Raw genomic sequence first — 144,179 nt, 5'->3', positions numbered from 1 at the left:
AGCAAGCTTATCGTGTCCCAGGTAAAGGCCTCCAGCCTTTTTGGGTTTGTCCCTGTACCCCTGAGGCTAATCAGAATTTGTATAAATAATCTAAAAAAAATAAATAATAACAAGGACCCCTTTAGAGCCCACTGTGAGCATTTGAGAATTTAGCTGGATTCATCAAGTTCTGCTTAGGCAGCACTGTGAGTATATTTGATTTGAGACACTCAGTGTGCTGTACTGGTTGGCATATTAAAATACAAATTTTTAAGTAAGACAGGAGCATTTTTCCTAAGCCTCGGTGTCAGTAATGATAGCCACGAGCCCAATGATGATACCAATCCTACTTTTATTGCATGTGTGTATTTTTTTGTGCTGTTCACAATTTCCTAACCCTGACCAGGATGCAACCTTGCAGACTAAGTTTGGCAGAGGGAGCTAAAAGCTAAAAGAGGGACACAGACATGAAGCATCAGTCATGGAGTTTTGTAACACACACTGGAAATGTGGCAAAATACAATATATCAGATTTTTAAAAATCTCTAACAAATATAAATTTACTAATTTACAAAATATGCAAATGATTTTGTTACTCCAATGGGAGTAAATGGGAATAAATGTAATTTGAGCCAGGCTGTTACTGACTTGTCCAATTCTAAAGCTCTCTGGCAATCAAAATAGTCATTTTAGAGACTTATTTTAATTGCCATTAAAATGAACATCAACCAATCAAAACATCATCATCTACACTGTATTCAGATGTATTTTTTTAATGTTTTCTTTTAAAATAGGACTCAGAAGAAAAATGAATTTAATATCATTATGCTATAGGGAATAATAACAGCACAGTTTATTTAAGGTTATACTAACACCCAGTACAGCAGGCACAGGTAAAATCTTGACATTTATTATAAATAAGTGAATTTTAAAAGTGATGCTGCCATTGAAAATGCATCTAGTGTTTGTGTACGCAGGAACCCTCGACTTCACACAACAGCCAGTTTTAATACTGAGTGATAGAGCAGTATAAAGGCAACCAAGTAAACACAAAAGTTGAACTTTACCTTGTAAGAATCTTCTCCAGGGAATCAATTCTATCTGCTGGGAACCTGATCCACCTCTTAAGCACACCGCAGGTCCACAGTTGTAGTTCTGGTAGGCACTTCCCATGTAAGTAGTTAGTTCTAATATATGGGAAAGATATCAGCAAAAAAATAAAATAAAATAAAATAAGTCAAAACAAATACAACAACTATAATTATAATGCACTGACACATACACACACATGCACAATACTGCAGAAATCAAACACATGTAAATGCCTGTATGTGACACAGGGACCCAAATCCTCAAAGAGCTCTTCCCTCATGCTCATAGGATCATTTAGACTCCAATACAAAACATTAGCGGATTGACACTATCACACCAGCTAGCAGAGCCCTTTTCACACATAATTACTGGCTCTCATTTCGCCCGCTGAGGGAACAGGTGCAGGGGGAGAAGAAGAATCGCTTAGGCCCACTGTCTCCTTGGGCTTAGGGCCTTTTCCTGGCTGTGAGAGGCCTGTATTGACAGAGACAGAGGGAGAACGTCAGCGCCAATAAATCATTGTGAACGTGTAAATGCCACTGCACTGCATTCTACTAAAGAACGGGAGGCCAAACGGCTACAAGTTCTTTTCTCTATCTGTTTCTGTTGTTTTAAGACCTTCCCCCTCCTCCCACCCACGCACATATTATCCATGGCTGGGCTTTCCCCCCCATAGCTCTCTCCGTCATTCTCTCTTACTGCTCCCCAAAGCAGCTAATAGCATAATTTGAGGAAGAATGTTCCTGGAGTTTCCTGTGAATTCTGCCATTAGTCATCCGAATGACCTCTCTGTTCCTCTCCTTTTCCTTCCCTGTCACTAACATAGCACTGCTCTGGAGCAATAGCTGCCTGGGGAGGTAAATGGGAACCAGAGGTGAACTGAGTGTATGTATGTGTGTGAAAAAGCATCTCTACTTACAGTATATATTGTGTTTTCTGTGTGTGGGTATGAAAATTATAGTATGCTTTTGTGTGTGTGTGTGTGTGTGTGTGTGTGTGTGTGTGTGTGTGTGTGTGTGTGTGTGTGTGTGTGTGTGTGTGTGTGTGTGTGTGTGAGAGAGAGAGAGAGACTCCCCCACTCTGCAGGGTGCAGAGGTAGGGCCCCAGTACTTACCTCCTGACACTGAGCTGTTAACTGGGAAAAGTAGAAGAGGTGTGTAGGGTGCACTGTGTGGAGGCTTTGTGTGTGTGTGTGTGTGTGTGTGTGTGTGTGTGTGTGTGTGTGTGTGTGTGTGTGTGTGTGTGTGTGTGTGTGTGTGTGTGTGTGTGAGAGAGAGAGAGAAAGAGTTCAGTGTGGAACTAGAGATGTGCAGCGCACAGAAGGCAGTGAAAAAAAAAAGTTTATGTCACCACCTCCACCACCATGATAGCTGAAATTACTTGTTTATGTTCCTTTCAGCTCTAATAACCAAACCAATTATTTGCTTTCACAGTGCAGTTACTACTTTGGCGGTGTTTCTATATAAGATTTATTTGGACTGATTAGACAACAAGAAAGAGAGTGGGGCTGTTATGCTGCGCAGTTACAAAAATTACATACATATAAACATCATTGTCTGGGATAAGTTGGCCTTTGCTGTGGTGAGTGTGTAATTAGTGTTGGGGAGTGAAAGCAAGGACAGTATTCAAAAAGCAAACAGTCGCTGACAAATTTAACTCCAAATGATGCAACATTTGCTGGATTTGGAAAGAGAACTGGGAATCTGAAACCAATTATTTACAAAAGCAGATTGGGAAAGACTGAGAGTAAGCTTCATAACAGATGTTTTTGTAACTTATGACTGACTCTGGATAGGATTATTATTAGCAGTTCTGTTCAGGTCTTTCCAGCATAATCCTCAGTGGAAGATGTAACTGGCAGACCTTGTCTCATTATTCCAAAACATTTATGTTAAAACCATCAGATCATTGATTATATTAGGTTTCAGACTATAAGATACAGTGGATACAGTGAAACCACAGTGGGCTATGCTGATAAAAGTCCACATAAGTCAGTAACCTCAACACATATCAGACATGTACAGTAGTGACACAATTACATTTATCAGCAGACTCCTCAGAGGCCTTAAACTTGGTTTTTACCTATCCATCTACTCCTCCCGTCCTCCATCCCAACACCCCGAGCCTCTGCACCTCAACCCTCCATTGCGAGCCCCCCCCCACATCAAAGACCATCAATCTCCCACAGTACAGGGGGAAAGGCAAATATTTAGAGAAGGACTGAGCTCCCATAAATCTGTAGTAGGAGAGAAAGAGAGAACATGATACCCACCCTGCTCCTTCAAATTTCTACCCCCACCACCGTCGTCAGAGTCTCTCGGCAGTCCTATGTCTCTCTTCCTGTGGCCTCCCAGGAACCAGAAAGGAAGAGAAAAGGAGGTTTGTGGCAACACCAGTGAGGAAGACGACAGAGATTAAGAGATTAACAAAAAGAGAAAGAGAGAACACCCTCCCCACACTCTGTAGAAACACACACTCCCTGAAAGCAAAAGAAAAACACACTCTCATGCACAAAAAAGGGAGCGCACCACAGCGTACATGAGCACCGTGGTTGGACTCCTCTTCTTGGCCTTTGATTTACTACTCTCTCAGTTCCACTTGAGTGAGACTCTAGAATATTAGCAAGTATTTATGTCCCTTTTTCATTTGGAAACAATATGGCTTTCAGCAATAAAGAAAGGAACGCTGCACTGATAGGTCAGGGTTGGGAGGTCACTAGGAGAGTAAATTGGGGGCAGATGAGCTCCCGAACAAAGCGAAGCTAGCACCTACAAAAAATTGCCTGGGCAAGGTATGGGGGCTGTTAGTCCCGAACAGCATTAAGGGAAGCTAGGCATGATGACAGAGAAAGCTATTAGTTTACTGTCCAGAATGTCACACTGAGCCAAATGTTTCTACTGAAGGATAAAACAAACAAGGTCGAATGCTGGAAGTATTTATCTCTTTTCGATGTATCATTTTTTTTTTGTTATAAAATTCAACTTTGTAGAACGATTTACTTTGTAAAATTGTAAAGACATTTGATGCAATAATAAACATTAGGAAGTACTGAAGCACAGAGTAAACAGATTCAAACATGTTATAAACATTACGAATACACACATACACGTTCTGAAATGCAAGGTCACACACCCACAACAAAACTGCATTTTTTTTATTAGATAAATGCAGAAAGGATCAAACTGAAAAGCATTAATTATAACGTTAACATTGCACCTAATGTGTTTCTATCCATCACGAGTCTCAAAGAACACTTGCACCCACATTCAGGCATCCAAACACACACTTAGAGAAGTATCCCTGGCAGGCAGCTGTCAGAGAAGTACAAGGGATTTAAGGAGCTTTGCTACACCCCCACTGACTAAGCGAAAGCCTCAGGGGTGAAGGGTATTGATCCCTGTGCAGAATATGCATGTCGCTCCCCTGACAGACTAGTTGATTGACTTTTCAGCCCCACTGGGCAGCAACACAGGCAGATAGAGACACATAAATGCCTTAACATCAGTGCGCTTGATATAGTAATACATGTAATTGTCAGTGAGACAAAATGCAAGTGCAAGGACATGCATTAATTATGGGTCAAATTATCTTTCCACATAGTGTTGATGCATGCTAGTACATGCATGCAATAGAATACAGTATATGCATGTATTTTACACATACACACACAAATGCCTTAACTACAGTCACCACCACAGCTGCCATATTCATGAGAGGGATCTGCACTGAGCTGCATTATCATGGCCCAGCTTATGCCTTTGTTCTGCCCTTTGTTGGCTTTCCTGCCCGCCTCTGCCTCTGTCAAATGTCACGTCTCTGCAGACTCTGTATTTTGAGCATCAATGTCAATAATTACACATACAACATTATGGAAGCCCATAGATCCTCCTGCACAGGGCACATTAATACATTTTTATGTGTGTGGTTTTGTGCTTTGTTTCTCCCTTCTCTCACCATATCCCTAAATATCAATTTAAGGCTAGATTGCTGTAGGGTTTTTTAATCACTGTTTCCTTTTCTGTAGCTTATTGTTTCTTATCTCATCCTGCCTGTTATGAAACATATACAGTTTGAATGCTATATCTTGTTAAAATACATCTAAAAGTATGCCACTGTTCTTGTGAGTGTCTACATTTTTGGCATGAGGCAAAATCCTTTGATAGCTGGATAACTGTTTGACATTTTTTTTCTATTGCAACAGAAAAACACGTCTTTGATATTTTATTTAGTTTTGAAAAAAATCAAGTTTGGGCCAGTCTTTTTATGATTTCCCACTCTGCTCTAGTGGCCCCAGCTTATGACTGCACTCTCTCATTGCCTTTTTTCCTTCCTATTCATTCTTCAAACACACATATGCAAGCACACATACTAGATGTGCCTGGGGAGGGACAAAGGTTTGGGATGTGCTAGCAATGGGCACCTAATTGCTTCTTACTGATCCAAATAGTACATCAGAGGTAACAGCACTTCAGTGGACCTCCTATGAGATCTACTACGTTGGGCCTGTTCATTACCCTGCTGACCTCCCAACTCGACCCCATATATGCACACATATTACACACACACCTCCACCCCTTCACCTACCCCAGCCCATTGTCTCTGGGGTTTAATTGGGGCGATGTTCTCCATTGTGAGCAGGCTCAATGGCTGTGGAGGGCTCCATTGTGGGGCTGAATGAGGGCAGGAGTGTTCATTAGGTGAGTCTCTGAATAAGGCCTTCTGGAGGTAGGGTACTGAGAGCAGGGGGCTGCCAGAGACCTCTGGGGTGGGTAAAGCTGCATGGTCTTCTCCTCTCCTCTCTTCTCTTCCCTTCACTTCTCTTCTTTCTTCTTCTCTCCTCTCCTCTCTGTCCTCACTGCTTCCCTGCTCCTCTCCTGTTGTCTCCTTTCCTTCAACAGCCTGACGCTTGGCCCTGAAAGGCAGCGGCTGCGTTTGTTGGAAGGACAGTCTTTGTATGTGCCAGGAGAATGAATTGCAGGAAAAGAAGAGAGACGGATCAAAGACAGACTACAGAAAAAGCAAAGACCACCTCCTCTGATAGAAGGGGAAAAAGAACCAATGAGTCCTGGACTGAGAAATTTCATTATTCCTAAGTTTGCATTTGGACCTCAATGCTCAGTGGTGGTCCTTACCAAAACACTTTATGAAACACTACTATAAAAGTAATAGTTCACTGATGCCTGTGGGGAATATTCTTTACACTTACCCAGAGTCAGGAAGGTCAAGGTATTGCTTCAGCAACACTTACCGGGCTCCCTTGGCCACCCTGCATTAAAAAGAAAATGCAATACAAGCACATGGCTTCTGTAAAAGCTTACCTTTCTTCAAGAAATGCGACAGTGAAGCAAAACAACTGTCTGCCCAGGTTTTGATTTAAATAAAGGTTAAATTTCCAAAAATTGATAGCCGTGCAAAACAAGCACTTATCATGGTAGCATTTAGTATAAATAAATATAGAAACTGAAGGAAAGGAAACAGGTGGGCATATCTGTACACTGTCTCAATGCTGGAACTGGCAACATTCACGCTAAGCTGGCACGTAGCCAGACTGCTGATCCAGAGACAGAACTGCATCGCAGATTACAGGGATTCACTACTTGACTTTATTGCGACTGGGTTTGTTTAAAATTAAATTAAAGCAATTTAAAATCCACTTAAAAGAGAAAATTGCAATCAGCTACATCTGATTGGCTTTAAAATGTTAAATTTACCGTAGAAAAGTACACACCATTAACTTAGCATGGCCACGAGGTTGAGATGGAAACCTTTTAATGTAGAAATCCAATGCCAGCCTTTCCTGTGACTGTTACTTTTCTCAGTCCAGATTGCTGCACTGAAACATTTAAGCTGCCACGGAGCTGACAGCTTTTGGCAGACCACCGTCAGCCAGCCCTCAAACCACTGCCAGTGGCTGAGTGCTCTGTTGTGAGTGCGGCTTGCAGTCGCACGACGTCTGTGTGACAGACTTGACTTTCACACTGACCAGAGCCCCTTCACCCACTCCCTGCCCAGCCGCTGATGTCATTATCCCTCCACCACACACTCATGCATACACACAAACCCACGCATGGAACGTCTCTGGTCTTCCACTCTCCCTTAGCCACTACCTTCCGCTGTTTACATTTCTCTTACTACCCAAAAAACAATACCAGACATCTTGTTCAACAAACACACACACACACACACACTCACACACTTATAAACACAGGCCCAAACTCAAGCTTAATGCTAATCTGACGTCATGAGAGTCGTGTGTAGAATTACACTGGCTTATGTGTACACACAGAGCCAAGCCTTGGAACTGTGTTATTACTGCCACACACAAACATATTACCTCTGCTTAACAAGGGTGCGTTCAGGTTTCTGAAACAGGATGATTCATCTGTCTCTCAGGTCGCTCTGCAGCTCCCTGACTTCAAACATACTTGCTTTCCTCTCCTTTCCTTCTCTGACACTATTTATTTTTCTGTCTGAGCAGCTCACATGAGGCTCTGCATGGACAGTGTACCCATTGCCTGCTGCCTGGATTGCTACAACTATTGCTACACACCGGGCCCTAGCACACTTCCAAGCTGACTCAATACTGCAGGTGCTAACACAAATACCTTTACAGCAGGGTACAGCACTTTGACATGTATGAAGTCACTTACACGTGTTATGGACAGTGGTCATGTATGACAGTGGCAAACCTGACACACGCTGAGATGGCCCTCTGGGTGTAGGTCTGCATTCTGAATCCCAAGTGACGGTCTCCTGTCCCTTCCTGTTTAGCCTGGGCGTCTGCCTCACATAAACACTCTGGGGCCTCCTCTGCCTCTATGTGGATGTATGAATGTCAGGGGTAAGAGTCATGGTTTCAATCCCCCTGGAAAGCCACCTCAGAGAGAGCCAGCGGAGAAACTGAGTCAAAAAGGGACAGAGTGTGACGCTGTGGCACGATAATCTATAGCCTAAACCCACACCAAAACTAAATCCACCTTTTTAAATCAGTAACCTGTGTGGAATTTCATACAAATAAATGCTGTTATCTCATGCTTGCACTCAACATTTCTCACCCAAGCCTATTACGTGCATCTTTGGGAGACACAGAATTACTCCGGTGATCAAAAAAACTGCTTTCAGCTGCTCCCTTATTTATTTAGCAATTATTGTGCTGCTTTCTTTTCAAAATCCAGCACACGCCTTTTCTTTACAGCACAGGGCTTTTACACCTTTCTAAGAACCGAAACTAACTGCTATGGAAGGTTTAATTCATCTACAGCAAAGATGATGGAAAGAAACTTTGGTCAACAAGAAAAGTACACACTTTGTTTTCATTAAGTTCAGCGAGGACCAGCAAATACAAGTGCAATTTTTGTTCAAAGTTTGACAAACAAATGTTGTTATTGTGCTAAATAATTGTGATCTTAGTAATGACTGAGATCACTGTGTTTATGATTTTTGATCAGGTTTTTGTATCCAAAGCCTGATAATGTTCAGTACCCTTCTTGATTTCTTAGTTTTTGCATATTTGTCATACTTAAATAGAACCTGTCTGACATGAAATCATAATTTAAAAACTGCATTCTGTATTTACATGGGTTATCTTTGATTAATATTAAATTTTGTTTGATAATTTGAAATAATTGTGTGCAAAATGTCCAAAAAAACAAAGAAATCAGGAAGGGGGAAATTACTTTTTCACTCTATAGATCTTTCCACTGTGCTGTAGACCTCCATTGTTGTCCAACAATGAGACAATAAGTTGCACTTGGTGACATGTTCTTTAAGATGAAAGTGGACACCAGCCTACTGATGTAGCAGCAAGTGCACAATTTTATCCTGTATTGCAAACTTCTTGCTACAAACCAGCACCCAGCTTTTTTAGAAACTTTTTTGTTTACCACAAAAAAAGTTATACAGGGCAGACAGATTTATAGACATTTATATAAAGTTCACTACAGGAACAATATATTTTGAGATTGATTAACAATTTGTTGGTACCTGGCCTTCATTTATATAGCACCTTTTAAACTTTTGGAAAGTACTACAAAGAGTTTTGTAATGTGGTTCTCATTCACATATTTCCTCACAGATTAATTGTGGCAGAGCTGCAATGCACGGCACAGGCCTGCCATTGGGAGCAACTCGGGCTTCAGTGTTTTGCCCAAAGACACTTCTTGGTTTTACAATACATAAAGTGTTACTGACAGGTGAATATCCTCATTCTAGTCATCTTCTGCCCACCTTGTGCTAATGTTTTCCTGGCACTGTGTGACTTGTGCCCTTATTATCAGTGTGTACATAGTAGCAACTCACAAGATACAAACAGAAATCCACCCCACAGGGCACGAGTTATCTTTGGATTTAATTTTATGTAATAAAAAAATGCCTAGCATAGGGACACGTTGTTCTGCTTTCCTCTCTGCTTTTAGGCTGTTTAATTTTGAGATGTGTACGACACAATCAGAAAACAACTGTGGCGTTTGCAGGGACTGTCTGTTACTTTGTTTACAGTCAAATAATCTATAATGTATAATCACTACAGATCTTTTATAAAAATAGAGCGCATTTAAACAAGGTATGTGCATGTTGGCACATGCATGAGGGCACCACAGATGCAGTTTGAGAGGTTAACAGGAAGAACAACTTCCCTGTTCCCCTGCCAGTCTGACTGCTCTGATCACAAGGACGGATTTGGTCAGAGATAATGAATTCAAGAACACAAACGCAGTGTTGCCGCACCCTATTCCTTCTCATCTGTAACATGGAGGCGAACCACTATGACACCAGCTGCAGGGGCCACAGAAGGACCACACAGCAGGAGCTCAGTTATTCATCAGTGTGAACATCTAGTTATGGTCTGGGAATGATAAGACGTTATGGTAACTGTACAATATGAGTTGTCTGTTCCAAGTGTGATTGTGATAATAGTTCCACCCTTACTGCACACACTGCTGCAAAGAGGAAGTAATTTTAAAAATTATTTGTCATCTTGATAGGGTTTAACGCAACCGCGTGAAACATTATGTCTCAGCTGTCACTGTTTTACTCCCTCTGAAGTTCTAAATATTTACGGTAAAAAAGGGATCTATAAAAACCCAGGATGCCATGCCATTAAATCCTCCAAAACAAAACAAAAAAAAACCTTCTATCTCTCTGTGCACGGCACTCATTATGTGTTGCATATATTTGTGCGTAAATTCAAGAACATGTATTTACTTTCATGTCAGCAGGCCTCCCCATGTATGTGCTTGAATTACAGCTGAGAGAACTTGCCCCCTGTAGCACTGTGAGAAAGTTTCACAGACTGTGGTGTAAAATTCTCTAGTTTGTTTGTTTGTTCTGTCTTGGTACCATAAAAACTCAAGGCCAGGCACTGTTTACTGTACAAACTGAGACTACAACTCCAGAGAGATGAAGCAGTGTAGCTCTGAGGAACAAATGCCTCCCCCATGTTAATTGGGAATGGATAACAGAGGAATAGCAGATATTAATGAGTTCTCTTCTCCTCATTTAGTCCCACTGCTCCTCCTGGGGAATCGGAAACTTGAGTTGAGCCACATTACTCACCAAAAAGTGGAGAGGAACCCAACAAAATAAGTGAAAGTGACAGAGACCAATCGAAATAGAAATCTTTAATTCATGTACTAGATGCCCAAAAACCACAGATGAAATAATGATGAATGTTTAAAAAGGGCAAATCAGAAATTTCAAATTATTTACATCCTGTTCGTGAAGCTTGAACACTGAAATCTCAGCAGAGGATTGGAAATCAGCATTAATGATAGAGCGTGTTAATTACTTGCCACATTAACACGCTATAATTAATCATTACTACAGATAATGAGAACATTTGGGGTGGCTGTGTCTCAAGAGGTAGTCTGCAGTTCTGCAGTATACTTGGACCTTGAACCCTATTGATTGGAGTTTGAGTTTAGGCAGTCATGGACCCCCTGGCAACAGACTGTCCATAGTTTGCATGGAAGATGCAAAAACTTACCAACTGCTCACTGAGCAGCAGTGAGACTGAGAACTGTGACCCCAACTGGAAATTGAGACTGTTTATCTTCAAAATAAAATTTCCACCTTTTGAAACATGTTGGCTATATCAGTTCAGCACAATTTTTACTTTGAAGGCAAATGTTCTCCAGTTCTAGTTTGCATCACACTTTTTCAAGTTTCACAGCTGCTTTTTCCATGCAAACCACAGGTGACTGTGGCAATCTGCTAGAGACCAAAGCAGTCACAACAAGGTTTTTGTGCAGCACTGATTTCAGCAGCAACTGATTTCACTTAATGGCCAGGAGCCTTCAGCAACTGCTTGCCGATTGGTATGGGAATACACATTTTAGCCTAAGACAGATTAATTTGTACTAATGTGTGTAAATGGTTGAATTTAGCTTGTAGCTAGAAGTGTTTTGAGTACTCAGGGTAGAAAAGTGCTAAGTACTAATCCATTCACCATGTAACTCCTGTCAATAAAAATCATTATAATAAAAATTTACCAAATATACCAGGGGATGTAACAGTAGTAAATGTGCAGAGGCTAAAGGAATATTGTTTTACTATGTGTAGCAGTGCATAACATTTTTATTGTTCTGGAAAGAGGTCAGAATGACATGAGGAAATTTCAATTTTAAAGTTTGCTTCAAAGGAAATTCCACTAGACACACACTTTTGAATCTCATTTACATTTTATATAATGACAAATAAAGACATTTTATTCTATTCTGGACCCAAAGCTGTTTCTGCTTAGTCTGCATAGTTCAGAAAAGCATTCTTTTGGAGAAAAAAAAAGGAAAAAAGAAACTCATACACAGCAAATATGGGAAATGATGTCAAATCTTCCTCTAAAAAATCAAAAGATCTAAATCTTACTAAGTATCAGTCTGAACAATTGTTTGGTGTAGACCAAGCTGTTTTTTTTTTCTGTGCTTTTATTTACTGAGAAGGGGGGGGGGAAGAAGTGATGAAGATAGCCATAATAAAACTAAATTTAAAAGCATAGGACAAAAACTGAAGGACGCTAGAAAGAAGACAGCAAAAAGAAAAAGGAAAAAAACACATCCCTAAGCAATGAACATCCTGCCTAAAGGTGTGCCATCTGGGGCTGAACATTGAGTGGGAGAGAGCTGGGGTCTGTAAGAGAGAGAAGGTGGAAGTCCAGCTGGGTCCCATTAGGGCTGGACCACATGTGTTCCTTTGGGTGGGGGGGGGTGGGGGGGGGTGATGAACCAAGGGGGCAGAAGGGAGCAAAGAGGGCAGCAGGGAGGAAGTGCTGAGAGCGATGGGCCTAGACCCTGTGAAGCTTTATTAGGCCTGTCGTCTGCTCTTCTCACCAGGGCCGCTAACACCCCCCTCTGCAACACCCGCCACCTTACCTCACCTCCCTCCTACCAGCCCTCCATTGCCCTCGGGCACTGCCAGGGCAGAACAGTATAAAACTATTAGAAGGAAGAAGACGGGACTAGACCACCCAGACCCACACACACACACACACACACACACACACACACACACACACACACACACACACACACACACACACACACATAATGGCTACCAGGAGGAGGCCCCAGCATGAGAGCTGCAGCTGGAAATGGAGAGGGACGTTCACAAACACGCACATGCACATGTGCACTAGAATGACACAAACTACACAAACTGAAGTGGGGTGCATGAGTAAGCAGTGTGTAACAAGAACAGTTGAGACTTTTATTCAAATGTCAGATACACATGACAGTTTTCTGTATATTCATGTATTTTACTTAAGACAGTCTGGTCTAAATTCTGAGGGGACATTAATGTGACATCTACATGTATGCTCATGTTTTACAGATTACGTGTGTGCGCGCGCATGCGTGTGTGCGTGCGCGCGCGCGTGTGTGTGTGTTTTTCTGCCAAGACCACCTGTAGGTCTCTCACACCTGTGGTTTTGATAGGTGCAGATGTCAGAGGCTATGTGTGTGAAGGAGAACGAGACAGAGAGACAGACAGAGATATTTTGCATGCGTACATTTGGATGCCTTTATTTAGTTGTGTGCTTGCACAGTCCTGACATATCTGGCATTCCTGGAAGTTCAGCTGCCTTTTACCTTCATACCACCAATCCATCTATCCATCCGCATGACTCATGAGAAACGTTTGTCTGGAATCTGAGCCCTTCTTCAAATTCTGTGCAGCACCATGAATGAATGTGTCAGGTTTTTTTTGAGCAATGATGGTGATCATCCTGTATTGTAGGACGATAATGAGTAATGGTGTGAGATAATGAGATAATGAGTCTTATGACGAAGGGCTGCCAGTCTGGTAAGTCAACATTAGCATTACAGTTCAAAGTGCCTGGAGTGGTGGAGGAAGTCCCAGCCTTCACTGTACACGTAATGGTTTCAGAGAACCTGATGGTGCCCCACAGTGGCTGAGCTTTAAAGCTCAGCCACTGTGTATTCAATGCCATAAAGCTAATATTGCTATTGCTATACAAGATAACATCAATGTAAAAATATATTAAAAATAAGTTTGTAGAAAAGGAAGTGATTGTTATGATTGCAGATGTAAATATTACACTTGTGTACTGAATATTTATTTTTAAAATCTGTAAGATTAAATGATTGAAAAGGCCACTGAAACGTGTTTTATTGTAATTTTAGCCAGCATCGTGAAAAAGGAAAATAGTGAGGGTCAAAGTCTGAATACAGTTTGTTGTGTTTAAAGGGAACTGAAGGCTTTTTGTTCAGATTTAATCATTCACTTCAGTATCCACTCCAACAAAAAGATTTGCAGTGGCAAATCCAATGCCAAGGTAAGTCCTGGGGTGTGTATGTCACTGTATTAGTTGATACAAGCATCTGAAAGGTGTATGTACGAGTAGATTTTTCCCTATCAAGCTCCTGTAAAAAGACTAGTCTCTTCTCCACCCCATCCAGGTCAGGGCCCAACAGGCAAAGTTACAAGGCTTAATACTTCAGCCATTCAATCATTAAGGCGTTTTATACAGTCTGTCCCCAGGCTTCTCTCGCTCGTAAAAGAAATAATATTTGTCTTTCCAGCTGCACAGTGGACCACAGAGTCCTTATGTTTTATTTTAGTCAGAGTAGTAAAACTCTATTCTTCCCCTTCCCAACCTACTGTACTTCCACGATAAGCTGTTGTCCTTGTTTTATAACTGTACAAGGGCATGTGTGCATGTATGTATTTCTCACAAGTGGAAGCACAGAAATCGAAGGTGTTGGTCAAGGCTGCTTGAGATTTTGAGAGTTTTTGTATTCTGTTTCTCAAAAATTCTAAAGCCGAAGAGAGGAGATCACAAATGATCACAAGGATTTTACAGTTTAAATTCTAAACATTTTTGAGAATGATATATATATATATATATATATATATATATATATATATATATATATATATATATATATATATATATATATATGTAATTTGTGTGGTTATAAACTGCTTTCTCTTGGATTTTTTTTCAGTGGTGCCATCAAGCCCATATCAAAAATGGTCCCCATAGAGGTTGCTGCTAAAAACTGCAATTTTTATTTTGTGCATGCTTATATGAACATGTTTGCATGCTAAGTGCTTATCTTATCTGAGTTGCAGTTCCACGCTGGCTATCAGACAATTACTAGCTGTTTTTCACTCTCAGGAACAAAGTCACAGAACACAGCCACTTAAGTGCCTGACAAACAAGCAAGATAAGGACAGACCAAGAGATGAACTGCTAGTTTAACTAGACAGAGATGCACTTGAAGCTTTCTTGGGTGCACTAGTAGGTGTATTTGATCTGACCGTTTGGTATGAATGACATGTTTCATTATGCAATGTTCTTGGCTCTGTCCACCATATATAACCAACCAGTATAAAAGTCTATTTATGTAGACACACTAGGAAATTCTAGGGTGTGAGCTTAAATCAGAACAGTTTGGAAGTGTGTCAGTTGTTGTCTGTCAGCAGGGTTTATAAAACATCTGAGTTTCCCCTCGCATTGTAAGGATTGCATAATCAGCTCCATGTAACACCTGAACTGAATGAATAGAAAAACTATGTTTGAAGTTTTCTGCCGCTCTTAAGGAAAATTCCATATTGGCCAAGTAGATTTCTTGTCATATATTAGACAATTCTATGCTTAGATCATGTTTTTGACAGGGAAGTGGCACAGTGATGCAGTGGTTAGGACCACCCTCGCAGCAAGATAGCACTGGGTTTAACCCTGCTGGACAGCTGGATCTTTTCTGTGTGAGTTTCCATGCTCTCCATATGCCTGCATGGGTTCTCAACACTTACCTTGGGTGTACACTGGTGACCTGTTCAGAATTGATCCCACCTCTCCTCCAATATCACTTGGAACAGGCTTCAGCCATCCGTGACCCTGAACTGGACAAGCAGTTAAGAAAATGGATAGATGGATGGATGGAGTTTGCAAGTATTATGTGAAGCCTTAAAGTGTTATGTCCTCAGTGTAAGAAGTAACCCTAATTGAATAAATAAGTTAATGAACATAGGTGATTAGTCATGATGTACATTAATTTCAACAGTTACATGGCTGCATCTACAGGTAGTGTACTCACAAACACAGCTTCAAATAGTACAGCACTTGCTTTAAAGATAAAGTGTCTTTTTTTCCAGTTCTCATTTTCCTCCTTAAATTTTCATTGTAGAAGTTAAGCAATGGCACAAGCTGATGCTGTCACATGTTGAATTTATTTTATGTGACAATATGGCTGGCAAAGCCCAACAGCTTACAGGCATCACCAAAGAAGGAAAACCTTATTAAAGGACAATTTCACACTTGTTAACATACTTTTGTATTAATGCAAGTAAGACACTGAAAGTAGTAAATACTTCTTAAAGCAGTGTCCTTCATTATTCAACATAAACAACATATTTTCATTACGTTACAGCTGAAGCATGCAAAAGATTACTCACTATTAAAATTGCCAAATATATTAGAAGATGTAGACATTCTTATTTCATATTTGAAAATTCAAACCTATCTTTAAAATCCTTCTTAGCACACCAGACGCTCACTGCATAAATCAATTTTCTACAAACCAACAGGACCAACTAGCTTGTTCTCTGAGTGTTTTAAATGCACGGCACTGCAGCATTAACCACAAGTGCATGTGTAATGCCACCTTATTAGCTAATCAAATGAGAGTCTTAGACATATGAGAAAATACGTCTCATTGAGCAGGAGAGGAGAGGATAAGATGAGAGAAGAGCTGTCTCTGGGATTATCTTAAACTGTTGCAGTTAAGTCTTTCAATGCTACAAGACAAACTTGAGCTCAGTGAGTGGTCAGGATCATCATTCATAAAAGTCTCTCGTGCACAGATTTGCTCAAGGTCAGAGTTCTGTATTACAAGTGATTTATCGCGCCACTAATATCTAAATCAGCAGTTTGGATCTAATTCCAGTACTTGCACACAGAAAGCTGTTGATCTTGTTTTAAAAAGCGTTTGCTCAAAGGGAAAGCAGCTCAAAATAGCTGTGGATATCAGCTGTTTACATGCATTTCCATTTATGTTAATCATTTAAAATGATGAAGAAGAGTATAGAAACAGCGTGTCATTATACAGGGCTGTGAGAATGAAAAAGCAAAGGACAGGTTGATGGAGTATGTCAGAGGTCGGCTTTGTTAGGGGTATGGATTCGAGAGGGCTGGTGCACATTAATGACCAATGTTTTATCCACTTGTGTGGTAAAGCATAAAAGTAGTCACATAATGGAGAGCTTCAAGTGTTCATATCAGGTTTTTAGATATTACATGAGCATAAAGTTTTTTTTTTTTCTAACTAATAAAGTGTAGCTCTACAGCAGCAGGAACATGGGGTTATTTGGAGTTGCAACAAATAATACTGATTACATCACTACTTGGACCAAACAGAATAGAGTTACTACTAATTGTATGAGTGGTAAATGGATGTTATGGTTGTGATTCATAGTTTGAGTCTGCAGCCACAGTCTTTGAATATTTTCAAATAAACATTAACTCATGCCCTAGCTCTTTGCTTCCACCACCCAGCTTTTAAAAGCACCACATTCCCTTTGAATGCTTCTTTCTTACTTACTGTGCAACATTAGCTTGTTTTTATACTCCTTGCTTATTTCTGCCATTCATTGCTGCTGCTGCTGCTGCTGCTGCTGTCCCATTCTCTAACATTTATGCTTGCTCGCAATATAAGGTCAGGTCCCGCACAAACACACATGGCAATTTTCACCTATGATATGACACATATTTCGCACCTTATCAGATACAACAGCAATCTACAGCTACTGCAGAATAAGAGGCCAAGCTTGGCTGCCGCTTATCAGCTGTTTACAGTGCTATTAAACATGGTTCTTTGCCAGTATTTCTACTTTCACAACAATCACCATTATCACCACCAGGTTCAGAACCTTTGTCAACGTCGAAAGGTGCGCAGGTGTCAAACGGGGAGATCTGAGCTCAGTGTCAGTGACAGAACAGCGCCCACTGCAGCTGGTTTGGTGGTGCTGTGTTTGACTGTCTCTCCTGTTGCACTAGTAGTACACTATAAACTTGGACCAATATATGTTCACTACATAAATCTGATACAATAAAGCCCCACTAGATTCTCTCATCCACTATCTTTGTGTATTATTCTCTGTTCTTTTATCTTTCTCAACATGCATTGCTTACTAATGGCAAGAAAACTGTGCATTACCACCATGAGAGATCCATAGAAATTTAATCACATCTAGAAGCACTTTTCCTCAAAGAACAAATATTAAGCCTTTTGAGTTTTTTTTTTATAACAGGTTCAACTTATAAAACATTTGTGTAGTTTTATGATGGAGCTAACTGTCAAGTAAGCAAGGTGACAACAGACAGCATTTGAGAAAGAGGGCATGAAATATAAAGCAAAGTATAAAAGTCAACCCATGACACCCAGACAACCTTATATAAACAACTTACATGCACGCATAAAGATATATACATAAATACATTTGCTGTCTTTGAACATTTGTTTACTTTTTTGTTTCATTTCTTTTAACTTACAACTAGAAGCGTGTAGATATGTGATTTATTCCCATTTTTTAAGCGTTTGTAACATTTTTTCAAATGACTTTCTTGAATTGAACTGAGATAGAGAGAGAAAGTGAGAAAAGCAGAAAGAGGGAGATAAAAGAGGAGAGACAGAGAGAGGGTTGCATAAGTTATTACAAAAAGGGATGTCAATATCTACCCAGCTTAACGAAGCTGGGCCAAAAAAAACCCACAGCAAATAAAAAGAAATAGAGCGGGAGATAAAAAGACAGAGAAACAGTGACAGACAGAGGGAAAAATAAACATCTAAAAGGAGTGTGATGTTTGTGAAGGGGAACATGAAGTGGAAGACTGAGTATTCAATGTCAGGGATAGGTTAGGTTTCCAACTTTAGCATTGTCAACACTCTCACTCCTGCGCCTGATTCTGTGTCATTCTGCAGCCCGCCATGTGTTGGCCAGGAAGGGGTTCGCCCTCAGAACAGGAGCTGGCGTCACTGTCCGTGCCAAAACCACTCCAACTTTACAACACATGGAATCTGCGAACATAACACCGGAGCTCGGTGGAAAACAGCACGCAGGACCAATTCTGTCACGGCTTGGACCATCTGAAATGAATGTTCTTGCCCCACATCGCTTGATCTTGTTGATCCGTACCTTTTCTCCTGCCAGGTTTGGATTGCCCTCCTGCCAAACATGTCACACATGAGCCCACTGGATCAAAGCCTAATAAGTTTACAATGCTTCACTTCTGACTTCAGATTTTTAGCTTATGTAGGCCTACTTACGGTATCTGAAACTGACAAATATATTGTCACCTGAGAAAGTGAAACAAAAGAATCAGAAGATCAAAGATGGGTGTGGATCAGATAGGAGACAGAATGGGGAGGGAAGATATGAAAAAAAAAAATCTGAGAGCAATACTGAAGGAGCAAAAACATGTGTGCCTGTTTAACATCGTGTGGGAAGGAGTGTAGTGACTGGGTAACAGAGAATAGGGTCTGTGGCTGCTAGTGTTTAGGTTTAGCAGTGTCTGATGACAGCTAGCTATTCTTGAATGTGGCTACACACTGCCCACATTGCTGCTACAGAAGTAAAAATGACCAGAAATAAAATGGAGGGATGGTAAGTAACAGCATGACAGCTGAGTGGATTGTTAGACAGATGACGATTATGACAGGGTGTATAAACAGATAATAAATTTGAAAACATGAGTCAGGGTGTTGCAAACATATTTTCAATTTAGTGATGTGTTGTGACATTTTGGGAGATGCTTATGTAACTTCTTGCCAAGAGTTAAATCAGAAAATTGATACCACTCTCATGGAGATCTTTTTCATCTGTGCAAGTTCTGTCAGCTGACTTGTTCCCAATATGTCAGCTGGGTGCATATAGGTAGCGAAAGGTCACCCTCCATCAAAGAGGAAAAACAATTTACTTAAGTCCAAAGTTGTTATATTAATATTCTGTGTGTTTATAGTGAATTTGCTAATGTCAGACAGTCCAGCTTACTTTTGTTCTCAGTGACAATCTGATCAAACAGAATCCACAGATAAAATTAATGTAGCAAATTATAACCTTTAAATATATAAAATAAAATGGGAATTCAGAGTAAATAGCAAAATTTGCTATAATCAAGCAGTTTGCTCGATTGCATCCATTTTGTTGCCTTATTGTAGCTAAATTAGCTACTGCCTCTGGAAGCTTGCTTAACGACCTGCCACTGAATCTGTTGACTGTTACGACCGTATCTGTGCCCTGTTGACAAGGGGAACGAGTGTGTTCAAGCTGCCCATGATTCAACTTCCACTGCTCTAACATCAGTTAAAATTATACATGTGCACGGATGTATGTTAAATACTCTAAAAACCAAGAGGAACCAGAAGCAAGTAAACAAGCACATTGCTCTGTGATTTATCATCTGAACAGATATGCTGTCTCTTGTTAATCGCCATTATCAAGATGTGTGACAACCAAGTTAGTGTACAGTGTGAAGTAGTTTTTAATAACTTCTGTAGCATTTTAGGGAGGAAAATGCCTTCAAAAGAAAATACTCAGAAGATGGAGAGGGAACAATCAACACCTGCCATGCTGGCTTTGATAGAAACAGGGAAGTTCAGCATTTACTGGATACACCAGATTTGCATATATGAGATATCAGTCTATAAGTTTATTTTTTTGTACAGATTTTCAATCTCCATGTAGATACAGTTAACTATAACACAAAGAAATCAATATTCTGTTTTGGTTTTGTTGTTGTTGTTGTTGTTGTTGTTGTTTTGTTTTGTATTTTGGGCGGGGGGGTGTATTAATACATTTTAATGTACTTTGTTAATGAAGGTGCAGGGCTGTTTTCTGAGCTGATGAAAAGCTGATTTTTTTTTTTTAGATACATGTTCTCACAGGACAAACATATGATTTTATAGTCACTTTGACAGTTACTGTGTTGAGTTAATGAAAGCAGACCTTTAAAAATATTATTTAACCATGTATTTTTAATAGTGCACTAAATGCACTTTGATAGTTAGTAATGTACTTAAGGTGAAACTGATATAGGTGTTTAAAAAAATCAAACAGATGATCTTTTTTTAAATTTTTTTGTTGTTGTTGTTGTTGTTGTTTTTGTTTTTATTTTCTTCAGTAAAGCACTGCTGAACAGTCCTCTGCTAACAGTTTCTCACTGATCCCAGTCTACCGAATGTAGCTTTACACATTCAACACATATAGGACAGCTATGATCATTTCATCTAGCTCTCCACAAGAAACCAAATGAACATACTCAGAATTTCAGACTACTTTGTTAAGAGCATCATCCCTCTTCCCTAATATGAAAATCACTCTGTGTTTGCTTGTGTTTTTCTTGTATGAAATGAAACACTCAGGCTTTCTTTGCTTGATGCCTTTTTTTTATTAAGTCTGGATATTTTATGGTCAAGAGGAATGAATTATATTGGCTAAATGTGGTCTGTTGTTTTAGGACTCGTGCAGCTACTCGATTAGACCAGTCATTTTGGTCTACACCTCATTCTGCAGGCCATAAAGAGCAAAACCTCAGAGAATGTGCATGTGTAAGCTTTGTGTGGAATAACAATGACACAAGAATAGAAGCAGTACTCTGAGGGAAGGAAAACTCGCTGAAAAACATAAGAAGAAAGGATCAAACAGCCCTAAGCAAATATGGAATACTTTTTCATTATCCCCATGCATGAATTCAGCATGGAGAACTCCCTCTCTCTTCTCTTTCTGGCCTGCTTATATGCACACACAACCATTAACACACAAATAAACACACACAGGGCAGCGATCATGCTGGCCACCCAGTCAGTGCCCCCTGGGTCCCACCTCTCACCTCGCTCAGAGGCACTATAGCTGAGAAAAACTACACCATTCACTTCCTTTACCTCCCTCCCTACCTAGTTCCCCCCTCCTTCCCTCTCTCAGTGCTCCCATTCATGTTGTAACAACTCGTAAAGGAAGGAGACTTTGACCCCCTCTGTAAAAAGTTCCCAATCGCCTTCGTTCATCTGCTCTGTGTAGGAGTGGGCTAGGCAAATTCAGACTGACTTCTCTGGAGATGACGACTGCAATTTTACATCCTGTTCAAAGTCCTGTTGTAAATGTCAGAGCTACTAAAAGGATTTTATTGAAACAAAATACTGACTTGTATTAAAACTCCTTACAAATAGGAACTATTCCAAATGTCATGACCAATCCTTTATAAATAGTACTGTAAACTTAAAAAGGAATGAGATGAAAAGATATAGCCAAACGTTTTTGAATTTCCTCTAAAATTAACGTATGAAAGCAATTTCCTCAAAGCAGAATCGCATGGACACAATGTTTGTGTAAGTGCAGTTATCTTCCAGTGACCCAGTGATGGGTCAAATGGGTTGGTGCCCAAAATGGGTTACGCTGCTTCACTAAACTACTGTATTAAATTTAGATTTCAGCCTTTCAAGCCTAAACATTTTACTCACCTGGTAGTGTCATAATGCTAAAACAAACTGGGGATTCTTGAGACTAGTAACAAGGTCCATCCATTCCTCCATCTTAACCACTTGCCATTTTTTTATATCTTAGTGCAAATATCATGCAATCAGCCTTAGCCTTTAACGCAGACTCATGCTGTAGTCTACCTGTGTTCAAACTGGATGTTTTTCACTTAAGGGACTTAATGAAGGTTTTCAGTTTTCATCCTTGTGATGTGCTGATAAGTTAAGACATCAGCATATAGTGAAAGAAGTGCCAAACCGGCAAAATGTAGTGGACTGTGGTGGCTGTAGTGGACATCCCTCTAGAGCACTGGCTCAAACTTTTTCCGTCGTGCACCGGATGAAATCTTTTCACGCCCCACATGAAGCGCGACCTGTGGAAGGGGGCAAAAATAATAACTGACTGTACCGTTAACTGTCAAATGAGTGTTAATGGTACTGAGTGTGTCGCATTTAAACTGTTTGTCTCATGTTTTTTCAGTACGTACAGATCTGCAGTTGTACCCCACCACCACCACCATCATCATCACCGGCACACAAGGTTGTCATTTATTGACTGATTATGACAGCTCTCCTTATCATGATGACTCATGTTTTTAACACTATAGTATCCTTTATTTTTGGAACATCATTCCTTCAAGCTAATTTCTCACCCTGGTTAATCTTTGCCCCTTTTAACTTTTCTAGGCTGTGTCCATAAAGGTTTTTCTGCACAGTGAACAGTTATAGCAGATCAACTGGATGCATTCAGTTTGATTTGATTTTGTCAGTGATAAACATTGCTACTTTATCATTTTCCAGCTCCAGTTCAAAATCTGTTGGATTCATTTGTTTGAAACTGATACTTCTAGATAATCTTATTTTGTAAATACCACTCAGTTGTTATTTACATGGCCCTGAATAGTGTACAATACAGGCTATTTATTTACCCTTTGGAGGGGTGACAGAAACCTACACTCATACAGTGTGATGTATAACTTGTGGTTCAGCGGCTGTAGCACATCAGCAGTCTGCTGGCAGTGCATGGGCAGCAACAGACTGCCCGTCTACCTGCAGAGAGCATCTGTTGTCAGATGGAGGCAACGTTAAAAACATGTGGTACAAGCAGTCTGTGGGCCACTCTTACCTGTGCTGCTGTTCCATCAGCCAGCCACAGAAAAGATCAAAGTTAGAGTGTGGAAAGATGTCAACTGCAGCCACTGTCTGTACTTTTCATGCTGTATTTTTAGCTTTCTTTGTTTTGTTTTTTTGGGGTTTTTTTTTGGCTTCTCCCATTAGTGGTAAACTACTACTACTTGTCAACTAATCAGCATTTGACCAACACAGGGTCGTCCACGTCAAGCACTAGAATTTTGTAGGACTGCACAGGAGCGCACACAGACACACACACATACACACAGGCAAAAACCTATGTAAACAGATGCAATCACGCTACTATAAATTAAGCATGAGGCAGCCTAACACACTGTCAGATCAGGCAGGCAAAGAGACACAGCTAAACAAAATCCATGCAGGGAGAGAGTCAGGCAGAGAAGACAGGTCATGTAGTCTTTTAGTAAAACCAGCCAGTGCCATATGTGGGAGCAGTAGCAGACTGAGGTCAGAGGAGAGGTGGGATTTAGGGTTCCTGCTTCTAGACCCCAGTGGAGTTAAAACATGTCTTTTTCACCTCAGAAAACCATCATCATGGTCTGGATCTGTTCTGCTTTGCTTCTTATTACTAACACGCTTGTGGTGCCCTATTTTATTTAAATATTAACTGGAGCTGCTCTTACACAAGTAGGAACATTAGTGAGATGAATTGTTCACAATGAGCTTGGTTGTGGGCATTTTTTCTTTCTCCTACAGTTGAATTAATAGTCTTTTTTTTCTTATTTTAACTATTCTGTTTTTATTGTAATATTTTCCTATAGTTTGTGAACATCATACACGACATGAATGGCATATATGTGACATTTTATGCAGCCTGCAAAGTTGTTTTTCTGCACACACAGTCACCAATGTGGGTTTTCCACAGACGTCCACACGTGTATTTTTCATGCATGCTGTTGTTTTCATTACTCACTTCTGTGTGCATGTGCGTGTGTGTGTTTATGGGCCACTGCAGCCCTCTTTATAAACACATCAGCTGGGCTGACAGTGCACAGCGGGGGGGAAAGAGAGCCTTGAGACAGCCTGAGACAGAGCTCTCATAAAAAATCACTTCTAATTTATTTCCCTCCAAATTGGAAAGTGCACGCTCACACCTGACTAAATCATCACGCGTCAACTGGAGACGGCCCCCCACTGCACGCTGACGAAACCCGATCCTAGTTTTACCGCGCAAGCTAAAGCCAGGCCTGCCAGGGAAACACAGCATCACGCCGCATACATACACAATTCTTAATGTCTTTTGCAGATGTGTTGTGCCTGATAGCCCCTCTAGCCTCAATCCCTACTTCTCTCTACCTCCCTGCACACTTGATCTGGCCCACACTAGTAATTGGGGCTTTTCAAAAAAATATTAATTTCACCTTTTTTGTGGTTTGCATGGCCTCTGTGTGCCCTCTTGCTTTTTGCCACCCTCTGCAGTGCAGCTCTTTGCTTCTTTCCATCAGTCCAATGCACAGCCTGAACTCAGGATTCCTTTAGACTTACCTCCTATTCAAAGTTTCTGTCATTCTGCCTTTCTCTTTGTCCATTCCTTATTATGAATCTTACTATATCTTTCCTGTTGTCCAAGATGGATTGGCTATGCTCTAACATGACAACCATAAACATAACACTATTCAAACAGCAGGGGTGGAGGGGTAGAGGCCAAGAAAATATGTGCATGAATTTGTGTCTATGACATATAATGTGTTTCTACAAATGCATCTACTGATGCAACCCCACAGTGAGTCACAGGTCTAAAGAGTAAAATAAAACTTACCCAGACTCCATAATATATGACATACTCACTAACACATTCACCCTTATTGCAGCTGACACACTGTATGTTCTTATCCAGCGGGTTTTGAGAACAATCCAACTCACAGTATTTTTACATTTGGCTAATCCGTAAACATATGCATATAAAGATCTTGGTATTGGCAAAAGAGATGGATACAGAACCCCAACGACTGAAGCTAAATCTGAACTGAGCTTAGATAAGAACAATCCTGGGCATACTTTTGGGTTTATATCCAAAAGGTTTCAAATGAACTTATTACAGCCTGCAACTATAGAAACAACAATTCAACATGAGTTCAGGCTTATTTTATTAGGACTGCACTCACCAGCCACTTCAACTGCTTAACACCAATATCTAATCAGCCAGTCACATGACAGTAATTTAATGAATTTAAGCATGTAGATATGATCAAGACAGCCTGCTGAAGTTCAAACCGAGCATCAGAATAGGGAAGAAAAGTGACGTTGAATGTTGTTGGTGCCAGACGGGCTGGTCTGAGTATTTAAGAAGCTGTTGATCTACTGGGATTTTCCTGCACACCCATTTAGAAAGAATGGTCTGAAAAAAAAAAAAGAAGATATCCACTGAGCAACAGTTCTCTGGGAGAAAATGTCTCCGTGATGTCAGAGGTCAAAGGAGACTGGTCAGACTTCTATGAGCAGATAGGAAGAAAAAAGGTAACTTCAAGTTCATTGTACTCAAATGGCCTCCAAAGTCACCAGATATCAATCCAATAGAGCACATTTGATTCACGTGTGATGCCATCATGTCAATATGGACCAAAATCTCTGAGGAATGCTTTCAGCACCTTGTTGAATCTATGCCACAGATAAATGAGGTCGTTCCGAAGGCAAAGGCGTCCAACTCAGTACTAGCAACGTGTAACTGATGTAACTGATGACGTGGCTGCTGAGTGTATATTTGGGCTTAATATAAAAACGATTTAAAAATGTAAACCTCCAAAATAATTTAGTTAGTTACCTTTAAATAAAAAATATTGATACCTTTAAAATTGATGTTTAGAAAACCATGCTTAAACTATATTAACAACTCAATAAAGCTCACAAATGTCAACAAACATTAACAGCAAAAATTCTAAATTCCTACTAATTAATTTAAAACAAAACTGACCCAGAAGTATCTGGCTCTCAAAGACAGACCTGCTCTACACAAATCGTGAAAACCGATGAAATATTTAACTAGAGTTCTGCTCTAGATGTAGAGATGCGTGTGGCAGAAAAAGCAGCTGGAAATAGGGGAGGATGAAAATTGTCAGAAGCTCCCGATACCTTTTCCGGGTCACCACTGTCCCTTATGAGTTCCTATCATCTGAACTGCCTGCTCCAGAGGATCCACTTAGATTCCCAGTCATGCTGGTGTCTTCTGACTTTGAATCAGTTTTGGCTGGGTGCTCAAAATCCTCTGTAATTCGCTTCACACACAGACTACCGCCAGCTAAGGCCACCAATACATTTAATTACACTGTAGCCAAATCAACAGTATCTTTGCTCCCCTAACTTAGCGGTAAAGATACGCATTAACTAGCTAAAACTCTGGTGTTATACAGACCCACACATTCAGAATAGTTAACTGAAATCCAAGGAGTTAAGTATGCTTATCTTCTCTTTTGGCCCTTTTCCTACCCTCTCTGTTTCTCTTCCTCATCCTACCAATCATGTGAGCTTCCACCAACTTATTAAGCATGGTCAATAAATGGAGACAAAGGCACAATATGCTATTTTTTTTTTTTTCCTGAAATAGTAGCTTCCAAAACCAGGGACCAGGCCTGTGACCACTCGCAGCCAGTTGCCATTATCAAGATGGTATTTCAAGATGGTGATAACAATAAGATAGAGTCAATCTCTTATCAGTTTGCGATTAAATAGTTCAAGTTGGTGATAACCTGGAGATTACCTGTGACAAATCAGCAAAAATCACAAATCTGTTGTCATACACAGAAATTCATATTAACCAGAAATTCACATTAACTACTTCAGAATCCAGAACCTCATAGATTTGAATCAGAAATTCCTTCACAAATGGTGATGTAGTTGCTGCAGGACAGCAACTTAACAGCAAAATGACTAAAGCGCTCTGCAACTTTGTCTTTGTATAGGAATGTAACCACAATAGAACCAGTTTGCAACTAATTGAGTCAAGTCCTCTACTGCAAAGCAACGTGTCACAGATGAGTTGCCCTCATCAGTACAGACTGACTCAGATTTGATTGCAACATGATGCCAATCTGTCTGTGTTTATAAATCAGATGACAGTTATTTGCAAATCTTCACCAATCCCTCTGAGAGCGACCGCAGTCAGTACAAGTTGGACTGCAGTTGTTTGTAGACAGGCTGTCTCCCACCAGGCAACCTGCGCTGTCACCTTTATAACGGATCACTGCAACTAATTGCAATTGGTTACCATCAGCAAAACAGTGCAATCACTGATTTTATTTTTTCTTTTCCTAGTTGCAAGGAGGTTGTCATCCTATTTTTGTGTCCCCTGCTGAGAGGCAGGGAGACACTTAAGGATCACTTTCCATCATCTGTGCATCACATTTTGAGCATCTCAATAACCAGCAACATATTAACTTTAAACTTGGAGGATGGATACGTATTCAAGAGTACAACTGCAAGGACTATAACCCTGCCTCCTCTTATACTGGAGTTATTGCTTCTTGTTTACTTTTTCAACTTTCCATCAGGCCTTCAGTCTGGCATACTTTCAGTATCTCAGTAAATGTGTAACATATTCAAGCCTTTGAGCAGTCAACACTTGTTCTTTGGAACAGTCTTGTTAATCTTATTGTTACTGAGTCATACATGCCATATTGAACCATTATTTAACCTCACACCCAATGCTAATTTAGAATCATCAGTTAAGCTGATATGCATGTCTTGGACTTCATTATTTTAAAGGTTGTGTGCTATGTCTCCAGAGTGTGAGTTGGAAGTAATCTGCACTGTTAAGCAATATGATCTTGGCTGCATGTGGAAAAAATGGTTCTGACTAATTGCTGCAACTTGCTTCAGTCCACTCCAATTCAGAGTGGTGAGTGATATTATATCTTGCTATGTCCATCCCTTTGTATCATTGACTGTAAATATTGTGTGGCATGTACAGTCACCGGTACATAACCAAAAACTTGCCAAATGAAATGCCACATTCTATCCAAATTAATGGAGTTCATGTTTTTGTGTCCTGTTGTCTTTATTCGCCCAAAGAGAGTTGATGAAAATTTTATAATCTATTTTTTTTTAGAAAATTTAGCAAAATTCCCATAATTATTGCTAAATTTTCAAAGCTGCCAAATGTTTGTCTCCCCCTTCTGGTAGTGAAAGTAATTACAGAAACATTCCACATCAGTGGCAGTTCATGGCAGTTCTGCCCTGCCATAGATTTCTATAGACTGTAATCCTTCCTCTGAGTGTCAGGTTTCTTTTTAATGTGGACCATTTAAAATTTTTTCCATAGTATGCATTTTGTTGGATGCACCGTGTAGTTTGCAATAAACCAATTTATGAGATCCACAGTTATAGGCATGCTTTCATGGTAACCTGACCTTGTTTGAGATGAGCCAAGTACTGACAAACAAATGTTAAAAATATGTTGCATATGACAGAAGAGAGTTTTTTATTTAAATACTTAAGCTGAAGAGTTATTGACGTTGGAGCTCAGCTGCCTTTGTCACTGTCCAGCAGTGGGATATTAATGCTGGCCTGCTGTCCTGTGCTTGCATACTCTATTATTACCCCAAAATAATTGCCATACTATTCTCAAATACTATATTAGCATATTAAATAGCAAGTCAGTATGTCGTTTTTGATGCAGCACCAGGTGCTGTAGCCTACTCTGTCTTTGCCACTACAGTTGCTCCCTGTCGTGTACCGTAGCTATCTTCTGCACCAAAACACATATGGCAGTTGTTTTGCTGACTCTTCAGTCTTCATAACCCACCATGGCCGACTGACCAGTCATGCATGTGTGTTCCAAACACAGTTTTGACCTCTATCTACCCACCACAAATACTGTCCCCCCTCATTATATAATGAAGACTGCGGCTAGGGAGTTGCAAACCAAACAAAACAGCAAATCTCAACATGTCATGTAAAAACAAAAAGTGGTGAGAGAATGAGACAGTGAGACAGGCAAAAAAAAAAAACTGTGTCATACGCAGTACACTCGTATACAAATAGGCCGACCATGTGTGGCCCACTGAACAGATCTCCACACAAGATAAATTTACTTTAAAAATAGTGAAGTACAGTCAGAGGCAGACAAATGAGCAGCATGTTAACTTACATAAATTTGTTGGTCTTTACTGAAGGGATTGGCTTGCTTTCTACTTTGTATTTTTTCAGGTAGAAGATTTTTCAGGCAGTCAGATTTTTAGGTCACTAGAAAACAGTTTCCAAACTCAACTCACGGCCAAGAGCAGAGGGCATCAAATTGCTGGGAGGACAAGACAGAGACCTCTGTTTGTTTTTACAACTTCCTCTTGCCTTCCTTCTGTCTTTTTTAATTTATATGTGCTCATTGTTTTTCTCCTTTATTTGTCCCTGTGCTGCTTATTTGCCCTAAATAGTAAAATGAAATAACACAGTATCCTTCAACCCAAAGACAAAAGCAAAGACTTGTTTAGGTTTCCAGATGTCGTGACCACACAGTAAATTGCACCAAAGATAAATTGGCACTAAATTGGGCAAAAGAACTATAGAAGTATTAATCACTGAAGCGCTGAGCTGAAAATTGTTATATTTAGGTTCATATTATTTTTAAGTCACGCTTCAACTAGCCCTAGCCCTAATCCTTTTAGTGTGATGAACACAAACAAAGCACCCCGCAGATCCCAGTTGAGTGATGAGCACCTCAGATCTGCTCTGAGAATTGCCGCAACAAAACTAACACCAAACTTCAATGCACTGGCAAAATAGTGATCAACAACACTGTTCCTACTAAAAGTGAATTTAAGTATTAACACTGTAATGCCTTTTTTTTATGTTTGTTTGATATGTATGCATCTCGTCAATGTAGCCCCTGAGCCAAAAAGTTTGCCCACCCCTGATCTAGCAGCTACCTAAGCTCATTATGAACAGCTATACACATTAAGAGCATCCAACTAAAACTACACAAACATTCTGCTCAAGTCCTCTTTCTTACTAACACAATGGAACAATTCACTGGTGTTTTGTGCTGAAATGTTTAAGACCTGAAAATATGCTTCAATGTTGACTCTCAGTGGAACTGGCAATACTAGGAGCTCTGGCTCTTAGACTGTTTGATTTTTTTTTTGGCGCATTAATAATTTCTAGTCATTTCTGCCTCTAGATCCTCTATTGTCAGAGATGAGAAACTGTATCTCTGCTGTCTTTGTGGCCAGATGTTCAACTCTGTGTAACCTATGGCTGAATAATCCAGACAGATTAACTTGAGTCCTGCCTCAGCTTTCACTGACATCACTAGTTATTCAGATCACTAAAAAATACTGCAAAGTTACTTAACTTTTATGTAATTGTAGCTTATTTTGACAAGTGTATCAGTTGCTTTTTTCATTGCTGGCATGTTATTTTGACAGTTGCGTATTGCAAACTCATGGCAGTTGAGGTTTGGCGCACCTGAGTCACATGCAAGCCTTTTCCCTCCTTTGTTTTTAGGCTGTGTTCAGACTAACTCAGAGATAATTAAGCAGTTGCACTGACTGAAAACTTGCAGAGGGCCACTTTTTTCCCTACTCAGAAATCTGATCTAGAATCAGTAAAGAAAGTGATAAAGAATCAGACCTGTAAACAGAATAAGGAATAAGCAATGAAATCCTTAAAATAATCATCCCTCATTCTGACTGATAATCCTGCAGTTCACTTAATGTAAGTTAAGACTAAGATACGTAAAAATAAAGCGAAACTTGTTAGTGATATTCCATATTACTGGAATGTAAAGTGCGTTCCAGGATAATTGGTTAATGACAAACATGAAAAATGTTACTACATGGCTGCTTCCACTGAGATATACCAGTAGTCCAAGCCAATAAACCAGCATATATGGGTTATATCTCTTAGTATCAGTGGTTTTGCACATCAAATTTAATTTGCATTGTACACATGGACACGCACAACTTTTTCTCTCCATTTATCACCCACTGGTAGCCATGTAGAGCGCCAGAGGAGTGACCAAGCAACCTACAAACCAATTCCCTGTCCTCTCATATCCTGTTGGGCCACAGAGGCCAGTGGGTAGGTGAACCTCTGAACTTCATTATATAACGACAGGGGAAGTCATCCGTCAGTGCAGTGAAGTGTGATGGACCACAGCTATGTCCCCCTTTTTCTCTCCCTCTGTGAGGAAGCTGCCGCTTTCAGCGTGTGAGGGTGACAGCCCAATGAGTCGGAAGTGTTTGTGTAAGCCTAAATCAGTTTGAGACAGTCTGGGGAAGCAATCCGGGGGACTCAAAAGTGCATGTGTGTGTGTCCTTCCCTAATGATTTATTGTGACAAATGATCAGCTATAAACAAACAACAAGCAAGCCACCCGCCTGTCCACATAAACAAACAAACAAACAAGCAGAGGAGACGGACAAACAGGCTGTCGGGCAGAGTGATGGCAGAGTTTAAGATGATCAATCAAAGTTCGACAGGCAGGGATGAGTGAGTTCAGCTGGTTGTGATAAACGATTAAGGGTGCAGAGTTGTTTGTGTGCTCATGCATGCCTCCACACCAACCTGTGTTCGTGAGTGTGTGAACATGTGTTTTTGGCATGAATTTATGAGTATGTGCTTTTGCCAGTCTGCCCATCATGAGTGTGTGTGTGTATTTCGCAGAGAGCAAGTGTGTGGGATGTAACCTAAGCCAGAGCGGCACAACACAGCAGCCTGTTCAAAGGCCTGTTTGTATTATTACAGCTTGTGCAGCTGCTCAGTACAGACAAACAAGGCTTAGAGCTCTGAGCTACAAAACACAGACCTCCCACCCCATTGCAGAAACCCCTGTGGTCCAGCCCAGCCCAGCATTGTGGCTCAGAAATGGACAAACAAATGCCTGCGTAGACAAACTGCCAGGCATGAGGGGAAGATCGCTGGAACGCAGTGAATGCAAATTCTGATCATCATTAAAAGTAGTGTGCATCCTCGGTTTTCTGTTTTCCGTGACTGTGGAAAGAATTAGCCATTTGAGACATTTCTACTGAAATTCAACTGAACAGGCTCCATCACTCATAACTCAGACGTGCTTTTATTCTGTGAATAAAGGAGTTTCCATGATGCACAGCTTTGTTTCCAAATGATGATGTTTATTTCTTTAAAGTAGATATGGTATACTTATGTCAACATTTATATAAGGAGGGCCTCTGCATGTAGCATTTTCTCCCCATGAACAGTCTGCAAAGTGCCTATACATTTCTACGACACAGAGTAATGTGTAACGTTACCTCCTGTCAAAATATTGAGTCTCCATTTCACATTTGCTTTTTAAATCGCACATACTGCTCTGAGCAATCACCCTAAAAACAAAATATTGCTTTATATACACAGGGATCAACTTAGAAAGCTGATGAAAATTAATGCCTGTGTTTTTAGTGCTGACTTTTTTCCGGCAATATTTCTTCACTGTGTGTACTCAGTGTGCACTTAGTTGCCCGCTCAACAGCTTTCTCCTCGGGAGATCTCCCCAAATGGATCTGATCATGGTGATTAAGATCAGAGTAAGCTAACACTCTTGCTCTCCCCTTGCACCCCTTGCTCCCTCACCTTCTCTAGTCCTCTGTTCTGTTCACCTTATTCCATGCCTATGTTTACTCCCCTGCATCACTCGTCTGCCTCACTTCTCCATTCCTCATCCATCCCGCTCTCCTCCTCCTCTCTCCTTGTGTTCCTGCTCCCTCTCTGACTCAGGGTCCCTGTGTGCCTGTATGTAACATCAGTAAAGCTGTCAGGCAGCCAGGCCAAGGTAAATAGCCCAGCATTGGGTTCAGGGGTGATGGGGGCCGAGATGTTTTTCCTCAGGAACCAAGGGACTCTTGGAGGCTTCTGGCTGGGGCCAGGGAGGGGCCAAGAGGGGAAGATGATCCCCTAAGTTGCCCTCCAAAAGAACGCACACTGGCCAGTCTATCGTTTTTCTTTTTCAATCTTGATCTTCTGCCTTTTGTTTCTTTCTTCCTCATCACTCTGTCTTTGGTTCTCTCATTCTACATCTCTCTGCATTCCTCTGTTGACATCTGTGTACACACAGCCCTTCAACAGCATCTGCTTCACACATATACAGTCATTCATCATCACTCTTACACACATTTTCATTCACAGTCTTTTCCCAAAAGCATTCCTCTGTCGGAACAAAGGAGACATACATGTGTGTATACCTTTAAATTTTCCTGAATATGGACAGTATGCAGCACATGGTAGATGCTGAAATCAGAAAAAAAAACCATGGTTTATTTCAGAATACATGCTGGTTAAAGTTAAACAAATTGTGTACAAGTAGACTTGGAACGGGATTTTTGCTTGATGTGCTTCTGGAAATATTCAGTAAATCCATTATGTCAGGAGGGCAAGAGGGAAACAGTGGAAGAAGAGAAAGAGGATAAGGAAGGATGTCTAGAGGAGAGAAAGGGAAAAAAAAGATATAGAGAAGGGGTGAAAAGAGGGAAGGGGGACCGGGGAAAGGATAGAAGGAGATAGGTGTGAAGTGATATCCCTCACCCAGGCATGACCCCTCTCAGCCCCAGTGCTGCGCTGTCTGAATGAGGCAGACGGCCCAGAGAAGGAGAGAGAGAGATGGGGGAAATCCAGAGGCTGCAAATCAGAGCCAACACTAAAAGCACAGCAACTGGGAACAAGGAAACAGAAAGCAGGGGAAGAAAAGAGAAAGGGATTTCTGGAAGTTAAAGAAGAGTGGGGAAAGAGAGAAGAGACAAAAAAAAGACGGAATGTGGGTTTAAAGGGAGAAGTCAAAGAGGAAATGCAACAGGCAGAGGGAAAAATTGTTGAATGAGGATGGGAGCTGGTCAAGCCAAGAATAGCATGTAGAATTGAATTAGGGTAGGGAGCGCCACCAAGCAAACCAAGAGGAGAGGAAAGCAGGGGTGCAAAGAGGAAGAAGAGGACCATTACCCTTCGTACATCAGCCGTTACATCCTTTAGCAGCTGTTGGTGAGGGAAAAAAGGAAAAAGGGCATTGCAGAGTGGGTGGAAAGATTAAGATAATTGGAGCGGAGTTCAGAAAAGGAGAGCAGATTCAGTGGAAAGAAAGGTTAAGCTCAGATTTTGTTTGCAAATATGGTTTGTTTTAACCTTTACGAGTGACAGATGGGGAGCAGGAGAGAGTCTTAGCCCAAGAGACCAGTAAGAGTATAATTTAATCAGTGTCAGATACTAAAAAAAAATGCTGACATTCCCACCTACAGACATGAATTTCTGATCTTTTGATAAGCACTCTAGTTACCTGGAAGGGTCATATTATCAGTGTGTCAAGTTTTCTGTTTGATTTATCGCCATATCTCCAGGTCTCTTCCTCCTCGCCTTTCACTTCTCATCTGTTCTTCTTCCTGTTCCAGCTTCCCAGCAGCCCTCAGTCTTCCTGTTGCTACTCCTCATCAATCCCACACTACCACAATAGTCTGTGACACTGCACTAACAGGCCCATGACTGGCCTGCCACCCAGACAGTCTGTCCCAACCAGCCACAATATGGTGGAAGACAAACAGTCGTCAACACAACAATTCATTTCCCTCCTTTCCAAACGTTAATGGCGCCTGACTGCTTGGCCTGCCTCTCTCTATTCATCCAATCTAAACTTTTCTCAGCACAGTCACTGCCTGCTTACCTGCCTGTTGGCTACATTCTCCACATTATGCTATAAAATGCTGCAGCATTGCTCCAGGGACACAATGTAGGTCTGTCAGCCGGTCCAGCACTTCAGTCCAGGCTGAGTAATATACCCACAGCTGCTTTATAGAACACCATGAAATTTTGTAAGACATTCAAGGTCCTCATATAGTGAAACCCAGTGGTGCTGATGGTCCCATATTTTCCTGCCATGAACTTCACATTTGTGGGATTTGAGTGAAATTTCTCAAAGGGGACCTATTATTCTTTTTTCTGTCATATATGCTGTTAATGGTAGATGCTCATATTAAACACAGTAAAAATTTTAAATAAAAAAGGAAATAACCCAAAGTGTCAAGATTCAGGCTGCTCTGAATGCCACATTTCAAACTGATGTTTTTTTTCTATTCTGCATCATGTGGTCATCTCAGGCACATCTCTGACTGTGAGCACAGCAGCCATACCCACCTGCTGTTCCCATCTTCAGTTTGCGAGGGGCGGCTAACCAGAAGAAAGTTGGTTCAAAGCCATGATTTTCCTGTATGCCCCACTTCCAAAGACAAAAAGGGTCACCTCACACCCCACAATATTTGAAAGTTATTAACTTTAAAAAAGGATCTAGGCTGATTTTCACTTGAACAACAGTCAGTGCTATAACATAAGAAAACCGTTGTTTGTTTGTTTGTTTGTTTTATTTTCCTGTAAAAAAAAAAAAAGTGGGGGGAGCTATGGGTCCCCACTCCCATTTCATAGTTCACGGCTTTCTTCTGTTGAAAATTAATTTTAGTGGAGGTTTGTACGCTTATGGGAAAGGATTCACTGTTTCAACCTTTAATTTGAGTTTATAGTTAAAGTTAAGCTTTTGCATTAGAAAAGACTGGGTATTTTAAAGCTTGCAGGGTTTTTTGCTTGCTTTTGGAAGATTCATGCTCCCATAGTTTGTGCCCCATGAATTTGTTGATCTTCATTTTGTTGAGCTTCAGAGGACTTAAATTTGTTTTTTGTTTGTTTGTTTTGCAAATGAGGCCACATTTATCAAATTATCAGACTTCAAAACTTCCAATGTCATATACCCCAATGAGCCAATTGGAACTGGAACTAGCAACTGGAAGTGTTTGAATTTTATTATTCTGTTTCCATATTGGTCATCAAACAAACAGGCTAAAAAACATAAGCCAGATGATGATTTTTTTTTATTACTGCAGACGAATGAACAGGATGTTTTTTTTTTTTTTTTTTTAAGCATTGCAAGCGTGCTAATTATCCACACTTTTGTCACTCTGTTCCACTTAGAAATCAATGAACTTCAAGCTGTTTCTCAGTGTGAGAACACATCATTGGAGGAAATGAGAGGGAAGGAGTGACACCACCATCATATTCCAATGTTGAATATATAAATAGTGAAATCTGTCAAAAAAATGCAATATTCTGAAAATGATTATGTCTTGGTGGCACTTTTGAAATATAGCTTGTGCGTAGGGGTCTGTCTAACTCTGCTTTTGCTCCCTTTCTCCCTCACACACACACACACACACACACACACACCCACTCCCCCACTCTTGATCTACTTAGATCTGCAACATCTAACTGCCACTTAACCTCACTTTCTCTACTTACCCATCTGCTCGCCCCTTCAGCTTCCAATCCATCATCCAGCCGCGCCTCTAGCCCTGGGAAATGACTCTACTAGTCATGAACAACATTAACCTCCCCCATCCAAATGCACACAAACACACGCACACAGCCATACACACACATATGAGCACACATGTGATCAGATGCCCCTTTACCTCTACTTAGAGTGCAATCTCAAGCTACTTCACCCCTGCATCAGCCTCTCTCTCCCTCTGTTGTTTCTCTGCTCTGCTTTCCCTTCTTTATGTGTGACATTTCTCCTCTGGAAAGGGCCTCAGACTAGCCTTATCATCTTTGGCCTTTTCATTTGGCTCGCCTTTGAACCTGGGTTTTCTGTGAACTCTATTGCAATCACACACAGACACACACAGATGAACTCACAGATGTTAAAATACACTCCATTTATGATACATCAGTCCTAATTGGATTTCAGCATTTCAGGTTCAGTACAAAGAACACATACATGGTCTTAAAATGAGCCATAATGTCTTTATCACATTTTTTTTTTTTTATGAACCAACTCAGATTAATAACATGAAAAAGAGAAAAAAATCTAAACAAAGGCTATGCACTCTTTGATGCTTTTCAGCGATGATTTTTATAAATAACAAGCTGGATGTGTGTATTGAGTCAACGTGTTTGTGGTATTTAAAACTGGATTTTGTACAGTCATCGCTTCATAAAACTTACCATATTATCTTTTGTCTGTATGCATAGATGCTGAGCAATTCAACCTAATATAAAAGCTCCAGATACATTAACTTCAGTGCATAATTTTATAAGAGGATGCAAGAGTACATGTGCATATATATGCAATATTTTGTTGTTTTGAGTGTTTATATGCTCAATAACCTCTCTGCATATCAGACCATGGAGTCCTTCTGCATTGTCTCTTCTTGCAAATTACCATAGGTGTACCAGTTGGGATAAAAAATAATATAAATATTTAAGCACAATATATCAAACACATTTTTAAAAATCTCTTTTTATCTTTATCCACATCTTTCAGTCTCTTCATTCTTACTGTACACTCTGCCTCTCCAGTGAAGTGGCTGCTCACAGGCTATGTTGCTGCTGACTCTATAACTGATGTTGTGGCTCCTCAGGGCTCTTATCTGCTGAAGAATCATATGGGCCTATATTGTGTGCAATTGTACAGCACTTTCATTCAATAACTCACATAGAATCCACAACAAAACTCTCTTTAGACTCAACCACTAACAATAACCAACTATATATTTTTTCCAGTTACATTCCAGTTCTATTTATCTATCTGTTTTTTTTATCTTTTTTTCCCTCACAGAGCAACTGTGGGAACTTCTCCAAGACACTTGGGGTGTTCTCCAAGTGCGGTTTTATAGGAATTAGCCCTACTGATGATTTATGATATTGATCAATTAAAAACTGTTTATGTTATTCTTTTTAAAAGCGCCCTCACCTAATGATTAAGACCTGGCAATGCACTGTAAATTGAATATGAACCACACCAATTATAATCATAAAGTTTTTAAATATCCAAAAATAGTCCCTTTGATTAATTATGGACTCCAAATCAATCACAGCGCATATTTTGTACATAAGCTGCATTTTACGAAAAGGAAATCAGCGCTTGTCCATCTAGGAAACAAAGTGGCCCATGTGATTAACAGTGTCGTTTGACAGTCGTTCCTGTCTACATGTGATTTCCTCTGTGTATACAAAAGCTTTCCTCTGGGTGAAATCTGTTCACAGTGCGCATGCTCATGGTCTGCAGGGCTCCCTGTGTGCCGCAGACTTGTCAAGTTTGCTTCTCAGATCAACGCTGGTGGCTGACTGCGAGCTACGCCGAGGAGGAGAAAGTTGGGTGTTGGGGAGACCCTGGGGCGTTGAGGGGAGGGTGTTCTGGTGGGTCAGCACAGAGAGATTGTAAAGATAGAAATGGACAGCGTGGACACAATGTCTTATAGCAGGTCCAGCTGAGAAAACAAAAATACCCACGGAACACTTAAACCTGAGGGCTGAAAAGTATGCCGGTCTGGAGAGAGGTCAGATTCCCCACCGTATCTAATTCAATTTTACAAACTGTATGAAAACACGCCTCTGCTCTCTAAGCACCGGGGGAAATGCGCTGCAAGTATGTCAGTTTTTACACTTCGTGATCAAACTGTTATTTTCTCCCAGTTAGTCGGAAATGGCAGCGTTTCGTTTCGCTTGTTGAGCAAACTTAACAAAGAATGTTTTGAATCTCTCGTTAATATTTTTAAAAGAAAGGAGATGTGAAAAGATTGGTCATCTGAAATAGCTCAAAAATCCGATTCAATATTATTGTTAGATTAAAAAAAAATAAATAGGAGCTCAAGACTCAGTGGAAAGGGTTTTCTTTGAAGACGATGCTTACAGTAGTACAATTTACGTGTTTAAAAGACAGCTCACCTGCTAAAATTAGGCCTAATGTTGGGCCACTGGGACATATGCTTGCACAGTATCTTGTACTGAATGTGGTCGTGTTTGAAAAGGCCACAGGAGGCTACAGACTGTACAGTGCTGCATGCACTCTTGCTGGTGGTCTAGTCGGGCCTGGTAAAGACATTAGTGCAGCATTCTGGGAGGACGGGGAGTCCCATAGACAGCGCTCACTTCTCTAAATAAACATTAGTCTTAAAAAGTTTGGCCCCACGACCTCAGCGTGATCGCATTTCACTCTGGATAGTAAACCTGAATTTTATCGCGAGATTTTCTCCTTCTTTTGAAAACACACTTTCACGCTGAAAAAAAAAAATGTCAGCTTAAAGTTCATTTTCACCTTTCTGTGAGACGAGATTTGCAAACAAGTTTGAAATATAATCATTGTGCTCATTAAAACTCGTCAGCAAAATAGCAAATTAAAAACCAAACAAGCTGAAGTGGGCCTACAGCAGAGTGGTAATATCTCAAGATTAATACATGTGTGCAGAATTTGTCCTTGGATTTTAATTAGCCGTTATTTTACATATAAGGACTTGGATGAACTACCTTAATTAGAAGAAAGATATGTATTTAGGTGTGAATATTTGTTATATGTGGTGCATTGCGCGCTTATAATAACACAGTTTTAAATCATGTCAAATAAATGAAAGGGCAAGGCTATAGGTTTATTGAGAATATTTAGCTCAGCCAACTTAACATCGCCTTCTACACTTTTGGCAAAAAAAAAACACTGGATGACCAATTTCATTGAATCAATAGCAACATAATGCGCTTTTTCTATTCATCCTATGAGAATTAAATTAAACACTCTATCTGCTCAGTGAATATACCAACACGACACGGGGAAACGTTTCAATCCTAAATCAATAATTATAGGCTTTGATAAATGGGTCGGACCGCAGCCATTAATCGCAGCGGATCCTCGCTGTGAGTCTAACGCGCTCGCATCAAAGGTCAACTGGAAGAAGCCAGTAAAAGCGTCGGCACTGACACCGCTCACAGCAGCAGCAGCTGCGCCTCTCTATCAAGGCAGCAGAGAAAAGTGCTGCAAGGTCCCCTTTCCGTTAGCGCGATGAAACCAAACCGAGGAGACCGATTAACGGAGGAGAGACCGCGTGGCCAATATAAGGTCCGAGGACCATCCAGGGTCGTTAAAAAGCACCCGTAAGGTCCCTATAACAATAGCCCCAATTGCATAGTAGGTGCAATACTTTTGAGTGAATGGTATGAAAAGTTCTGTGACGAAAATGGGCTAGGGGGGCACAGCACCCTCACATGACATCTGAGCTCCCCAGCAATGTGGATAAAGTGCTGAGGTCACAAAAACTGGTAGCTTACCAACAAATTTCAGAAATCCCTGCTTGGGTAATAGAATAAGAGTATAAATTAAATTACAAAACTGAAACAATACACAAATACAAACAATTTAGAAAAAAAAATCCAAAGTCTTTAAATAACAGGCATTGCTTCTGTAAAAAGAAAATGTCTTTCCTCTAATAAGTGTTCTGTATGGTCCATTACTGTTGTGTTATTTGTTTTTATTTTTTCCTCAATCTTACTGGTGTGTGTGCAACTAATCATGGCCTATATATTTGTGAGTTGTTGCAGTGTGGTGTTGTTGCTGCATATTGTGCCATGTCTTTAAGTTGTGAGCCGCTTCCAGAGACAGATGTGTGAACAGTCTCAAGATCGCGTACATGCGACTGTCTACAGGCGCTCAAGGGCATGCAAAGCAAATGCAGCTATAATTCCATGTATAAGACAGTTTGACGGAAAAACAAACAAACCCCCCAAAAAGTGTACCTTATTGTTATGTATCATTAAAAGAATGTATACAAAATTGCGCACAAGTCACAATTTACTAAACACAGGCAGCTCCCGAAGCTATATTTTATCTACGTGGATCTTAAAATATGACAAATTAAAAACAATAAAGGTTTGTTTTTTTTAATCCAGTAAACACTAACCCGACTTTACATGGTCACCACTCTTCTTAAACAGGCTAGGATGACTGGTGCAATAGCCTTACCTGATATCATATTCTGGTGATCCTTGCAGAGTAATAATATCTTCAGTCATTAATACCCCTGCCCCGATAAAGCGTGCGCGTGTGTGTCCGTGCATAGACTACGCCAACCATCATCTTTATTTTCTGGAGCAGGTGTTCTTTTATTGTGTCGAGTCGGCAGGGCGAAGATCTTCCAAAGTTAATATTGTGTTTCCAGAGATGATGGGGAGTTCACTGTCCTCGCTTTGTTTACACATTCTAAATTAATTAAGCGAAGGATTCCTCTGTCTGTTGCAAAAACACGGAGGCTGGAGGGAGGCTGGGCGCAGCGAGGGGTGGCTGTGATTTATTGCGGAGGTGCAGATATAGGGCCGCGGATCGCCTCTCCTCCAGGCCGGGGAGCCGCGGACCGAGCCAACATTCCTGTGCGGGGGCGAGAAAGGGATCGTCTGCTGCGTGTACGCGCGCACACACAAACACAGGGGACGTAGAGGGGGTAAGCTCTGTGGGACTAGACATGGTCCTGTACAGAAGTGAAAGTAGCGAAAGTGAAAAAGTTGGAAAGCTTCAGCGGGTCTGCCCTTCAATGGTACCATAAGTCGAGGGAAACAACGTGGTGTGTGTGTGTGTGTGTGTGTGTGTGTGTGTGTGTGTGTGTGTGTGTGTGTGTGTGTGTGTGTGTGTGTGTGTGTGTGTGTGTGTGTGTATTAGTCCCCACAAGTAAAATGAGAATGGGTTGTTTTTATTATTAGCACACTTCTGAATTATCCCAACTGTGTAGCAGCAGTTTTATAATTACGTATCCAGTCTGGCCTAGGAGCATAACCAGTGAAGGAGGATTCTTATTGCTCTGATCTGAGTCATCTTTTTGTCCCATAGAACAAAATTGAGAGATTTTAAAGCTTAGATGAATCTTTCAAAATGAAGACTGCTGTTGTCCATTTAAGGGATCAACAGAAAACTTCAGGAGACACGCATTCTACATACTGGCCTCGTATAACCTTACAGGTGTTTGTGTGTTTATGTGTTTCTATATACACACAAGGAAATGATGCTATAGCATTATCATATTTTTAATAATAAATCTACTGTAAGGCACAACTGGGAAGGGGGGGCTATGATGAATCTCAAGGGAGCACTTATATTATATTATATTATATTATATTATATTATATTATATTATATTATATTATATTATATTATATTATATTATATTATATTATATTATATTATATTATATTAGTAAATGTGGCTATTGACGCTCTTAACACATTGAAGTGAGGAGCGCGACCTTCACGTACGCACACACACATCCTACAGAAAAATCTCTCTCTCTCTCTCTCTTTCTCGCTCTCTCTCTCTCTCACACTCACACACACGCACACACACACACACACGGTGTCCTCGTGCTGTCAGCGCACCCTCTGTCCTTACGTCCTTCAAAAAACAGCGGTGAAAGATGCATCGATCAGAGACGTTATTGGCAGGGCTGTAAAATATTTAAGTAAAACGATTTCATTTAATCCTCTGGGGTCGTATGGTGTTTACTGCGAAACGCAGATAGAAATGTAATAATAATAATAATAATAAAATTACGATTCATGAGTTAATTAATTTGTTTTAACTAATGAATTAACTTATGAATCGTAATTTTATTATTATTATTATTATTATTATTATTATTATTATTATTATTATTATTATTATTATTATTATTATTATTATATGACCATGATACATTATATAAATGCAATCACTTAGGAATCCTTAAGTGAACAAACATTTAGAGTGAAAAGAAAATTATTCTAAATGTATGTTGACGTCTAAAGCCTATAAATAAATTTTAGCGGGTTTAAGGCTGCTTGTACGCCCAAGCAGGGCATATGGAAGCGGTTAGAACGAGACTGGAATGGCCCAGAAAACTATAATGTGTTTATGGTGACTGTTGAGTCATTTGGCTGTCACTTCACATAGCACTCAGTTATTTCGTTTGAGGAAAACGTCACGAAAATGACGGATGTCGTTGTGGTGTCGGAATAAAGTCGCAGTGTGGTACTGAAAGTGCGGGTGGTCTCCAAGTGACAACGGCGCTGAAACCATGAACTTTATGAAGCATTAAGCTATCGGTGTGCACGCGGTGATTACGTACTATGTGGGACTTGCATGAGAAATTAAAGAGTGTTTTGAAAGATGCACCGCCTGATATCTTTGTGTTTGTGCACAGTGCTTGCAGTGGTTTGAGGAAGAGCAAGTTCCAGGTCTATTCTGGTCGCAAGCCTTTAATCTTAAGGCAGAGATGGAGCTGGATGGTCAGTGCGCATTTGAGCTGAAAAGCCATACAAATTAGTTCAGTCTCAAATGGTCCGTTTTCAAAGCTCTTTTCCTCCGTCTGAAACTCCCCATGGCGGATCTGTAGCTTGGGTTATGTGTCTAGTGATTTTTATTGGCTTCGTTTTCGTTCCTGTCGTTATTTATCCGTTTAACCACCTCTGCGAACGCTTGACGTGGATTTTAATGGTCTGATGTGGTGCATAATGACTCCCTATCAGCGTGGGCGTGCGGAGAAAACTCTCAATAGTGTGCTAATGTTTTTTCCACCTCATTTACCCTCCAAATTATACATAGAGGATATCAATTAACATTGTGAATGTAGCGGGAGAGGCGCTAATCATAATTGTTTCCCAAAAGCTGTATGCGACTTTTATCAGCTGTCCAATTGCAGCTAACAAGGAGAGGAGGGGGAAAAAAATAGAAAAGAAATAAAAGCTGCGTCTGTGTAAAGAAAGTAGTCATGTGTTGGTTTTCGTTTCAAAGACTTTTCAGTGAGCTGTGCTGAGAGGGAAAACAGAGGAGTCAGCCCAACCACCCTTCATCCTTAATAATCATCTGTCAAAACACCCACAAACTAATTTAACCATTTGCACACAGATCTGGTAAATAAAAGAGGCTTTACACCCCCCTCTGTCTGGAAACATGTGCTCCAACAACTCTGAAAAAGACCAATAGGCCTGTTTTCTGTAGCCGGACTTGTCCCACCGCTTCTTTTATACGTATCCCGAGACAACACAGATGACATGAAAGCAGAGCAAACCGAGGGCCTTTTGAGAAGATTGCTTTTCAGGGTCCAAATGTGTGTGGCTGGTCTCACAGGGGACCACTCGCTGCGCGCACATTCACTCCCCTGGGCCAGGGGTCCACACTGACAACATCAACAAACGGCCAAAAAGCCGCATTATGGTGGATTAGGAGCCTGATGAAAAATGCTGCTACAAATTAGCAACGAAAGCCCAAAAGACCGTGGGTATATCCTTGTTCACTTTCAATTACAGACCGCCGAGGCCCGCTAACGTTCCCATTCATTTAGGGCCTTTGTAACTTGCTAGAAAATGGTCCTTTACAAGCGAGCAAGAGCCACACAAGGGGATTGCATGCCCACTGTTGCGTGATATTCATTAATGTTATAAACATCGAGTCGTGTTTGAAACATTTAAATCGAATTTTGTGAGTTTCCTTTCTACACAGCTTAAAGTGCAGTAATAAATATGTATATATGTTATCCTGTTCAAACCTTTAAATAAAAGTGGTTTAAAATACAGCGAAAAAAAGTGTCCCGCTAACAATTTGTTTTCGAGTTAAAAGGGGGGAAAAAAAGGTTGAAAATACAATATGTATTCAATTCGCGTCATCGTTTAGTCTATGGCATGGAGTCTGTTTGAAGGTCATCTTCCCAAGCAATAAAAATATCTTCTTTTTTTGTTTTTAAGTCACAAACATTTATTATTCTCGTCATTACAACAAAAATGACCTATGAACATTTAGGTGTTTTTCTATTGGCAACACATGACATACTGTATGCTTCACAGATTAAATTGCGAATAGGTAGGAACGAACAATTAAAAGGTTCAGAGAGGTATTGCGCTCTTGAATACCAAAATCACATAGCCTAAGGGTCCACTGACAACATGAAATGATATTGTCACAAATTTACCATGTAAAGAAGATTCAGGGGGAGTGATAATGGGGGGAAAATTGTTTGTTTTTTTTAAATGACATAAAACACTCCTTTGTCTCCGTGTGCTTTCTAATTAAAAACCTGAGTTTGCAGTCTCTTGTCAGCATATCTCAACAACAGTGCCACTTTCTCTAGAGACACACAAAAAAACAAACAAACAAACAAAAAGCAAACAATATAAATCATAATAAAATTCTCAATTATATCTTGGAAAAAAAAATCGAAAATAATCCCCGTAGCCACTGGTGACGACTTTAACTTATGTTAAAATAAGAGACCCCTTTCCTTTTTCCCTCCATTGACAATTGAAGGCCACATGCCACACTGCAGGGCAGCATTGTTTAAAAAGCTCCCTCTCCGAGTTTCTCTTGCGTTTGCCTCTCAATATTATACACATATTTACAACCTATAAATAAACCTGTCTCTCCTCTTACTTCACCAAGAATGTTCACCCTACCTTCACAGAGAACGACGCCACAATTGACTCTTTTTTTTAATCAAAAATATTCAGAGGGCATTCTCGCATTTTTTTTTTTCTTTATCTTTTTTCAGTCTTTTTTTTTTTTCTTAGAAAGGGCAAGTGTTCATATTCGGGGTTTTACTGGAAAAAGTCTGTGGGCCAGGTTGTAATATGCTCTCTTGTGACAAGTTCAAATGACTTGAAGCAGAGGCCAGTGCTGGGGTCAACATGGCCAGAATCTGAGCCTGGCTTCCCGGCTGCGCGCTGTATGAAGAAGCGGTGGAGTTGGCTGCACCAATGATATTATCAATGGAGAACGAAGGTCGACTCGGGGCACTGGAGTCCGTCTTGAGGGGTGGCAGAGAGGGGCTTAGCTGAGGATAAAAAGGCTTTCTTAAATCGGTCCCTAAAAGGGAGGGCAGATGATGTGGCGCGGGGAATATGGAGGCTGATGAGGGCAAGGTGCAGGGGGCGTTAGGGAACGGGAAGGAACCACCTGTGTGGTGTGGGTGATAAGGGTTGTGAGCTGCGTGGAAGTTCTGCAGCTGAAGTCCATAGTTGTATCCATACGGGCCATATCCAAATCCTGGTAGAAAGCCACCAGAGTCCCTGAGGATATCATTATTCTGGTGCCTCTTGAAGCGCTTCCGCCTGCGCAAGAAGCTCCCGTTATCGAACATGTCTGCGGAATCCGGGTCGAGAGTCCAGTAGTTACCCTTGCCGGGATTGCCGGGCTCCCGTGGGATTTTCACAAAGCAGTCGTTTAGGGAAAGGTTGTGGCGAATAGAGTTTTGCCACGCAGGGAATTTTTCCCGGTAGTAGGGAAATCTATTGCTAATAAATTCGCAGATCTCACTCAGAGTGAGACGTTTCTTGGGGCTCTGCAGGATGGCCATGGTGATCAGAGCGATGTAAGAGTACGGTGGTTTCACAAGTGCACTTTTTCTGGGTTTGTCCCCAATCACAGTCCCAGCCTCTGCATTGGACCCCACCTGATCAGACGGGCAGTCGGAGCTGCTCAGCCCTGGAGAGGCAACCCTCTCGGCCGTGTTCTGGGAGTAATTATCGTCCGAGTCATTGTCGAAGTTGAAGTCATGGTGAATGTACTTTCCGTCCTTTCCAACCGATATGTCACCACCAACCACATCGATGTCCACATCCTCGGACAATGCAGAGCTGTCGGACATATCCGTCCCTAAAGTCATCCTTGGAGTTGCCGCTTGTCTTCCCCCTCTCTCCCAGATTTCCTCCTGCTCTTGTCCGGTGAGGCTACAGAGCGAGAGCGCGCACACACCCTTCCTCTCTGCCTTACAACCACACGAGGTTTTTATTGCAGCTTTATCTCCAACTACTGAATGCACACATGGCTAAAATTGAAAAAGACAAATAACTCTTTGACCTGTGGATTTGGCGTCTCCTCGGCGTCCGAGTCTGGTCAAGCAGGGCCGTGCGACGTTGTCATCGAGAAAACTTCTGGTTTTTCACGCGTAAAAAAAAGAGAGAGCCAAAGATCAACGATCTTGTAACGATAAGAACTCGTGCTCTCTTAAAATGCGATGGTTTCCGTCTGCGATCACTTCAAGCTTTTTTACCATTCAACAGCATACTTTCGGACATCCAAATGTCTCTTCAAAAAAGCTTTTACGCACAAGATTGGGTAGGTATCCAGCCAGACTGTCACACTATCCTCCTTAGTTCTCAAAAGGTATTTATAGGGCCACGCTGATCACGTGGTCCTTGAGTCACTGTTACCAGGAACTGGGCGATATTATCCTGCAAAACCCAATATTTGCATTTGCTTTTGAATATTATATGTTAAAAATGTTAAAAAATAATGACGGAAACATGCAAGTCTACACAGGTTACAACATCAGATGTTCCCTTGTATGTGAACACATTTTAAGACTTCCAAGTGCGGAGATCTCAACTATTCTGTGCTTTATGAACATAATAACGCACGAGGGGGGAAACGAATATGGAAAAAAGGTGCGTGTGAGAGAATGTGTTAAGAGTAAGAAAGCGACTAACTGGCGACTTCTTATCCGCGCTAAAAAAAAAAAAAAAAAAAAAGAAAGAAAGAAAAGAAAAAAAGCAGCAAAGCTTTCATATCTGGACATGAAGTGTTTGGTTCATTTAAAGAAGACTCGTGACTTTACTGGACGGTACATACCACTAATCACTAATGGTGATTGATCATGAAAAATAACGACAATAATAATAGTACATACATACACACTATGTGACATCAAAAATTTGAATCTGTTCATGAAGTAGAAAAGAAATAAAAAATAATAATATAAATTGTGGGTCAACTCTCCTGAACAAAAGATCGAGGATGATGCTGCTGCTGCTGATTATTATTATTATTATTATTATTATTATTATTATTGTTGTTGTTGTTGTTATTAGTATTATTATTATGCTTTTTTAAATGCGGTTCACTTCTGAAATAAAGTGCACACTACTTTTAATCTACAAATTTTTTAAAAATTACATATTTTACTAAATTTTTCCTCGCTATGTATTTTGTCTGTTTATTCAGCCTTTCACCATTTTGTGGATATATTTGTTTTATCTCATTTAATAGTCGAAATTTATTTGTTTATTTATCCATTCAAGTAACCAAAGTGTTAAGCTGTACAAGTGGAGCATGTCCATTCTTATTCCTTCAAAGTGACTGATTTGCGTTTGTTGAATTGAAGCCTGCCTCAAAGCTTTTGGACAGACGCATAATTCCCTGATTCAAACGAAAAAAAAAAAATTTCTCACGGGTTTACTGTTTTCCTCGTCAAGAATTCACAGCATTATTCATGTGCATTTTCTGCATATTTTACAATGGTACACGGGGGTATAGTGTGCTGCAACCTGCTCCAATTCATCTTCGTGAAAGGCCAGCAGCAGATGACAGAGTGCAATGTGTGCGGGCTTATTTAAAGCAGGCGGACATTCCAGTTCATTATGAGGCAGAAACACTGAATTACTGTAATGCGTTTACATCAGCACCCCATTAATCCTAGCTACAGGTCAAACAGCAAACAGATCAGATTCATATGTCATATTTTTGCTTCTACTTTTAAAAAAAAAAAAATGGCACGTCAAGGAACATTTTTTTATGCGTTTTCGACTACACTTAGTTGCTTTTTGTTTTTGCTCGCCTTTTCCTTAATAATGCATGTTTGTACTGAGAAAGCAAGTTCAAGTCGAGCATGCATCACCTTAAATACGGAAGCCCTTACTGGTCCATGTGTCCTGCTCTCTGACCTGCCTGTCACAAGTCTTAAAAAACTGAAATAGACGCTCTGAGATCTGTGTGACAGCTGCCCGAGAGACATAACACCTTAACTCATATTAAATCATTCTTACGGGACTCGCAGCCTATTTTTCTTATTTTCATTCACAGATTTGTGAAAACTGTGTATTTATTTATTTATTTATTCCATATATTATCTTTCAAAACCCCCCGCCATATGTCATCATATGTCATAATGGCCTGCCTCTTATGAACAGAAAAGGTGGCAGTGCTTTATATATTTATTGGTTCATTTTTGTTGTTGTTGTTTTGTTTGTTTGTTTTTACTTATTGTTTAACGAATGCTGAGAAGCAGTTAAATAAATATACGTGTAAAATATAATTCTTGTGTGTAATGCTATGCATGTAATGACATGCAAGTAAGAAATAAGAGCTATCTGGTTCCTCTTCTTATCAATAGGTGTTAGTTCATATTATATGTGATTCGCACGAACAGAGGCTTCAGTATATGGTGTTGAAGCGCCCTCTGCTGTTTGCAGAACAAAGAAAATTAAAGGACGGTGCTAGCTGTGCCGTGCAAAAGTAACAAAACGGTAAAGTTTGCATTGACTGGTAAAGGTTGTTGAGGTATTCTGACATAATGAGAAAGGAGAAAATTAAAATGTAATTGAATGACCACTAGAACTGACCACTTTATACAATACAAAAGCCCGTGTGACCCTGTTAAATATGAACATAGTTTAAAAAAAAATGAAAATAAATGCAAGAGAAGTACAGAACGTGTATATTAGGCTATAAAATATTCACTGGTGTTGATGTGCAGCACAATACTTCCTGAAATGAACTGTCTGGTTCAACAAAGTGTTAGTGCTTGACTTAAGGTTAAAGGAGCACACAGTACTCTGAGACTTGTTATAACACGACATAAAGCAGTAACACTTTCTGAAAACCTGATATAGCAAATCAATGAAACTGCCCAGGAGCGCCTGCTGGACAGAATTTTTACACTGCAGGAAAATAAATGAAAATATGAAATGGCTGCATTACGGTATGCCTCAGTGTCTTCATATTTCATTGGGATACTTAAAAAATAATAACAATAAAAAATGTTACAGTAGTGTATCTCAGACCACTGAGAAGTTTTGCTGACTTGAGCACTTTTCAGCAAAAAAATGTGTAAATGAGAAGGAAATGAGAAGCTTTTATCTGCTTCTTACTGAGAGTTTAAATGTAAAATTTTAAACAAAACTGTGACCGAACTTTCTAACACAATGAAAGTTTGATAAAAAATCAGTCTTTTCACTTCTGACTATTGATCAAAATGTGTGCAATCAAATCCTAATTCAAAAAGTTCATGATTAAAGAAGATGTCTAGGAGAGTGGCAACAATTCAGCAGGCTGAAGGCATCTCGCCTTTGCTTCCATCTAGTGGCAGGGAAGCTGTCGGATTCTTTCAGTTACTTCAGCAGTAAGTTATCTAATACGATTGTTTGGTCAATTTTGCTCAACAAACACTTGTAACAAGCTGGCGTGAGTGGCGATGAGCAGGCCTGCACAGAATTTTTTTATTCATTTATTGTTTTAATGCTGCCCGAAGATTGTCTTCAAACCATTTCAGTTTTCATTTACAAGTAACTGCTTCAATCCGGACATATGTATGTTTGCTTTCCCAGTTTGTCCCTGGTGCCTAAATCTGAATGTTTATTTTTGTGTGTGTGTGTGTGTGTCTTTTTTTTAATTTGTTCTATCTGTTTTAAAAGTTATATAACTGCTTACACAGTCACTTATCTGAATGATTTGACTCGGCGATAAAAGAAAAACTATCCCAGCTGTTGAATGAAAAGTTTTCGTTGTCTCCAGCAGTAACTGCTATGTATACTTTGTTTATGTCCTGATCAGATTAGATTACCAGGAAAGACGTTTCCACAAAATATGACTAAACAGTGTTTCTTTTATTTATTTATTTTTTGAGTTGCTACAATTTTTCACAAGACTTTACTAACTGTATTTACAAACTAATTAATGCCTATACGTTAAAGATAAAATCCATTTTACACGTAAAAAAAAAAAAAAGATTTAAATTAAATAGAAAAGACCATGATGAGGAAACGTCAACAAGTTAATAAAATTAATAAAGTTTATCTTAGCAGAGTTGCCGAAGATTTAGCACATCATCAATAAACCAAACTGGCAAGAAGACTTAATGCAGGTTTTTGAACAGTTTATTTTGTTCAGTCACTGTAAGCTTGGCTGATCCTTCCTCACCTGGATTTCATATGATTGTATTAAAGTTCATGTATGAAGTATCTATTTTATTTTTAGTTTGGAGTCTTGTTCGTGTAACTGAACAGTTCTCACTAAAAACACATTTCATCACAAGAAAGTTTTTTTTAATAAGATCCTGTTAAATAATTGTGTCAGTGGAAGAAATTTCCAATCTCGCATTAACTAAATCAGTTATTTTAAAAGTATGGGTTTTGAAGGGTTACTTCATTACAAAGACCTAAATAAAGTGATTTATTTGTGAAGTGGTTTAGTCTATGATATTTTCTTACACCAATCTAGATTTAGTACTTTTTGAACTGTGATTATAGATTTTATCTTGTATTTACTGGTTAATGACCTACATGAAATCTTATAACCACATAATATACGTTACTGTGTTTTTCATGAATTTAAACTGTCAGGGGGAAAAAAAAGAGGCTGTTTTACTGTAAAAATCATTTTTATTTCATGCAACTTTGTTGCGTGTAATGATAACACTCTTCTTTTAATAAAGTCTTTACATCAGCAAAATATTTACATAAAACACAGCAGACCTGAACAATCGTCTATAAGAAACATGTACAGTTAAAACAAACGGTAAAATACAGGAAATATGAAAGCAGTGTTTCACAATATAATACATAAAACTCTTTGAGATACACTCATGGAATGTGTTAAACTAAATGGCTTTACACCTTTTCAAACAGGAATGTTTCATAGTGAGGCTCGGTCATCTTGTGTCACGTCGTTTCTGATCTTGGTTAAAAATTATAATAATAAAATAAAACGCCGAAACTAAATCTATCGTTTAATGTTATGCAGATAAAAATAATACTAACTTATTATTTTAAGCTGTAATCTTCTGATTAATTTAGGGCATTTTCCTTTAATAGACTCTTTAGGGCTAGAAGCCATCTTTTCTACAGTCAATGAAGTTTTTACAGCTTTTATCTTACATATACCGCTCTAATCCTGACGCAAAGTTGGCTTGTCTCATGTAAGTGTTGTTGTAGTTCATGGGGCTGGAGAGGCCCAGTAGCTGCTCCGAGTGCTCGGCGCAGGAACTCGGGCGCAAGGCCGGTAGGGAGAGCCGGTTGCCCGTACAGTACATTTGAGAGCTCCCCGGGGAGAAGCCGGACTGGGTCATGGTGGGCAGATTTGGAGGAGAAGCCGGAGAGGAGTATGGGTACCCGGTGGTGAGGTTGGATGACAGGTTCCCACTGTTTCTGCTCAGCATGTTCGCTGACGGGTTGACAGTCTGCGTCTGGAAGCAAGCAGAGGGATCGGTGCCGGTTACCGAGCAGCTGGAGGTCATTGTGCTAAGATCGCCTCCACCCAGTCCCAGCGCTTGGGAGTTGAGGTCTCCACCCGGGCCGCTCTGCACAACCGTCTGCTGACTGATGATGTTATCGATGCTAAACATGCGCGGCTGTCCTTGGCTGACTCCAGCAGAGGTCTGGTAATGATGCAGCATGGCTGGGTGTGGGGACGTGGCCGTCAGCTGAGAGCCATAACCTGACCCTATCCCGGCATACAGGGCGTTTGGATACGAAGGCCTTCCCACTGGCGTTGGGGTAAATGCACTGGAGCTCTGCATGTAACCGGGATAAGTGCTAACGTCTGTGCGTTTGAATCTTTTCCTTCTCCTCAAAAAACTTCCGTTGTCAAACATGTCCTCAGCTGCAGGGTCTAACGTCCAATAATTGCCTTTACCTGGTCTGCCGGGCTCCCTGGGAATCTTCACAAAGCAGTCATTGAGCGTGAGGTTGTGGCGGATTGAGTTTTGCCACTTCTTTGAGTTCTCCCTATAGAAAGGAAAGCGCTCCATTATGAACTTATAAATGCCTCCTAAGGTGAGCTTCCTCTCTGGGGAGTTTGCAATGGCCATGGCGATGAGAGCGATGTAGCTGTAGGGAGGCTTCCCCCTCTGGACGGGCCTCTTCCTCCTACGGCTCCCCGTGGGCAGGTGCTCCTCAGTCTGACCCAGAGCGCTTCCATCCTCTGTGTTGGGACTGTTTCCTCGGGGCTCAGACTTGATCAAAATGCTGTCCTTTGACCGGGCCTGCAGCATCAAAGACGGAGGAGGCAGCGGCGAGTCCAGGCTCACATTTGGAGACATAACAACAGGACTTGCCTCGGCAGGCGACTGCTCTGCGGTCATGTTGCACATGCCAGAGAAGTACGAATAATTTGCTAGATTCATAAAAGAAGCAATGCAGCGTTCGTCTTTTTGTCGAAATGATCAGCCGGGGAAAGAAACAACCAGGTGCATGTGCGGTCCCTTGCTCTGGCCCCTGTCCTGCCCTGGTGTTTGGGGTAGTGTGTGTCAGTTCAGGTGAGAGAAAGGCGTTGACAGTTTTATAAGACAGGGCATGAATGACGCCACTGTGTAGCCAGTGACGATGGAGGCAGGACCCACCACGCACTCACCCAAAATTTCATAGTATTTCTCTAACAAATGAGGATCTATATAATACAATAGCCTATATTGAATGCTAAATTATTGTGTTGTAAAAAAAAAAAAAAACTTGTACTTTTACATTTAACATCTTTAATCAAAGCTCCATGTATTGCAGAAACAAACAAAAAAATGTATTTGTTATTTGCTCATTCCTATATTACTGGATGTAATGTGTTTGAAACATTAACAATGATTGTGGTGATTCCTTCTCTGTGTGTGTATCTCAGCTGCTCTCTTTGGGCTTTCACTGAAGCCTGTGTGTATATCCAGGGCAGAAACAACACTCACAGAGCTGCTCCATGCTACTCCAAACCCAACAGCCAATCCACCAATTGAAAAATAATAACAAGCCACTGAAAACAAGCAATTGAGCTATCAAAGCATTTGGGGAAGAAAAGTAAATATCCCTTCATTTCTTTTTCATTTTTGGAGAGTGATAATCAAACACTCCCCATGCTGTAGAGGAGAGGTGTTATCTTATGGATTTTGAAGTAAAAACAGTGTTGTGCACACAGTTGGTATGCAGACAACACCCTTTGAACACCAGAATCTGAAAGTGCTTTTAATTGATTGTTCGGGCAAACATGAGGGCTGACGTTAATTAAAAAGATAAGATACACAGAGAGGTGACCTACCCGTGTTTAAAACTTGGGGAAATGTGCTGAAGGGAGGTGAAGCGGTGCCTTAAAATGCTGCCTAAATGTTGGACAACGTTGTGACAAATTAAAGGAAAACTTAGGTTAAAAGAGGGTGGAGTCCCTGAAAGGATTTGTGTGTAAAAACAAATCCTTTCAGCTTCTTGTATAGGTCTTGCAACAAGCAAATCTAATTCAACAACAAAACATCACATGAGGGTGTATGTTTTGGAAGAAAGGTGTAAAATAATGAAAAACTAAACTGGGAGCATATATTTGCCAGACACCATAGTGGAATCTTTTTTTTTTTGTTGTTTTTCCTTTTAGTTGCTCTCCCATTCGTACCGTCCAAATATGTGGTAAAACAATGACAGCTAGAGAGAACAGAGCCACGCACTCAGAGAGATGCTGTTCAAAAGAAAGACAAGATGGCTGGTTTTCCCTTCCAAATGTGAGTAATACAAATAAAAAAGTTTTGACAACAGCCAGACCAAAGCTATTAATCATCACTGCCCACTGTTCTCCCAGATGCCTTTTCCCCCATCACCCTCGCTCCGCCAACACACAGTAGCTGACACCCCTTCCCACAGATGACTGGACCCCTCCCCACCCACCCGCAGCTCAGACAACATTAAGCCCAGCTAGCTACTCACAGCCAGTGGCTAACAGCTTCAGACAGGCGTGGGAGCGGGGATGTATCCAAGCAGGATCTGCCCCCAGAGCTGTCAGGTCAGGCAGGACAAACAGGGGCTCAGGCCAGGAAACGAGGCCTTCTGCCTCGGGGCCTGCGGCCTCTTGCTAATCCCCACCCTAACCACCTCATTACCCTGTCAGAGCCTTCACACCTCTCTGTACCTCAACACTATCAGTACATTAGTCACGTTGTATGTTCAGTCTATGAATTAGTTTCTCAGTCACACTGTACTTTTAATTAATTAATTTTGTTGTGAAATAAGTGCGTTAGTGCTCTAAATAGCCAAGAGGGGAGCCTGATGCAACATTTAAGATGATGCCTATGAATGTTGGGACCATAAATGTAAAACGTAGAACAGAGATAACAAGCAGCCAAAAAGTAGGAAATACAGTATGGTTGTTTAATACGTTAGGCTTTAATAGCTGCATTAACAAATGTTTGTCTAAATTACACTTTCATACAATTGTATGAAAAAAACTAAAGATACAGTAAATTATTAACTGATTTTAAGTTTAATTTTTTTATACATATATTTAAGGGAGCCCCTACATTAGCCTGACTATTCTGTTAAAGTACAAGAATATGTATTATTATCAGATTTCTGTTTCAGTGTATGTTTTGTATGGAAAAACAATTTGGCAATTTTAGTTCATAGTCTTTATTTAGTAAACCAACAAGGGATGACCCCCAAATTCTTGAGAATACTTTAAGAGAGGACATTTCGTTTCAAGAAGTAAGCTCAGTGACTGCACTTTAGTCAGTCAGTTTCAGCAAGTTTCCCAGAGGAAAGATTTGTTCGCTAACTGCAAAAGTTTGTTAGTTAATATGACTTCCTCAGACCCCTAAACCCATACTGTACTCTGGAGCTAGATCATTTATCAATATAGTGACAGGATGTTAATTGGAAACTATTTGATAATTGATTAATTCTTTTAAAGGAGAATGTCCCCAATTTACTAGTACTAGTAGGTTGCCAGACCTTCTCTAACATACAGATGTTTATGAGGGCATGAGAACAAAATATGATCAGGTACAGGACTGTGTGGTAACGTTTTACATCAACAGCACACAAAGCAGATTTTTTGTTTCCCACTTTGACAGTGAACACTGCAGCCACTGTGCCTTAACAGGTAAACATGAACTAATTATGCCTTCAATCAATCATTGGCCACTTTGTTAGGTACACCTGTTCAACTGCTCATTAACGCAAATATCTAATCAGCCAATGACATGACAACAATACAATGCACCTAGGCATGTAGACATGGACAAGATAATGTGCTGAAGTTTAAACCGAGCATCAGAATAGGGAAAAAAGATGATTTAGGTGACTTTGAATGTGGCATGGTTGTTGGTGCCAGACAGGCTGATCTGAGTATTTCAGAAACTGCTGACCTGCTGGGATTTTCACACACAACCATCTCTAGGGTTTACAGAGAATGGTCTGAAAAAGAAAATATACTGTGAGCAGCAGTTCTCTGAGCAAAAATGCCTTGTTGATGTCAGAGGAAAATGGCCAGACTGCTTCAAGCTGATAGGAAGACAGCAGTAACTCAGATTTGTTACAACCAAGGTATGTGGAAGAGCATCTCCTAATCCACTCCTGTTTGCAAAGAACAGACTCACCAGAATTGGACAATAGAAAAATGAAAAACGTTGCCTGGTCTGATGAGTTTCAATTTCTGCTTACACATTTAGAGGGTAGGGTCAGAATTTGGTGTTAAAAACATGAAAGCAGGGATCCATCCTGCTTTGTATCAACAGCTCAGGCTGCTGGTGGTGTGGCAGGTTGGGGGTTATTTACTTGGCACACTTTGGGCTGCTTAGTAACAAATGAATATCCTTTAAACACCACAGACTACTTGTGTGTTGTTGCTGACCATGTCCATCTCTTTATGACCACAGTGTATTCATCTTCTGACACCTTCTTCCAGCAGGATAACGCACCATGTCACAAAGCTCAGATCATCTCAGACTGGTTTCTTGAACATGACAATGAGTTCATTGTACTCAAATGACCTCCACAGTCACCAGATCTCAATCAGATAGAGCACTTTTGAGATACGGTGGAATGGGAGAGTCACATCATGGATATGCAGCTGACAGATCTGCAGCAACTGTGTGATGCTATCATGTCAATATGAACCAAAACTGGGTGGTATTTAGTTCTAAATGCTGAATCCATGTTGCGCTGCCACACTGGATATTGCAGTTTCCTGCACCACGTCAGCCAGAGCTTGAAGTCAGGGAAATTTTCCCTCACAGAAGTGATCAGAAGTCAGCAAGACTCTCCGAAGCACTTGTGTCACTGATAGGAAATCAGCATGATGGTGCAGCTGCACCTGTGCCCTGCAGTGGTACTTTTTATGCCCCGTTTAGAATAAGACAACCTGCTAAGAATAAATGAATGTTAATATAGGTCATATTTAAGTTGAAAACAGCATTCTGATTTAAATATTTGTTTGTTTGTTTGTTTTTTTAAAGTAATAGAAAATATTAATTTAACACAGCCTGGGAAGGTTTGCTAGTTTTGTAGTTCTCCAGTTACCCAGTTTGTCATACTGTTGAAATATTCTTCACAAGTTTTACTAAATTTCAGCTGTCCTTCTAAAATACACTGTATGTATTTGAAACAATTACACTCCCAATCATATTTCCCAGTTTGCTGTCAGATTCACACTTATGGTCATCTCTGACGGTAACACATTTACAGGTTTCTTTTTCCCTTTTTCGGGAAATCCTGAGAAGTATAGGGGTGAGAGGGATGGACAAAGTTGCTGAGTAAACACTTGGAATCTATTCATTCGCAAAGTGGCTCCAGGGGATGGGGAGGAGGGGTCCATGAGAAAAAGTGGGGGAATGAATGAGTGAGAGACAGAGAGAAAGAGAGGGAGACACAGAGAGAGAAACACACGAGAGAGCGCAACCTTTTTCTTGCTCAAGCTCATCAAGTACGGGCCAGGGCTCCTGAAAACGCAGGGATTACCAGGGTACAGGGGCTGTACTGGCCAGGGCCGCCTCTGCTCACTCCTGCACTGCACGCTACACTGCCCAGCTAAAGCACTGCACATGGTTCTCACACACACTCGCACACACACACACAAACACAATCAGTCATGCTTGATGCTTGATTATAAAGTAATCATATCTCATTTGCAAACTTACATAAATAGCTTTATAAATGACTTCATGAGTAGCAATTTTAAATTAATAAGCTCTAAAACATTTTTGATTTTTATTTTGGGACTTTAATGCAATAATAAACAGTTCAGAGTGAACATCACTGTTCTACTACAGACCACTGACCATTCAAATGAATGCTGTGTTGGATTTAAGGTTGGAAAGTCTGAAACTGACTTTACTTAATTCATAAAATACAGCTTATTCTGCAATTCATCCTTTACCAGGCAACATAAACCTTTGACCTGTTGTGATATGATTAAAGAGGTGCTACTTAAGTTACTTCCTGGATAAATACTCGTCTGCCCCCAAGACACCCAGACAATCCCCCAGCCTTGGGCACTGCAGACAGGGATTGCTGCAAGATACATACACGAGACTGAACACCATGCGGAGGTTAAATCCTGTTGAGATAAACACAATTAGGAAGTGAACAACATGTGCATAAAGTGGAAAACAAGACCATCTGATGGAGTCTATTGAAAGCTTGGGGGGAAGGGTGTCTTTCAGCAAAGCAAGCAGTGCATAAATGAAAAACTGAAGGTTAATGAGAAGGGAACGCTTTTTATTTGTAGTGTTTTTAGCTAAAAATAATCAAAATAGTTGTTTGTTAGCATCATTTAAAGAGTGATTTGGCTAGTTTAGAAATGCACCTATTAGCTTCCTTGCTGAAAGCAATATGAGAGGGTCAATTCCACTCCTTCCAGTGAATATAAAGCTACAGCTAAGAGATGGTTAGCTTAGCATACTGACTGCAAGCAAGCAAATAGCAAGACCTGGGAGAGCCAAAGGATTAAAGAATCCAGCTTGCACCTTAAATGCTCTCAAGTTTAACATAGTATAGCCTATTATAGGTAGTCCCAGACTTTACACTAGGCTATGTGAACAACCTATTGGCTCTGCCTTTATTGTGGAGAGTTCATAATGAGAAGGGATATCAGTCTTCTAATATAATACTTAGATTGCTCTTCAAAGAGAAAACCTTAAAAATAAAAACCTCTTCATATGATATCATATATATCATATGATACACAATCGTCATATGTGGAGACTGGAGGGGGCAGAAGAAGCAACAGAAACACTTAGTTATGATAAAGGGAAGAGGCAAACACTGCCCTAATACACCTTCTTAATATGATCAGTCAACAGTCAGAAGCTTACCAACTATCAAGAAGGTCTTAGGTGACTGGTCTGTAGAGGCTTTTTCTATAGCAAGAGCTGCTGAGAGAAGAGCAAACAGAGGAAACCATACACCCATCATTCCTGGAGAGGTGAGATGGCCAGAAAACAAAGGTGCACTTCTGTTCCAAAAGGAAGGAAATGCTTTGTCTGCTGAATAAGAGAAAATAGATCCACATAAAAATCTGTGAATCCTGTTTAAATCATTACATACACCCACAAGCAAAGCTTTAATAAAGATGTCTAAACAGTAGGAAATATAGAGCATGGTGATCTAACTCAGATACTGAATGTTGGAAATAATGTTTGTTGGCTTTACTGTATGAGGTACTGTGTTTTTGAAGCATTCCTGGAAGGCTATGTGGACCAGACTGGCAGACTTGGTGATGAGTAACAGCTTACCGCAAAGGAAAGAAAGGCATGGCTGGGTTGTGTCTGTGTGCATATAATCGAATGTGCACGTATATGTTAGGAGTAAATGCAACTATTTTACTCTCGGTCCATTCAGTAAATGAACTGAAGCTTTTTCATCTTGTATTATAACCTAAACTCCAGAATAGAGTATCAGTGAGGTCACAGTGACATAGGTAAATCATTCATTAGATGTCAGAGTTTCAGAACAGAGTGATAAGGCAAGAGAGCTGGGCTCAGAAAGGAGACAAGGACTTTCATTCAGCCACTCCATGTCTCCTTATAACAGTGTCTTTCAACATGCACTTCTCACTCCTTCAATGCAAGCCTTCAAGCCCACTTTGAATGTCTTATTTTACTCCTGAAAAAAGCAAAATGAACTCTGTAGAACATTTATGTTTTTTAATCATAAGTATTACTGACTGACTCCAAAAGTGTCCACATTTATGTCACCATCATTAACATCAATTCTTGTATATCTCAAAGCAGCCACTGGTCCTGGCATTGCCTGGTGGTGAGAGATGGCCAGCAAGCATGCAAACACACAGCAGCCATCTTCAAGGCATTATTACATTGAGAGAAGAGAGTCACGATAAGACCCGGCCTTTACAGAGACTGATAATGTATGTGTGTCTCTCGCACACACAAATACAGGCATGCATTTGTGTGAGAGATTTGTTTTAGTGCCAAGCCCAAATGTTCAGCCTTCATCGTGAAGATTCATTAAAACAGAAAGGTCAGAATAAAACTAGTTTCAAGGCTTGGATGTTTTCCAACATGGATAAAGATAAAATAAGAAAAAAAACTTTTTTTTATCTTAATGTGAAGTTTGTCATAGTCACTCATAATTCATCTCTTAAGTTTCACGTAGATACCCACTTATGGGCAACCAGTTGTTCCCTCTTGCTCTTCTTCTAGCAGTTTATCTGTTCATTTCTATGCAAGTGACTTAAGATAGAAGTGGCTGAGCAGTGTTTGCCATCCAGTACCACACCCGGTCTCTTCCTATTGTTTTTCCCGTTGTTCAAGACTAGCTTAAACAAGTGGGATCAGCATCCATTATGTCCTCTAAGACTAGTGTACACAAACCACCACTAAACTCCAAGTAAGATAACTCACTAAGCAGATACTCACATATGGAATGAAGACACGTATGTACATGCATGAGGTCTACATATTCTCCTCTGTGTTTGTGTGGGTTGCTGTGAACAGGTTCCAGTCAGGTCATCTCTGTTATTCTGTCACCCCAAAGAGAGTAGCTCCAGACACCTCTTGACCCTCAACAGAAACAAATAAAAATAAATAAATTAAAACATATGTATATCAACTGCATTCTGAATAAGCACAAAACAAATACAGACTTAAATGTAGTGTGTAGAAGCAGTTTTTAAAATTAATTAAGTTTATATGAATGTCACCGAACAAGTGCTTATACTGACAGTGACTGCAGGATCTTACACCCATCTAGTGGTTACCAGTTTAACTGTAGTCTCTTACATTACCTGAGATCAATAAAAAATATTTTTCTAATAGATCATTTGACATTGCTTGGTCACAATAATATATATAGTTCAGTCCATTAGAGTTAAACGCAAGCTTTTGGACCATGACACTTCAATAACAAACAAAAGTTTAACAAAAGTATTGGTTTTGGAATTGAAGCCATTTTTATACATAATGCCCCATTTTCAGTTGTTGAAGGAGGAAACACAGCATTTGGTGATGTCCGTGGGTTCTTGACTTCAGGTGCTCATTGACTGCAAAACAATCCTTATACTTGAAATTGTTAGTTCGTCCAATTACTTTTGAGCCTCTGTAAATAGGGGACTATATATAAAAATGGCTGTAGTTCCTAAACAGTTAATGCAGTTAAACCCCATGAGGTAAAGCTGAAAGTCTACACTTCATTCACATCTTGATTGTTTGATTTAAAATCCACTGTGCACAGATGCACATTTACAAAAAATGTCCAAAAATGGCTACTATTAAAAGTGAAGCAAGCTACAGGATAATGAGAAGGAACTTGGCGCTAAGTTATGGATATGTTCTCAAATTATGTTCTGAAGATTACTCATATATAAACAATTTAGTACCACAACTAATTTAGATAAGCAGTGGTTAACTCTACACACTATAGTACTGTAGATGCCACAGACAGTATGATAGGCGCACTTTCAAAGCTGTGGCGCAAACGTCAACATATCAGCGGAACAAAAAAAAGTGTGAGTTCATGTTTCTCCCGGGTTACAGAATCGACGTACAGGCGGTTTCCTTCAAAACATTATGGCGTCGAGAAGAGCGACAACAGTGCCAAGTAGTTCTAAAAGCTTGTCCACCGACGCAAAAAGGTAGTTTCTATAATTTCCCCTTTGTTTGAAGTGACTATTGTACAAGTCTCCGGTGTTTGGCTTGTTACATTTCAAGTTGTTTAATGTAAAGAAAAGGCACATTCAGGCTCCGCGGTTTCTGGTTAACGCAGTAAATATTATTTTATTTAGCAGCATCTTCACAGGTCCAGACATATATTTAGAAATTAGTCTATAAGCACGAGTAAATGTACATATCTTTTTTGGTTTTGTGAATAAAGTTGAGAGTAGCTCGGCTAACATTATAGCGTCTGGCTTAGCATGTTTTCTATTTTTCCTATTTTCGTTTCATTTCTGCATCAGTAAATCTGACAGCCGGTATTTTTATTCACAGTTCAAGAAGTTGTAATCCTACTAATAAAGCCAACAACGAGAGATCTGGGAAGAAAACTGTTAAATGTGAGTATGCACCAGTGCTCATTTAAGTTCAGACGTCCTGCTAAGCTTAACGGATTGTTATTTTAAAGTACTGCTGCCAGTATCAGACATCACATTAAGTTATAGTCCTGTAAACTCCTCTGCTACCGTTTTAAATGAAAGATTTTATCTTAAAGACCTCATGGTACCATTTTATACTAACAGCACTTTGCTCTCAGACTGCAGGCTTACTTGCGGTTCCTAGAGTTTCTGAAAGTAGACTGGGAGCTATCAGGAACCACCTCTCAGTTTGGATTAGGGAGACAGACACCCTCTGTTAGGATTTGGCTTAAAACTTTCCTTTTTCATAAACCTTATAGTTAGGGCTAGATCAAGTGACCCTGAACCCTCCCTTAGTTATGCTGCTGTAGGCTCAAACCGCTGCGGGACATCATGTGATGCACTGAGCACTCACCTCTTTTCACTTCCCACATGTTTTTGCACTACTGCAGCATGCAATTAGAGGTTTTCTCCCTTCTCCTTTAGCCTGTGTTTTGTCCTGTCTCCCTATGCTCTCTTTCTTTTCTCTTTCCCCTCACACCCTAACCAGTTATGGCAGATGGCTGCTGGGGGTTTCTTCCTGTTAAAAGGGAGATTTTCCTTCCCACCATCTCAAAGTGCTTGCTCATTGGGGGTTGCTTGATTGTTGGGGTTTTGCTCTAATACTGTACGGTCTCTGCCTGACAGTATAAAGCGCTTTGAAGCGACTGCTGTTGTGAATTGATGCTATATAAATAAACTTGAATTGAATTGAATCGAATCTTATAGCAACATACCAGCTTTAAATCAGCTTGAACTGTTCTAATTAGTCAATAAATAGTCCACGGATGAGATGTTTCAGAGCAGGAAAGTATATCAGTGTACGGGGAAACTTTTTTTAACCATATAAATCAATCAGCCCCATTGAAACCACTAATACTACAATACAGTGTTCTACTTGGAAACCTTAACTCCTGGCATTAATATGGATATCACTTTGATATGTTGTTAAAATCCAGGCACACTCTTTAATGGCAGCAGCTTCCCTCAGCATGACAGTGTGCCCAAGAACAGCATGAGGGCTACAACAAAGAACCCAAGGCATTAACCTGATCACTGTCTGTGTGGTTTTCCAAAAAATATTTAAATTACAAATGGCTTTGCACGACAGAATTTTTCTGTAGGGGAATTTAATGATGTGAGGTATGCACAGATGTGTTAAATTAGGGACAGCAACATTCAGTTAGTATTTTTTTTTTCTTTATTAATATCCTTAAATGTCCTCATCAATCTTTAGCGAGTGGGACTGTTGTTAAGTCTCGATATCTACAGTCTGCTGAGAAGACATCTCTTTCAAAGGTAAAGATATGTTTCATTTCTGTTATTGTGTAACTTAAGTGTTTCACTTGCCCATTAGATATTATTACATAGCTTGTGAAGCCAAGCTGTCAATATGTGTGTGTGTGTGTGTGTGTGTGTGTGTTTTTTTAATGTTGAGATATTTTCTTCTGCCTCTTTCATTCAAGTTTATCTTAGGTGTCATAATTTCATCTTGTTTGTTGCTGTCACACTTTTCACATCTCTGTAAATATTAACAGAGTAACTCACTGACCAATGAATCAGTTACTGCACCGCGACCAGCTTCACCAAAACCCACTGGTGTCAAACCAAAGGCAGGTACTCCGAGACGCTCAATGGCCCCACAGGCTCTTGCAACATGTAAGTACTCCCTGTGGCCATAGTTGTGATTGTTGGTGTTTTAAAAAAAAAACAAAAAAACACATTTTCATAATTTAATACTTTGACTTTATTTCTGCTGTGTATGGTAAGTGTTGTGCACCTTAATCATATTAACAGCTTTAGAAAAGGCTTTTAATTTGTCACGACTTTGATGCAGATCAGAAGTATCCAGTTCAGTTTCAAACTCAGCAACTTGGTCCACATAAAACCCTGAACAAATCAGCAAAAAATTGCTTAGCCAACAGACCATTTAGGCAGGAGAAATCATGCATTCTGATAATAGAGCTACAAGTAGACTGCCAAACAATCAACTCACAACAACCTGGAATTTGATAGCTTTTAGTAGAATCTGGCTTTTCATAAAACAAAATGTATAATAAAGCTTTAATTTTGTTTTTACAGAAGATGTTGTAATCTACATGATCTTTGATCTTCTTTGCATGCAACGTGCCACCTAGCCTTCGGGCATGAAATTGGATGCACACAAAAACCTAAAAATTGCAAAAGAAGCAAGAAAATCCCTCACTTTGACATTTTTCTCTTCTGTGATAAAACTTGCCTCTGCTGTTCCATTGCTTTGAGATTTGGTTATATGTAATTTCATGCCTCTTTTCAGTTCAGTGACTTTCTGAATCCACTGCTCCTGTCTGTGGCTATCCTCGGTGTAGAAAATAAAAAATGACAGTGCAGATTATGTTTTCTGAAAACAGATTATCTAGTCGCAAATGGATGCATAGTCTACTCTTTAGATCGATTCTAGTTGAGTGATTTATCAGTTAATATCTTGAAATCAGACCCATTAGTGCAAAAATCTTAATATCCCCTGAGCTCCGATTAAGCCTATAACACTGTCTAAATGATAACTATAAAAACTCTTAAACATTGATGTTTTTTTCTTTTATAGCAATGATGTCACGTGAAACTGACCCATTACTTCTTGGGAAAAGTGTTCTGCAGTCCACGTTCTCAGATAATCCCTACTTTCGACCAGATTTAGATATTTCAGTCATCAAAGGTAAATTGAATAAAAACCTGAATTGCTTTAAGTTATTTACAAATCGGATTGGCCCGTAACATTTTACATTAAACTTTTTTTCCCCCCTTCTATCTCTCTAAGATCGAACAGTCATTGAAAATGCAGCAGAGCCTGAAAGAAATTCAGAGAATGAGAAGAGGATGGTTGAGATGCAAACATTCCTTCTGGCCTACCTCACTGCTAAGGTTAGTTGGTGTAAGAGATCTGATTTATGCCGTATAGCTTTCAGTTTATCTGGTAAGTTCAGTCAGTGTACATTAAGATATTAAATTAAACATAGTCATCTGTGTTTTTATTCTTGTGACCTCTATATTGAGAGAAATTATGCTCACTATTTTTTAATGTTTTATTTGAGATGGAGAGCAATACTGCAACACTCAAGGCTGAGGCAGAGGCAAAAATCCTGCAAGCGATGGAGGAAGAGGAGGCGCTTCATGATGAGGTCAAGGAGAAGAAGCGACAGTACCTCCTTGCAGAAAAGAAAAGGCTGGTTAATGAACTGCTGGATTTGCAGGTCTGGAATTTTTTTTCCTTTGTTTATTTGTGTTTTAATTAATACTGTTGGATGCGTTGCATAATTGAGCAAAAACATACATTTCCTTTTTTATGTTTTTAATGACAATATGAATAGCACAGTCTTTCCCAGCAGCAGAATAGCTTGTGGTGTTATGAGGTCCAGGTTGCTTTGATAGTGGCCTTCAGCGCATCTGTATTTTTAGGTCAGGTGTTTCTCAGCTTCCTGTTTACAATACTTTGTAGATTTTCTGTGGAGTTCAGGTCAGATGAGTGACCAATCAAGCTCAGTAATAATGTGGTCAACAAACCATTTGGTTGTAGTTTTGGCATTTTGGACAGATGCCAAAGTCCGACTGGAAAAGGAATCAGCAGATGGAAGCATGAAGTGCTCTATAAATTCCTAGTAGATGGCTGTGTGGACTTTGGAGTTCACTTCACACTGGACTTCAAACACCGGGATTCTGTCCCACCAGCTTCCCTCCACTCCTCGTGAAGCTCTTACAAGTTCTTGACTCGACGGCTGTGGCCATCCTTGTTACTTGTGCACCTTTGCCTACCACACGTTTCCCTTCTAGTTAACTGTGCTCACAGTATATAGTAATTTCCTTAAACTGAGATAATGGGTTTCTTATTTTCATGAGCTGTAAGCTGTAGCTATCAAAATTAAAACAAAAAAGGCTTGAAATATTTTTCTTAACATATAATGAATATAAAATATATGAAAGTTTATCCTTGTGAATTAAATAAAAAAAATTTTTTTCATGATATTCTGTTTTTACCTCACCCATCGATAGGTGGAGAGAGGTTATGTTTTCTCCCTTTTGTTTATTTATTTGTTTGATTTGTTTGTCTGTTAGCAAAATTGCTGACACATTGTGGAACTATTTCTTAGGGGCCCAAGAATGATTTCATTTTCAAGGTCAAAGGTTAAGGTCATCAAATAAAAACAAAAAAAGATCCCCATCTCGTCATTGGCAAAACTTTAAAATTCATTTCTCACTGAATTTTTCATCTATTGCAATTACATTTGGTACTCAGGTATAAACTATTACTGCTGAAAATTCATTCTCTTTCGATTTTAAATTAATATAAAATAAATTAATGCAAATTGAACTACAAGCCCTACACATAAATCATACACACATAAAATTCATATCTCGACAAATGTTTTCTTTTCTATTTTTATTTATTATTTTTTAGAGGATTCTATTAGGGTACTGTATAAAGTATATCCAGAATATATGCCATTATCTGTTCATGTAGATCTTATTTTTAAAATTAAAATAAAATAAAATGATATTTTACAGGTTTTAAAAGCCAATAAAATACATTACTAGTCTTTGTGATCTAGTAATTTGTGATTGAGTATGACAACATTGGGTGGTATCTATTGCAGCGTAGTATGGGCACATAGAAAATTTAGGGTAGGGAAGGTGTGTGCTCTACTGAATACCCTTCTAGTTTTGAGATGCACTATTATATTTAATATGTCCATCTGAATTTTGGGACAACATAGTGCAAAAATACACTAAAGGACATTTGGCTGTTTTTGCACACCCTTTTGACTGTTGTTTGGTCATAACTGCTGAAACGTCTAATGAAACTAATGAAAACAGCTTGAGAATAGCTGATTTTGTGTTTTTAAAATAACAAATGTTGTACTCATACACTGCATACATGATTCACGTTCTATTAATATTCTTTCCCATCAGATTGCCACACTGACTCCTGTGGCAGAGACTGTCAGTCAGTTCACAGAGGACTACAAGTCTTTTGCTACAGCTATTGACACCACCCGACATGAGCTGCCTGTTAAGAATTTGTACATTGATGGGGACAGACGAGAATTTCTAGGTAACCGCTATTATGTTTAGAAGTTATAAGAGTGATTTTAAAAAATTGCATTGATGACTGCTTCATTAAGCCTCAGGATAAATGTTTTGATCACATTGCAACATCTGTCAAACATTTGGAATCTGATACTATTTCCTACTACTCCTTACACTGGTGAAAGCTAAATGGTACATGGTTCCATGTCAGACTTGTGAGAGGAGCACAGATAAAATAAATTATGCTTCTAATATAACATAACCTGCATTATTTGGTAGAACCTCAATGATGTATTGGTATGTTGTTATTATTGGTCAATATTGACCTTTCACAAATATAAACTTTTTGCCAATTTTTTTTATAATAGCTGCATTTGTGTATACTTTTTGCGTGTGTGTGTGTGTGTGTGTGTGTGTGTTTTTTTTTTTTAATTGAACCTAATGCAAAATTATAAATGGGGTGATTTAGATGTGACTTAATCAAACAGAGTGTCCAGCAGAGGGTGTTCTGACTCTTGCTGATTTTTGAAATACATTGCTGGAAAGTTAATAAACAGCTACTTCATAATTTTTTGGGTTTTTTTCACAAGAACTCTAACATGCTTTTTTTTTTTTTTGGTTTTAGTTCCATAAATCCATTGCTCAGATTTTAGAAGATATTGGTATATTTTGTTGGCTATGGAAAGAAGCGTGTTTTAGGTCTTACTGAAAGAAATACCATTTAAAACCATTTCCTTCTGACCTTTGATAATTTATTACATGAACTAGTTAAAACTGTATAACCACTGTGTGCTCTTTTTGCAACAAAAGTTGTATTTGGCTTGTAGAAACTGATATTGTGCCTTATGACAAACCCTCTTGTATTGACCCCTTTCAGATAAAGCCGTGGCATGCTTAAAGGAGAGTGAGAAATTACTGGTGGAATGCACAGAGGGAGATTATAAGGACAACAGCACATGTCTGGAGTGCCTTCGAGACATGAAACTAACATCAAAGGATATCAGTCAGCAGCTGTCAGGGTAGGCACATATATAAAGAATCTGCTGTTAGGTTTTTGATTGTTTTATCCCTTTTCTTCCTTCTCAGATGATTTTACATTGTGGGTATGGCTGCTTTGTCATAACCTTTAAAAACATAATTTTTTTTACCCTACACTGAGTATTGACTAATCCTTTATAATCAGCATCCTGACTTCTTCGATCAGGTTGCACTGCTATTCAGATGTTGGTGTTTTCCATTTTTCCAGGACATTTAAAGAGCTGCTGAAACTTTCATCACTGGTCTGCCGTCAAACAATCTATGTCCAGCAGGGCACAGAAGAAGAGCAGTTGGGCAGTTCAAGATGCCGAGAGCTCTACTGCACCAAACAGTGAACAGCATGCAGCATGGGATACACAGAACAAGCACTTTAGACGTGCCCCCCAACTCCACACGCTTTATTGTTTGGATATGTTTGTCGGCTTTGTGTCTTTTTATGTGTACTGTGTAGATGTACATTTATGTGATTTCTTTGCAGTTACATTGTGGGAAACTGTAAATGTGGACTAATGACCGTTTTATACATGTGTCCAATAAATAAAAGAAGAAAGAGAATCCAGATTTGCAGACTATAGGAAGCAACAGCCTTACACTGAGAATCAACAAAATGCAGGCCACGGTTTGTCAGCCATGTATTGTTAAATACTGTGGAAGCTTGTTTCTGTCACTGAAGTAAAAATATTCACCACCATAACTCAAAATTTTGGTTTAGTATCTTTAAATTTTGAATTAACACGAAATTTAGATTTACATATCAAGAAACTTTAATAATTCTAAATCATAATTATCTTACTAACTCGAAATCATTCAGAGGTAGCTCAAAATTTCAAATGACTTAGTCATTAAGTTGATATTTTGAGATGATAACCTTAAATTTTGAGGTAACTTGAAATTTTGACCTGGCTCTCTTTTTTTCAATTGGTGAAAACAAGCTGCCGTAAAATCCAGACGTTCATTTGATTTAGAAGCAGTATGGAAAAACTGTTTTGAATCTTTCCTTCTATCCCCATCATGTTTGTTTTATATTGCAATTAAACTGAACATCAGAAACTGGGTTACGTTTTTAAAGTCATTCAAAGTCCAACGGTTTTTTTTGTTTTTTTGTTTTTTTTAATCCGCTCCCGGATGTGACGTTGATCCAAACAAGAGTAGATCATTTCTATTGGTGGTTGCTAGAAAGCGACGACCTTCCCTTTACAGCGAGCCAATGAACCGCAGGAAAACTCGTCGCATGTGAGTAAAACCCTGGCATTATTTATCACACACAAAGTAAACATTTCTTAAAATTTGTGTTCAAAGCCAGATCTTACTGTAAGCTGGCAGTTTGTTTCGTGGGAGAGACTTGTGGGAAAAATCGTAGGCTGTGTTGTCGCTTGTTAGCCAGCCAGCTAGCTAGCCGTCCTTTCTTTGCTTATGTTAGACGTTAGCATGGCAGCCAGTGCTACTCTGCAGTACCATCTGTGAGAGGTATAAATACAGTCATTAAAATCCACTGATACTGATACCGTGTCCTTTGTTTAATTATGTTAATTTAGCCTCTGTAATTAACGGGGTATTTTGAGATTTGGGGTTTCTTGTTTTAGGAGTGGAATGAAAACGTCTATAAACACATTTAGGTTTTATTGCATATCTACTTACTTGGATAACACTCCATTATGCATATTATTATAAAGTTTGTATTGCAAAAATAAAATGACTGACTTAAAAAAAATACCACATTTGAGGAACCGTGGTACTGTATGAGGAAGTCAGGAGTGGCAGAGAAGTATTTGAGGGTAGTGCAGAAGATGTATGAGGACAATGGTAGGAGTGGACAGGTGTATGGTATGAGTGATGGATTGCTTAAAGGTGGGATTACATCAGGGATCTGTCCTGACCCCCTTGCTGAAAAGAAGAGTGATGAAAGTCAGTAGAAGCAAGACAGAATACGTGTGTGAATGAGAGGGAGATTGGTGTAACAGTGAAGCTGCAAAAAGCGAAGGTAGGGAAGGTTGATCAGTTTAAATACCTGGTGTCAACCATCCAAAGTAATGGAAGCAAAAGTGACTTTTACAAGATGGGAATGAGACCTGCCACAATGTATGGTTTTGGCACTGACAAAAAGACAGGAGAGCAAGCTGGAGGTGGAAGAGTTGAAAATGCTCAAATTTTCACTGAAAGTGACCAGGATGGACAAGATTAGAAATGGGTATATCAGGTAGAGCAGTTTGAGGACACAGAGGCAAGGATGAGATGGTTTGGACATGTGCAGAGAGGGATAATGGATATATTGGACAAAGGATGTTGAAGATGGAGCTGTCAGGTAGGGATAGGGTGAGATGGAGGCCGATGATCTGCTTTGCCAACCCCCTAAAAGGAGCAGCTGAATGAAGAAGGCGACTAAATGTGAAGTTTATTTGTAAAATAAAATGCACTGTTCTAATGTAAATTATTTTGTATTACAAAATACAGAACTGTAAAAATACTCATTATAATGCTGGACTAACCCACGATACGCATTCTCACAAAACTGAATACAACAGATAAGCTATAAGGTGCTCTATGCAGTAACCATTTTTTTCCGTGATGATATCTAGACTGAGTAATCTCAGTCTAGATATAGCTAAAAAATGTCAGCCAGATGCCATACAGATGCCACTTGGCTCTTTATATGACCAGTGGATTTAGGAAGGAACAAAGTACAGACCAATGACACATACTCAGCTGCTCTCTGGTGAGTCTCATCTGCAGATGAACTCCCAACATCACCATCTTGGATTGCTGCTGTCGATGGAAGTCCTTGTTCTACTCTGCAGCTTTGGTGGGTTTTGTGGAATGGCACATGAGCCAGTTCTCCACCTTCTGCAGGTTCTAGTTAGAGTGGCTGTCTACCTTGCAGCAGCTCCCCAGAGTAGAACTACCATTGTCAGCTGCAGTCCAAGGGTGTGGAGTTGGAATTCATCAATCTGCAGGATGAGATCCTCTCAAGAGAAGAAGCTGAATGATCTTGAGAATTATGATCCTCAAGAATTAGCTAGCCAGCAGGTAGGGAAAACATGAGAAGGGAAGGGCCGGGAATAGCTCTGGCTTGTATTAGTAAATTGACCAAGTCAGGATCAAACGTTTTACATTTAGTAAGGGCCATAGCTGATGTTTTTTGGACTGGTTGAAGACCCCTTGTTGCTGTCAGGGATAGAGCATCTTGCAAAATAAAAGCATGAACAGGGACTGCACCTGAAATTGATAGGATGGAACATATTGGGGCTAAATGCATAAATGTGAAATGCTTGATGTTTGGCCTTCAAGTTTAGGGATCTGTTTCCCAAGTCATATATTCTTGACTTCATGGCTCTGTGAAATTGGGCAGCCAACAAAATTAATGGCTTTGTTATACAACAAGGGTTCAATATCAGACTGAAGCAAGAAGCAACATTTTAGTCTTCAGTTATTTCTGGGTTCCAAGGGTTTGACCAATTGGCACTATGTACAAAACTGGCCTAAGTGCTGATTCTTGGGGATCACCATCCCCGTGGATCATATTTATTCAAAGGTAGCACAGAAATGAAGTAGCAGCCTCTGTTGTTACCTTGGCAGGCTGATTCAGGCACAGCTTTACAAAACTGAAACAGGGCTCATTGAAGTTTCTTTGACAATAAATAGAGATTTACTAGTTGTTGATGAAAGTCAGTATAAGATAGATGGTGCTTCTCATGCTTGGTTTGTAATGTCACTATTAATTAAACTGTCAAACAGCTCACACTCACAGAGGAGGGGTGCACCATCAGAAGGCCAATGGAGACAAAGAGAAAATGAGCAACAGCAAAGTGAAGGCAAAGCGCAGGTAGGAGAGGTCCACAAGGAGAAGCAGAAACCCAGACAGCATGAAGAGGGAACAGTGCCGAAGGGGACCTGCCAAACGATGTGCCCTGCCCAGGAGCTGCGGAATCGTGAGGCTCAGAACCGCCTTCACCATTTTGAAATGTTAGCAGGCACAGAGAAAGATCGGCGGCCAAAAGCAGACCCCTCTCGTGCTGTTAAGGAGTATTCCAGACCTGCAGCTGGGAAAGACGCGACAAAACCCAGTGACCTCCGACCACCTCCTGTGCTACTGAAAACTGTTAACTACCTTATTGATGACATTGCAGCTGCCCCTAGCCTGCATCCATGGACTGAGGCAAGTAGTATTTACACACATCTGTCTTATTTATTTTAGTTTGCTAAGGAAAAACTTTAAATTGTTTATTTCCACAAAAGGTTGGGACCTTGTGTAAAAGTAAATTTAAACAGATTGATTTTTTTTTTTTTTGGATATTTTAAAATTGGATAACAGCATCATCTTTCAAAAAGGTTGAAAAAGGGGCAACAAAAGACTGGAAAAGTTGTAAAAAACTGGAGTCACCTGAGTCCTTCTGAAATAACATTTCCCAACATTAAAAGAGTTTCATTGTTTATAGTACATAATATCAGTACACGATTTATGTATATTAACTGAATTTTCACTTAGAACCTTTGGTATTATTTAAAGGCAGCTGAAACTTTAAAATGTAGGATTCATTTATTTATTTTGAACAAGCGTGTGCTGCCATCTTGAAAAAGGCACGCGTGTGCAACATGAACATCCAGTTCTTTATATTATCACCAAGCACCTAAAGGACCATATTGTATATGCTTTTTGGATCACAAGTGCAATTGTTCAACTTCAGAATACTTTATTGTCATAGTCCAACTTGTTATGACTGATCCCTCCTCTTTAAAACTTACTGTGCATTATTCTACCATACAATTTTAAACTGTATTGCAAGTGATTCTCACCATGTAATGACAACATTTTCATTGTCTAGTTGCTTTAAAATGTATTGTAACTAAATATGTGATCAAAAAACAATGGAACAGAATTCTGGAGCCATCATGCAGAGCCTGTACAAACAGTTGTCGCGTGGCTAATTTGTCGCTTACTCTGGTCTTGCAGGTGTATAGCTTTGTCTTTGACCGTCTGCGTGCTGTGAAGCAGGATATGATCATTCAGAGGGTGTCTGGATTGGACTGCGTGGTCATTTTAGAGCGGACTGTTCGTTTCCTCATCTATGCCTCTTTTCGTCTTTGTGGGGAGCCACTGCGGCTCTACGACCCACGGATCAACGACACGCACTTGCAGGAATACCTCAGCTGGCTGTTGGATTGCTACGCGACCGAAACAGGACCTCACCCCAACCAGGAAGAGTTCCAGTCGCTCAGTTTGCTGTACAACTTGGGTTGGTTACCATGGTTACTGCTTGCCATTTTGGTGTATTCGTATGCAAATTCAAGCATTGTGTAAATTATAGTTGGAAGCTGTGCATATATTAATTCAGTGTTACATAAACAGATTTTTGATGCAGGGAATTTTTAGAAAATTAAGAACTCCTTTCCTAGATATGTTGTTACAGTCAGTGCCTTTCATTCAGAAGGAATATATATTGTTAATGTTATACTTTAAGCAGACTATTCAAACTTTTTTTTTTTAACCCAAAAGACCTTCATTGTCTATGCTTCTTGTCTCTCCCAGGTTCACCTCGTGCTACGCAGCACATCATGCAGCTCCCATTGCGGCTGCGCAGCACTCCTTCCATCAAACTCGCTCTTTCCATCAACCAAGCTTACCTCGAGCGAAACCCTGTACGCTTGCTTCGGTCGGCTCAAAAGCTGAACTTCCTGCAGACCTGCGCGCTGCACCGTCACCTAGCAACATGCCATCGAGATCTACTGCTCTTATACAGCCACGGATACAGCAGCCGCAACTGTCGCTTTCCTCTTGACAGACTGGCTGAGCTTTTGTTCTTGGACACATCACTTACAGCTCAACTGTGCCGGGCATATGGAGTTGAGGTTAACCAGGACAATCAAGTAGTATTCTCCAAAACTGCTTTCAAGGATCCAGAACAAGGGAAACTGCGCTGTATGCTGTATCACAGCAGAACGTCTGAAAAACAGAGACCTCACTGTTGAGAATATTATTCAGTGATATGCTTGAGTTCATATTTGTTCATAGTTGTATTTTAAGAAAGAAATTCAGACGGTCACTAAGCAGATGGCTTTGAATTCTGTTACAATGTGATTTACTTTTAGATTGCTACAAATCTCATGTTTTCCTTTGATATTTTTACGAGAAAAATTTGAAAATTCAATGGTGCAGCTGTTCACTCATTGTCATCAATGCATTTCTTGGAATCATTTCAATAAATTTGGTTGCAGTAGAAATACAGTGGGATCAGAAGTTTACATACAGTCATCGTGGACATGAATGTTAATGTAATTCTGGGCTTTTATTGATTTCTTTGAGCTGTTCTTGTTCCAGGGTGGAATGATGGTTATACAGCGTACACCATTTAATGACTTTACAAAACATGAATTTGGTGCATGAGTTTGAATTTATATTGGATTTTTTCTAATCCACACAGACTCTCTCTCTCTCTCTCTCTCTCTCTCTCTCTCTCTCTCTCTCTCTCTCTCTCTCTCTCTCTCTCTCCTCTCTCTCTCTCTCTCTCTCTCTCTCTCTCTCTCTCTCTATATATATATATATATATATATATATATATATATATATATATATATATATATATATATATATATATATACACTCAAATCTTTTATTGAGTGGTCCTAAAGGTTCTGCAATGTCTTTAAACTTGAAAAGGCCTAGTAACATTACATTCATGATCATGATTGATTACAACTGGTAATTGCTCTTTGCCAGTGTAAAAAGGATTTGCTAGTCAGTACTCATTGGATTGACCAGTACTCAGAAAAATGGGAAAGTCCAAGGAACTCAGTGAAGATCTAAGATGAAAAATTAGAGATTCACACAAGCTGGAAAGGTGTCTTTGAACCATGTCTAAACAACTGCGGATCAGTTCAGACATTTGGATGTAAGTACAAGTTATTCAGATCTGTCACCACTGTGCAGAAATATGGAAGAAGATTTCCTCACCCTCACACGAGAAAATTGGTTAAGATGTTCAGGAACCACCAAGTCTCAAGCCTGCTGTGACTGGAACACCAGTGTTGCTGTCCACAGTGAAGCGAGTTTTCCATCACCATGACTAAGAGGGCCGACCAAGAAAAAAGCCACTCCTCCAATGTCAACAACTGACTGAAATTTGCAGCTGAACAAGCCCAATGCCTTCTGGTTTCAATTTCAGATGAGACAAAGATGTGGTATAATGACATGTATATTTGGAGGAGTAAAGGTGAGGCATTTAAGCCCAAGAACACTGGACCAACTTCACCTCAGATCAACAGCTAGACAGCTGAAACTTGGACACAACTGGGTGTTCCAACAGGAATAAAATGGATGGGTGGATGGATAGATTAGAGAAGAAAAATTCCAAAGTTAAAAAAGTGCATCCAATTCTTACAGTCATAAAAGATGTAAGCTGTATGATCAATCCACCCTGGGAAAAGAACAGTTCAAAGAAATCACTGAAAGCCCCCAAATTACCACGACATGTATCCCCCATGATGAGTGCATGTAAACGTCTGACCACAATTATTCCTGCATCCTGTATTTGTGTCGCTTGAGACATGACGCCCATGTGCCACTAGAGGGCACCAGATATCTTCATGGCATCAAAGAACTTCAGAAGTGCAAATTTAAGGGAGTAAATTTGTGATAATCCTGCTTTAAGTAACTGCATTGTGTTATTCACACAGGTTTTCAGCTTGGTTTTGCTGTTATGTTTTACAAAAAACAAAGGAGTTGCAAATAGTCGATATTTTTGACTTTTAGGCTGAGCTAAAAGCCTGTAAAGTGTGCAGGTAGTTTATAGCTGCTGCTGTTTCTTGAGCTGGTCTCAGTCATGCTCTCGCTGCAGAAGGGAGAGGGTATCAAAATGAAGTGCAGCCTGACTCCAGTCAAGACTGACCGCCTTGAGATCAGCAAGAACAAGACCCAGAAATTCATTTTCGTCTTCTTTAGTGGACATGAGTCTGAGATCTGTACATCAAGCACCCTTTATGTAATTTATTTGATTCTTTCTGTACTGTCAAGAGGACATCCTGGGCTTTCTGTTGATGCCAGATTTGTGAGGGTATGGTTAACAGAACACATTAACTTTGTTTTCAGAATGGCTGACATTGCAGCTTCCACATTTTATGGCAACAGGGGAAGTTAAGTGATATTTTTTCTTCAATGTGATAGTCTTAAATTTGTTTTAGTAACAATAATTTTAGCCCTTTCAAAATAAAACTTTTATTGAGTGTCCTTTGTACTGGACAACAGGACCTGCTGCCTCTCATTTTCAACCTCCGCCCATACTTCAGAACACACAGAACTGAAAGTGGCACAAAGGATTTCATTCAGCATTGTGGAAGGGGAGTCAGACTTAGAGCTTTCAGGAGATGAGGGGGAGCAGTAACGTGACAGCTTGGAGGAGGAGATATCAGTTTTTTTTTCCATATGAAGGGACAAAGTGACTGCACCCATCCATTATCAATAAGAAATGTTGTGTAAGCTAGAGATCTGAAGTTGTGGGATTTGGTTTCCCTGGCACAAGTTGCCATACAGGACACCAGCCTGTGAAGGGAATCATCTGTTCATCTACATGGGCTTTCCATGATCTCAGCAGACTGAGGCAGCCTTGTTGTGCTCTGTTTAAGAGCGGTCTAATTAATAGTAAAATATATTTTATGACTGGCCTTCCACAATTCTAAGTAACAAGGTTTCTGCCTATTTCAGCCCTCTGCCATACTCTGCATTATCATTGTTAGTGCCAAGTGGTCTAACTATCCAGCTTTAGTTGACTATTAGGTGTGTAGAATGCAGTTTAATAAAAAAAAAAAAGAAAAGTCTACTATGAGAAGTTATTTGTTAAAACTGTTTTTTGTGTAAAGATGTGCTTCCTTCATCTATTTTAATGTTCGTGAAATAAAAGCACATTTTTTACCAGAAATCCCTACGAAAATCAAAACAATATTACATTACATATATCATTCGGTGATCAAGCAAGACCCAATGCCCACTACAAGGGGCATAAGATAAAATATAAATAAATAACAATATTGAAAAAATGCTGTAGCATGCTTCTTTAGACCACGATACTTAAATTATCTTTAAAAAAAAAAAAAAAAAGAAAGAAAGAAAATACATTAAAAACTTTTTTCTTCAGGGTCTCAGGATTTGTATCGCTTGAGACATGACTGCATCTACCCCCATGTGCCACTAGAGGGCACCAGATATCTTCATGGCATCAAAGAACTTCAAAAGTGCACATTTAAGGGAGTAAATTTGTCATAAACCTGCTTTAAGTAACTGCATTGTGTTATTCACACAGGTTTTCAGCTTGGCATTTCTGTTATGTTTTATAACAAAACAAAGGAGTTGCAAATAGTAGATATTTCTGACTTTTAGGCTGAGCTAAAAGCCTGCAGAATGCGCAGGTAGTTTATAGTGGCTAAAACAGCACGCTGCTACTGTTTCTTGAGCTGGTCTCAGTCATGCTCTCGCTGCAGAAGGGAGAGGGTATCAAAGGGAATGAAGCGCAGCCTGACGCGACTCCAGTCGAGACGGACCGCCTTGAGATCACTGGGAACAACTGGGATAGCGATAGCTGCACGGACTTTAAATGTCAAACAAATCGTAACGGTGACAGTTCTAACCCACTGAAGTGGGAGGACACTTACAAATTGTAATGCTGAAATATGAGAGAACGAAACCGGGGCGGGTGAAGGCACATGGGAGAGGACTGTTCGTGTACTCTGGGATCTAAAAGACGAAAAAAAAAAACAAAAAAAAAAACACCATTTGCCCTGAACCTGGATTTGGCGAGGAGAGATGATTACATTAAGTTGATCTTCGGTTTTGAACGGAGCTGCACACCTTTCACTTCAGCCAAACTCAATGGATAGACGGAGACGGCTGCAGTGAAACACTGTTAAACTTCATTTAACATTTAATCAGGGCTAACAGAGTCAGTCTCATTCAGAGGGTAAACACTGTATCCTGAAGTATGTTGATTTCTGAGGCCAAAATGTTACGGTTGTCTCTGACAGCTTCGAGTCTTTCGTGGATTTTGTTCATCTGCAGCGTGAGCAGAGGTTCTGCACAAGAGAGACAGTAAGTAGCCTGTGTTGCATGTGGTGTCTTTGAAGTGCTGTGTACTCCACTACAAGCATTTCCCAACGCTTTAAGTGTAAGGCTCCAACATAAAATGTAGCTACTTAGTTGGAAATAGTGGCTGTTCATTTAAAAAATTTTTTCTAACAAAAAAAAGAAAGAAAGAAAGAAAGAAAGAAATTCAGATTAAGTGCAATTCAGATGTAATATTTCCTGCATAAGCAATTTGTACTGTCAGATTCAGTCATATTAAAGCCTTTTTTTGTGAATAAGCCATGTTGCCGCTGATGTATTGTCATTAGGTGAGTTACTGACCTGTGAGAAGTCACACAGGGTGATACAGTGAGACAATGATAGCCTATAACTTTGTGAAATATGAATAGGTGCATTCCTGGGTTTGCCCCCCATTTCCTCCAGACCCAGGCACACTGATGCTATCAGTCAGGTGGTTGAGGGGTTAATTCTGACCTTGGGAGATAACAGACCAACGAGTTGTAGCAGTTCTTCCAGGGGGGAGGGAAGAAGTGCAAAAACGGATGATTTACTATCAAATGCAAGCTTATTTTCTAAAGGAGAGCTCAACTCTTTCTTTTTTTTTTTTTTTTAACTTTTTTTGTCCGGTTTTAAGCTCGTTTGCTTCGGAGATGTTTGAGCAAAAAGCAAAACATGAAACCACGTGACTGTTATTGGCTTCACCTACACAGGAGAGCACTGAACGGGCTCTTTAACTCCCAGAGAACAACAGTTGAGCAAAAACAATTAGAACTCGAGTAAATGGAGCCATGTGACCGAAATAAGCATGGTCTCCACCACCTGATCCCGGCTCATCCAAGAGCTGGTTAAACTCACTGTAGATCAAACGCACAGAGTCAATTTCCTCTTATTATCCGCCTTCTCCTTATTTTCCAGGGGATTTTCTCATGACTTTTTCTCTCTCAGGAACTGCAGTTGCCTCTAGCTGTAATGCCGTAGTGCTGTAATGCCAACCACCTGATCCTTCTCTCATGCATGCAATTGGGCTTGTGCTCAAGGATTTGCTCACCTCTAATTTGTGTGATCTTCAGTTAAGTTGTTAAGGGGTGCGCTGGCCCATTAGAAAAAGAAGAAAAAAAAATAAGCTGGGGGTGAGCAAGCGATGAGCTAGTCTAACAGGAAGATATTTACACTTGCATTGTTATATCATCACATGGTCAGAAATAATAAAAGTGAATGATTCTGAAACACAGCTCAAGATTTGGTGGGCGCTTCAGTGACCTGCTCCACACACTCATACTATGCCTCTCTGCTGATTGAGTTATGTTGGGCCATGCTAACAAGAGCACCTATTATTCTACCTTTGTTACCTGAGAGAAGTAGCCCCTCTGTGCCAGAAGGCATAAAAGTTAAATTGGACATTTTTTCCCCCCCAGACTGTTAATAAGCATCAGAGAATGACCTTTGCTCTGTGACCTCAGTGACAGGCTCCCTTCCCTCAGTTAAATCTCAGAGTGACTGTGTGGAATCTCAGCCATTATTTTTCAAACCAGACGTCGAGGTTCTGTGAGAGGGTGCCGGACCACCCAAAGAAAACACTAAAGCAAAAAGCTCAGCGGCCGTCAGGTGTTGCATCCCTCGTAGACGTTGCAGTTAAACCTGAACCTGATCCTGTTGTGTTTTTGTTTCTTTGTGCTCGTGTGTAGGTGAGACTAAAAAACGCGAAGTTAGGAAGGGAAAAAAATGTGAATTTCCACATAGCTTAATTCACCTGGTCTCCCAGCCTCTTTTGTTTTCCTTGCTATCACCTGTATTCTCCCCCTTCTCTGTCTTCCCTTCTGTCTTCTCACCTCACTCTACCCCCATGTTCCCTTCTCTTGTGAAACTCCCTCCTTTCCTGTTCCCTTTCTCTGCCCTCCTGCTCTTCTCTCAGGGGTTACTTGGTCGCTGCACCCTCTGTGTTTCGAGCGGGCGTTGAGGAGAGCGTGAGTGTAACCATCTTCAACTCGAAAGCAGAAACGCGCGTCCAGGTGCAGCTGTCGGTGAAGGGGCAGGCGGTTGCCCACAGCCATGGCTCAGTGCTCGGTGAGAACAAATTCTTTAAGCTAAAGTTACACTGGCACGGTGCGTTACTTTTGGAAAGGAAGCCTGCACCAACAAGTTTAGCTAAGAGATGCCGCCTTTATATCACTCTATTCAAAGGATGTTGAGATCGCACAGGCATGCAAAGCATATACATAGATTAAGGAACACACACATACACAGTATGAGCCTGAGTTGCCTCTGCCACAACCGTGTGCTCTCGATGTGCTTTGGCTTTTATATACATTATCTGTGACTGCAGGCATCAGTTCAGTTCAACTTATCTGCCACTCAGTGTATACACTGTGTGATTTGTTTGACAGCACCATGAATAGTTGTGCTAACTCTGCTTGGAGGAGACAGGTTGCAGCTGGATTTCCAGCTAACCCAGGGTGAACAGCCGCTAAACTCACTTCACCATAGCGCTTATACTTAAAGCATCTTCGGAATATGCGTTTCATTGATCACTTTACAGATTTGTGAGAACTGAGGTTTAGTTTAGTTTGGTTTATTAAGATCCCCCCTTAGCTGCAGCAGCAGCAGCAGCGCAGCAGCTGTTCTACCTGGGGTCACAGATCATTACACTTTGTGCGCTATAACAGCATATAACATCATAACAAAAACAAACCACACTTGCAAACAATAAAACAGCTCCTAAAGACATAAATGGTGTCCCATATCAAGGTAAGCATTGATAACATGACACTTATATAACATTTGAGTTATTACATTGCAACAAATTTCATTCCTTAATAGACTGATATAAAACTGTTCTATTGATTGAATTGGTTCATGTTATGGGTGATAAAGACTTTCCTTGCCTGTCTACGCAGAAGTATACATTTTTATACTGTAACAAAGCCTGGATTAACTGTTTGATTGATTTTGGTGTCAAACATTTTGCACATTCTTTAACTACAGAAACACCATTTCTGATTACGCGTAGCAGCTTGGACGTGATCAGCAAGCACACCATTAATAGAAACCTTTAAAAACAGATTTTCTCCAATAGAGCGGTTGGAACCAAACGTAATGCTATTTGTCTTTGACACATTTGATATCAATTTATTATTCATTATCCATTTAACTACTGATTGCATCTCAGAATTAGGTGCAACCTGTAGTTAAATCATTTGTGTGTGTGTGACTGATCCTTTGGAAAAAAAAAAACTTACTTTAAATCTCACTCTTTCTTCCTTTTAGACAAAGGCACCATCAAACTAAAGGTGAGTCGAACTTTGTGTGCCACTTAGTTTGCTTTCATTTTCTCAGCAGCGGTGACAGCTGCACGGTAGTGAGAGCCCCTTGTCCGCTGTGTGCACATTCCTCAAGCAACATGCAAATCAACACTAACATTATTTGTAATGCAACATCTGTCTCTGCTCATTCATTGGGAATAAGGTAACAGCCTCAATATAATATGCAACAGCTGTTGACGTGCATGTATGGTCCGCCGCCCCCGAAGGCTGGAATAGATCAATCTAGTAATGCACGACTCTTAGAGATTCTTCGCCTCTGTCTCTCTCTCTCCCCCTTCCCTTCTCATAACCTCTACCCTCATTCTCGTAAATACCGTCACGTGAAGCGTACTCTGTTGGAGACTGGCGTCCTCGCTGCTTTTTTAATCTGTTTTTGTTATTCGTAGCCTTTGTTCTCTAGAAGATTAAAATCGAATAATCATGGCCAATAATTTGAATGCGTGGGACGCCACAACAGCCTTGAGTAAACACTTCAATCCTAATTTATGTTTTCAATCCCTGCTGACTTGGCTTTTGTATGTGTTTATGGATGTGTGCATACGCCACCAGGTTCCCTCGGGGCTAAGAGGCCAGGCCCATCTGAAGGTCTGGGGGAACCGTCACCTCACGGAAGGAGGTTACATTTTCCACACTACAACCACCATCACCGTGGGAGCAAGGGCACAGCTGTCTTCATCCAGACTGACAAGCCCGTCTACAAACCCAAACATAAAGGTTCCCTCATAGTGCACCTGGTAGTTAATCAGTTAATCACAGAGTAATGCTGAGACTCAGTTAGTGATCCCAATGGCATAGTTTAAAATTTCAACTCCTCAAATTAATTCAGACAGCTGAGATTTTCTTTTAGAAGTACTAGATATTCATGTGCATGAAGATTTTTATGATTAAAAACATGAAAGCCTTCTTTTAACAATATTGCATTTCTTTCTTTTTGTTTGCCTTTAGTTCTCATCAATGTTTACACAGTTGACCCTGACATGAGGCCAGTAAATGAGAAGGTAATTCTGAATTTATGTCATATTGAAGCCATTCGTTGTGCACCTCCAGTAGATTCACGGTACGCAATAAACCTGTTGAATGATAATCGTTACTAAAAATGAATAGGGTTATTGGTGAAACCTTCTTAATATAAATATTTTATTTCTGAAAAAAAAAAAAAATCCAGTGTACAAACCTGAGTTTTTTTTTTACAGTAAGGTTGATACATTCACTTTGATTTATGATATAGTGTTTACTATGAACATACTTTCCCACCTTTTAATTGGTGGAGTTAAGAGGAGAAACTCAGTTTGCACTGAGTGCAGGGAAATGTACAGTTGCCTGTTTACTGAAGCCAAGGTAGACTCATTTCTCTTGGAATGTTAGCAATGGCTCCAAATATACTGTGCAACTGTGCAGACAGACCGCTTATTGATGTTTGCAGCTATAAAGGTCCAGTGCAGGTAAAAAGCAGTACTTAATTTCACAAACAGAAATAGCTGAATTAGGAATGAATGGAATGAAGCATAGAGATGAAACGTAGGATGTATTTTTTTTAATCAACTTTATAGCAACTTTTTCTTGTCTTTCTCTCTCTTTTTTTTTTTTTTTTTTGCAGATTGAGGCATATATTTTGGTGAGTGCAGGCTGGCAGGACCACCCAGGGTTGGCAGAGCCACGTCCGGGATGGGACAGTGGCAATTTTAGTTCCCAGCCTGCTTGGAGATTACAGAGCAGAAGTCAGGGCAGCTCACCTAGATAACAGGGTGCTCTTTGGACCAGTACAAGGATAACAACATGAAAGAAAGCGCTTCTCTCTCTTCTCTTCTCTTCTCTTCTTCTCTTCTCTTCTTCCTTCTCTTCTCTTCTCTTCGTCTTCTCTTCTCTTCTCTTTCTCTTTCTCTCTTCTCTTCCTCCTCTTCTCCTTCTCTTCTCTTCTCGTTCTCTTCCTCCTTCTCTTTCTTCTATTCTCTTCTCTTCCTCTTCTCTCTTCTCTTCTTCTCCTTCTCTTCCTCTTCTCCTTCTCTTCGGCTTTATCAGTCCACACACACAACTACTGTATCCCTTATGTGGGCAAACCTCGCTCACCACTGGATCTTCCACATCTTACAGATCTTAGAATATTTAGGTAAAATAGCAAGTTAAGACTTCATGGGAAGCTAACAGCAGCTTATACAAGAGTTATTGGTAGAAACAAGCACACAGATGCTTTTTTCCCCTCACTTGTAGCCTACAGTATATAGTTATATATAGGTTTTTTTTTTAAGTATTTTGGCAGTGATCAGTAGCCAGATATCTGGGTCAAGTTCAGTAAGAAAACTGAGATAGCCATCACAGTGATAATAAAACTGTATATGACCTTGCCATTGTGTGATAACAACATTCAATGACCAACAAAAATTGCACCACATTTTTTTTTTTTCTGTGAAAAAAAAAAAGAATTATAAAACTAGTTTGGGGGCCTCCTATTTTGGTCTTTCAGGATCCAAGAGGATCCCGGATGGTGCAGTGGAAAAGGCTGAATTCTGTCTGCTGTGGTGAGCCACATCATTTGCAGTATTTTTTGCGTCATCTTTGTATAAACTGAACATTTCCATTTCATTGCTGTGTTCCTCTGGGTGACCAATGTAAAACAATACTTTTCTGGACTCATAATTAGTAAGAAGGGTGATGAATAATTGATACAATTTGGTTAATCACTACCAAGCCCACGGGAATGAAATGTGTTAACTAGATTTTTGTCTCCTGTAGGGGTGGTGAACATGAGCTTTCCCCTGTCTGACCAGCCTGTGTTGGGAGATTGGTTTGTCTTTGTGGAGGTGCAGGGCCACACCTATAACAAATCGTTTGAAGTGCAAAAATATGGTGAGGACCTATATGGATCGGCAGATAGAGTTTATTGCGCAACTGTTATTGAGCCATTCTTTATGCACATTTTAGGCTTTTTAAATTGCTGTGTTTCTGTTTCTAGTTTTGTTGAAAACGTATTTGGTGTTTCATTCATTACTGATTTACTCCTATTAAATAAATGAATGTAATTGTCAAATAATATATTATAAACCAACAGCATGACACAAATCTATTAATGTATAAGACATAAAACAGGAAAAAGCACAACAAAAAATATTCCTTCGCTTCTCTTTCAGTGGTGCCCAAATTTGAGTTGGTGATTGATCCACCACGCTACATCCGTGATCTTAACTTATGTGAGCAGGCCACTGTCAGGGCCAGGTAAGTCACGAAATATTCAGCGCCGTAATAAAGTGGAACAAGTCTTTAACCAGGACTTATGGTTTTTTTCTGTATACAGTAATCAGCCGCAACATAAAAACCACTGACAGGTGAAGTCATAATCTCATTCCAGTGCAGTGCTCTTCTAGGAAACCTGGGTACTTGCGTGTGGACTTTGACACATACCGCCTGCTGAACATTGTTGCAAAATAGCACATCTCCCCATGGCAGTGGCCTCTTCCTTCAGGGCTATGTGCTTTGCCACATTATCAAAAACTACTCAGGATCAGCTTGAGGAACACTTTATAGAGCCTCAAGGGTTGACCTGACTTCCAAACTTCCCAAATCATAATACGATAGAGCATCCAAGGGACGTGCCAGAACAAGCCTGATCCACAGAGTCCACAGTGTGCAATCCACAGCATCTGATTCAAGTGTCCTGGGGCAATACATCACAACACCCCCAGAGGTCTTATTTCCATGCCCCACGAGTCAGAGCAGTTTTGAAAGCATGAAGGGGACTTACTCAGTGGTAGGCAGGTGGTTTTATTGTTGTGGCTCCTCAGTGTTAATATGGAGTTATAACAGGTATATAATGTTTTTTTTTATTGTTGTAATATTTACAATAAAAAAAAGAATAACATGCTGCCTTGGCATGTTGGCGTGGCAGATAGCACTGTTGTCTTACAGCAAGAAGGTTCTGGGTTTGAATCCACCATCTGGCCAGGGCCTTTCTGTATAGAGTTTGCATGGGTTCTCTCCAGTTACTCCAACTTCCTCCCACAGTCCAAAGGCATGCAGTTAGTGAGGTTAGGTTAATTGGTAATTCTACATTGCCCACAGGTGTGAATGTGAGTGTGAATGGCTGTCTGTCTCTGCCTGCCTCTTGCCCTATAACAACTGGGATAGGCCCCCAGCCCCCCCTTCCCCCCAACCCTGAATTGGATACGGTGAAGTGGATGGATGGATGGATTGATGGAAAAAAGAATACATCATCTTACACTCTGACATGTCACTCCTATGTAGGTATACCTTTGGGAAACCAGTAACTGGGAAGTTGACAGTAAATATGACAGTGAATGGAGTCGGGTACTACCGCCATGAGATGGGCCATCCTGTAATAAAAACTATGGAGGTTAGTTTTTTCAATCCCTATTCAACATGTACAGTGGGTATGGAAAGTATTCAGACCCCTTAAAATTTTTCATTTTTTCATTTTATTTCTCATTAATGTACACTCAGCACCCCATCTTGACAGAAAAAAAGCAGAAATGTAGAAATTTTTGCAAATTTATTAAAAAAGAAAAACTGAAATATCACATGGTCATAAGTATTCAGACCCTTTGCTCAGAATTGAGTAGATGCACCCTTTTTGAGCTAGTACAGCCATGAGTCTTCTTGGGAAGTTTTTCACACCTGGATTTGGGGATCCTCTGCCATTCTTCCTTTCGGATCCTCTCCAGTTCTGTCAGGTTGGATGGTGAACGTTGGTGGACAGCCATTTTCAGGTCTCTCCAGAGATGCTCAATTGGGTTTAGGTCAGGGCACTGGCTGGACCAGTCAAGAATGGTCACAGAGTTGTTCTGAAGCCACTCCTTTGTTATTTTAGCTGTGTGCTTAGGGGCATTGTCTTGTTGGAAGGTGAACCTTCGGCCCAGTCTGAGGTCCTGAGCACTCTGGAAGAGGATTTCTTCCAGGATATCTCTGTACTTGGCCGCATTCATCTTTCCTTCAGTTGCAACCAGTTGTCCTGTCCCTGCAGCTGAAAAACACCCCCATAGCATGATGTTGCCACACCATGTTTCACTGTTGGGATTGTATTGGACAGGTGATGAGCAGTGCCTGCTTTTCTCCACATATACCGCTTAGAATTAACACCAAAAAGTTCAGTCTTGGTCTCATCAGACCAGAGAATCTTACTTCTCATAGTCTGGGAGTCCTTCGTGTGTTTTTTGGCAAACTCTGTGTGGGCTTTCATATGTCTTGCACTGAGGAGAGGCTTCTGTTGGGCCACTCTGCCATAAAGCCCCATCTGGTGGAGGGCTGCAGTGATAGTTGACTTTGTGGAACTTTCTCCCATCTCCCTACTGCATCTCTGGAGCTCAGCCACAGTGAGCTTTGGGTTCTTCTTTACCTCTCTCACCAAGGCTCTTCTCCATGATTTCTCAGTTTGGCTGGACGGCCAGATCTAGGAAGAGTTCTGGTCGTCCCAAACGTCTTCCATTTAAGGATTATGGAGGCCACTGTGCTCTCAGGAACCTTGAGTGCTGCAGAAATTCTTTTGTAACCTTGGCCAGATCTGTGCCTTGCCACATTTCTGTCTCTGAGCTCTTTGGGCAGTTCCTTCGACCTCATGATTCTCGTTTGCTCTGACATGCACTGTGAGCTGTGAGGTCTTATATAGACAGGTGTGTGCCTTTCATAATCAAGTCTAATCAGTTTAATTAAACACAGCTGGACTCCAATGAAGGAGTAGAACCATCTCAAGGAGGATCAGAAGAAATGGACAGCATGTGAGTTAAATATGAGTGTCACAGCAAAGGGTCTGAATACTTATGACCATGTGATATTTCAGTTTTTCTTTTTTAATAAATTTGCAAAAAATTCTACATTTCTGTTTTTTTCTGTCAAGATGGGGTGCTGAGTGTACATTAATGAGAAATAAAATGAACTTTTTTTTACTTTAGCAAATGGCTGCAATGAAACAAAGAGTGAAAAATTTAAAGGGGTCTGAATACTTTCTGTACCCACTGTATCTGTATGATTCTTATTATACTATTAGAGACTTCCAAGCTGATATGGAAACAAGATTGATTGATTATTGTTTTGTCTTAATTGTTATTCAGAGTTCCTTCAAAGTGCTACTGTTTTATGCATACACTGTAAATCATTGTTATTATCTAAGAGGTTAAGCTCCAAACTCTGGCACCAGAATTATACACATCCAGCTATACCTGATTACATCTCTTCTGTTGTCAGATCAAAGGCTCTGCAAATTTCAGTCTGTGCGTCAAGGACATGATGCCCTTGGATGTTGCTGATCACTTCAGAGGGACTGTTAGCATTTGGGCTTCTGTGTCCAGCATAGATGGAAGCAGGCAAACCACATTTGATGATTCCACACCAGTCCATAAACAGCTCATTGACATCAAGTACTCCAAGGAGACACGCAAACAGTTCAAGCCTGGTCTGCCGTACAAAGGGAAGGTGAGCGTGCAAAAATAAGTTATTTGTACTGTGTGTGTGTGTGTGTGTGTGTGTGTGTGTGTGTGTGTGTGTGTGTGTGTGTGTGTGTGTGAAATACTAAAGAAATGATCCGCTTTAATCTTCATCTCACTGGCATTTGCTTTGAGAAGAGCTTGTCACTTTTTCTGTGTAACTTTTGCTTTTGTTTTCTGTGTAACTCTTTATTTGTTGTGCTTATTTAACTAAAGCATGACTTTGACTTGGATCAGTTGACTGCCAAAGATAAATTAGGGCTGTATTCATCCATTTACATTAGTGATTCACTAGTGGCAAAAAGAGTGAGTAACACTCGCTCATTTTGCCTCTACTCTGCAGATTGAGGTCACCTATCCTGACGGGAGCCCAGCTGATGGGGTAAGGGTGCGTGTTAAGGCAGAGCTGACCCCGAAGGACAACGTCTATACCAGTGAACTGATCTCCAAGGACGGCCAGGCCACCTTTGAGATCCCTTCCATCCCTACTGCTGCTCAGTATGTCTGGCTTGAGGTCAGAACTTCCTATTGTCGTGTAAATGTAAACAGACTGATGCAAGGAGTCATTTGAAGCTAATCATATGAAAACCTGTTTTCTTCACAAAGACCAAAGTGACGTCCATTGAGGGCAAAACAGTTGGAGACCAGTACTTGCCCAGCTACCTTTCCATCAGCAGTTGGTACTCTCCTAGCAGGTGTCACATCCAGATCCAAAGCCCCAACACCCCCGCTCAAGGTAGGTTTTACCCTTTTCTTTCAGCCAAGTTTGTGAAATTGTAATTTAAACATGTTTTAAAACATCACAGTGTGACCATGAAAGCATATTCGAATTTATCTGCATGTATAGGTTGGACAAGAGGCAGAAGTGGCTCTCAAATCCACTTGTCCCTGTAACTTCACCCTGCACTATGAAGTAGCATCCAGGGGGAACATTGTCCTATCAGGCCAACAAGCAGCCAACCGGACAGCCTCCCACAGAGGAAAAAGGGCCACAGTCACCTTTGACAAGAACATTCACAGCACCCACCTGCCTCCTTCTGCTTCTGGTAGTCATTTCTTGTTATTACACCTCTAACTTCACTGCTGTCCAGGTAATTTTAAGAGATAAAATTGCACAGAAAAGCCTTCTTTTTTTTTTTTTGTAGTTTCATAGTTGTAGTGCTTAGGAAATCAGTGTCCAAGTATCCTCATCATAGTGGTCTTTGACATCAGAATACCACATGGTATTGGTGAAAACATTGTCACCCCAGTCTTCTTCCTTTGCCATCACTCTGCCAGATGTTGCAGGCTCTTCCTCCCAGACTGAGATGGACAGCTGTGTGTCCTACCTACGTTTTCCTGTTAGCCACAGCATGGCACCGTTCAGCCGTCTGCTGGTCTACTATGTGAGGGAAAACGGTGAGGGTGTCACAGACAGCCTGCAAATCCCTGTCGAGCCCGAGTTTGAGAATCAGGTTTGGAAACAGAATTACTGTCATTGTATTATGACTCAATTTAACCAGAGAAAAGAACTGCAGTTAGTACTGTTGTGTATGTTTGTTACCGAAACATCAATGTTTTTGGATATACAAAATTAATTTTTTTTTTTCGGTTAAAATAACTATTTATTAAAACCCGGAGAAAAGGGTGCACTCTCTGTATACATTTTGGAGCTGAGCCTAAGTATCCATGCATCAACCATTACACCACAGTGTAACGTCTGTAAACAAACAGCTGTGTTGGCTTGGGAGAGATCCTCAGTTCCTGCCTGCATTAGGTGGAGTTAACTCCCTGAAGTATTTACAGCTCTCTGGTATGCCCTTACAACACTAAGTGTGTGTGTTGTGCGAATGAGTGCTGGAGGAGGGGGTTGCAAGGGCAGGATGAGACAGCGGCCACGCAGGCCGCAGGCAGATAGGTGGGGTCATGACAGGAGAGGATGAAAGCTTACAGAATGGTGAAAGGAGGGCAGCAGAACTGATTAACAGCGTTAATTTGTGACTTTGTGCTGGTGAAAAATAGTTTTGATGTGTGAAAGTTTATGGCCTACTCTTGCCATCCCTCCCTCTTTCAAAGGCTCTCAGTCATGTTGTTTTTGAATATGTCTTCCCAAAGTTTCCTGCTCAAAACTGCTGGACTGATGTTATTCCAAATGCCACTGAGGATCTGTCAGACAACACTGCCAACTAGTGCTGAAATGATTTAGTCTTTTAACTGATGGTTTGATCAGTAGAAGACTTTGATAGTTGATCTCTGATCTTCTGGTTCAAGTTTTATGTTTGGACTGTTTTTAAGACAAACTGAGCAATTCGAAGACATCTCTGTAAACTTTTTCAGTAAATATGTAACTGTTTCATAAAAAATGGCATCAGAAACCAGAATAAACCATCTTATGTTCAGTCTTACAAGTTCACAATTGTGTGGAGCTTTTTGTGTACTCCTGTATTGTGTTTTGGATTGCAGGTATCTATTTCTGTGTCGACCAATGAATCCATGCCGGGGGACCCAGTGACCCTGCGTGTGCGTGGGGAGAAGGGCTCCTGTGTTTGTGTGGCCACTGTTGATAAGAGTCTTTACCTGTTAAAGCCTGACTTTCAGCTGAGTCTCAACAAGGTTGGTCATATTTCTAGATTATAGTGAAATGAATCTTTAATAAACAATGAATTAAAGCAGTCTGTAACTTAAAATATAGTATAGTTAATATAGAATATAGAGTTGGAGAGTTGATTTAAATTACTTAAATTAGATCCTTAGTTTTTAAGATGTTACCTCAGTCAATTGTATGTAATGTAAGCTGTATTTGTTTGAATGACTGTACTTATAATGTAACTTTACATAAATGTGTTTCCACTATGCAGGTTTATAAAGAGCTGGCAGAGTTTGACGTTTCAGATGCCTTCAGTATCCCTAAAGATGACGGACACTTCTGGTGGCCTGGGCTGACATCAAAAAGACGGAGGCGGTCCTCTGTGTTCCCATGGCACTGGGACATCACTAAGGATGCACGCTTTGCTTTTACAGTGAGAACATACACTCAGTTAAAGAGCTTAAAAAAGTAATAGTCCTAGTATGTGCAGATGTTTATTTTTCCATATGCGTAATACAGGAAACAGGACTGGTTGTGATGACAGATATGGTGAGTTTAAACCATCGGCAGAGTGGGGGCATGTACACAGATGAAGCTGTTCCTGCCTTTCAACCGCACACCTCTACCTTAGGGGCTGCTGTGCCCTCCCGCCCCACTAACAGGTACAATATCTGCTATAGAGGTGTCCAAGGCAGTCCCCTGGGCATCGGCTAACTACTGTGAGCTCATATCTAGAAATTTATGGATTGTGTTGTTCCAACTAAGTTTTCTTAAATGACATGAAAGTTTTTTTTATAACAGTACTGTGCAAAAGTCATTAGCCACCCCTCATTTTTAATTTTTTTTCCCAGGAGATGGACTTTCTTGAATTTTTTTTTAAACGGTCTTGAGCAATAGTGCTTTCTGATGGTCTTTCAAAATTTGTCTTTGGACACTGGCTGATTTTTCACTCATTTTCAATCCAGTCCTTGTACTTGACCATTTTCAGGGGACTATTTTTTGTTTGTTTGTTTATTAAGCTACTTAACACTGACCTTAAAGTCATTCAAGCATACCAAAGGGCACCTCAAGGGGATGAACCAGTATTGTCTCTACACATAACAGGCAAAGAACTAATTTTAAAGGTGTCTTTTGACACCTTGTTACTAGCAACCTATTGCAAAAACAAATCATTTGTTCCCATTTCTTTAGCTGAATTGACAAAAATGCCAAAGATAACACAATTTGACAGGCATAAAATTGTATTTTTGCACCAAGAATGTGATTCCCAAGGAGCTGTTAGCCAAAAACCCGGCATATCTCCCAAAGATGTGCAGTGTGTTCTTAAAAAATTGAGGACTAATGGACAAATCCAGCTAAGACCTGACACCGGACCTGAAAGATGGATTTGGCCCTTGAGTTAATCCATCTACTGTTCACCAAAGCTTCATCAGACATGGTCTCATTGGAAGTCTGTCTGACAAGAAGCCATTCTTAAGGAGGGAAAACAGGGAGAAAAGGCTGACGTATGCCAAATTACACAAGAACTGGACTGAAAATCAGTGGCAAGAGATCTTCTGGAGTGATGAATGCAAATTTAGCATTTTTTGGTATGAAGGGGGGTCAGGAGGGAGGTAGAACAGTGAGTATCTACAGCCATCTGTAAAACATGGTGGAGGCTCTGTCATGGTTTGGGGTTGCATTTCAGCCTGTGGTGTTGGAGATCTTTTTAATGGAGTTATAAATTTAGAAAAGTACCAAGAAAGCTTTCCTAAGAGAGTTCAAGTTGTGTTGAAGAATAAAGGTGGTCATACCACATATGGATTTTCAAGCTTGTACATAGGTGTACAAACACTGTCTTTGCCTTATTTACTGTATTTTGGACATTTCAATAAATCGCTGCATCTATTTCCCATTTTCATAGCAAGATATATAAAAAAATGAGGGATGGCCCAAGACTTTTGCACAATACTGTAAATTATAGAAAACCATCTTTTCAAATACCATAGTCTGTGGGTATTGTATGGCAAAGCTGAACTGTGAGCAAACTGGGTGGGGTATCATGTCGTGTCGGGGATGTTCAGTTATTGTTGCGCACGTATTGGCTGTTTAACTGATGAAAACAGATGACCTTTCTCTGTTTGGAAGTTCTTTTAAACCATTAAATTTGTGTACTTGTATGTATTACTCCACCCTCTTTAATGTCAGAGGGTAAAAAGTGGGTTATTATTGTTGAAGAAGATTAACTGTAATCCTTCACTGGACCACACACTGTAGTATGGGCATGTACTTTACCAAAAACAAGGAATCTGAAAGCAAACCCATAGCAGAACAATAATTACATCATGATCATTGTTTTTTGTTCATATGTTAGGCCTACATTCCTTAGTTCTACAAATACTTCTCATTTTATTGCTGAACTTTAAACACATGATGTGACTTATCATTGTGGAATTTTAAATAGTATATTTTTCCATTATGTTGTTATTTTATTAGCTAAAGCTTTTTCACTCATGTCTTCTTGTGTTTTGGCTGTAGAGTAGAGAGGCGGAGGCGTACATTTTTCCCAGAGACTTGGGTGTGGCGCTGCCTCAACGTCAGGTATTTTAAATCTTTAAATAATATTTGTCTTGTGTGAGCGTGTGTGTGTGTGTGTGTGTGTCTGTGTTACTTGCCTCTGGCTAGATATATCAGGTGTAACAGATTGTCTATCCTTTTATGTGATTTAGTGCTTCAGAGAATAGACAAAATGGAAAAGAGAGAAGCAAATGTGGAAAAAACAAAACAAAACTGGAAGCATGAAAGGGATACAGGGGAAAAGGAGGGAAATATTTACAGTGTGAAAAAGGCGGTGAAACGGTAATGAAAAATATGTGAAATATGTGAAAACCAGAATATAGGTAAGCAGAAGAAGAAAGGTGAGAGTAAAGTTGGAAGAAGAAACTGGAGAGTAAGGGTAAGAAGAGAGTACTGGAAAGGAAAACGTGAACATGACAGGCTGTTGGAAGAAATCTGGGAGAGGAAAGGTGCGAGGGAATGCTGTATGTGAGAAGCCCGATCTTCCATCATGCAGCAGCATCCACCATTTCTCCCACTGGGTGTGAAATGCCTCATTCAATCTTGGAACAGGCTGTTACTTTCTCAAGAGCTCCTTCCATTCATTTTTAGCCAATATAAATGAATTGCCCATAGATTTCCATATGCTTGATTCCCTTGGATGGGACTTCAGCTCTCACTAATTTCCTGTGAAGTGTAGAGCTCTGATTTTTCCTTAAAAGTATATTAAAATGGATTTTGGACAGCTTTGATCAAAAGGAAGGGTGTACATGCAGTTTTTGAAGTTTATTGTGCCCTGTTACAGTTTGCCAAGACCAACATTCGGTATGCGCTGCCAATAATGACTTCAGCTCATTTCTTTCAAAGAAACAGATTGGGTCAACACCTGACCGTCCCATACACCCGTCCATTTTAGAGTGTTTGCTGTGGTTATATTGGTGCAGATGCTGGTGTTGACACAGGTGTTAACATTAAAGTAATCTTCGGTCTTTGATCAAGCTCTTGCTTGTAGTCGATGCATTTTAATTGCCTGTATTAAAAGAAAATATGCTCGAATTATTATTCCACTGTTGTATCTCACTGTAACAGCTCTGAAAGCGGGGAAGCTGAGCTGCACCTGGATGTTCCAGATTCGATCACCACGTGGGTCGCAGAAGCCGTTGCCCTGTCTGAACAGAAGGGGCTGGCTTTAGGAAAGAAAGCAGAGCTTCGCACCTTCAAGCGCTTCTTTGTGGACTTTACGCTGCCCTACAGCTTAATCAGAGGGGAGCAGACCAAAGTTCCCCTCACCGTCTACAACTACCTGCCTACCTGCTCTGAGGTAAGAGGATTTCTTAAGGTGGCAGATGGACATGAAGCAAACAATGTACAAATGGGCAATAAGTCTTCAAGTAAAAACTTTACATCATATTCCTGAAGACGGGAGATGTTTCATCTGTGCTTTTTTTTTTTTTTTTAATAGTTTAGTCCACTAACCACATATTGTGTTCAATCCATTTGTTTCAAAATAAAATGAAAATCAGTGTTAGAGTTTTGATTCTGAGTGATTGGTAAACCATCACAGCAGGCATATTTTTACTGTTTTTTTATGAGTTATGAGTATTTATGAAAACTCTTTGTGTGCATCAGCTATTTAGTCATTTTCAAGATGACCCCCTTAAAAGGTAGTTTTAACACAAATTTTAATATGATTGCGGACAGAAAAATTAGCTGTCAAAAGATGAAGATGGGCTAAAGGTCATAATAGGCAAATGTCTCAGTAATCTCAATTTCATAGTTAAGTGATGTGAGTAAAAGATGTGGGCGCACAGAAAAGGTAAAGCTTTACTGCAGACAACACTCACTGTAATCAGACCCTACACGGTTAAAAAAAAAATCTTGTCAAATCACGAAAATATTCCATGATATGAGGCATCAAAAAAATACCTTTAAAAAAGAAAAACAAAAGAGATTTTCTGTATCATGAAATCATGGAAATATTCCGGCTGTCAACCTCCCCTCACTCATGAATAAGGTCCTTTTGTCAAGTGTCAAGCATTAAATTCCTCCACTTTGGGCTCATTGTAGAGACGCTACTCCTCGACATCGAAACGAGCCGGTTGAGGTGGTTCGTGCATCTGACTAGGATGCCTCCTGGGTGCCTCCTAGGTGAGATGCTACCGAGAGGAGGCCCAAGGCAGACCCAGGACACTCTGGAGATATTATATCTTTCGGCTGACCTGGGAGAACCTCTGTGTTCACAGAGCCACAGAGACCATTTTGTAATGGGATCAGACTAGACGGTGCACCTATAAGTTCTTTATGCAGTGCTTGTGGTTCAGACCGGACCCATCTTGAAACTCGTTTGGACCTTTATTTTGTTCCAAAAAAAAGGGGGAAATGGTGCATCCTTCAACTGATCACAGAGACAAACAGAAAACAGAGAGCAACTTCCAGGTAGCAAATATTAAAATGTAAGATGGACTTTATAGGTGATTAGCCGAAACACTCCAAATTACTGTGTTCTTTTTAAAAAATTTTTTTCTTTATTTCTGCATGCAGCAGAGCTGGTTTGATGCTATAAGCAAATACAGAACAAATATTTTCAAGTAATATAACTGCTTAGGTAGGCCCAGGAGTCCAGATGGATTAGGAATTCCAAAGTATAGGTTTGTAATGTGACAATAAAGAGATTAGCCCAGAAGTATGTTTCAGCATTTGCTTCCAAGAGCCCTCCAAGTTCTGTCCTGGCCTTAAATGGGTCCATCCTGCACTCCATACAGATGACATCATGATGTTTGCAGATGAGCCTGTTAAATGGCCTGTGCGTGTGTTGCCCTGATGTCATGTTAGGTGAATATGCAAACCAGAATAGCCCATCCTTTGATGTCCACCCCAGCAACATGTGATTCCTATATTTTCTGCTCAGTTATTTATGACTTGTGGCATGCGGATAAAGAACAGTTAAAAGATCCTTCTGCATTACTGAGCCCTGTGAAAATTGGACGATGAGTGGAACTTAATCCTTCAGGGAGTTTGAGAAGCATGAGTCAGTCAGCATGGAAAATTCGCAGTGTGATTTAAAAAATTCACCCTTGTTTTCAAAGCTTTGATGAAGCACGCTATATGAGGGAGGGGCGTGCCTAACAGATATGATATCATTGTAAGCTGTCGTCGGAGATCAGTTTTCTCTGATCCGTCTCTTCCTCTCCTCTCCCTTCACAGGTTCATGTAAAAGTGTCAGTTCCAAAGGGAATCAAGTTTGTTGGCCATCCTGGAAAGCATCACCTTACCAGAAAGAAGTGTGTTGCCCCTGGAGAGGCTGCTCCTACAAATATTGTATTGTCATTCACTGAACTGGGATCAGTTAACATCACAGGTACCCACAGAGCTCAGTCCAAATGGTGAAGACTCATGAATTACTTAATCAGCTATAAATTATTTTATTTGAAGTACTACATTGATAAAATGGCACGCATTGTTTTTGAAACATAAATATTTTTGTTGAGACAGTTATATTTAAGTCATGGGGCAGAGTCAGAGTAACTCATAAGGCAATTTTTCACTTCTTGCAACTGTGGAGAAGCATCTCTGCAGCAATTTATGCTCATTGTTGATCAGTGTGTAATCAATACCTTACAGTGCCACAGAGCTCTTGTTCTCTAGATCTGGTCACGTGTTTAGAAAGAAGGAAACAAAAAAGAATGACTCAAGGTTTTGCTGCTAATGTAAACAATATAAGATTTGTGCTGACTCATGGAACTAGCATTATTTGCATTTTTTTTTAGAAGTGTGTCACTTAAAAACCAATAGCAAGCTTTCATCAGGACTTTAGTCCACTCAGTGTGATTCCACACAAAAAGGCAAGCCTGTGACTGAGGAAAGCTTAGCTGGCCAAGGAGCCATGTGTGTGATCTGGTCACCCACCCAGGTTACAAATAGTCCCCTCTGGAGCGCATGTGAAAACAAAGCAGGCCAGCAGTGGGGGAAGTAAGCAGAGCTGCGCTGTGGCACTCAGTGGCATGTTGATGAGTTTGCAGGTCACTGGCGGTCAATGGGCCCCCCATGGCCCCACTCCTAGTCCACTAGCCCCTTGTGTTTCCTTCTCACTACACACACACAAAGAGACACAATTGGCACAGGGCCGCATGTCCAATGGGCTCCCCAGCACAAGAAATGGGAGTCCTTTTACAGATATGGTTGTCCTGTCTAATGTATTTTGATGTCTGGAAGATTCTGCAAAACATATTTATTTGACTGCTGATCATCTCACAACTAATTAGGGTAATTACAAAAAAATATCCCAAACAGACTGAGTCTTATGGAAGTAAAGATGGGGACACTACGCCACGTCCTGGTTAAAGAGGAGAACAACTGGCTGCCCATCCAAGCACAATTTAAAAGCCACCATCCATTATGGTATGGGGGTGCATCAGTGCGCATGGCACTGTAACTTGGACACCTGAAAAGGAACCAGCAATGCTTAATGATACATTTTGGAGCAACATGTGCTGTCATCAAAACAAAATCTTCAGGAAGGGCATTTTCTGAGTCTGAAAGCTGATTTTGTTCTGTACTGCCTTCATAGCTCGTGCCATTGCCTATAGTGAACCGAGCTGCTGTTCAGATGGATTCCCAACAGGCAAAATAAGTAATGATGTGGATGAAAGAAGGATCCCATCTGGCTTGGACTATGTCCGTAGGACTGTCCTGGTTGAGGTAAGAAAGCTAAAATTTGTTGTTGTCACTTAATAGGGAAAAACATCTTTCTATAATTGTTGTTTTTGACATTACATGTGAACATTACATGTTCTGCTGTGCTCTTTTTCTGTGTCTTGTTTTCTCTTGCTGTCACCCTGTTTGCAGCCAGAAGGCCTGCCCAGAGAATATACCTACAGTGTTTTCTTCTGTCCCAATGGTCAGTAAAAAGTTTTAATTGATGTACGCATAATGATAATATACAATATTCATGCCTTAAACTTGACAAAACTCAAGTTTATTTTGTATTTCAATTCTCAGAGAGAATCCATATTTCTACCCCCAACAAGTATGAATATCAGTATGTGAAAAAGCCGGCCAGGATGAACCAGTTCCAGGTGGCAGTAAAGACACACAACGACGCCCATTTTGCCCTCTCTGCCAGTCCCCATGACAGCGCAGAGATGCTAGAGATTGTAATTGGGGGCAGGCAGAACACTCGTTCCTGGATTTCCTTGGGGAAAATGGGTGAGGCCCTTGTCAGCGTCCCGACACCAGGTATCCTGTCCTGGGATGAGTTTCGCAGTTTTTGGATCAGCTGGAAGGGAGGCGTAGTACAGGTAAGAAGATAAAGGAATTATAGCTATAACACTTTAATAAATTCAGCATATTTGCTTTCAGGTCTTATTTGTATGCTCTGACACAAAAAGAAGTTGGTGGTGGGGTGGGGGGGGGGCTCTGAACAGGCTATGGGGTCTGTGTGTTAGGAGAGCTGGCGCCACTTTTACTGGTGTGCCTTTGGATGAACTCACACTTAACAAGACCGATGTCACTGAGGGCACTCGATGATCCATGGCCGAGGATTTGCATGGCAGTCAGTAGCTGGCACACCGCTTCCAGGCTCCAGCCCCAGCATTAATTAGCCTCACATCAGTCGCCAAAGGCAGTAATTAAAAGGCCACATATTACATCCCAAAGTACTTAATTTATTGTCTTCAGGACCGATAGCACTGGGAAATGGATGAGTTTTGGGACTCTTTCATGGTCTTACGATGTAATATGATTACAGAATTAAACTCTTACACCAGAGAGCAAGTGTGCTCTGCATGGGTCTATTTGAATGTTTGCTTTTGGGATTGTGTGTGGGGGTGCATGAATCACAATGGCATCACCAGCAGCTGACAGAAGGACCAGCTGTAAGGGGACTATACCAGTAGATTCATTGCTTTTCACAGACCCTCTCGAATAAAAAGTCAAGTCTTTAACATTGTTCACATGTTCATATGGTGTTTTTATATATGCTACGCGATGAGTCAAGGCTATGGATGGCCAAGCATTTTCACTATGTAACTCCATGGATGCCACTGACAATCTCAAAAACATAGGTTCACAGAGTCAGGGTGCCTATGAAGATAATATTATTTGAGTTGACCTCAAGTCATTACACTACTCTAAGTGTGATTATAGGTTTTCTGCTTTGACTTGCGTGGGAGGTTGACAGTAAATTGAAGTAGCACTGGGTTAACATAGCTATATCATACTTGCACACTGTGTGCTGTAGTGGAGCTATGTAGGCACTTTTCCTGCTCTACGTCTTCTGTGCAGGCATGCCATTGCTGGTGACAGAAAGGAGACAGGTTTCTTTCCTACTTCCAGTATCCATTAAAAAAAAAAATTCCCTTATACTTTTGCTCGGCGGGGGGTTAACTTAGCCCAGGAGAGCACCAGGCTTGGAACACACTAATGAAAACTCTGGTTTTGTTTAGTTTGAACCGTTACCATCCAGGCATTGTCCACTGTGCTCCAAACAATGTGGATTTTTGCAGATTTGTGACCTTTTCGTCTTCCAATCCTCTGGATTGATGCTGTGTCTTGCTTTATATAGAATGGAAACTTATGAGTGAGTAGGGATGGTGTGCATCCAAACAGTGAAGGGGCGAGGAGGGAAGTGACTTTTTGGAGCATAAATCTATTAACAGATCATCTATCAGCTATCATAACTCCAATCAATGCAATGAAATTGTTGTTTTTGTTGATATCGTCTATTACGGGACATAAATAATGAAACTTGAAATGCTGTGGGCTGCTAATTACAAATGATTATTCCTCCAGAAATATTTGGCTTTAGTCTGTCTGCATTATTCCTTCCAGGTGGGCCATGGTTTACATCCATCTAATGAATCAGTCATCCTCCAATGGGCAGGCCAATTCCCAGGACAGGTTTGACACTTTTATAACAATTATGTACCAACTGGAGGAAATATCTTTATATATAATTTTTGACAAATACTTTGTTTTTTGGTTCATTTTTTTTTCCAATCCAGGTGCGACACATAGGCTTTTCTACAGGCTGGGGGTCAGCTGGGGAGTTCAAGATTTGGAGGAAGGAAGACTCTGATGACAACCACAATGAGGCCTTCACACTGGGAGTCCCACAAAACATGGTGCCAGGCTCAGAAAGGGCTACTGCATTTATGATTGGTAAACTGCTTTGTGATTGGATGCTTATACATTGCATATGCATATTATGATTTTCACCATACTCATAGTCAAGGCTTCATATGAATGGGACTAAAATACAATACATTTTGCAGTGTCTATAAGTGATGTGTGTTTGTGTGTGTTTATCTTGCTCCTATATCAGGGGATGTCATGGGGCCAACATTAAATAACCTAGACAAGCTGTTGAGGCTACCCTTTGGGTGTGGTGAGCAGAACATGATCCACTTTGCCCCCAATGTCTTTGTTTTGAAGTATCTGCAGAAGACCAAGCAGCTCAGCCCTGAGGTTGAAAATGAAGCAACGGACTACTTGCTTCAAGGTAAAGAGCCTGGAACACAAACTTCTTTTGGTTTCATAACAAGTTGCCTCCTTAGACCACATGTTCAATATTACCTTGTCCTCATGGTTTAAATATGAACTCCACACTAAGGCTTAAAAAATGCACCAGCAGTCTCTTTATAATTAGTTTTGCGTGTAAAAATGTGCTTGAGCTGTCAGAATGTTTAAGTTAATAATATATTAATTAGAAGTTAAGTTAACCTGGTAGCACCAGTACAGTAATGCTTAATTTTAATAAATTTGACCACTTCTTTTGGACAAACCTCCAAACCTCTGTGGATTGGTTTCAGTACCATGGAGTCCACCTGTTGCTCTCTGATGAGATAACAAATGACATGTTTATCCAAAGACTGGTGCCCTCCCAAATATCTGCTGGTGTAAACCCAATTAGTTACCAGCACTTTAAACACAGGACCCAAGGAAGTTATTTAAGTTCTTTGAGAGTGTGTCATGAATCTCAACAAATCCCCTCTGGCGTGAAGGCACGCAACGTGGCTTCATGCTCAAAGAAAGGAATGTTTTCTAACTGTTGTTTTCTAAGAGTTATGCAGTAATATTGGGTTTTCTAGAAATGATGGGAGTGAAGTTGACCTTGAATAATAGAGTTCATTTATGGAATTGTGAATTTTTTCACTGAAGCATGTTGGACTGACTGGGACTCAAATCTTTGAATCATAAACTGAAATGTAAACATTAGTGATGGTACTCAGTTATCCACACCTGTCTTTCTGTGCTTTGGCTTTTCTTTTTTAAACTGACCCTCACAAAGATCCTTTCCTATTAAAGAAAACTTTACCTTTATTAAATCTCGCTAGACTTTTTTTTAGTGTGCCACACAATGGACAGACCATCCTGAAGATATATGTAAAATCTCTGAGCTCAACTAGGCAGCAGGGCAAGAGCTATGTTTGACAGTGGGATTGACCTTGGAGCATTATATTATTATGCGCCCGTATTATGTGATCACCCATGGTGGGTGGGTATCCGGGCGGCATCCACTGAAGTGTCTGCTCGATAACTCGAGAACTGTACACTTCTTCATGGGTAGATAGCTTATAACCAAAGCAAGGTTGGGATTGTATATGGGGTTACTGGGGTCAAGCTCAAGATCACTGTTACTTAAAATAGAAAAATGGTGTCCAACGGATGTTTTTTGCCCTGCTAGGCGTTACTCTTGTTATATTGTGAGGTTTTTTCTTGTTCCTTTATGTGTTTAAGACCCGATACCTGTGCTGGATTCACCCTCTTAGAGCAAAGCACCTGAACATCTTTGCACAGTTTGCTGCATTACATAGTTACAAGTGAAAACCACTTGACTGTGTATGTAAGAACATCAAAGGCATGTCCAGGCACACTTTCTCGATTCCTTCAATTATTCAGGCGCAGAGCACTATGCACAAAAGTGCTGTGTGAAGAACCAGAATTGAATGCCAAAAGAGCATTTCAGGGATAGAAGAAAACCACGAATGTGATGTTTTTGAAATGCATTTATTTTTTTGGTGACTTTTAATATACAATGTTTAGTTTCACTGAGTTGATTCTGGTCTCCTCTGCCTGATCTTCCAAGCTCACATGAGTCAATTACCATGGCAATGCTTGTCCTGAACATTAAATGCAGTTTACTTTAAAGTTTGTGCAAATATCTGCAGTGGTGGATTAAAAAAAATACATCCAGCTAGAGTCTTATGGACAAACCTGAAAAAATGTACATGATTTTTGTGTGTTCTTAGGCACGAGTCTTTCTAACAGTACTCTCCCACCTCTCCCAAACTTTATTCTTATCCAGGCTACCAGAGACAGCTGACCTACAAGCGGCAGGATGGATCTTACAGTGCCTTCGGAGAAAGGGATTCCTCTGGCAGCATGTGGTAAGTAGTTGTAGGTGTTGTTGCTGAAATGTGCACAACACATACCATCTAAGCTATGCTTGGCTGTAGCCATATTCCTCAGCTTTCAGTGGGACATAGGTTGCTGGCCAAAGCAATAAAGTTTTTTTTTTTTTTTTTAAATCTGTTCCTGTTGGTGTGTTTAAAATGTGCCGTTTTTCCCTTTTGAGTGTTTATTTCATGTTTACACTGCCTGGAGGCAGGCAGGCAGACAACCATGTTAATATTTATAAAACAGGAATCAGTTGTCTCAATGGGGAGCTCCACTGCTTGTATTTTGAGGCCCACGCAGAATGTACATACCTCTGGTTGATTTATGAACTGAGGTGGGTATTATGATATTTACTAGAGTTAACACTGTGAAATAGCAGGTTACATAAATGACAGAGAATCATAAACAAACTGCATAATTGGATCCCTGAGGTAGGCAAAGTTGTCAAGATTTATTTGCAATTAATCAGAGTTCGTATCCGTACCACTCAGTGGACCCATGCTGCTTTGGCCCCATAGACAAGCTCTTAATGCCACTATTGGAGACAGTGTTATAAGTTGTCTGGAGCCACTTTACCCAAAAGGTTTTTCCCTTTTTTTTTTTACATGGTCTAGAAAATAGAAATGTTGCATGTCTCCTTATGACTCACTACCTGGGTGTAATTGGTAATATTAAACCGCTGCTGAAAGCTTGAACTCTTCCCCTGATGACTGTGAGAGGATATGAGGATGTAACCAGCAGCAGTTTGGAGTTTTCCTTGGCACCCAGGGCAACAAGTGTGGGTTGTGGGCACAACACAGATGGTGAACATTCAGTAAAACTGCATCAGACACTTTATGAATCCATCAACAACACGTTTGCATCCAAAACAAGCCCGGCTTTTGCTTTAGACTCAGGGTTCATGAGTAGAGCACTGCTTTTACTGCCTTCTTAAAAGCAGCTGTAATGCAGTGTTAACGTATTCCAGGATGTTAAAACGTATCAGTATGGAAATTGACAGGATTTAATGAAAATACAGAACAGAATGACAAGGGCTGGCAATAATGGCTTGTTGTATAGTGCTAATTAGCTCTGATGCCAAGGCTGTTAACAGTTCACAAACTGGGCTGAAAGTTTACTGACTTGATGTTATTCAGAAGGAGAGAAACACTGACAAAGAAAGATATTGTGAGCTATATTTCTGACCCTTTGCTCCTTCTTATGGTAACAAGAATTGACACTACCTGCAATATTTTTTAAATATAAAAAAATACTGATTTAATGGCACACAATGGGTGAGTGTGGGTTTGTGTAATTCATAGACTATCTAAAGAAAGAAGAAGCAAGTGATGATCTCACCCATTCATTTGCACTGGAGCTGAGTTTAGGCCTAGAGCAGGAGTGTCAAACATAAGGCACCGGGGCCAGAATTGGTCCAGTAAAGACTTCAATCTGACCCATTGGATACCTTTAGAAAATGTGAAGGGCATAAAATTTGGATTTTTAACTGAATTTTCACAAGTTTTACAGCTTTTGTTACTGATAAAGAGTTCCCCTATGGCCATTCATACTACACCGAAGTAATAGGTAAACAATCAAATGACAGAAAAGTTACAGATTTTTCACTATCTACTATAGAAATTTCAGCTTTTTACAGTGTGTCCATAGTTTAAAAATCAACACAAGCTTTCTGTTTGTATCATAACAGGACAGTGTGAGCAATGAACAAACAACTTTTTCTGAAGTTTTAAACATTTATTTCTTACAATTTAAGCCCAGAGACTCATGTTGACAGATAACCTTTCATTTACTGCAGCAGCATATCTTTGTCATGTAGAAAAATGGATACGTACTGTTGAAATTGCACTTCTTTTTCTTATATTAAGATATCTCCGGGTTTAAAGGTGTAATTAAACCTCTTTACACTGACGAAAAGGGGAGTTTCACCAGTCCGACACACTTAAGATCAAAGTTGTCTGTATGCGTCCTGCAGTGTAAAATGACTGACAATCCCTGGCCTACAGATTAGCTTCATGGTCTGCAACATCTCTTCTGGTTAGAGGCAGGAACTTCCAAATATGGGAAGAGAGCTGGAATAGGTGAGTGACACTTGATCCTGACAGGGGTGCAAAGCTAATGTGGGGGCACATTGCACTGTACACATTGTACTTAATGCCAAAATTGGCTTGTCAGTCACTCTAGACCAGGCACGTCTTTTAAGCCAGGCATGCCCCAAAACATATCTCTTTTCAGGCCTCATATTTACATCATATTGGAATTGATTTCAAGATGATCACCAGCAGTCTGATCATCTGAAGTAAATTTAGCTAATGGCCTCATATTGACTTGTGGAACCAATTTACAGACTTACTATTTAATGAGAGGGTTTGACTCTTTTTCATTTGAAGTCTGTTGGAGGCAGAGATTTTTTTTTCTCACCCAGCATCTGGGGGTACTGTACTTTAAAGTACATCCACATTGTCTTCAGTTTAAGCTGTGGTTGTTGCCAATCTTGTGAAGACCATTCACTGACCGTATCAGTTTCCTCCCACCTAATCCCTAATGTAACCTTTAGGCAAATACCTACCTTAATGCAGCCTTAATCTTAATTTCAAATTAGATGTATAAATTCACTACTCAGATACAATTAACACAATTTTTACGTGCCCACACAGTATTATTCTTACAGGTGAAAATTACCAGCCCAGGCTGACTCTCTTACAAACTGTCCGAACAAAAAAAAGTTCTGCAATAAAGCAAACCTTCAAGTTTCCATATGTTCTTCCATTTTAGCTAAAAGAAAGAAAGAAAGTAAGTTGTAGGAAATCAAAATGTGCTTTAAAAAATCTTGTCAAAGTGTGCTACTTCCTAATATAATTATCTTTAATAATAGGGCATAGTTAATGGCTTTACATGTTGAGGCTTGTGTGTCATTTGGGACTCTACTCAAAGATTGATCTGACAGCATTAGAAAGGTTAGGGGGATGAATACCAGAGATTAAAAGAAATTATACACTCTGCTGTATTAGTAAAATATGTTTTAAAATAATTTACTATGCTAACTATATAATATATAGTCAATACAGGCACAAAAAATCTTTAAAGTAGTGAGAAACACTTTCTCCAAGTCCAATTCACAACATGCTCCTTGAAGCTTACCAACTTCAGCTTTATCGTGGAAGTATGGGGCTGGATAAGGGTAGCTCATAGAGGGGATTTGGATGTGTGGAGTGAGAAAACAGGAGAAAGAATAAGAGAACGCGAGAGTCATGAGTTGTTGACCTTAGTCATGGGGTGAGTGGTGGAAGTGAGCTTCTCTAGTGCTTCCTTCCTTCTCCAAGCTAAATCATATTTACATTTTCCAGTACCTTTCCCTGAAGCCTAACATTTAAAGCCAGTGACACAATATCACTTAACATTATAAAAATTCCAACAGACTTGTGGCTTCAGCCCTAGTTTTGTCTCTGGGGAGGAATAATCCAGGTTCCAACCACGGAAGATTTAATGTTTTTGGTTTATGAGTTTAAAGATCTTTTTTCCAATTCATCCCCTCTGGTTCTCCTTTCTCAGAGTGTGATCTCACTTACAAGCTGCGTTGAGAAACTAGAGTGTGACCTGTTTGTTTATTCTGTTATTTCCCTCTTGTGTTTCTTTCTCTTTGTGGTAAACAGCTTACCTCATCCTGTAAGTCTCTTTTGGTAAGGGGTGCTGTAATGGAATGTCTTGCTGTCACTGAGCAGTTGTTGGCCAGAGACTGCAGCTTTCTACCAATACCGGGAGGTCTGTTGTTTATGGATGCATGTATGTTTATTAGCTCAGCCTTGTCCCCCAGGGCTGACCTTAGCCTTTCTCCATTTCTCCCCTGGTTCTTCTCCACTGTGGCCCACTAAAACCACGGCTCATAAACTTTCAGTTGCACTCCCAGGCCAACTGGATTCACAACCTTCGTCCCTGGGATCCGTGTTTGTATAAGTTGCAGAATGCTTTTGGGGAATCTTTGAATCACAACCAGAAACATACTTGATTGGCCCGTGTGCAATTTCACATTCCCAAGAGCACAGCTGCCACATCCTGTAGTGCTGATCAAACCCTGCCGCACCCATCTGCTCCCCTCCTTACTTCCTCTCTTTTTTCCATTTCATCAGATCCATCTATACATACCAGTCCTCTTGGACAATAACATCCCTCCATCTATGGACTTCTCTATCAGCCCCTCTCCCCATTTGTTGACAGCTAGACAGAGTGTGGAAAAACCTCTCACTTCACTGAAATAGTGATTCCATATGTTGTAAATGATTACTGATATCTCCTTTTCCTTTTCCTTTCCCTTACCCATCTTTTTTTTCCCCATCTCACACCTCCATCTGTCCTTCCTCTAAGGTTGACAGCATTTGTGCTGAAGTCCTTTGCTCAGTCTCGAGGATTCATCTACATTGACCCCGAGGAGCTTCATGCAGCCAAGTCTTGGCTCATTAAGCATCAGGGAGATGATGGCTACTTCCCCGCTATGGGACGCATCCTTAACAAAGACCTGCAGGTAGGGCTGTGTCTGCATAGATGTGGGGGGAAGATGAGGTTAAAGATGTTTAACTTTCTGTGCTTGCAAAGCAGGAATAATGGTGGAAGTCAAAATATATTTGTTACACAGCATGCCATGAAAGATGCAGTGTACAGAGATAAGTTTTTATATTTCCTCAGATAATGATTGAGAGAACAGTAATTCTCTAAACTTACAGTATGAATCTAGTGTAATTTCCGGATAAATGAATGCATTTAAAGTTTAACAATATTTATACTGGGGAGAAATGAGAGCTGAGATGTTGTTAAGTGAAAACTCATGTCTGCTTTTGACCACAGGGAGGAATCCATGGGAAAATTTCACTTACAGCTTATGTGGTAGCAGCTCTATTGGAGACAGGGATTACCACAGAGGTAAGCACGCCAGCAACACTGAATGTCACTGCCAACTGTTCCTCTCACTTCACAGTTGCTCCTCAGAGGCGAACCAAATAGTGTTTAATTAAGCAGGACTAAACAAACCTACTAAAACTTGTTGCTGTGTCCCATTTTGACTTATGCATAACCTTAAATGTAGGCAGTGGTGTAAAATTTTATTTATTATTTCATCTGGTTTCGAAGTGAGGCGCTTTACTTATTAAAAGCAATACATACCTGCCCCATGCTCCTGAAGTCCTTCCTCCCAGCCTGGGTCATGTGTGGACGTATCACTGCATTCCTCATAGTTGTGAAGATGGATGTGCTGGCAGCCGGCCTACTCAAATTTGTTATGCCTCGGTGCTGCTAATGTACCATCTTATCACGTTTTGGATTACTTCAGAAGTTTCAGGTTGATGTGCATAGACATTTGATTCCCATAAAAGACACCTCTGTTGCATTGCTGTCTTTCTGCCATCTGTTTTTTCCCTTTGTCCCTTCACTTTCCTCTCTTTTTTGGCTTGCTTTTTTCTGTATTCTCCTACTAGTAGCCATCCTCAATAAATAAACATCAGTGTTCACTAAAAGAAGTGGAAAAGTTAGCAAAAGCGTCTGCTATGATCGTCCTCAGTGTGTGCTGGTAATTCTTTAAACATGAAAAGCCTCCAAACCTCAGATTGTTTTTGTCTTTGCTCGCAATCGTCCTGATAGTTAACTCTTTGTTTAGCATTTCCTCTGCCTGGCTCTTCTCCATCCATCTGTCTCTCCCCCTTTCCTCTCCTATCTATCCTACAGGGTTTCTTCTGAGAATCAGTGCTTTTACAACTGATAAAAACTGAAAAGGTATCCTTCGCGTCAAAGTCGTACCTCCCCCCTTCCAATTTCACTTAATTAAAAGATGACTGCTGCAATTACACTGAGTGGCTTTGGAGGCCTATCATCTCATTCACGAGAAGGAAGGTCACAGCTGCATGAGATGAAAGTGACTCTCAACTTTTTAATGGCCAAAATGAGTGTTTATTCAATAACTGCTCTCGTGCATTTGGACAGGGCAACCTTTAAAAGTTGAACATTGAAAAAAAGATTGTGGTGTTTATGAGGATTTTGCACACATGCGTGCGTGTGCGTTGGGGGGGGGGATTGAAAAGTATACCAGTGGTTACAATAAATAAAAGATATATCTGATGGTCCTGAGAGAAGTACTGTTCCTGCAGCAGGAACATAGAATATAATACCTGCACCCCACTCTTGTACTTGCAAGGTGAACTGTAGACTTTGTTCTACATTAAACTTCAAATGCAAAATTCTGGTTGACCCATTCATAACTTTAAACAGTGGGTCATCAACAGAAATGAGATATGAAATGTACTTGTATCCGGTCATACAAATTTCTCTGCAAATATGACAAATATTAGAACATATTCGATTTTTACAAATTCTTGAAGAAGTTCTTTCCGTCACATCTAAAATATTGATCATCATTACCACATGTTTACCTATGTTTGCCCTGTGGTCTGTCTTGTCTGGTCCAGGAAGAGAAAGTGGCAGTGGCTAAAGCCAAGGACTTCCTGGAAGGGAACACGTACACTGCTGATGATCCTTATACTACCGCTCTGTCTGCGTATACCTTGGCGCTGCTACGCAGTCCTTATGCCCCCCTGGCCTTGCGCCGCCTCAACCACATGGCTATCACCCAAGGTACGACTATGAGCAATGCTCTTAGCAAGTCAGAGCACAGCACGTTGATACTGAATTAAATATGGTTTGTAACAGCAACACTAATGCACAATAAAATGTAGAGATTAAAGTCTTCTTTGGCCAATTCTTTGTAGCAACACAAAATTATTACAGATTTATATTTACAGCTTCCTGATCTATGGCTGCTCATAGTTTGAACAAGCAGTCAGGCCCAAGCTATAGAAGAGAAAATACTTTAAACTTGCCTGTTGCAGTATTCAGCAGCAGTTTGCTCCACACCTCCCTTTTCCCCCTGGGTTTCTTATCTTATCGTTGATTTCCTTCGGCCATTTCCTTGTCTTCCCCTTGCCTGAAAGTTTCTGCAAGTTTGACAGATTTAACAATGTTGCAGGCATCAGGGGGAGTGGGGTTCTTACTTGATTGCAATAATTTTATTCCCCAGGTACAATAAAGGCAAAGGGGTTGCGTAAGATAATCAGGATAATGATCCGTGGAATATCTAACATATTTAGGTTCATTCGTATGTTTAAATGATATTATTCAGTTATTCGGGCAGCATCACAGACAAATGTCTGTGTTTTATGTCAAACTGGAAAAAGAAAAAAGTTTTAAAAACCAACAGCTTGCACACACCTTGTGTTTGTGGTGCAATAAAGTGGAAAAACCCTACAGTGAGCTTATGTGTTGATTTTGTTTTTTTTCACATTGTTTTTGGCCTGGCACTAAACCCATTCTGGTGTGGATATATTTTTCTAGTTTTTATCAGTGGAGATTAATGGAAGGGGCAGGGAGCCATTACCCCTACCTGTCTGTTTCACCTGGTTTGTCTCTATAGATGGACTCACCCACTGGAGTTTAACTGGCAGCACAATGACAGATGAAGACACTTTCATGGGCTTCAGTGATGGCCTCGCTCAGTCAGGTATATTGTAGATCTGTAACGTGGAATAGCTCCTACCTGTTTAATATAAAACAAAGGAGGCAACAGTACAGTATTGTACACTAGCTTTAAACTAACCTTTGTCTATACAAACCATTGGGAAAACTGCAGACTTTGATTTTTATCGCTAACACCAGTGATATAACATTGATAGAATTTTTCTAATTATTGAGAGTAAAACTCAGAGTCAGAATACTGCTCTTCATAATCAGTTTTCTTTTTGGTTCAAGTGGTATCAGCAGAAGTGGAGATGACAGCCTATGGTCTGTTGACCTACACACTGCTGGGGGATGTGGCTTCTGCCCTTCCTGTTGTCAAATGGCTCTCCCAGCAAAGGAATGCCTTGGGTGGCTTCTCCTCCACGCAGGTACCCCTCTTTTGCTGGCTGGTTTTCTGTATTTTGTTGGACAATAAATTAATTATAATAATGTATTACATAATTTTATAATATAAATATTATATAATATAAATTACATTGAACCGTCTTTAGCAAAAAAATGTGTTATGGATGATAAATGATTACTACTAAAGATAATGAAAGTTTTAATGATCCCAAAGCTTAATTGTTAACTTGACGTTTCTTAAAAATCCTGTGGCAGGACACGTGTGTGGCTCTGCACGCTCTGTCAGAGTATGCCATCCTGTCCTATGTTGGAGGGGTAAACCTCACCATCTCACTGGCCTCCACCAACCTTGACTTCCAGGAGACCTTTGAACTCAACAGAGACAACAAGAAGCTCCTTCAGAGTGCCAAGGTAACCTGAATGCATAGACTAGTTTAATGTCAAGGCTGTTCAGTGTTTTTGCATGCAGGTCAGGAAGGAATATCAAGAAGTTGTCCTTCTGTACATGTAGCATACGGAAGGAGTTAATCACTGTTGGAAATACTACATTTAGTTTAGGCGAGGGTGCCGCCTGGATAGAGCGTGCCAGAGTCAGCACACACAGCTCCCACTCACTCTCTGTGAATCCTTGCAACAATTAAATGATTAAATAATTAAGCTATCCTCACGTGGGAACAGGCAGGGACCAATCCTGCAATATGCAGTATTCTTTCACATACATGCACCTCTGTTGGGTAATGTCTAGAAAAGTTTGGAGCTGCAATGCATGTGTGAAGATGACCTAATTTGACAGTGCTTTATCAAAATTCATTCCCCTAATCATTACCAGTACTTCAGGTGGTAAATCTTGCTTAAGAGAACCTTGTGCACTTTAATGCAGTTTAGGAGCTTTTCCCTCTTGATTACTGTGATTGATGAGCAGCTATGTACCAGAGCCACACACTGGTATTAAACATTAATCCCTGTTTCCGTGTTCAGCTGCGTAGTAGCCAGGACCTTTTAATACTGCCAAACCATACCAGGCTTAACTGGGCCGGATTTCCCAAAAGCACCTTGTTGGTCTGTTGATTTAATAACTGGATTTTATTAGCCTGCATGCCCACACGTTACAAACTTGACAGCGTGGGCATGAACTACCTTGGCCAGAGCACTGTGGCGTCAGGTCAGCACTGCTGTGTGTGTGAAAGGGCTCCATCAGCCAGCTGGAGTGGTTCAGGTGAGAGTTCAGTAGGTTCTCTCTGCCAGGCATATTCCTCCACTATGATTAGTAGTGTCAGCTTAATTGGGGGCAATTAAGGGCTGCTGGTTAGTAGCCAGGGAACCACAAGTGGCAGTGTAGCAGCCTACAGCATTCATTCACTTGATAAATGACTCATTCACTTGATAAATGACTCATTCACCTCTCCCTGCCCCCTCTGACACCCTTTGTTTCTCCCCTCTCTCTCTTTTTTCAGATCCCTAGTATCCCCACAGGCCTTTTTGTCAGCGCTAAGGGAGAAGGCTGCTGTCTCATGCAGGTACTGTACTACTCCAAGCACAGGCTTACACAAACACACATTTGCATTCTTGAAAATTGCCCAAAATGGAACTTTAATGCATTGCTTACTCCAGTGACTCACAGCAAGGCTCTGCCAGCAGGGGAGAGGCTCCATAATGTCTCAGATTCCAACATGAAATTTGAAGTGATCTGGTAGAATTTAGCCAATTGTTTTGGGGTGTGTTGATTCTTGTTGTCTCTCCCTGACTTGTCACAGGCAAACAAAAGACCCTTTCATAAACAAAATGAGTTATTTTTCCTTTGTAGATGATGTCGATGCCTCTTTTCTTATCACTCAAATTTAAATGTTTGTCAGCTTTAAAACTAAACAAGTTTTAAATGAAAAAAGCATGTGTGATCTAAGATGTTTACAGCCCCATTTTCAGAATCCTGTATTTGAGATCTGACTTGATTTGAATGAGGCACTACAGGATGTTATGGTCAGCTTCCAACTCACTTCCCTCTGCAGGTTTCCCACACACAAGCACACACTTTTTTTTCACACCTCTCTCCTGCTCTACTTTCACCGTATCCACACCTCTCTGTGAGTCAACACACCTCTCTGACAGCCCCTCAGGCCAGCAGCACCTGGGCTATAATGAAATACTTGAGCAGGGCAATCAAAGAGTCCTGCCTATGTATGTGTTTGTAGGCATGCAATGAGTATATGTCAGCTGCCTCAGGAATGTCATTTAGTAGTTTTGCAAGGGTCTCAAGTAACACTAAATGATTCATCAGAAATGTATACCACTCTTCTGTGAAATAAAAACGAGCATCAAAGCGGTGAATTGTCCTCAGGCTGAAATGGAAGTCTGCTGAATGCATTTCTGGTGTCCAGAGAATATGATTTGTGGTTGATACTTTAGAGACATTTTCTTCTTTCACTTTTTGATGCTAGAGGTCATAAAATGTTTTGAGTCTAACTCGTTGGTTGCCAATCTTTGATGTCACGGCCCCTGTCTTTATATAGCTGTCAAGTTCAAAACATGTTTTTAACATTTTTTTTCTTGTTTAATATTTTTTTAACAAATAGCTGCCTTAACTTTTTTTTGTTTTTTTTGGGGGGGGGCACTGTGACAAACATTCAGCTCACTTTTCTTTTTTTTATCAGCAGTTAAAAGATAAATAATGTAGTTTAAAAGGTTTTCCTTAGATTTAATGTAAAGTCAGTCATCAAAGAAAAAATAATCACAAAATACAGTCATGGTTAAAAAAAAAAGAAAAGTACACCCTTTTTGCCTTCTAAGATTTTATGTATCAGGACATAATAAAAATCCCCGTGTCCTTAGCAGGTCTTAAAATTATGTAAATACAACCTCAAGTGAACTACAAAACATGATATATTACCTGTGTCATTATTCATTCATAAGTCAAAATGCAGAGGCAGTATGTGAAAAGTATACATACCTTTATAGAAATCATAGGGTAAGCAGCAGCTGGGTACTTGATCATCAGTAAATATGAGCACCTCTGTAAAAGCCAACGTTTTTTCAGTTTGGAGGCCTGAAGTATTTAGAAGTGTGTTAACACAATGCCAAGAAGAAGAGGCATCAGCAATGATCTTAGAGAAGCAATTGTTGCTCCCCATCAGTCTGGAAAGGGTTACAAGACCATTTCCAAAAAAAATCCATCATTCTACAGTGAGAAAGATTATTCATAAGTGGAAAACATTCAAGACAGTTGCCAATCTTCACAGCAGTGGACAACCCAGCCAATTTGCCCCAAGATCAGACCATTCAGTACTCAGAGAAACTGCAAAAAACTCAAGCACTACATCTCAGACGGTACAGGCCTCAGTTAGCGTGTTAAATGTTAAAGATAATGACAGTACAATTAGAAATGGATTGATCAACTATCACTTGTTTGGAAGGGTTGCCAGAAGGAAGCCTTTTCTCTCTAAAAGAGCATAGCAGGACAGCTTGTGAAATTCTGTCTGAACAAACCATAAAACAATGTTCTTTGAACGAGGTGAGACCAAAGTGTCTGGCTGTAATGCACAGTGCCACATTTGAAGAAACTCAAACGCAGCACAAACTCCTCATACTGTCAGACACAGTGGTGGAGCGGTGATGATTTGGACTTGCTTTGCAGCCACAGGACCTGGACACCTTGCAGTCATTTAGTTGACCATGAACTTCTCTCTATACCAATGTAATCTAGACTCAAATGTGAGGCCGTCAGTCCAGCAGCTTAAGCTTGACCAAAATTATGTCATGTAAAAGGACAATGATCCCAAATCTACAAAAGAATGGTTTAAAAAAAGAAAAGAATCAAGGTGTTGCAGTGGCCTAGTGAACGTCCAGACCTCAACCTGGGTGAAATACTGTGGCGGGACCTTAAGAGAGCTGTGTATAGATGTGAAAGTGCCTCAATGAACTGAAGCAACATTTTAAAGAAGAGTGATCCAAAATTACTCCACAACAATGTGAGACAAAGCATTTTGGCTTAGCTTTTTTTTTTTAAATAAATAGAGACATATAGAATATGCCATGTGTTATTGTTCATTTGAAATGGTATTTACCTCATTTTAAAACCTGGTAAGGACCAGATAGTTTTTTTATTATGTCCTTAGGATTGACAGAGGGTGTGCATTCTTTGTACCATGACTTTAGCTCAGTGGTGCCAGCCCTGGAGACATGTTGCATGGCTGAAATGACTTTACAATACAAGGGTTTTGAAAAAGAAATCGATAAAAAATTTACAGGGACAGTGAATGTGATTTGTGTTCTATTTAACAATTGTCTATTTGACAATTTAAAGTCTAATTTTCACAGGTATCTACTTCTCTCCGTGTGTCTGTAGATTGATGTGTCTTATAATGTACCTGACCCAGTGTCCAAGCCGGCCTTTCACCTTAAGGTGGATCTGAAAGAACCTTTTCAGGAACGAAACCTGCAGCCCCTCTCCTCCTCCCCTTCCCGTCATTCTACCTCACGATCCCGGAGCCGGGCCGACAACCGCTCTGAGCTGAACTGGAAGCGACGGGCACCGATTGATGATGATGACCCAGCAGCCCACCAGGACAAATTGGACTACCACATCTCATTAGAAGTTTGTGCAAGGTAAAAGTTTGCCACACGCTTATGCACAGAACTGGGGAGGAAAAGAAAATGTATTCATCACCAATCCTTTGACTAGGTGGCTCCATTCAGGCTCATCTAACATGGCCGTCATAGAAGTTCCCGTGATTTCTGGTTTCCGAGCAGATGTTGAAAGTCTGGAGCGGGTATGTAATCATACTAACACACATGACTACACTTTAACAGAGTTAAAGTTGAATACTGAATGTATGCAAAGGCACAGAGACAGAGACTTCTGCAGTTAGTCATAGTGACTGACACTGCTCAACAGGCAGGGGAAATGATCAGGTAGGTGACTAAACTGAGAGCAAGGCAAAAAGAGGGACAGATGGAGGGACAGATCTACATCTGGAGGCCATTTAACAAAATCAGTATATCATGGAATTTATCAGAGCCCTTTGCAAACGCCACACTCACATGTACACAACCACACAAGATGCATCCTTTAACTCACTCACTCACATACAGGATATTATTGTTGTGTTTCAGTGGAAAGTGTTTTGATGTAAATAACACAGTGAAGGTTTGATATTCAGGCATTCTTTCCAATGTTGTTGGACAGAACAGCTCCTGAAAATGTTCTTCAGGTAGCCGCAGGTCCTTTAACTGCAGCATGTTATGCAGTGGGCACTGTCGAAATATTGTATGCATATGTCTACTTGTGTGTATTTGTCTTGGTCGTGGGGATAGTCATTAACTTAGGGGTCAAAAGTCATCAGGCCTCTCTGGGCCTACAAGACCATAGACACACACTTCATTGGGCCTTGTGGGGTACATAGGAAACTTGTTAAGTGTAGAGTGGACAGAGAGAAATACACTAATAACTGAATTAAAGAATTAACAGCATGGTTAGATTGGTGAAACGAGTAATGAGCGAGAGACAGAAAAGGTAAATTTGAGGGCTGTATCAAGGTCAGCTCCCCAGCCACCCATTAGAAATTTGTCCCTCATTACTAGACAGTTATAGGACCTTAGTCTGCAGGCTTCAACCTCTAAAAGAGCCACCTCTCTGACTACCTGGAGAGATGTAAAACGCACGTAATCATACACACATACTCCTGTTAGTATATCATTTGAGACTGACCCAACTTGTAGTGGCTAACAAGCTCAGTTTACACCCCTGGAGTTTTACTGCTGCCTGCCCGACTGCCACTTACATTCCTCAGTTTATGGTGGCAAGCTTGGCTTCTGCAGTGATGTCTAGTAGCATTCATGGATGCTGTAGTAATGAATGATTAGTCCAGTGACTGACTGGGAGCTGCCACAGCCATGGCCTCTTATCACCCAATATAATGAGCTTTCTTTAACAACCCAGAACACTCTGGGGGTATAACATTTGAGCAATGGGAGTTCATGAGCAATTTTTGGTTACTATATAGACAAACAATGCTTTTCGTAAACAGAGACTAGTTGTATAGTTCATGTGTGTGAGTATGTCGTGGTGGCGCCAGCTCAGGCTGAGCACCTCATAAACCCGTGCTGTCCGAAGGCTGCCACCTCTGGCAGAATGAAAAATCCCCCAGTGGGGTGAATTAACTGCTGGTTCTCTGTGTGCGCACTCTTATTCTTAGTAAACAGTGTCCTCATCAGTCATTCATACACTTCTATTTATCAGACACTAGCCTGCAGCCCTTTATCAAAATTTTCAAATTCTTCATTCCGTATTTTGTGGTGAGTTGAACAAAATTCCAGTGTGGATACAAATTTTGGTGACCATTAAGTTACAGACAGGTGACGTACATTGAATTTGACCCATGAAACAAACGCAAATGGAGAATTCTACATCGCATTCTCAGGGGAATGATCAATATGGAAATCAAAAGAGTTGGGATTTATAAGCAACGTTTTTTAAAAGCATGTAGATGTTAATAATTGCTGTATGTGTGATGATGTTCGCGTAAAGTTTCGTTGAGATTGGCCCACATGTTAAGGAGAAGATAGGGTACATACGTACGCTACGATCATTACAGTAAGATGCTCATTTATGTAAACATGATCATTTGTGCACAAGTTTTAAAGTTTAGTTTGAAATGCCTCCCAATATGAGACACTCGACAATAGAAATGTCATGGTCCGGGAGTCCTTTTGATCCTGTGTGTTTTGTTTTGGCTTTATTTTGTCTGTTCTGGGGTTTTCTTTTGTTGTGGAGTTTGGTGATGTTTGGATTTTCTAGTTCCTTGTGTTTCCCAATGTTCAGTGTAAGGTCTGCGTCTCTGTTCCCTTGTTCGACTTCCTGTTTTATTTTGATAGTCATCTGGTCTCTGTGTGTTGTGTTCTGTTTTGCTTTCCCCTGTTCATTAGTGTTAGTTCATTCACTTGTGTTGATGATGATGATGATGATGATGCTTTATTGATCCCACAATGGGGAAATTACAGAAATTTCTCACCTGTTTCCTTTTCCCACATTATCCCCTAATGTATTTAAGGTCTCAGTGTTGTTTAGTTCCTGGTCGCATCCTTGTCTGCCTAACCCTGTATGCCAGCTTATGCTGTGTGTTTTGGATTTTTTCATGTTCCATTGTGTAACTGGTTCCCGTCCAGTTTTGGTAATCTCGAGTTTATTAAATAAAGTAAGTTAAACATTATTCGAGCCTCGTGGGTCTTGCATTGGGGTCCTCTGCCTTGCCTGTCGCACCCAGCCCTGACAAGAATCCTTTAAATACTCTACAGTCATAATCTGTGCAAGTAAAAAAGGGGGCATTCTAGTGAAACGATTAATATCCTACGTGCGCTGTTGTACAGTGTTCGCAGGGCTCTGTAATAACATAAGAACTGAGGGTTTTCTTTCATATTTGACACATTATATTTACTTCCCTGTGAACAGTAAACCTCGGTTGGCATGAGGTGGAGCTGTCCAGTCCGCTGTGGTGCTGATTACTGCTAATGTCCATTGTTAATGACTTCTCTGCATGTTCATATAAAAATTATAGAGTTTGAATACGTAGCTGACTTTGGGGCATGTCATGTATTATTGGTTTTTAAATTAGCATTTTGTACTGTTACTCAGCAATTTTTAAATATCTTAACACATTTTTATCAGCATCTGGCAGAGCATTTAATTCTTCTTAATTGGTACATAAGCAAGAGATATTCATAATCCCTTCCAGATTAAACTTTTACTATTTTAAATGAAAATGTTAAGACATCAATTAAAAAAAAAGACATCAGTAGCACCCACTACAATACACATTCCATTTCTAAGCCAGGTTAATATTTATGTATGGAGCTTGGGTTCCTTATGTACTGTCCTCCTCAACAGCTGCTGATGGACAAGAGAGTCGGTCTGAAGAGGTATGAGCTGAATGGGAGAAAAGTTTTGTTCTACTTTGATGAGGTGAGTGCAATCAAAATTCTTGATTGCTCTGTCTAAATTTTGCACACCTGTAGTAATAGTAGTTGTGTTTTCACATATGTTTGCATCACTGTATACACAAGGTAAGGAGGGAACTTTGTGTTTTAAGCAGTTTCTTTTTTTTTTGTTTTTTATTTACTTCTGAATAAGATACAGACACTGGTGACAGTACAGCAATAACACAAGTTGATATCCATACAGTCATAACACAAATGGAGACACATACACCCACATGTATATATCCACATATATCTCTGTCCCCCGGTGTCAAGACAAAAGCGCAAAAACAATCATTTCATCCTCCACACTGCTGAAGTCGCCCTCCAGCCTAGACATCAGGGTGACTAACCAAAATAAAACAATTCAAATGTTGCTTCTGCCAGTTAAATTTTTTTTCCCCCTCCCCTCTGTTTTGAAATAGAGGATGAGGAACAATAGAACAGTGAAAGAACAATAGAGCGGTAGGACAGGTGGTAGGAAAAAAACAAAACAAAACAAAACATGAATAAATAAGGGAAAAAATAAATAAATGACCAGAAAAAGATTTGTAATTCCCTCACTCCGAGATCCCTTTACTTTGCTTCCCTCCCATGTTAGGCTCTCACTCTGGCCTCGTAACATGTTTGTAGTCAATATTTAAACAAAGTCGGGTCTTAATGCCCTAATATACTGTGCCCACTTACACCACAAACTTCCAATCCTGTCCTTTTGTAGTTTCATAGTCATTGTAAGTCTCTCCATCACATATATTTGGTATACAGTATTGTGCCAGTCATCTATCCCTGGTATATCCACTTGGAGCCATTTTCTTGTCAAAGTTTTCTTAGCTGATAACAGAAGAATTCTAAGTAGATATCTCTTGGATGTGTTTTAAGCAGTTTCAATATCCATGTTTGCATCTGTATTCATGTATGTGTGCACCAGGAGGCTTTCGTAAGTCTTTCTCTGTCAACCTTTCGTAGATTCCCAGTCAGTGTATGACGTGTGTGGCCTTCCAAGCTGTCAGGGAATACATTGTGGGCAAGACAGCACCTGTTCCAGTCAAGATCTATGACTATTATGAACCAGGTGTGCCTCTGATGAATTTTTGAAGTACTGCTCCTTAAAGGGTTAAACTGAAAGAAAATCACCTCCTCTCTATGATTCATGAAATGTCATGTTTTTTCTGAGGTTATTTTTCTGGCAACTGGAAGTTTATGACCTACTAATGAGCTTCATTGTTTCATGTGTGTGGATGTGTGAACATGCTCGTGTGGGCCTGTGCTTGTCGTGCAGCTTTTGAAGCTACCCGGTTCTACAATGTTAGCGAGAGCAGTCCACTTGCACGGGAGCTGTGTGATGGACCTACTTGCAATGAGGTGGAAAGTTCAACAAATCAGTGGATTGGTGAGAGACATGCGCAGTGCTCTTAAAGGTCTGGAGGTACCTCACTTTCATGAGTCTAATGAGATACTGTATTATGTTTCTGCAGGTTTCGTGCAGGCGAACCAGTGCAACAATGTGTTTGGCTGTCTGGAAGAGGAGCGGTTTGAGCGCTGCACGTGTTACAGGGACTGCGGTTACGATGGTGATCCTGTTTGTGGGTCAGATGGGCAGCTCTACCAGAACCAGTGTCAGATGGAGGTCTTTGCCTGCCGAAATGGCACACGAATCAAGCAGGTTCCGTTGTCCCAGTGTCCAAACAGTAAGATCTCTGTCATCACACACAATCATTTTATCTGTTCAGAGATTCTGGACTTCTTTGTTTAACTTTATTTATTTATGTATTTATTATTTCTCTAATACTGCTGTTTGCACACTACACTAGCCAAGATGCAGACCAAAGACTCTCCCAAATCCCAGATTTGTAGTGATTAAAATAGGTCTGGTTCCTGTTGACATTTGTTTCCACCCACCAGCTGAGTAAACATTTGAACAATCTGAGTTTAGGCAGTATTAAGAATAGATCCATCATGTCTCTTCATGAAAAAATGCATTCAAATTGTTAGAAGTCCACCTACAAAAACATAAATGTGAAAAAGGTGTGAAAACATCTCCTGCACACTTCAGTGTCAATAGAAAATACCACAGACAAGATTAATACATAACTCACATCACTAATATGAACACAAAAGCTGGCTGAATGAATGACCTGACACAAAATGAGAATTCAGAATAGCACTGCTAGCCTGAGATGGAAATTATTGCATACATGTCTACATTTCTCTCTATTCTGGAGTAGATAAAGTCACAGAAATGGACAAATTCAAGCTAATATAAAGCGTGTCATTTAATTTATTTGTACAGTAACTCACAGACATTTACAGCATGCCCTAGAAAATGTTTATCCATATACTATATGTGTGTGTTCTCAATTCTCAGTGTGTGTGTGTTATGGGATACAGCCTCTTGGGCTCATTGTAACCTTATACGAGTATGTAATCTTCCTTTTTTTTTAATCCTTTTTCCATTCCTCTTTATGTGCGTCTGTTCATGTGCGCATGCAGGTTTGTCTATGCGCCTCTGTGTGCACCATGATCTGAGCTTCGGGAAACAGCTGTTCAGGTGTTGAGCTGATTACTAGATGAGTTTTTTTTTTTTTTTTTTCTTTGAGAAGAACTACCCATCGTACCCCCCCCACACACACACACACCCGTGCACCCTCCCCCCCTCCATCTTTTCTCACTCGCTCCTGTATTACAGGGCTCCCTCCAAATGACAGAGTGCTTTTGTCCAGCCTTTGAAATCCTTGTCACATTCCTTTCCGACGCACAGCCCAACAACAAAGGAGCCTTCATGTTGTGGAGCAGATTGGGAAAAGGCATAGACAAAACTGTGGTGGGAAAAGACCTTAGTTTGTGCCAAGTCGTTCATGCTGCAGACTATCAAAAGGATTGTATTTTTTGTTTAGGGCCCCCTGACCTTGTTTGTTTGTGTACAGTTGTGCAGGGGGAGATTCATGCCAACGTTTCCCAATTTCAAAAAGGAAAAAGATATGATTTGCTTCCTCACATGGCCTTCTGGCCGTGCTTTGGCCCCTGCTATTTTTGGATAGATAGAATTTAATGCGGGCCTCTGTTGAGACTGAGTGTGCATCATTGGCTTGCCAAGTGTTGCTCAGTGGGGTGGATAATGCTTCTGGCCAGTATTTAGATTATGCAACAATGAAACTCTGTTGAATTCATTACTTGTTTTTTAGGTGCTGTGGCAGCCACATAAATGTGAATAATCTAACATGTGTCTGTTTATATTTCCAGTGAAGACCATGGAGGACAGGCAACCAATAGTGAGTCAGGAAACTGAGCAACCCTCAGTGCCTGTACACACAGGTAACTTCCTATATCACACCTTTTCTCACTTATACCATACACAGCTTTGCATTCTTTCATCTCACCTGTGCACTTTCTTTGCAGCTTTTCCACATCACCTCTCTAGCTCGCAATCTCTCTGCCAGACAGGACTAATCTGGACATTTTCTGCCTATAGTAGTTTTGCTTTTGCTTTTTTTCTTCGTTTTCTTCATTATTTGCAGGTTTTAAAGAGTCAGCAGCGTGTTAAATCTACTGTCTAACTATCATTATAAGTGCATCTCTATTTCTGTGTTAACTAAACTAAATGTAGTGAGTCTAGATTTAATGCATATTGCCACCCAGTGTTTGTGGAGCATTGGAGTTTGCAAGGGCAGGAAGAAGAAAGCATTAAAGACCAAGACGAAAAGGTTGTGATGGCGTGTAGGGGCTGTAAAGCTGAAGGGGAGGGGGGGGTGAAGGAGATGACCAGGAGGTGGGATCAGAAAAGAGAAAAGAAACAGGTTTAGTGTGAAAGTAGATATGCAGGTGGGGTGAACGGCAGCACATTCCCCTGCCACCACATCATGTTTTTACAGTCTGTGTGATAAATAGGTGGATCATTTTCAAACAACCGGCTTGATTGTTGCTCTGTCATGAGCTTAGATCAGCTGCCATTTTCAGGGAGGCAGCCAGAAAATTCCTGATAGGATGTTTGGCTGTGCGTGCAGGGAGGATGTAGCTGTGTTACATTTGGCAATGAAAACATTTGGGGGGGGAAAAAAAAAAAAAGTCATTCACAAGCTGCAGGATTGTGTACTTGCATACAGTGTGTGCACATTGCATGCTGTTATATGTACATGAATTTAAACTCTGCCTATGTGAAGGTCTGAGTTGCGTACAGGTGTGTGTGTGTGTGTGTGTGTGTGTTTATGTGTATGTGTGTGCGGTGTGGCACAGCCTGCACTGACTTGTTTCTGAGCCCGCTACCCTAGGTAACTGCAGCTCACAAAGCTGCTCAGTCAAAGGTCTTCTTAGTACAAAAGCCAGCGCTTCACACACACCACAGGAATGTTGTTATGTGCTTACACAAATGCACATGCATATCTATACATGCACACGACACATACACTTCCTGCATGTCCACGCAGGCAGATATTTGCCCACACACATAGACAGACGTGCACACTCATCTACAATAAGATAACCCTGGGGTGATTAGATTGAATAAGTACTGTAAAAACACTGTCATTGTAAACCATTAGAATGTTGACTACATGCCTGATAAGTGCACCAAGAGAGTAATAGGTGAATGTGAGCTGTGCCAAGAAACTGACAGTTTCCCCTGTAACAGCGGAGGACGCTGAAGCTCTGGAATTAGCTTCACTGTGCAGACTTGTCATATTGGTGACCTTCTGCCAGAGGACAACAGTAAAATACAGATACCCAGGCATCCTTTGAGCTGATTTTTGGGCATCATACACATGCTTTTTGGTTATTGACTTTTCAAAAATCCCACTTCATATTTGTTTTAAATGTGTTTAAAATCTCACCATAAAGTGCGATATGTGCTGCAGACCTTAAAGAAGCGAAATCTGATCAGGCTACTCAAAGTAAAGCTAACATTTCATAGAGCTACACCCTCAAAAGATGGATTCGAGCCTAGCACGCTTATATGAGGATACAACATTGTAAACCAGATGCGACCCCTGCTGTGTGTGATATGGTATTGCTGCTTGAGAGGGCCAGATGTGCAGGATATTAAAGGTGTCCTGTGGAGTTGTCTTGCAAACAAACAAACAAAGTTTAGGTTTACATTTAGTGTTGATGGCGATGAAACTTTTTTTTTTCTCAAAATTTACATCAATATTTCCTTCTTAGAAGTCTTCCTCTTTCCCTGTGTTAAAACTTTGATATGTTTTGTGGCACATTACCACCACCTGTAGTTTAGTGCAATAGTACAATAAATTCATATCAGGTCTTCCACATATATACCCCATAGCAGTACTTATGGGTTTAAAAACACCTCAGCAGTGTAAAGTATCCATGACAGCCAGAACTTTAATCTTTATCGACTGAAATTTCTGTCAGATATTGGGATCTGCCTGCCTTACGTCTGTGTTTCTCACAAACTCCGACCTCTGCAGGTGAAGAGGAGCAGGGCTCTATGGCAGAAGTGTCCTACTACTCCTATGAATACGACCCAGATTCAGATCCTTTCCTTGCTGATGCAGAGGGAGGGGACCATTTTGATCTTCCTAAAGGCGGTGGGGGCATAGAGCATAACGTGCTCCTACCAGTCGATACCCAGCTACCCACACTGGACACAAAAAACACTCCTGAGCGATGGTATGAGTTACATCTTTGATGGGTTTTTTTGTATTTGTTTAACAGACTCTGGATTAGTAGACCTCTGAGATGTTATTCAGAGTCTGTTTTGAACATTTGTCTCTGGTAATAATGTTAAAGGAAAAATAATGCAGTTGTACATCTCCTGTTTCTCTGTATTATTGTAGGGTCTTTACCCACAATACAAAGCGCCTTGAGGCGACAGTTTGTTGTGATTTGCCGCTATATAAATAAAATTGAATTGAATTGAATTAAATAATATGATGTCTCCACAGACTTTGGAACCAGATTTAAAATGTTCAGCAAAAAAGAGGTTTTAACAGTGTTAAGGATGATCCTGTTTTCATGTCTTCCACAGAAACGCTCCTAGAGTGAAGCCATACCCACCTCCAAATTGTACATTATTTGTGAATATGCTAGTGAATGGAAAGAGAAGAGAGACTTGCTTAAAGGAAGAGATGGTGGGGTCTGGAGAATGCGTGTTTGACTTTGTGTGAGTGGATGCCTTTATATGTTTGTGTGTGCTCGGATGTGACAGTGTATATTTTTATTAAGCTAGTATCCTCCAGACTTGTATTGTTCTTCCTCTAGACACCTAGTCACCAATAGGCACAATAGCATCTTTGTTAATCACTGTACTGCTTTTATAATCACTAGAAGAAATAATCAAGTATTTATGTTTGTAATTACACCTGATGTTAAGCAACGTATTTTGTTATATTGTTTATCTGTGGTATTTATTTTTAGGTAGAGATCATATCATTTCTATTTTTTAAGTCATCACCCACCCAATACAGTCTACGTTTTTCCCCGTTGTGGGTCTTTAAGATGTGTGCGATCCAAGGCATTTTTTTTTTCCTTCATAGCAAGCTTTAACCCAGTTATTGAAATATTTGATGAAATTCCTCTTCTGGTATCCTGCTGGAAAACAGACATATGCTAACCATATGCTTTACGGAAACATAAGCTGAAATGTTTTTCATTTTAAAGATTTTTTTTTTTTTTTGCCATTTTTGTCTTATTAGACAGCAGAGTAGCAATTGACAAGAAACATAAGGAGGCAGAAGGGGACTTGCATGCAACAAAGGCCTCTGGCCGACTCTGACTTTAACAGTTCGACCCCAGCTGTAATGTTTCTGAAACTGTTCCACCAAGATACCAGCATCTACTCTCACCATTTACATTACCTACCTTAAGATTTGATTGTACAGTTCATAAGCTATTTTGTTTTTTGTTCAGTTTTGATCTTTGAAGCAGTCAAGTTAAAAATAAATAAAGATGAAGTTTTGATTTCTGTAAATGTACCAAATTTGATCAAGTGTAACGCATATTGATATCAAATATTGTGATTTTTAAAACAAATGAGAATAAAATTTATATGCAGTTTAGGCTATTGGTTTTGTTCCATCACCACTATGCTTCTTTTATGGCCTTTTTTAAAAAAATATTTGCATCTGCAGAACAGCAGTGCAGTGCAGTTCTTTGAGAGATGTGTTGCTCCATTTCCTAGTTAAGTCAGCAGTCAGCTGTATTATAGTCATGCTGCTTCAGAGGGCACTCTGCTTTGATAACTGACTCTCAGATTCCTTGTATGGAGCTATATTAAAGACAGAAAGCATTTTAGTGTGTGTGAATTTGGACTCAACTGCATACATGCACATGGATGAGCTTTAATGTGTTTGTGTTAGTGCTAACAGATTTGGGTTAAGGAGGCCCCCAGGAGAGCGTTAGAGCCTGTTAAAGTTTAATGTTTGTTGCACATCACTTATCAACCCTCTCAGTTTCAGTGGCCTCTGGAAACTGGCAGGTCAGGCCTTTAAACCAGTCCTTCCAATCAAATCATCATCCCAAACTGTGTCTGGGAAATGTGCTAGGCTTTAAGTTAGAGATGATAAACCATTGGGTTTACTGTCCATCAGAGCATTCCAGTAGTTCAGGAGGACCTGCCGGGTGTCATCCTGAAGCTGATTCATGTGTGCTCTGGATTTGACTCTATGTTGGGGCTTTGTAGTTCAAAGCATTCTTGTGCTTGTCCACTCATTCTAAAGGAAATAACTTCTCTTTGCATTCTTACTTACATAAAACTAAAAAAAACTATGTGACTGCACTGTATGGAAACCTGTCAGCAGCATAAAGTCACATTTGAAGTTATCAAACTCGCCCTAAACTCTGAGCAGTGACACGCAATTTAGCCACTCATTCTGAATATGAAAGCTTTGCTCCTGTTGTGACAACGAGGCAGCGGTGCAGGGGACCTGGCTGCAGCAAGCTGCCCACAGCAGTCTCCGTGGCAACTGCATGCATGGCTGAAGAGTGATATTGCATCTCCACGCTGTGGTGAGCAGAAAGGATGAAAAGAGAAAGGACAGAGAGGAGGGATCTTGGTTTCAGAGTTTGTGCGGGGGGGGGTATCAAGCTAGCATTACATAAGAGTGAATCGGAGTGATGACATTGTTTCTAAGTATCAGCTGAGTGCACCTATACATCCACCCCTGTGGAGGAAGGGCTACTGACCTGTCCAGGCTTCCACTGATGGAGCATTTGGACAAAGGGACAAACAGGCAGATGGATTGAACCCTATCCAGGGTAGAGCCTCCCCTGTTGTTGACACTTTTACAAGTATCAGAGGTCTCAGGTTTCCTGATTGCTTTAGAGGAAATTGGGGATTGATTCTGGATCAGACAGGGTTCTGGGTTTCTACTGTCATCCAGGCCTTTGGTGGTGCTGGATGAAGAGGAAGCAATATGTTAAAAAAAAAACAACAGCCCACCAAGATCAGCTTGAATTAAGGAATCACCTACTCCTCTGAAACTCACGTGATGACTGAATTTCCAGAAGCCTGCCACACTTCTAGCTGAAAAGGGACTGATCGTGGTGAGGTACAAAAAAATCCTGTGCTTTCCGCATGATTTTACAAGCATATAATGCCAAATGCAATCTGATACTTCTGTAGTACTGCGACTAGTGCTGGACTCCTGAAGTAACTGTCACTTCTACAAAGAGTAAGATGGAGAGAAAATACCCAGTAATTGCTGGAAGAGAAAAAGGTAAGCTCTCTTACAAAAAAATCAATTTTCCTTCTCTTTATGTAAATTAATGTTTACAAATATCAATAGTTTACTACGTCACAGTAGAGCAGAGTAGATGGTTTTGGAGTGGGTAGACCTGTCAGGACTTGTTCCATTCTGTGGAAAAAAAAAAAAAAAAAACGCTCCCACCTGTAGTCTTGGTAGCTGTTTCACCTAGTGTGCATAGTAATGTTTCATTTAAGGCTGAAAACTGGAAGGTGAGTCTAATACAGATTCATTTTAATTTGTATTGCCTATTTAACAAAATTACAGTTGCTAATTTTTTAACTTTAATGTTAGGTATATATAATACAGAGAGCCTTACACAAGACTGCAGCTGCTTTCAGGAATTACAGGAGCCATTGTCACTCAGTATTTCCCACATTTCTGATATTTGTACACTGTGAATGTAATTTAAGATACAATGTGTATTTGAGGTTGTGACAGCTTTGTGACATTTTCTGTTTCAAGGGCCTGGGCCTGGACGCTATAGGCTTCCTCCCACCGTTGGCTTTATTGGCCATGACTTCACAAAGTCAACAAGCCCTGCCTACTCTTTCCACGGAAGGATGACTGATAATAGTGAGCCCCTCTTTTACCTTAGGGTTTGTCAGAAGTGGATATTTGCAGACATATTTTATAAGATATGGATTAAATGTAGATCAAGTATTTTTACAGAGTTCTTTGTTAATTTTTTGTCTAGGGCTAGGTGTGATCAGTCTTGGAAACAGGCTGTGTAACCAAATTTTGCCTTGTTTTGGACTTGGTTAAACTGTTGATTTAGGAGACCTAAATCTGCTGGAAGCATACGGTCACCAGCACACATTACACAGCATTTTCATGTGCAGTAATTGATATAGTCGATGTCTTTATCTTTACAGAATGATTTAATCTCCTGTATAATAATTCTGCCCAGTATGATCCCTGCTTGATGTGATGTCAAATTAAACCACTAGGTGGAGACAAGCCATTGTTCCTCACTTTGTGTTTGGCCTGTAATCTGTATCTTCACAAAAACAGCATGATCAAACCAAACCAAGGGAAAAAATAAAACTGATTAAAAGGGTTTACTTTTATTTATTTGCAGTGTACAGTGTTGATTCCAGTCCAGGGCCTCAGCATCATATCGACGCAAGAATCACTCGATTTGGAAAGGATGGTACACCTGCATACTCAATGCTGGGTAGAGTAAAAGCACAGAGTAAGTATTTTTTTTCCTTCATTATAATTAGATTGGATTAGTAATTTCAAAATACATAGATTGTGCAGAAACCATGTGCTTTCGACACTTCTAGAGATCCAGTGTCAGTTGTTGCAACTGAATCTCATGTGAATCACCCACAACTGTTTTCTGTTCACTAGAAGAGCTTTTCCACACACCTGGACCTGGCACATACAGCCCCGAAAAAGCCCCACCATGCAACCTGCAGCGCAGACCTCCATCCTACACCATGGGCTCTCGCACACACTACCGCAGTGTTGACTCAGTCCCCGCTCCTAACAAGTATTCTCTGCCTGCACTCATGGGCCCTCAAGTCCCAAATAAGGCAGCCAGTGCAAGCTACACAATGTCAAGTGGTCTCAGCATAGGAGGACCATCTGAGGATTTAGCCAAGACACCTGGGCCTTGTAGCTACAATAGTATTGACCCAAATGTTTATCTGTCCCGACAGCCAGCATTTTCAATGTTGGGGCGTCACAGTTTACCCAGAGATGGCACCAAGAAACCAGGTCCAGGAATGTATAATCCAGAGAAAGTCACAGTCCACAAGGCCCGGGCACCAGCCTACTCCCTGGGTATCAGACATTCAGAATTTGTCACTCCACTTGTTGTCAGTATTTCTGACTAAACATCAGACATCTAAGAAATTGACATAATTCTGTAATTTAAAAGGAAAAAGCACAACTATTTAGGAATTAGAATATTTTATTTTGTTCAGTACCAAAGAACTTGTCATAATCATAACTGAGTGGAAAGTTTTATATCAAGAAATAATATATGCACATAACATACATAAAATTAAGGAAGTGTCAAGAAATGTTCAAACAGAAAACTGCCGGCCAGTCATTGGTTTGAGCACAATGATACCCAATAGCCGTATGAGCATTAATAAATCAATCTTGACAAAGTTGCATCTAAAGATATTAAAAAAAAAAATGCTAAGAGTGTACAAGTGACAGGCAAACTTTCACCTTCAAATTGTTTAAAGTTATTATTCACAGTGGAATCAAGCCATTTGTCTCTCATAACCTCTAAAAACTGAGGATATTTGAAAGCACAAACACAAAAATATATATATACAAACACAAAACTACAGGGTTTCTACACATTACATCAGACCACATATAGAGATATGTGTAAGACAATACATATCAGCAGAGGAGATAGCAGGTCTTTTAGCAGACGGCTCCCATTTAATCCTTTGGGAGAGGCCTTCTGAAAAGCAGTATGTGTGGCTCTAGGGAGTAAAGCAAGAAACAAGTATCCATCAGCATCATTAATAAGTTATTAAATACAGTACAGTCAAGCACACAGCTGTAGGTCATCTATACCCACCTTTCATCACAGCCAAATGATGCAAGGTAGAAGCTATTCAATGGTATATTCAGTTATTGTGTCAACTTTAACACAGTACTCATATGCTGCTGATATCATCATGCAGGGGTATCAAACACAGAGGCCAGGCACCAAAACCAGCCCACCAAAGGGTCAAAATTGCACAGAAATCTTTGGAAGCTTGTTTCTATCACTGAAAGAATAAATAAATAAATAAAATTTTTTTTGAGATAACCTGAAATTTTGACATATGGATGACAATTTTTTTTTTCCTTTTCTGTGGCAAAAGAAAGCTTCTATGGAAGTCAATAACTTTGATTTAAATCAGTAAAACATGGAGCCATTCCTGCTGTGGAGGTACCAGCATTACTGCACGCATGAATATTTTATGGAAATTTAATTCAAGTTGTTTGGATCATAAAGAAATTTATTTTTGTTTCTCTCTCTCTCTCCCAAAAAAAGAAAAGACAAGAAAAACATAATATGTAAAAATTTTGAGCTTTGTATATCCACTATGAGCTATACATTTTAAAATACATGTCATGATAGTGGTTTGCGTGTTACATTCTAGCCCACTTGTGATCTATGTGGCACATTAAATACAATGAGTTTGACATCCCTGATATAATCATCCCTCTTCTACACACCGATCATAAAGAAATCTTTTCATAATGGCCAACAAAATACACATTTCTGCTGTGTAACAAGGCTGAGCTGAAAATAAGGGCCTCACCACAGGGAATCAGTCATGTTACAGCCTTTTAGTATAGCATCCCTGATCATTCCCTGGACACCCTTTCCTACTCAAGTTACAGTAAACAGATGGTGACATACCTGGTTTAAAAAAGCGTTTACAGATATACAAAAACATCTTCACCACCTTAGACAGCAATTGGTAGCTCTTTTAGACGCACATAGGGCAGGGATCCTCAAATCCAGGCCTCGAGGGCCTGTGTCCTGCAATTTTTAGATGAGTCTCTGCTTCAACACACCTGAATCAAATACAGAAGTCATTAGCAGGACTCTGGAGAACTTCACTGCATACTGAGGCGGTAATTCAGCCATTTGATTCAGGTGTGTTGGATCAGGGACACATCTAAAAGCTGCAGCCTGGATTTGACTTAATTTTCAAGATATGACTGCGAAAAATGTAAACATGTCCTGCAGACCTGGTTTGTGGATCATGTAGTGAATCCAGCCCTGGCTCTGTTGCACCCCGAGTCCTCTCCACTCTTCTTCTGTCATCAGGTGGGAGGAGGGCACCAGTTTGGACAGTTGCTTTGGAAGCACAACATGCCTGCAGGGTGGAAATACAACAAACATATAATGACCCACTAGGGCTAAGACAATGTAGTTTGATATATTTTAATAGCAACTGCTAACGCAACAAGTCTCAATTTACAGCGGTAATAAGTTATCCCCACCACATTCAAATAGCTAGTTTGACGTTAGCTAGCTAGTAAAGTCGAAATAACGGACTGTTGAAAACGTTAAAAAAAAATAAAGAAAAAAAAACCATACCTGTACTCGAACTCGTCATCGGTGTACTTGTCGGAATAAAAGATTTGTTTTTTCGACATTTTCAGTTGACAGAAGCAACGAAACTCAGCTCCAGAATGGTGTTATCAGCGCTAATGTGACCCAAATATGCTCGCTAGCAGTCTCTACAAGCGCAACAAGCTGCTGTCATCTGCCGCTGTTTTCTGGGGGAGATTCAAACCCCAACGGTTACCCACACTGCCTTGATTGGTCGAGGTAGCAGCACGCGGACTCAATAAGATCGTCTATTTAAAGACAGACGAATCACTCCGCGGAGAAAACGCACGTCTTGTGGCGAAGCGCTGTTTCCAAAGATATTCTACATTTACGGTATAGTTTAGCATTGCTAAACTTGCAAAATATATGCACACATATCAAATCTCAAAAAATGAATAAATGGTGTTATGGTATTTTTTCACAGACCCACTGCAGAGAAGATGCACGTGGATAATCATTCCACAACTTGGTTCCAAGTACTCTGATTTGAACACAGTCCTCTTGAGTCACACCACCACCATTATCAGGTTGATAAATATTCCAGTACCTTGTAGATCAGTGAACAGAACAAAAGTACATTCTTCACTCTGAAATGTTTACTTAATATAATATCATATGCCCAGTAGGCCATAAAAGTTTTCTGGTGTTTTCTGGTATTTTAACTTGATTTGTAACATACAGTAACAGTAAAAAAAATCACAAAAGTGAAAAGATTTTGTAATGTCCTCCAGTAACACTCTAGGGTTGAAATGTTCCATTTCTATTTCAGTAAGTGCCCTACAAAGGGATAACGAGCATCAGTATCACACGAGGATGCATATTTTGTCTCTTATAGATTTATGCAGTATATATATATTTATCCAGTCTAATGCAGATCTACACCCACAGTCTCCTGACACACTTGTGCTTCTTTACCATTTTGGTAGTTTTAGTACTTAATCTGTAATATAACAGGGAAAAAACATCTCTGATTTTATCAATTACAACAACACCACAAAGAAAGCCAGTGGGCACATTTCCTGCTGGAAAACTGAATGAAGGTAAAATGAAGTGTGTCACAAAAAAATGTGAAAGCACTGTAGGTTAATTGTTTTGATTAAAAAAAAAAGAGTGATATATTCTGTGAGTGAAAACTAAAATGAAATCACTGCATTTTTAATCCATCAACAGTGTATGTTCCCCCAGCAAGAGGAAAAGTTTTTCACTGTGATTCACTGCAGTAACAAACAGTCAATAAATCCTCTGAATACAAGATGGACAACAAGAATCTGTCCACTATGTAGAACAGCACAGAAAAGGATGACCTACAAAACATGCAAGAAGTTGCCTAAATATTGCCTCATATAGAGGATACATGTTATTGTTTTTATACATAAATACATTTTATACAGCCATATATGAGCTTAACATGTGGGTTAACGTGCCAGCTGAGAGATCAGTGGAGAGTTGTGGTCTGAGTTCAAGGAAACAAATGATCAGAGAGGTGCACTTGAGGATAAGTAGACTAATGATGGATGAAGGCTACATGGAATTACCAAATATAAAATTTTATTTCCAATCCATCCAAATCCTGTTAGGAAATTTAGCTAAAGATCACAGAAAAATTGGTGAGGACCCAGTAGCCAAGTGGTTTGTGCCCATACAACACCACCGTGAGTACTTGTCCCAAGAAAGCACAACTTTACTGTATGAAATCCCTCTTCCCACATCTGTGTTCTGGTCTGTCTCTGCTCTCACTATAACATAAAGGCAAAATTTTTTTTTAAAAAGTCTACCTAAAACCCAGCAAAGAAACAAAGAAACAGAAGATATACACTGCAAACTGAGGCCCCCTAACCCACTTCATGGACTCGGCAGAGATCTCTATTAAAATGCAGAGTTTTGTGACACTTGTCAGAAATTAACTTACAAGATAAAGGGTTACCTGTACAGGTTTTGATCCACAGTGCTTTTCTCCTCTCCTCCATGCTCTTGCTAAATACTGAATCTTGCTTCTTTGGGGTTCTGCAAGAGCTCCCGTATTAGCAGGAGTCCTGATAAATGAGATCTTGGTTCAGCAAGACTCAAAGGTCTCTGAAGACCTCTGCCTCCTCTTCCTCCAACTCCACATGCCAGACTCCATCCTAACATTGTCTGCTTCACAGTGAAGGATACAAGTAAGGTGAGACATCTGCAGCTCCAGATGTTCAGTGGTCTGTCTCAGTCACTTTGCTCCATCCTGTGTCCAGACATTGCTATTGCAGCAATGTAGTCATTTTAGCTGTGTGAAATTACATTTTATGGTAGCTGAGAAGTAAACCTGCATTCTAAATTAAACACCTTGAATGCAGAGATGGCCCAGCACTGTTGACATGACCTTATTTTAGTCCTAAATCCAGTTTATGATATTAGGAACTGGTTTTATTTTCTCATGCGATTGGATGCAGATAGTAGAGCCAACTTTTTGCCAAAAAGTTTGGATATCTCTAATCACAGCAGAAATAGGCTCTGTGCCTCTTTTGTCCTTTAAAACATGTTATTGATTCTATTTAATTTTATTAATTTTTGTGTATGTGTCTGTAATATATTTAAAAAAAAAAAAATATATATATATATATATATATATATATATATATATTAGGGGTGGGACTTTAACGCGTTAATTTCGATTAATTAATTATGGGGAAATTAACGCGTTAAAAATTTTAACGCATTTTAATCGCACTTTGCACCGTGGAACGTTTCTCAGTGCGCGAGTTCCCGGCATACAGATTATATCGACGCACAATGTCCAAATTAGGGGCCGCATCCTGCGAAGGACCCGGCCCACGTCTTTCGCAGCCCACGAACACCACAGAGGCCGGAAGTGAGCGGCTAGCCTTCATATCAGCTGCCGTCACCTCTGCGTAGCTCATGTTGCCTAGCAACCGTGAGTGCGAAGCACAGCTGTGTAAAAGCAGCTGTTAAACGGAGAACGAACTTTTTCTCCTTTTTGTGGTTTAATTTTAAGTCTTTAATTCAAAATAAGCTGTTAAAACAAGCATAACACATTTCAACATCAAGGAATACAGCTGAGAGAATGATTAATTTCCAACTATAGTAAGTGAGACATTAATGTTGAATAAAACTATCCAGTTATGATGATTAACTTTAATTTCAGGTGTTTGCTTATCACGGGAGTACTTCCACCCTTCATTGGTCTGTGTAGTAGACTGGTGGGAAAATAAACAACATTTAGAAGTTTAAGCTTATGTATATTGATTCATTCATCAACTAAACTTAAATTAATATTTCTCATGTTAAATATTGAAATGTGATGAAAATGCGATTAATTTCGATTAATTAATTACAAAGCTTGTAATTAATTCGATTAATTTTTTTAATCGAGTCCCACCCCTAATATATATATATATATATATAAATATAAAACACATGTAGATCCGTACCTGCAGGAGAGGTGCTACTATTGTGTGAGCGGATCGTAGCCATCTACAAGCACAGCCGCCAATTTCCTCAAGTCTAAAAACAAGAGGCAACATTATGAATGTAAGTGAGACAGGAATTAAGCATCTTGTAGCCTCAAACTTGGATAAACCTGGAGAAAGGAGGGAACAACCAACTTATAGTACAGAAGGACTGCAAGGATAGACAAAGGTTAGATTTAAATAACAAATAAATGTTGGCACAACACTATTATACATGGACATATTATGTAAAACAACAGTTCAACAGTTAGATTAATGGAAACATTACACAAACACACGACTGCTCCATAAACTGCTGTTTTCTTTTAAACCACATTGAAGTTAAACTCCAGGAAGCTCTAAAACAGCTTCAGAGTGCATGCAAGTCTATTCATGCTGTAAGCAGTGGTGTGTGTATGCTCACACATACACATTCCTTGTTCAGGGCTTTCAAATTATGCCCACCTACTCCGCCACTCTGCGCTGTCTACTTTTTAATTTTCCTAAAAGAAATTTTTGCGCCTTCCGCCGTCTCCATTTCCAGCGCCATGTGGACGCACTGGCAATATTTACATTCTTTCAATTCGAGCCATTTGATTGGTTCACGACTGCCATGTGACTGCCATGTGACATTCCTATCATCTGCTGCCTTCATGGCTTCGGTCTCGGTCATAAGGGGCCTGTTACTTTGGCATTCCCCCCTGCTACTCCAAAACAATTTGAAAGCCCTGCTTGTTGTGTTTGGATGAAAAAATATATTTTAAAAAAATTCAAAAGAAAAACCACCTGTGTGACAACTAACTGTAAGCATAACGTGAACTAAAAGTTAAGAGCTGTCATGCTTTTATCCAGACCTGTGCATGTAGAGAGTTGCAGAATATGAACTGGAACCACAAAATGCAATGGACAGCATACCTGTGAAGAACATCGTGGGATCTGGTCTGCAGCAGGATGTTCAAGCATCTCCATCTACTGACCACACATTCACAGCCACGTTAATCAGATTCCTTCAATTGTCAGGCCAACAAAGTCAAAGCCGATTCAGTCATCAATCACTAAAAAGCAGCCAGACTCCTTTAAAACAGCACCAACCTGTTCAAGGACATTCCATCAGCAGCATCTAAAGAGCATCTATGGAACACTATAACACCAACAGACAAGGTCTCATCATATTCACTGAGGACTTGAGGAGCACTTTACTCCAAATGGCAGACCAGTTTAAGGCCTCTATGACCAACTATCCAGCAACTAATCCGAGTACAAGACTTTGATTATATATTTTGTATATGGCTGACACAGTTGCATACACATCACCAAAATACAGACAGCTGTATTTTCTTGCTGCTTCAGTGCATGAAGGCTATAGCATGCTTCCTCCCTCATACTTCACACCTGCTATGAATGATTTGCTTTTTATTTCAATATTTACCTAATACAAAAAGAGAATACTGAAAAACTATTTACATGCTATTAATATGTATTCTGCTTTTTGTATTACATGTTTCCACATATGCGTTATAGCTGTATGTATATAAAAAATAACTTGTGCTTGTGACCCCTCCCCAGGCTGCAGCACTCCATCAGCCTCCATACCTGACAGTGGGAGCGCATCCCTCCCATTCACACAAAACAGAGGTAAACTGAAAGTGTGATAGACACTAACAGCGAGCTTAAGCTTGTACTGTTAAGTCAACCTTGCAAATTCTCTATTAGCATGCAGGTTTTAAGGCTTTTTCCACTAACACTTGGCACATTTACCCTTACTGAATTACTTTCACTAACAGTAATCATAATAATTTGATGCAAACAGACGTCTCACCAACAGTGTTTTGGAGCTGTGTTTAGCTTCCAGGGGCTTTTTCTAAATGTGAAGCAGAGCTTCTTAGCAGCTGATGGACACTTTTTATGACTGTCACAAAATGCTGAGTATTTACATGATGGCTGCCCTCTTTAACATCACTATAGCAAGTGCTAACATACACAGACACAAATGTGTAGGATTGGATACATTCCATGATAAAGCTGTGTGCAAAGAAGTCGGAAGGTGACAGGAATACTGTGGAAGCATCTGGGATTTTCTTTTTGTTTAAGAAAAATTATGTTAACAATAAGAGTGCGCCGATGCGAGAATTCACAGCTTCCTTCTGCACGCTCTTTCCTGTCAGCTCCTTCAAATAAACCACACAGAGTATTTCTAGTTGTGCAAACATGCCTGAATTTAACTGTTTCCTGCTGTATCCTACATGTGAGAAAAGGAAAACATATCTCGCAAAGTTCATATGTGAAAACAGTTTATTAATCTCAAGATAACGCTATTACATATTCAGATATAGGTAAGCAAGTGAGGGGGATTAGAAGTAAGGCATGTGGTATAAAATGCTTTGAGTGTAGAACAGAAAAAACACTATATAAGATCCAGCTCATTTACAACTGTAAAACATGTATCTGTGTTTGTGTAGCTCGATTTGAGGAGACATACAAGGAACTTCACAAGCTCGGAGAAGGAGGCTTCGGCTCCGTTTATGCTGGGTGGAGAATGTCAGACAGCTTACCGGTGAGTATAACGCATATGTTCTTATATCTCGTGCATGTTGCCACCATTCCCTGCACTAACCAAAATACTCCTGACTGAACTGTAGGTGGCGATCAAACACATCCCAAAAGAAGATGTGGAGTATGAATAAGTGGTGAGTGATTCAAACATTTAAAAATGTTTCACCTTCCTGTACCTTTGCTGTTTATGAGGAAACCAGACAGAAAACCTCATGCACTCATTCACTTTTCCTTTCTTTAGGTCTTAAATGGGAAGACACACATGATCCCACTGGAGGTTCTCCTAATGCTGAAAGTGGGCGGTGAACCACTGTCAGTAGGCACATCTCCAGCCATCTCACTACTAGACTGGTGTGACCTAGAGGAGGAGGTCCTTCTGGTCATGGAGAGACCAGTCCCATGTATGAGCCTGCACAGCTACATGGAAAACAATGGTGGACCCTTGGAGGAGCATGTTGCTAAGGTATATAGTCCAGCCCGGAGAAGCTCCACAGAGCTTGTTTGATAGTTGCCACACTGACAGGAATCAGTCCCTTCTTCAGTTCTGACTGTTCTCTTTGTGTTTCAGAACATCATGAAGCAGCTGGCTGACGCAGCCATAATGATGCACACCAAAGGGGTCTTCCACCGGGATATCAAGACCGAAAACCTGCTCCTCGAAACCGGCTCCAGTGACCTGCAAGTGCGGATCATAGATTTTGGATGTGGCTGCTGAGTACAGGAAGAGCCACAATCCGTCTTCTCTGGTATGACATCTGGCTTCTGCTCTTCATTCAGCCATTGCTCTGCAGAGTGATGATTTTGATTTCAGTCTGAGCCTGTTCCTCATCCTTGCTTTCTGTCTGTGCATTGCAGGAACCTCAGCGTACGGCCCTCCAGATTTTTTCACACGCGGGAAGTATGAGGCTATCCCCACCACAGTCTGGCAGCTGCTATACGAAATGCTGAATGGAGTATATCAATTTCGCACCTCTAGTTTCGTCCGCAGGAAAAGACCTTTTAACAAAGTCCTGCCCAAAGGTGAGACGTTGGTAGAATCTCTGTGTTTTGGTGCTGACACTGTATAAACATTTTGCTTACAAGTTCCAAAAGATTGCTGCCATTTCCATCCTGATCTTTGCTTTGTTTTCTGTCCTCTCTCGAATCAGACTGCCAGAACTTTTTGAAGCACTGTTTAGCTCGAAACCCACAACAGCGGGTCACCTTGGAGCAGATTCAGCAGCACCCCTGGCTGCAGAATCAAGCTCAACTCAAGCCTTAAACATGTGCCAAGATGCCTGGACTTTGATCTCCCTTTTATTTCTTTATTTACTTATTTCTTTTTTTGTTTATTTACTTTTGTTCTGTTAATTACTTTATAGTTACCAGTCGCGGCAGATGACTGCCCCTCCCTGAGCCTGGTTCTGCCGGAGGTTTCTTCCTGTTAAAAGGGAGTTTTTCCTTCCCACTGTCGCCAAGTGCTTGCTCACAGGGGGTCGTTTTGACAGTTAGTTACTGTATTATTAGTTATTTTTCTTTATATTCTTTTCATTGTTATTGTTATTCTTCTTCTTTTTATTATTAACCTGGGCCAAACACTACATAACTCGGCCCCAAATTGGACTATAGAAAATAATAAATAAAAACAAATTGGCTCAAACTTTAATATGAGTTTTGCTAAATTTATTTCCACCTGTTAAGGTCAGTAGCCTTGACAGTCATGTGTAGCCTTATTTAAAACAATACACGTGTAAACAAATGTTACCGGTTCCCCTCTCTAAAGCCCCATTTGCTCATGTTATTTCCCATGTTGTTGAGCTTTGTCTTTAATGTTTTTGCTGCTGGTGGTCTGATTAATTCCACCTGTTCGCTCCGGCCCGCTCAGCTGACAGCTAGCGAGACGAGCTGGCTGCTAAAGCAGCGGCAACGGACATCTCCGAAAACGTCGGAGCACGTTTACACATCTATCTTCTCGCCTGAAAACATCTTAAAAGTTTATTTTGTGTCAAGCAAGAATGAATGAATTGTTTACTGCGCAGTGAGTAAACAAACACCAGAGAGGGAGGGGCTCCTGCAAAATGCGCTCGGAGACAGGAAAGAGCCAGAGAAAGTTGCGCGTTACACAGAGGCTACACGCGGGAACGGTGAGGAAAATGAGTGACGCAAAGTGTAGCGAAGACTGGACACATTTTAGTCTCATACCTCCAAACATGTCAACAAGACACAGCGTACTTCAAAAGTGCCGAGGCGTTTGCGGACTTCCGGTCACAAATACTTTAATACCACTACATGACTGTGAAGTGTAATTCCTGAGCTTTCGGGAACCGTTTGAATTTTTTCGATATCATGAATGGTCGCGGAGTTATGGTAAAAAGCCAGCCGATCAAGTTCCTTTGACCAGCTCACTCTGAGGTGAGACCCTATGTCTTAATCAGCTGTTCGCGGCTAGTAAGGTCAGGAAACCCACGATTCAGCAGCATCGCCTGGTGTTAAAGGATTAATGTGATAGCGTGTAGACTGCAAATTTAAATTTAATATCGAGCAGGCTGCACAAACAACCTGCACAGGCATATATGAATTGTTCATCCCTCAGTCTAATTAGAACAAAACAAGGCAGGTCATCAGGCAGGAGAAACAGGATCAACTCCTCAAAGGCCTTTGTTTTTTCTAATTTCCAATCTTTTGTTTTATAATTTGTATTTGGAGCACTCTATTATATGTTGAGTATATAAAGAAACATTTGATATAGGCCTAATGTATGTTTTTACATTAGTAATTCATTGTACATTTTTAAAAAAAAATTAAAATCTAAGGAGCCATTTGGTAGCCGAAAGAGCCGGCTCTTCTTTGGGACCCGAGCCTAAAGAGCCGGCTCTCTATAAAGAGCCGGAATTCCCATCACTACGCTGTAAAGGGAAGGTCGTCGCTTTCTAGCAACCGCCAATAGAAATGACCAGGGCTGGACTGGCAATCGGGCGTACCAGGCATTTGCCCGGTGGGCCGACAGTCCTAAAGGGCCGATGCCGTTGGATTTTTTTTTTTCTTCCCTTTTTTTTTCTAAGAGACCGGCCCACAATTTAGAGGGGGCGGCCCATTGGCCCATCTTCAATATAGACAGTGGACAGAACCAATCAGGATATAGGATGAAAGCGGCCCCACCCTTTCTCTGCGTGGTGCAGAACACTGAAACCACTCCCGCTAGTAGTTTCAGTGTTGAGCGCGTGTGTTAAAGGAGAGGCAATATGGAGAAACCGAAGCGGCAGAAAGGAGGTGCGGAGAAGTTACGTGCGAAGAAATTAAAGAGTGTCACTGTAGATGCTACAAAATGTGTAAAGATCACAGACATGTTCGCTGCTGTAGCCTCCACGTCCTCTGTAACAGTAATGCTGTAGCAACAGGCTGTAGGCAGAGCCGGCCAGAGGCATAAGCGACATATGCGGCTGCATAGGGCCCCCTGACCACCAGGGGCCCCCCAAGCTCACCCACATTTGTCATGAAACTTTTCTGGTTTGTTTTAATTTTTTTACAAATGCCAATTTCCTAAAAGAAAGAAGAGACTATTCTAACTGTGCAGATTTGTACACTTGTAACAACACTAATTTAATGAGTAGGCTACACTCTAATATTTCTGTCTCAGACTGATGCTAAAAAGCTAATTCATGCATCTGTTACTTCTAGGATGGACTATTGTAATTCATTATTATCAGGCTGTCTTAAAAGCTCCCTGAAAAGCCTTCAGCTGATCCAAAATGCTGCAGCTAGAGTACTGACAGGGACTAGAAAGAGAGAGCAGATTTCTCCCATATTGGCTTCTTTTCATTGGCTCATAATACCGTATCACCCCAACAGAGCACTTCGCTCTCAGACTGCTGGCTTACTTGTGGTTCCTAGGATACTTAAGAGTAGAATGGGAGGCAGAGCCTTCAGCTTTCAGGCCCCTCTTCTGTGGAACCAGCTCCTAGTTTGGATTCATGAGACAGACACCCTCTCTATTTTTAAGATTAGGATGAACGATGGGTTTTCTCTGTAATTATTTTGGGGTCTTTACCTTACACTATAAAGTGCCTTGAGATGTCTGTTTGTTGTGAGTTGGCACTGTATAAATAAAATGTAATTGAATTGAAAAATTGAATTGAAAAGGCTGAAACTGTAATATATACAAAAAAAAAAAATCAACTTTAACCCTCCAGCATTAATAACAATTAAGTTCAAGGGACAATGAAGTGGTATGAAGGGGGCCCCAAATCAAATCTTGCTTAGGTCCCCTTCAAGGCTTGGGCAGACTCTGCTGTAGGTGAAGACAGCAGCAGTGTGATGAGCAATGGCGATTGATTAATATCAACATTTATTTACATTTGCATACTTCCCCAAATCTGGCAGCCATGGCACCTTAATCTGATAAAATAGCAAACGGTCAAGGCCGAGAAGTGTTGGATGAGCAGCAAGTGTCCATTTCAGGCTGCATCATAGCATTTTAGATATTTAGGTTAAAGGTGTGTTGAAAGGCTGCACAGTAGTTTGAATTTGTAGCCTCTGTGCTGGTTAAACATGTTTTAAAAAGCCCTCAAGCAGGTGAAATAACAGATTTTTAAAAACTAAATGATACGTCAAAGCTTTGCAATTTAAGCATTACTAAAATAAGTTAAAAAAAAAAAGTATAAAAGTATTATTAGCAATAGGTATGCCCACACTGAATAAGAGTAAAACAGTGTCAAATGCTTCTAAGACATAGTTGCGGGCCGGTCTAAGCCAAAAATGCCAGGGCTGATTTTTTGTCCCAGTCCAGCCCTGCCCTTAAGTTAAAAAAAAAGTTTAAAACAAACATACAAAGTCCTGTTTTTATACCTCTATCGAAAATGCATTGCAATCTGTGCAATAACGTATGACACAAGTATACATCTTCAAAAATTTCAAAGCCATTCTCTAAAGTGCTGCATTTCTATTTGGGGTTTGTTTATCCTATTTAAACATCCATGCAAAAACAATGTGCACAAATATTCATTTTCAAACTTACCCAGTTCAACAGTTTGGCTAAACCTGTGAGCTTTTCCAAAAACCAAAGACAAACAAAAGAAAATGTGAGATTTCATATATTGTTTTAACATTGGGCCAATTATTATTATTTCTATCTGTAAGTAAGCACATTTCATCAACTAGGGCTTGAATATCTTGGAAGAATTATACTTCTTTAAAGTTAGCAGGGGTGGCTTCTCTGGCTTCCTCCAACTGTGCAAAAACATGCATGTTAGATTAACTGGCCATTCAAAATTGACTCTAGGAGTGAGCACAAATGCTTGGTTCTCTCATTTGTGTTGGTCATGCCACCATCTGGAGATCTGTCCAGAGCCCCATGCAACATTCAAACAGATGGGTCATTAGCAGGCATGTGCAGAACTTGACAAGCTATTAAAGAACCATTTTATTTGAAATCAGGTGTGTTAAAGAAGGGAAGCGTCTAAAACCTGCAGGACAGCGCACCTCGGTGATCCCTGATATAAAATTGTTACCTGATTAAAATTCTTACATCAACAAAAATATATCTCATACCAGGGCTGCAAATGCCAATTCTTTTAGTTATCAAGTATTCTATCAGTTAATCAGATAAGACCTTTGTCTTATTCATCTGCATATTTTAGCTTGCATAGCTTTACTGCACTTTTTCCCTGTGTGAAATAAACAGCGGTGGATGGAGCAGCTACAAAGTTCTCTTTTCTTCACGTTGACACTTGTTGATCAGGTTGTTGATGAAGGGCCTCCATCTGTTTCCCAGTCAAGGTTTAATGGTGGCTACAGGAACAAAGTTTCTATTGCAATTCTGTTTTTAGTCTCTAAGAAGAGATTTAAGAATTAAAAAACCCCTTGGTTCCCAAGGGGTTTTTTCATCGTTACCAAATGATCGTAGTGCTAATGGCAGCACCCGTTAGCAAAGTGTGGTGATAACGATCCGTTCTGGTAGCTAAAAGCTGAAACTCTCAGCACACCTGTGTGTGTAGCGAGCACACACAGGTGTAGAGAGAAGGGGAGGCGTGGACAAAGATGTCAGCGATGATCCAGACTGTGTTAAAGGCTCGTTTTTCCAAATGAGTGAAATCAGTTTACCTGGCGACACCTGAGCCCTGCAGAGTTTAAATGAAGCATGGAAGCAACAAATTTGTGTCAACAATAATGGAATTATCATAGCAAATAAATAACCTGGGATATAAAGAAATATATTTAGCATAGAAACTGACAGTGTCTTCCTATGAATACCTCACCTTATTGCTAACCTGATAAGACTTGCTGCTTGAGGTAGCACTGGTACTATAAGTAACTTTATGTCTCAAGTAACTTCACTTTGGAGAGTACATGTGTAGACAAATGTGTCTAACCCAGCTGTCATAGGGCGAGAGGCAGGGTACACGCTGTACAGGTCACCAGCCTTAGGGCATTTTTCCCTCTCACCTGAGTGAATTTCAATTTTGCGACCTTGAAACACCTAGCTGTAGAATGAATTGCAATCACAGATTAAACTGCAAGAGGCCTACAGATATATGATGGTCAAGGAAATTCTTCAGTGATATTGTGGCGAGTAGCTAAGCATGGAATATAATTTCAAAAACCAACCACAAACAGTTCTGCTCAGCCCTCTTCACCAAGACTCTCAATCTTCATGCCCATTATTAGGCTCAGACTTTGCCCAGTACCCAGAATTTTAGTTATCAATTATTATCTTTGATAAAGGATAGAAACACTTAAAAGACACTAAAACATAGTCACCCAGCTAAAACACACTACAGCGTTTACTCAGTTACAGCAAACACCTTAAATACACCTTGTGTTGCCATTGTTTTGAGTACAGTAAAATTACATATTTCTTAAGTTGCATACAGAAATGGAACCAAAACTGTATATAAGAAACTT

At 40.3% G+C, this 144,179-nt stretch overlaps 7 protein-coding genes and 1 pseudogene across 7 annotated transcripts; 5 read left to right on the top strand and 3 right to left on the bottom strand.

Moving 5' to 3' along the window:
* Positions 1–44,712: 44,712 nt before the first annotated feature.
* foxd2 (forkhead box D2) lies at positions 44,713–47,028 on the bottom strand. The gene has a single exon (XM_030727742.1). It carries the CDS (start codon positions 46,562–46,564, stop codon positions 45,467–45,469), a length of 1,098 nt encoding a protein of 365 aa, XP_030583602.1. The 5' UTR covers positions 46,565–47,028; the 3' UTR covers positions 44,713–45,466.
* Positions 47,029–51,745: 4,717 nt separating this feature from the next.
* On the bottom strand, positions 51,746–53,077 carry foxe3 (forkhead box E3). The gene has a single exon (XM_030728051.1). The coding sequence runs from the start codon at positions 53,075–53,077 to the stop codon at positions 51,827–51,829; it is 1,251 nt and encodes a 416-aa protein (XP_030583911.1). The 3' UTR covers positions 51,746–51,826.
* Positions 53,078–61,684: 8,607 nt separating this feature from the next.
* haus8 (HAUS augmin like complex subunit 8) lies at positions 61,685–69,297 on the top strand. Its single transcript, XM_030727981.1, has 10 exons — positions 61,685–61,782; positions 62,135–62,199; positions 63,494–63,555; positions 63,795–63,915; positions 64,841–64,951; positions 65,054–65,157; positions 65,328–65,486; positions 67,201–67,342; positions 68,195–68,336; positions 68,564–69,297. The coding sequence occupies exons 1-10, from the start codon at positions 61,718–61,720 to the stop codon at positions 68,688–68,690; spliced, it is 1,098 nt and encodes a 365-aa protein (XP_030583841.1). The 5' UTR covers positions 61,685–61,717; the 3' UTR covers positions 68,691–69,297.
* Positions 69,298–69,487: 190 nt separating this feature from the next.
* On the top strand, positions 69,488–74,727 carry sac3d1 (SAC3 domain containing 1). Its single transcript, XM_030727727.1, has 4 exons — positions 69,488–69,588; positions 72,088–72,508; positions 73,304–73,586; positions 73,880–74,727. The coding sequence occupies exons 1-4, from the start codon at positions 69,563–69,565 to the stop codon at positions 74,317–74,319; spliced, it is 1,170 nt and encodes a 389-aa protein (XP_030583587.1). The 5' UTR covers positions 69,488–69,562; the 3' UTR covers positions 74,320–74,727.
* A 3,286-nt stretch (positions 74,728–78,013) lies between these two features.
* On the top strand, positions 78,014–125,486 carry cpamd8 (C3 and PZP like alpha-2-macroglobulin domain containing 8). The gene is given in 45 exon segments (XM_030728411.1): positions 78,014–78,424; positions 80,331–80,482; positions 81,683–81,705; positions 82,288–82,387; positions 82,390–82,452; positions 82,684–82,736; positions 83,336–83,353; positions 84,200–84,254; positions 84,469–84,582; positions 84,864–84,948; positions 85,975–86,083; positions 87,928–88,155; positions 88,510–88,680; positions 88,773–88,895; positions 89,014–89,212; positions 89,445–89,620; positions 90,609–90,758; positions 91,004–91,165; positions 91,252–91,394; positions 93,250–93,312; positions 94,357–94,588; positions 96,472–96,625; positions 97,835–97,965; positions 98,113–98,164; positions 98,266–98,564; positions 100,096–100,164; positions 100,269–100,425; positions 100,589–100,765; positions 102,572–102,653; positions 107,023–107,179; positions 107,500–107,574; positions 109,110–109,275; positions 110,111–110,197; positions 110,446–110,582; positions 110,815–110,970; positions 112,014–112,076; positions 114,899–115,158; positions 115,235–115,322; positions 118,436–118,510; positions 119,491–119,596; positions 119,804–119,914; positions 120,000–120,212; positions 121,765–121,836; positions 123,942–124,143; positions 124,502–125,486. Coding segments are annotated over 45 exon segments (5,616 nt in total). The 5' UTR covers positions 78,014–78,317; the 3' UTR covers positions 124,503–125,486.
* A 1,470-nt stretch (positions 125,487–126,956) lies between these two features.
* On the top strand, positions 126,957–129,061 carry cimap1d (CIMAP1 family member D). Its single transcript, XM_030728410.1, has 5 exons — positions 126,957–127,017; positions 127,097–127,190; positions 127,683–127,793; positions 128,299–128,412; positions 128,574–129,061. Exons 2-5 carry the CDS (start codon positions 127,151–127,153, stop codon positions 129,059–129,061), a joined length of 753 nt encoding a protein of 250 aa, XP_030584270.1. The 5' UTR covers positions 126,957–127,017; positions 127,097–127,150.
* A 67-nt stretch (positions 129,062–129,128) lies between these two features.
* cks2 (CDC28 protein kinase regulatory subunit 2) lies at positions 129,129–131,497 on the bottom strand. Its single transcript, XM_030727804.1, has 3 exons — positions 131,290–131,497; positions 130,938–131,065; positions 129,129–129,670 (listed from the first exon to the last, which is right to left on the bottom strand). Exons 1-3 carry the CDS (start codon positions 131,346–131,348, stop codon positions 129,627–129,629), a joined length of 231 nt encoding a protein of 76 aa, XP_030583664.1. The 5' UTR covers positions 131,349–131,497; the 3' UTR covers positions 129,129–129,626.
* Positions 131,498–136,955: 5,458 nt separating this feature from the next.
* LOC115778869 (serine/threonine-protein kinase pim-2-like) lies at positions 136,956–138,561 on the top strand (annotated as a pseudogene).
* Positions 138,562–144,179: the final 5,618 nt, after the last annotated feature.

The sequence above is a fragment of the Archocentrus centrarchus genome, chromosome 4, assembly GCF_007364275.1.
Source record: "Archocentrus centrarchus isolate MPI-CPG fArcCen1 chromosome 4, fArcCen1, whole genome shotgun sequence".
Lineage (NCBI taxonomy): Eukaryota > Metazoa > Chordata > Actinopteri > Cichliformes > Cichlidae > Archocentrus > Archocentrus centrarchus.
Note: the sequence above shows the minus strand (reverse complement) of the source record. Positions and strands in the feature narration are given on the sequence as shown.

Bases quoted from the DNA above. Each gene is read 5' to 3' on its own strand.
- foxd2 (XM_030727742.1), bottom strand. From the start codon at position 46,564: ATGACTTTAGGGACGGATATGTCCGACAGCTCTGCATTGTCCGAGGAT.
- foxe3 (XM_030728051.1), bottom strand. From the start codon at position 53,077: ATGAATCTAGCAAATTATTCGTACTTCTCTGGCATGTGCAACATGACC.
- haus8 (XM_030727981.1), top strand. From the start codon at position 61,718: ATGGCGTCGAGAAGAGCGACAACAGTGCCAAGTAGTTCTAAAAGCTTG. The intron at 64,952-65,053 runs GTAAATTGAATA...TATCTCTCTAAG, and splicing joins AGATATTTCAGTCATCAAAG to ATCGAACAGTCATTGAAAAT. The intron at 68,337-68,563 runs GTAGGCACATAT...CCATTTTTCCAG, and splicing joins ATCAGTCAGCAGCTGTCAGG to GACATTTAAAGAGCTGCTGA.
- sac3d1 (XM_030727727.1), top strand. From the start codon at position 69,563: ATGAACCGCAGGAAAACTCGTCGCAT. The intron at 69,589-72,087 runs GTGAGTAAAACC...ACTGTCAAACAG, and splicing joins CGCAGGAAAACTCGTCGCAT to CTCACACTCACAGAGGAGGG. The intron at 72,509-73,303 runs GCAAGTAGTATT...CTGGTCTTGCAG, and splicing joins GCCTGCATCCATGGACTGAG to GTGTATAGCTTTGTCTTTGA.
- cimap1d (XM_030728410.1), top strand. From the start codon at position 127,151: ATGGAGAGAAAATACCCAGTAATTGCTGGAAGAGAAAAAG. The intron at 127,191-127,682 runs GTAAGCTCTCTT...TTCTGTTTCAAG, and splicing joins AATTGCTGGAAGAGAAAAAG to GGCCTGGGCCTGGACGCTAT. The intron at 128,413-128,573 runs GTAAGTATTTTT...TCTGTTCACTAG, and splicing joins GGGTAGAGTAAAAGCACAGA to AAGAGCTTTTCCACACACCT.
- cks2 (XM_030727804.1), bottom strand. From the start codon at position 131,348: ATGTCGAAAAAACAAATCTTTTATTCCGACAAGTACACCGATGACGAG. The intron at 131,066-131,289 runs GTATGGTTTTTT...TCCACCCTGCAG, and splicing joins GATGACGAGTTCGAGTACAG to GCATGTTGTGCTTCCAAAGC. The intron at 129,671-130,937 runs GTCTGCAGGACA...TTTACTCCCTAG, and splicing joins CTACATGATCCACAAACCAG to AGCCACACATACTGCTTTTC.